This window comes from Mangifera indica, chromosome 11 (assembly GCF_011075055.1).
Source record: "Mangifera indica cultivar Alphonso chromosome 11, CATAS_Mindica_2.1, whole genome shotgun sequence".
NCBI lineage: Eukaryota > Viridiplantae > Streptophyta > Magnoliopsida > Sapindales > Anacardiaceae > Mangifera > Mangifera indica.
Window position 1 is genome coordinate 4483721 of NC_058147.1, and position 121896 is coordinate 4605616.

Below are 121896 nucleotides of genomic sequence, written 5' to 3' on the forward strand. Positions count from 1 at the left end.
ATTCTATATCTGAAATTTCTGAACACGTGTCAAGCATCTACAGAATTATCCATTTCTATTCTCCTAAAACTCACTTTGTCCCGTACGCCCTGCTGTCACCCAAACCTCGCGTGCATGGTAGGCCATTTAACTATACTTTGACCAAGAAAAAAAAATTAGTTTAAAAACCCTCTCTCTATATTATTGAAGCAAGAGCCAAAGCGTGCGCGATTGCATGCGCCCTATAAGATCCCGACGGTGATTCGATAGAGCCTCTTTTCTTTTCACGCTCATCATTTGTTCTTTCTTTTATCGATACTGGCAGTGGCTTGTTATATTATCCAGGCATGATCCCTTAAGAATTGGACACGTGTTATAGGTACTCACTAGTCAATTAATCAAGTGGGGTATGTCATATGACGAGCGTACGCATGTGAAGGATGATGTGCATGTTAATTTTTTTTTTTTATTAAGACGGCAGGTTAATTAAAGACAGTGAATCGCGTGAGAGACTTTTCTATTAAAGTCTGCTGTATCTTACTGTACTGGAGATTTGGTGGTCGGAGTTGGAAGATTTTCTTGCTTTTTATTATATACCTCTCTCTCTCTCTCTTCCAGAAATTTATTTTTATTATCGAAATTAATATATTTGCAATTACTAATTTAGCCCGCCCTTAATTTGACTTTGAATTAAACAAATTAATTAGAATTGTGATTAGTTAAGAGTGAATTGTGATTATATTTGTGAAATTTTTTAGGTGTACTATAAAATTGAAAAAAGTTTCGAGTCTTCAAAATTTTAGAAATATTAATTTACGCCATAATAGTTTAAAATTTTGAGAATTACAAATCAAAAAATTGAAAAAAATATAATAAATTTGTTAAGAATGAAATTATCACATTTAAAATACTTGAATTTGATAAAAAAAATTGTTTTTTTTATTTTCAAATTTAATAGATAATAAAATTATTATTTTATCGATATAATATTAGTTCTTTAACCAAATTTGAATTTGGATAAAAAAAAAAGTGTTATTTAACTCTGCTAGTGACTACAAAGTGATCTTAGGGGAAACCTGAGGTGGGGCAATGTGATTTACTCCAACCCACTGAAAATGGAACTCTGCAGCGTTTTGTTTGGTGTTCCCTAATAAAGGAAAATTCAGACTTTTGTGCTCTGGGTGGTTTGTTGAGGAGTGATTCATATGTTGACCAGCATTGCAAAAGTTAGTGGATTCACCTAATCCAGCGTTGTTTTTGTTTTAAGAAGAATTTAAAAGGTCCTTGTCTCTAACCTAATAATGCAATTAAAAGATGACAACATGCATTTGCAATTGTATGTGTTCTTTCAACGCATAGCTTATGTAGACTTTTCATTTCTAAACAAATCCCATCTTCAATCCAAAAAATTCGAAAAATTATTACTTTAATATGTTTCTAGCTGCTCAATTTCCTTATACTTCATATGGCAAAACCAAAATCAAAACATGCACACATTGACTTAGAAGTTAGCAAATTGATAGAATATTAGAATTTTTAGATAAAATATTTAAGATTTGAATTACCATATTTATAAAATCTTAACTTATTTAATATAGTATTTATAAGTTTATTATTATATCTTTAGATTTATTCATACAATCAATTCATATATTACTTTACTCTAGAGTTTATTGATCAAATCAATCTGGACACATTTGTCATCTAATAATGACTACCACCTTTCGTTATACCACCGAAACTATGATTAAAAGTTCAAGTAATTGGATTGGTCTACCCAATGTTAATCCAAGTCCAACTTACCCACTTAAGCATGAATTTAATAGCATGGAACTGCACTAAGGCACGCACTCATTATTTTTACGTGCCAATTGGATCAACATTAACTTTTTTAAGTCAATGTGATTATTACATTACTGTTGTGAGTGGATATTATTGACTTTTCCATGTAAAATTGGACAAAAAGTGGTAAACCCATTTACCAAAATTCAAATTTTGCGATGAATAAATTTTACTATTGGGGTGATAAGACACAGAGAGTTTGAACAAGGAGCAAGGGCAATTATGTTTCCCTTCCTCATTTAACATTTAATAGAGAAGAAAATTGTGGAATCAGAAAGCGTTACTTGTCTCTCATTATTATTTCAAAATTGGACACACGATGCACTGCATATCATTAAAATTACCTAGCATCTTATGATACAAGTATGGAACATAACTTATTAATTAATATGCTTTCCACGTTTCTCTGAATAATTTGACAGTTTCTTTTCCTTTTGTTTTTTTGGTACACATATATAAACAATGAATGTGGCTATATACATTTTAATTAATTTCTTGGTGAGGCGACATTGGATTGGTAAAGTATTCAAAATGTTGACCCATATGAAAAATAATTCTATAAAAATGAGTGTTTTTTGTAAAAATCATGTCTCTGTTGATTAAGAGTATAATGTAGCCAAAATTCCTTTTTGGACAAATTTACAAAAACAATATATAGGAGGTAAATCATCATTATATAACGACTAATTGTAAAAATTAACGATGTTCGATTAATTAGTTCATCATCAATCCACTAATTAACTTAAATTATGGATAAAAATTCTTTTATTTCAAAAGTAATGAAAATAACAAATCTCGTTAATTTTTTGATATAGTTAATCATTTTCTAATATAATATTTAACAGATACAAAGTATTATTATCTCTCATTTTGTTGAAATAATGTGATTGACAAATTCTTTTCAAATAACTAAATTCGGTGTATTAGAATCTAGAAAATGTCTCTTATGTCATTGAAATTAATTTTTTGGTTCTTATAAATGAATGATTCTAAATATGTAAAAGAAGCTGTGATACAAATTGTGGAATTGCCAAATCCAGGTCTTCCCAACTTTTCGGGAAAAAGGTTTCCACTCGCAATTTTGAGCAAACTTGCGTGTAGATTAAGGGTAAGCAACAGAATCGGGTGGGATCCAAATTGCCGTATACCCTTTGAGCCAGTTCTTGTTCGTATCCTAAACTGGCTTCAACAAGGTTGACTCCGTTTTCAAATTTTATGAAATTGAAACTTTGTCGATAGGTTCCGGTTTCACCATTTTCAGGAACCTGAATTGAGCCTGAAACCTTATCCATAAACAATTTTCTTCTCAGATCCGAATCAATTTGACTGACTGGTGAAGCACACTGTTTATTTCCCAGCGTGGGTTATGGTCAAATGGACACGTGTTCCAGCAACTTCTCAACTTCACCTACGAACCTATAAGCCACAAAATCCTTGGCTGTCTCGAGTATTTTTGGATCTCTTGCTGCAAATGGTTGGTATTCGAACAACAATTCTCCTTTTTTCACTTCAAACGATGCATAATGGCTTGAATTTGAAACAATCAGATCTCGTTTGGCCTTTTTCGTACTGAAACGTTGTAAAAGCCTCGACGCGGAATGCCTGGTGGACGACGGATTTCATCGATTGCATCCGTTCCATGGCAACCATCGTAAGTTTTCCACCATTGGATCTGACTACTGATCTGCTGTCTTCTAACAACTGTGTATGGAGTTTGACCTCTGCTTGACGGATCCATTTTACAATACTGGGAAATAAAATCTTCATTCCTCCAACGGGATTAAAGCACGTGGCAAATAACAGGTTGTGGCACGCTTTTCTCTGAAGATGCCCAATGATTTCTGGTAATTTTAAGGTGGTGAATAGTGTTATAAACATTTCTCTTCAATTAATTTTAATTTTAATATATATAATTCGTCTAAAATAAAAACACCCTAATCAAATAAAGGTCTGAAAAGAATTATATGGAGACTGAAAACCTTTAAAATAAAGAAAATTCAAGTATTTTTGAGGAACAATCTGTATAATTCCTTAAAACCTACCCATCCATGATGGCGGTAGAGGCAATGCACGTGTTTGATGATGGAACAAAATTTGAAGGCTAATTAGCCTACTCAATCTTGCAATCTTGAGCCACTAAACTAAGTTCCAAATGATGCCTTCAAAAACAAGAGAGAGACAGAGTTGACACTTTAGAATGGATGAATTCTTTTGGATAAAAAAATAGAGTATAGTGGTATAAATGTCTTAACAAAGTTGACTGTATGCAAGATATAATAGTTTGTTGTGGAAGGATCATGGGCATCAATTCCTTTCTTTTCTTCTGGTTTGCATTAACTAAAGAATAAAGCGAACACATACGGCCTCTTTGAGTGCGGCTAGGAGTGGTGGAGATGAAAGGGTATTGTTTTATAGCTTTCCAAGCGTGGATGTTTTTGCTGGAGAATCCACAACCAAATGGCTCCATGGTTTGATGTCCCACCCTCTTCCACCATATATCCATTTTACGAATCAATAAACTTATTAGTATATAAATAATATATTATTGGAAGTCAGAATCAAATCCACATCCCTGGAAATCATGCAAATCATATCCAGAAGATCAAGCAAATCATGCAAATCATATCCAGAAGATCAAGCATATCATATCCCAGAGAACCAGCAATCACACCCCTAGAATCATGTTTATATTGATTGTATAATATTATGTTACCGAAAATACATTGTAGTTTACAATATATAAAGCCATTGCATGTAAAGATTAGAATACAAGAAATAAAATCAGAATTCTTTTACTCTTTTTTCCTTGAGCTTCTCTGGTTCGCCGCATTGAACCAACTCTGCTTCTCAGATTTTGGCATGGTATCAGAGCAACGTTCCGAATTGCTCCTGTGATCTTCCGAATTTTTTTTTTTCTTGGCCTTCAGTTCCAACACTCTCGCATTCCATCAATCTGCACAAAGACAAAGATTGGATTAGATGGAACCAATCAAAGCAACCACCGAAACATCACCCGAATGCACCACCGAAACATCACAAATGCCAGCGTTTCGGCTGGTTCACTCAAACAAAAATAAACCGGAGCCTGGAGATGTTCTTTATGCTTCACCATCGGATGGACCAGAACTCGTGTTAATAAAACAGACGCTGACCGGAGCCGATAATTATGCACAGTGGGCTAGGGATTTCAGAAGAGCCCTCATCGCAAAAGACAAGATTGGATTCATCGATGGCACTGTTCCCATGCCGACGGAACCCGATCTTGTCCGATTTTGGATGAGATGTAACACTCTTGTCCGTGCCTGGATTAGCAATTGTCTGACTGAAGAGATCGCGGCTGGTCTACCACCTACAGAAGATGCAGGCGAGCTTTGGGGATTCATCAAAGACATGTATGGAGCTTTAGACCTTGCAAAAATCTACAGCGTTCGACAGATTCTTGCGGAGATCCGACAAGAAAATCTGCCCGTCACGAACTACTTCAACAAGCTTTCTGCCGCTTGGAACGAATTAGATGCTGTTGAGGAGTCGATCGTTGCACCACCGGAGGTTCTCCGACAGCTCCAACGCGCGAAGGAACGGGAGAGATTGACGCGCTTTCTGATGGGGCTGAATGAAGGATTTGCGGCTTTCAGAACCCATATCCTCACTTTTGCGGAAGCACCGTCGCTCCGACGTGCGTACCACCTTGCCGTCCAAGATGAAAGCCAGAGGAGTCTTGGTCACCATGAAGAAAAGGGCATGGCGGCTTTGGCTGCTTATCAAAGAAGGGAGACGTCTGGAGAAGATGGTGAAATAGGGCAAGCTCAAAGTTTTAATAGCAAGATCAACGGCCAGGATGGAGTCAAGAGATCCAACGGCCCATATTCGTCCACAGCACAAAATCAGTTTGGCACCCAAGCTTTTAACAATTTTCGTCAAGTCCCAAGCAATTTTAATAATTCCAATCAGCCACCCAAACAAAAGGGAAAGCTATATTGTGATTATTGCAAACGACGTAACCACACCAAAGACACTTGTTGGAAGCTGCATGGTCGTCCTGGATTCAGCAAAACAAAGGTAGAAGGGCCCACTGCAAATCAAACGGCTTCAACAAGTATGGGAGCTACAACTGGTCTTTCGTCTGAACAATATGATCAACTGATCCAACTTCTGAATCAGATACCAAAAGGCAATGACATCTCCACTCCATACGCAGGTACGGTTTCGTGTTTTAATACTTTTATTTCTTCGGATGTTTGGATAATAGATTCAGGGGCTAGTGACCATATAATATGTTCCCCAAAATTTTGTACCAACAAAAAATACCTATCTCCTCCAACACCCGTCAAATTACCAAATGGGACCACAACTCAAGCCATCCAAATAGGAGATGTCCAATTAGGTAAACTCACACTTAAAAATGCCCTTTGTATACCCACATTCCGCTTTAACCTCATCTCCGTTTCCAAACTATGCATAGACAACAAATGTGTAGTAACCTTTCTACCTACTATATGCACATTTCAGGACCATTCGACTGGCAATCTGATGGGCTTGGGTAAAGAACAACATGGACTATACTACTGGACACCGAACCCCAAGACATTTTCTTTATTAAATAAAACTTGTATTACTTCTCCCTACTGTAATACAAATCAAATTAATAAAATGTCATTTATTTCCCATCAAAGATTAGGACATTCAAGTACTATTCCATATCCAAAATGTCCCATTTGCCCTCTTGCTAAGCAAACTCGCACTACCTTTCCCACAAGCATTACTTCAACCACAAAACCATTCCAATTAATACATTTGGATATTTGGGGACCTTATAATACTCCTAATTATGATGGATCCAAATACTTCCTTACCATAGTGGATGACTTTTCACGTGCCACATGGTTATACCTCATGAACTCAAAAGCCCAAACACATACCTTTTTCTTGAAATTCGTATCCATGGTCCAAACTCAATTCCACACAAAAATCCAACGAATCCGAACAGATAATGCCAAAGAATTCTTTAACCATACCACCACTACTTACCTTAATTCTCAAGGAATTTTACATGAGAGTTCCTGCCCTTACACACCCCAACAAAATGGTACTGTGGAACGAAAACATAGGCATCTATTAGAAGTAGCCCGTGCTCTTAAACACCAATCCAAAATACCACCTAAATTCTGGGGAGATTGTGTGGTCACGGCAGCCTATCTGATCAATAGAATGCCAACCAAGGTTCTGGGTGATAAAACACCTTATGAACTTCTCTTTGGCAAAAAACCAGACATCAGAAATTTAAAAGTATTTGGGTGTCTCTGCTACTCCACCAAACTTCAGCAAATAGACAAATTTGACACTAGAGCCACTCGTTGTGTCTTCATGGGATATCCCCCACTACAAAAGGGATATCGTCTTTATGATATGGCAGCAGATAAATTCTTCATCAGTAGAGACGTCACATTTCATGAAGATGTTTTTCCTTTTGCTAATGAGATCACAGACACGACACCCATTGGTTCACCACCGACGACACACAATGAGTTCCTTGAAGAAAGATATGAAGCTATCCCATTGCCTCGCAACACTGGCGGTCTATCAACAGGCTCTGAACAAGGTGTTGTCCCATCTTCACCTACTCAAGATTCAACTTCACCATCCATGGACGTTCCCGTTACCCTTGATGATCCTGCACAAGCTCCTTTGAGACGATCATCACGAACCATCAAACCTCCTATTTGGAGCACTGACTATGTTTGTACTGTTTCATCTGAACCTTATGCTATCTCTCAATATATTAACTATGACAGGTTATCTCCAGAGCACAGAGTCTCCATCAGTCACATCTCTGCATATCGAGAACCTAATTCATATTCGGAAGCAGTTCAATTACCTCAGTGGCAACAAGCAATGGCAGAAGAGTTAGAAGCTCTATATCTCAATAAAACCTGGGACTTAGTACCACGACCATCTCATAGAAAACCCATCGGTTGCAAATGGGTCTTCAAGATCAAGCACCGGGCTGATGGCTCCATTGAACGGTATAAAGCTCGATTGGTTGCAAAAGGGTTCACCCAACAGGAAGGACTTGATTACCAAGAGACTTTTTCGCCTGTCATCAAACATGTTACAGTTCGCACACTTCTCGCCATCGCAGCCTCTTATGATTGGACTATTCATCAGATGGACGTTCACAATGCTTTTCTTCATGGGGACTTAGATGAAGAGATCTATATGGAAGTTCCACCAGGGATTCGCAGACAGGGGGAGGATAATCTGGTATGTCGACTGCGAAAATCTCTGTATGGCCTGAAACAAGCGTCTCGACAATGGAACACCAAAATTACTGAAGCATTGATCACGTTGGGTTTCAAACAGTCAAAACATGATTATGCCTTATTCACAAAAGGACAAGGAAAATCATTCATATGTTTGGTAGTTTATGTAGATGATATCCTCATAACTGGAAATGATACGATCGCCATAGAAGAGCTGAAAAGTCACCTCCATAAGTCATTCAGGATTAAAGATTTGGGATCTCCAAAATATTTTTTGGGGATTGAAATTGCTCGATCTGCAGATGGAATCGTCCTCAGCCAAAGGAAATATGCTTTGGAGTTAATAGCAGACACTGGATTATCTGCTTGCAAACCAAGTATAATTCCAGTAGAACAAAATGTCAAACTCACTAGTCAAGAATACGATCGTGAAACAGCAGATGACTCACCACTACAGGATCATCTCGAATATCAACGACTAGTGGGACGACTAATCTATCTCACAATGACCAGACCAGACATTAGTTATGCAGTTCAGATCCTCAGCCAATTCATGCATGCACCAAAACAGTCCCACATGGATGCAGCCTTAAAAGTGATCAAATACCTAAAAGGATGTCCAGGTCTAGGGTTATTATTCCCTCGCAATAAAAACCTGAAACTAACGGCTTACTGCGACTCAGACTGGGGTACATGTCCCATGACAAGGAAATCATTGACAGGTTTCTGTGTAAAACTTGGGGATTCTCTTATCTCATGGAAAACAAAGAAGCAACCTACCGTCTCTCTTTCTTCAGCTGAAGCAGAATATCGTGCAATGGCAAAAACTACTTGTGAAATAATATGGATTCGTGGTCTATTAGAAGATCTGGGCGTGATAATCTCAGAACCAGTTGAACTCTATTGTGACAATAAGGCAGCAAAGGATATTTCTACCAACCCAGTCTTCCATGAAAGAACTAAGCATATAGAGATCGACTGTCACTTTGTAAGAGACAAAATACAGGAAGGCTTAATTAAACCTTATCACATTCGAACCACAGAACAGTTGGCTGACATATTCACCAAACCTCTAGGATCAAAACAACATTTTTATCTCTTACACAAGCTTGGAGTTTATGACATCTACAAACCACCAGCTTGAGGGGGAGTATTGGAAGTCAGAATCAAATCCACATCCCTGGAAATCATGCAAATCATATCCAGAAGATCAAGCAAATCATGCAAATCATATCCAGAAGATCAAGCATATCATATCCCAGAGAACCAGCAATCACACCCCTAGAATCATGTTTATATTGATTGTATAATATTATGTTACCGAAAATACATTGTAGTTTACAATATATAAAGCCATTGCATGTAAAGATTAGAATACAAGAAATAAAATCAGAATTCTTTTACTCTTTTTTCCTTGAGCTTCTCTGGTTCGCCGCATTGAACCAACTCTGCTTCTCAGATTTTGGCATATATTATTATATAATTAAATAATAAGATAATATTTAATTATATAATAATACATTATCTATATACTAAAAATTGTATATCACATATTTTAACCTTTATATTTTTTATTTTAACTTCTAATTATTTTTTTACCTTTATGTTATCTAATCATATCTTCACACATGTACCAAATTTCTGGATCAGGACCATGTGCCCCTCTCTATGTTTTATTTGGATTTTTTTTTCTAAAGAGAGCCAATAAATAAATCTTTTAGTGGCATAAAACATGGACTAATGTTTATTATTATTAGTATTTCACAAGTTGACTTGTTTCTTCCCTTTGCAATTTAATATTCCTCTTTAATTAATAGCCATGGTTATATTTATATGCTAAAAAAAATCACATATGTACATACTTGATCCTTATAATTTGGACGGTCCACTACAAAAATAAACTCGAACGGTAGACATTATATGTTGATGCGTTACAAAGAATCATCTATTTTTATTAGGCCAGAAGTCATATTCTTATCTAAAATTTAGTGTAAATGTAAATTTTTATTTGTATGATTTCAAAAACTCAAATACTTATTCGTTATCTAATTTTTGTTAGAGATAAATAACGAATAATTTTTGTCTTCTCTCTTTATTGACGATTTAAAAATGAAATAAAATTATATTTTTTAATATATTTAATTTTAACATCAAATTTTAATAAAAATTAGATGATAAATATGTATTTGAATTTTTAAAATTTTGTAAGTGAGAGTGAGAATAAGTCTTTTGCCCTCTTATTATATAAAAAAAAAGGAGTCCAAAGTGGACAGTCCACAACCACCATTCTTTCTCATGTCATTTCTCAAGGTTTATTAGATCATTTGGCACCATAATTAAAGATAAAGGGCATTAAGACGAGTAATCAAATGAGAAATAAAGAGAAGATATGTATGATGATTAAAATACATATAATAATATAAGAGGAGGAATCGTTTGCTTTACATCTCATATTGTATATGGAGAGTAGTTTTAGTGCTACCAAAAGTGTAGACCCAATGGGATTGGGAGGACTCGATTGGGTTGGGCGTGGGCATTGTTCCCTCCACCGCAAACAAGAGGGCATGAAAGTCTGGTTATTGCTACCATTTCTATATGACCCTTTAATTAATTTATTATTTCGCCTGTAGATCTTCTTAACTGTGCATAAGATCTGTTTCAGGTGATTAAATCATGGGCTTCCTTTTATATTAATATTTCTTTAGGGTGGAGTTGGAGCCATACCATCGCCTGTGTTGGTCTGCTTGTTTTAAGACTCTAGTTAATTATCCTCTACTCCAGTCTTATTTTTTCATTCGCTACTTACCGAGTTTGACAATTGTACTTTGTTAATAGAGTTAGTAGTTACATTTTCCCACCCAAGGTTTAGCCTAAGAGCTTTTTCATCCCTAGTTTACATAAATAATATTTTTCACCTAAAATCATGCATAAATAACATTTTCAAAAAAAAAAAACTCTTTTAATGAAATGATAAAATTAAGAAGTGAAATTGTCATTTATCTTTACTATTTCATTTTCAATATGATCATATAACCATAAATTAATAAAAATTAAAAATAATACTTTAAATATTTTATATAAAAAACTTTTTTATTTTTTTCTTTCACCTTCACATTTTCTTAAAGATGGGGGTGTCTTTATTGTATAATCATACATTAGAGATAAATTATAATTTTTGAAAATAATATAGATTTTTATGAAATTTTTAGGGGTTATTAAAAAATTTAAAAATTTCAAGGTATTTTAATTTTTTTTTAAATATTAGTTTATCCCTAATAATTTAAAAAATAATATCGTACCCCTAAAAAATTAAACATAATACAACAAAATTTATGAAGTATTAAATTGATATATTAAAAACACTTGAGTATGATAGATTTTTTTTTTTTTTACTTTTAATAATAATAAATAGTAAAATTATTATTTTGCTTTTATGTTGTTATTTTTTTTAACAATAATGAAAAAATATTATTTATGTCAATTAGAGATGAAAATAGTATTACAAAAAAGTGTTTTTAGACTTAATCTTAGGTGGGAAAATGTAATTACTCATTTCAATATATATAAAAACAGTGAGGATATATTGCTTTCATATATAATAAGTAACTCAATAGTCATTCTCGCGAAAATAAGTGTTGAAATAGAAATGATTAATTGGACTCGAGGCATTGATGGGCAATTTCAATTTGCATGGTTTAGGCAGATCCATATATCACATCAATGAAACGGAGAGTAGGGGACCTGGTGGTGGTTGCCAACATCTACCCCCTGTTTTTAATCTTTCAATCCTAAAGTTAGGCCATTGATGGAGATAATAACAGGATATATACTTTCTAATCAGGTGGAGTGTTATGTTAGAGTTCAAATGATGTATTCAATTCAATGGTGATCAGTGGGGCCACGTTCGTCTTTGTGTAATTCTTCCTTTCTTCCTTTGAACGGTCAAGCATCAAATTATTGGTATCCATGTTTAACATTGGATGCCTTCTCCCTCTTTATCTGATAATTTATTAATTAAACTCTAAATTTCCAACAATTACCTGTATAATTATTAAGAAATAAACCAAACCGGACCAACTTAACCTAACTACAGAGTCTGGTTAGTTATAACCTGAATGAAGAGTCAACATGACATTGACTTGACCCAACCAGACCCAACGCCAACTAAAGGCCATTATACAACCACCCCACACGGAGAGAGAAACGTTACTTTGTTTTGTTTCATCATTTTACACTTATACCTTGCGTGCACTCCTCACACGCGCACGTATCAAACTTCTCACTTTCTCTTTTTTTTTTTTTTGGTTCTGTTTGTTTGATCCCACCAACAAGCACAAGCAGGGACATTTCTGTCAATTTGTTCTTTATATAATCTCAGCCACCGTTCACTCCCCGAATTTGGAATTTGATTCTCTCTCTCTCTGAAACCTTTTCGACTTCTTTGTGTCTTTGTTTTCGATCTGGGTCCTGAGTTTGAGGATTTAGCAGTTTGAGGTTGTCTTGCTTCTTAACTGGAACTGGGTTCTTTCTACTTGGTTTTTCTCTGTAAGTTGCTAGTTGTTTCATGGTTATTTTGGCAGTTTAGTAAAATAATATTGTTTGATCTTTTAGCTCTTTGATTTTGTAACGGTTTTGCGACTCTTTTTTTGTTGCCTCTCTTGGTCTTCTTGTGGTTTCAGAGGCTTTGAAGATTTATTTGGTGCTTGTTTTGGCTCACCTTAAATGTTTCTCCTTTCATTTACTGAAAAGCTTTATATGTTCCTTGTTTTTGGTAGCTGCAATTACTACATTTTTTTTATCTTAAAATTTACAGAGACAACCACTATATCATAAGACATGGCTAGGCCGTTTATTTTTCCATTGATGTCTTATTATTTTAGCCAATTAAATATATTTGATTGCTTGGTGAATTAGCTAAGTTTAACAGTGCGAAGTGTAAAGGTTGCATACTTGCAACTTTTTGGTGTGATCTGGTTCCAAATTACATTCTACATTAGAATATGAACTCTGCTTGTTTGAAGCCGGAGGACCATGACTGGCAAAGCTCAGCTGAATATGTTAACTGGTTTCTTAATACTCTTTTGGATAAACGTCCTTTAATTTGGTTTTGTAGTTTATTTCCTTTTTTTTTTGTTGTGTTTAATCAACCTTTACTGACAAGATTTTGTTTCTAATGTAGTAATATGTTACAGGATTGTTGAGAGCAGCCGTGGCGATTGGATTGTAGACAAGAGAACAGTATGCGGTGGTGGCTGACTCTTTCTGTTGATGTTTTTCGAAAAGTCATCTCTTTGAATCTCTATTGCAGAGTTATTCTGTAATTTCATCATCCAATTCATACCCTTGATTTTCTCGTTTTTGTTTCTTCTCTACTTAGCTTCCATGGGATCCTCTTTTTTTGTCGTCGTTCCCTGTTATGTTCGCCAGATTAGCTGACTGTTAACAAAATCACTTCATTTCTTTGCGTTTAGCTCTCATTTCCTTCATTTGTAGTGTCATATTTGGTGCCTGGCTGTCTACTATTGGTCTATTGATTTCTGTGGTAAGATATCTTTAGTATCTCTGTATCGGCTGATAATTCTACTCACTTTTCATTGAGAATCATCGTGTTTACCAATTACCGTTGCGGAAATTTTCCTGTGAAAGATTGTGTATTGAAGGGTTGGGAAGTAGTTATGGTGTGCCAAGCAGCTAGCCAAACAAGATTTCGGGCATTGAAATATGAACATGGGATTGCAGGGAGGGCCGCCATAATAGTTAGAATTATAGCATGCTTTCAACCACTTAAGTTTTGCCAGGTCAGTAACAGCATATTTATTGTTCAAACTACTTATTGTTTGGAAGATTTACATGCCTTGTACTTGGCTATTTTTTGTGTTTTATTAACTTGTATGCAATACTGTACTTGAGATTCTCTGGTCTTTTTGCTGGAACTTTTGAGAAAATTTATGTAAAGCCTTTTATTAATGTTGTTTTCGTGCGTGTTTTCCAGGCTGAATATTTTCGTCATTTGCTTAAACCTGTCACGTAGATTTGTTTTACAATTTCCGTTTACAAGTCAAGCTGGAATTTTCTTTTTTCTTTTTTTCTAAAATTATTGAGAGAAGCAGCAAGTAACAGCAATTCCTACTACAGATATCCTTCTTTTGGTATGTTTACAATATCTGGATTTGTTAAGATTTGATTTTATTCTCAGAATAACTCTGAAGTTATGAGTTTAACTGGGTTTTTCTATCCTAAAATTTTAGGCAATTGTTTTGGTTAGATGGAGGAAGACTGCGGATCCTGGTTACCTCAGCAGCAATTTGGTTGGCAATTGCCCAATTTGACTTGTTCAAGTGCTCCAGTTGGTTTGGGGCTACAAAATTCTATTCCTACAATCATGAACCATGGCACTAGTATCGTTTTGACGAAAGGAAAATTGCCAAGTAACACATATCTTGGGCTACCTCACTCTCAGGTTGTCCAAGCAAATGAACCTCGTGCTTGGTTTTATTGTTTGCCCCGCTTTCGACAGGCCTTTACGCCTGCTTCAAACTCTGTTTTGAAAGAGCAACTACCTGCATGCCCTAATGATAATGAGGAGGCCATCAAACCACAGGCAGGGTCTGCGCATAAGAGATTTCTTGTTTTTGATCAATCGGGGGACCAAACAACTATGATATTTAGTCCTGGGATTGGGACTCCTATTCAGTGCCTGGCCTCTTGGGGTCCTAGACAGCTTAATGCTAATAATTTGAGTGGAGATGAACCCAGTGGGAGAGGAGAAGCAAAGCATCATACTGGTCCATATTCATTCAATGAATTGGACGAGACTAATGGGACTGATATGCATAGTGAAATGCATGAGGACACTGAAGAACTCGATGCATTGCTGTACTCTGATGAAGAAAGTGATTACACTGATGATGATGAAGTCACTAGCACAGGCCATTCCCCTAGTACAATGACAACTCATGAGAAACAAGATTGGTTTGAAGGAAGCTCAGAAGAGGTTGCTAGCTCTGCCAGACCCACCAAAAAGCGGAAAGTTTTTGATGGAGATTATGATAATGTACCCTCGCCAATGGTCACTGCCAATTCTATGAAATTTAGCCCACACGTAGAGACTCTGGATGATGCAGAATCTAGTTGTGGCAACAGCCAGAATGCAGGGGCTGGTGAAATGGGTTCCCTATCAGGCAACAAGAGGATTCGAAAGGATAAAATACGAGAGACGGTTAGTATCCTTCGAAGCATACTTCCTGATGGAACGGGCAAGGATGCGATGGTAGTTCTCAGTGAAGCCATTGACTATTTGAAATCCTTGAAGCTCAAAGCCAAAACTTTTGGACTAGACAATCTGTGAATTGTTAATGTTTAGGTTTAGTATAATACTGGTCATTATGAATTCTCTTAGTTACAAGTTGCTGTTGGAGTGTCCAGAATAAAGTCATCGTACATATTAGATGAGCTTGGGTTTGCAGGAGATGGAGTTTCTACCAAAGAAGGAAATTGAAATTAATGAAAAAGTGAAGCTTGTGATGAAGCTGGAAATTAGATGATAATATTTCTCTATCCAGTCTCTAGAGAATGGTGGCGAGTGGCTATATCACGTTGAAATAAAGGGAAATGAATTATTATGCTGTCTTAGGGTTTAGAGAAAGCAACACTCACGCCTGTTTGGAGCGTGGGGGTTGGCTAGCTGTGTGATGAGAAGAGTAGTTATTGCTGAGGGACCCCCAGAAAAATGACTAGTGAGCACGCCTCTGGAGTGTTTTGGGGCCCTACTTTCACTTCCTCCTCCTTTTTGTGTTTAATAGCGCCCTGGATGTAAAATCTTTGAAAAAGCTGAAGGCCGGCCAGCCAGCCAGCCAGCCTGCCTGCCTGCCTGCCTCCCATCTCTTTCTTCATCATTCAACTTGCGTAAGGGCCCCAAAGGTCCATTGTTTGGTGTGGTGGGCTGGGGCTAGGGTTAAGTTTCCCTTTATCTGCATGTTATTGTAATTTGATTGAGGAAAGACTTGTAGGTACGTTTGTTTGCGGTAATCAAGTTCTTATTTTATATGTTAAATATGTGTGTGAGATAAAATTTAATATTTGGTTGGTGTTGTTGTTTGTCTTTATCCTTATGGATTTACGTCGCATGCACGCATTTATGATATGAGATAGCGATATGTTAGTATGATTCCATTGCTCTTTCCAGTGCTAGCTGCAACAAATTTCCCTCTCAATGAAGAAAGATGATTGTGTGGGGGGACCACCGGCCTGCATTATTTGACGCACAGAAAAGAACACATGTATGTTCATGTGCATGAGGCTGAGGGCTGAGGGCACCGGTGTGTCCCTTGTTATTATTGGTTGAGGCGACTGGGGAATGAAAAAGAAAATTGCAGTCTCCTACTCTTTGTTTTTTAACTAATTCACAGAGGATTAATAAATGAATAGCCACTGTGTGTCTTCTTGTTAGGATGTTAAGGAGGGTCAATCTGATTTGGCAGCGATTGATTTTAGGACGAAAGAGAGAATGAAAAAGAAGAAAAAAGTAAAAAAGAAAGAAAATGATTATTTATTTATTTTTAATTTTAGAAAATAAAAATGAATATATATAGATTTTAGATAAAAATGTGATTTATGTTTTTTAGGCTAAATGTTAATTTAATTCTTAAAATATTTTCTATTTTTAGCTGATGCATGTGTGGTGGGTTTGATTCGCATCCATCAGGCGAATTTGGAAAAGGGAGTACATTTGGGTTTTGTTTCCTTCAAGCTTCAATCCTCTCGTCAGCCCAATCCAATTGTAAACGGGCAGTTCCCTGAATTAGCGCAACATCAAGAATACCATGTTGAATATCTACGGAGCAACATGGAAGTTGAAAACAGATTGTCCAAAGTAACAAACACAAAATATAAATCCAATTTTCTAAAAATTAGGTTCTTTTCGTTAACATTTTGAAAGAATTAATACCATTGTTGGATTTATTTCACTTCACTGTTTTCGGGGTATTTTGAAAGAAGTAATACCATTGTTGGATTGAGCTACGGGTCTATTTAACTTGTTCTTTTTACTTCAATATTTTTTCCCATAGCGGAGGCTTCTTAAATATTCATCTTGGGCTAACTAAAGCCCAATCTCTTATTCTGCACCTGGTGCTCCACAGACCACCGTAATAAAATTATCACGCCGCAGGCATATCCGTGTCCATCAAGAAATCCTCATGTCATCAAATCAGGCGGTGCTTAAATCTGACGCAACATGTAATCACCGATACGTCAATCCACAGAGTCAGAACTCCTATTTGTTTATTATTAAAATTTTGAGTATAGTTTTTTATGTATAATTTTACATATAAATAATAACATATCAGGCAATGATACACAAGGTATATTACTCTTATTTTTAAATTGTGGTTTATAGTGTGTAGAAAGTGTAGAAATTAAGGACTAGAGCACACATAGCAGATCATGGCGTCCTTAAAGGGTAATGAAGACAGTGTCATCCAAAGTGCCAGGCAGAGCGACTTACGTGTTTCATTCTGAAGAATCAGGCTCACTCTCAGTGTCACCACAGTTGAGGTTTGGTGCCTTTTGATTTGACGTCGTTTCAACAATGGCGAGTTGGCCGTTTCACGATGGCAATATCTATAATTTCCTCGATAGCAGACTCACCGACACTCGTCGCGTAATTTTTTTCCACCTGATCATTTTGGTCGTAGTAGTTTCAATCGGTTGAATAATTTGGTTTTTTTTTTTGTTTTTTATAATATTTTTTGAGTGTGTCTAAGCTTTGATTTAAATTGCACTATTTTTTATGTTGTTTTATTTTCTTTGTGCTGAATTTCGATAGGTTTTCTTATTTGTGCTGTTCAATCTATTTTATTTAAGTTAATTGATTGTTTAGATGTTGATTTACTGGAATTATGATGGAAATGCGTGTGGTTTTGGTGCTTGAGTTGATGACCTATAAATTATAATTTATAGCTTATATTGATTGTCTCGAAGTGTCAATTGAATGTAGACATGCCACTAGAATCTAAATTTTTTTAATTCAGAACCAGAAATTAGGTCATTGCACAAAGAAGAAATTGTCTAGGATAATTTTATGTAACTGAAATTGAAAATCTGATTCGTTATGCTGTCTGTGAGTTGGCCTGTGATGACTGTGCTCCACCTCGTGTCTCTCTACACAATTGCAAAGTCATTTAGTACAGTGATTCCATGGTGAGAAGCTCACCGTCTGCCTTGGGGCCGCAGCTAAAGATTATTACCTCCAGCTGCCTCTGTGGTTTTCTCTTTCCATTTTTTTCGTGGTGTCTTCTAAAAGGAAATACGTCTCTACAGGGTTAGGTATATGATTAAGATTTGAGTATTTTGTTATAAATAGAATCATGTTTTTCCTTTTAACATTAATCTAAAAAATAGATCCATGAATTAGTGAAATGTTAAACACAAACAAAGCCTTAGTTTGTTGTTGTGATTCTGTAACTTTCTTGATAAGTGAACCTGTATAGTATCCTGTGAAATTAGCTTATGATAAGCTATTCTCTATGATGAATGTAATTATGCAATTCATGTCTAGTCATGAGTCAAATGCTTCTTGGCCAATGTAACTCACTTGTGACTTGAACCTGATGTAGATTCATCAGGCACATATAATATTTGAGAGCTTAAGGATAATTTTGTAGATGTAATAGTAGGTCTTTTTAAGTGAATCGGAGGACATAAGCTTTGAAGAGAATGAGACATAAAAAGAAAAATGATGAATTCATACTTTTTAAGAGTTTGTTGGGTAAGTTTCTGATTATAAATTTAACCTTCAACAACTTTGCTTTGCTCAGAAGCTTTTAGACTGTAAATTTTCATGCACATTCATTATAATTAAGCTCACCCTTCTTTTATCTGCTTTCAGAATGTTCTCTGTTGTCTTCCATCATGCTTATGTTCTTCACTTCTAATAATTGTGAAACATATATTTTTATCTGAATTTATTTATTTTTGGCTATGCTCAAATTGGATTTTCCAAATTATTACTTGTATGGATGAGTGTTTTCCTTTCTGATATATCTGTAATATCTTTACTTGTTTCTGATATATCTAATATATCTTTCTTTTTTTTCTTTTTTTTTGTAGGATGTTAATCACAGTATGCAAATGCACTCATCATTGCTAAGGAGGCTTTCACTGGAGAGAGAATTAGAGGTTGTTCTGGTTTCAGCTCTTAATATTTTTATCTGATGATGTAATGTTTTTGTCATTTTTTGCTTTCTTTATAGATATGGGAGGTCCATTGAATTTAGGGATAGCTATTTATGTGAATTCGTCTATATTTGATTATTCCTATATTTATTCATCTTTAAGAATCTATGGAAACCTCAACTAGTGAGAGTTAAATATTCCTATGGTTATTCATCTTTTTGTGCTGAAGAATCACAGGATTTCTTGTCAAATTTTAGTCTGTATATTAGTTGCTAATTTTGTGACTGATTATATTTTGTGAGGTTGCTACTCTTGACAATTCTATCTACCCAAGTGACTAATTGTTTCATATGCTTATTGCATCCATGTCTGACAGACTTTCTCTTGATCCAGTAGCAGTCCTATTTTTTATGTTCTACTTCTTGTTTTTCATTTGTTTCAATTTATGAACTTAGGTTTATTTTCCTCCTCACTGACCAGGGGCATCAGGGTTGTGTGAATGCTATTTCTTGGAATTCCACAGGTTCACTTCTGATATCTGGGTCAGATGATACACGTGTAAGGATCTTTTCTTTTGGCCATTTTGATTTAATGTCAAATGACATGTTGTAGGTAGCATGTAAAGAACTGAAGTGTTGTGTAAATATAGTTCTACTTCTTTATTATATATTCTACATGCAAGCTCACAATCACATGTATAATTTATATGTTTTGGCATTTAATAATTGATGCTTCAATTTCTTCAGATCAACATTTGGAGCTATTCTAGTCGAAAGCTTTTGCATTCCATAGAGACTGGGCACTCTGCAAACATATTTTGTACAAAATTTGTCCCTGAGACTTCTGATGAGCTTGTGGTTTCTGGGGCTGGAGATGCAGAAGTAATGTGTTGATTTATAAAAACTTTGTGGTGGTTGCTACTTGTGCTTTTGTTAGGAAAAACAAAAATGAAAAATATTTTTAAGTTGCACTTACTGATATTCATGCAGGTTCGGCTATTCAATCTTTCTCGATTTAGTGGGAGAGGCCTTGATGATAATGCTATTCCTCCATCAGCTCTGTATCAGTGTCACACCAGAAGAGTAAAAAAATTAGCTGTAAGATACAAAATATGTATGTAGACAAGTATGTCTTCTTTCTTTTGCTTCTCTCAAATTCTACATGCCTTTTTTCGCAGGTTGAAGTTGGAAACCCACATGTGGTTTGGAGTGCAAGTGAAGATGGGACTTTGAGACAGCATGATTTTCGGGAGGGTGCTTCTTGTCCTCCTGCTGGATCTTCTCATCAAGAATGTCGTAATGTTCTGGTTTGTACAATATTATGGTTGCAATATTCATGCACGTTCATTATGATATTTTTCAACATGTTTGTAAAATATCGAACATCTTTTTGCCAGCTTGATTTACGTTGTGGGGCACGGAGGTCTCTAGTTGATCCCCCTAAACAATCTCTTGCTTTGAAATCTTGTGATATTAGTTCCACTAGGCCCCATTTACTCCTGGTTGGTGGGAGGTACGTTGCTGGTAAACTGTGTTCCTGGCTTTAATTTTTATTAGAAAATTGATAAAAATTTCTCAACTTTTTTTCTGAACTAACTTCTTGTGAATGTTGCAGTGATGCATTTGCTAGATTATATGATAGAAGGATGCTCCCTCCATTGACTTCCTGTCAGAAAAGAATGCCACCACCTCCTTGCATTAACTATTTCTGCCCTATGCATCTTTCTGAACATGTTAGTTCATAACTTCTTGTTGCCTTCATTATTGTTTATCATTTTAAATGAGTCGTAATATTTTAAGTAGCTTTTTGTGTGAAATTTAAAAGTGTGATGTATGTTCTGAGATTTTCCATTGAAGTTGGACTATATATATTTTTGAACTTTTGTAATTTTATGCCTCATGCTATAGACAGTGCTGGATGTGCACTGCAGCTGATAATCTCTTCTATCTTACTGTTCCCTGCTTATATTTTCTGAACTTGCTTCATTCTTTCATGCTTATCATCAGCTTATAAATTTTAGAGTTTCCTTAAAACTTTCTCTGCCATCAACTAGAAGGAATGGTTTTCCAACATGATCATTGGATGTTTATTACTGTGTTTTGTATGTATTGGTTGCCACAGACAAGTTAGGTGTTTTTATTCATTTATTAAGATTTACAAATATCTTGTTATTAGCTTAGTTCTATTAATTATAATTTGTCATTATTATTTTTCATCTGAGCTGTATATAAAAACTATAGATACTGTTAGACGTAAATGTCATCAAAAGTTCAAACTTTGCATCATTTCATTCTTATGGCATTTAGATTTTAGAGCTCCACTCGAAGTTACCCCTAGAGAAAACATTTTTGTAAGTATGTTTAGTAATTTAAGGTAAAAAAATTAGTTAAGAATTTTTTGTCATTATTTATTGCTTTGTAAACAAGAATGTATTTGTCTTGTGGTTTGGTTGTCTTTGACTATCTTCTTTTGATATTATATGATATTGTTCCCAATGTTGTTTCTTCTTTTTTCAGGGTTGTTCAAACTTGCACCTGACACATGTTACTTTTAGTCCAAATGGAGAAGAGGTTCTCCTCAGTTATAGTGGAGAGCATGTATATCTTATGGATGTAAATCATGGTATGTTTGATCTTGCTTGTCATGACAAAAGTGATTCAATTCAGATGGTCAAGCTCTTTTCATATCTTTTTATCTTCTTTTAGGAGATACATAACTTGGATTTATATTATGCAATTTGAAGACTCTTTAATTTTGTATGAGTTGAAACTTTGCACAGATGGGCGAACAAAATTAGAAATTTGATAAATAGTTCTCAATGCTGCTCCACTTCATTGCCAGGGTGCAGCATAGGTGTTAGGCTGAGAGCCTGAAATCATTTGACATTTCTATTCTGGCTTTGCTATTAGAGAATATCTATTATTCTTACAAAAAGCATTTATAAATTTATGATTCTCCTGGTGAAGCTTCAAAAAATGTGCACACCTTAGTATCAACTTAAATGCGATTTAGGATGGTAGGATGAGAAAGGATTCTCTACTGTTATTTTGTACGTTGAAAATGCACGCCCATATTCCAATTTGATGGAAGCATTGATGAACTTTTTGAGAGTGAATTTTTTAAGTTCTACACGCTTGGGTAATTTCTTGATTTGGTGAAAGCTTCATCAAATGATAGTCTTTTTCTATATGACCTCACAGATCGTGGAAGTACTATGCGATATACTGGAGGAGATGCTTCAAAAATGATGAGTTTCATGCATGTACTTGATGGGGTTCAACTGCATCCACCAGTATCTGATGTTTCCTGCAATGGTCTTGCTGCCAGGGTATGCTGCTATGCTTATCCTGTTATTTCTTTGATATACTTGTTTGTAAGATCTGAGTAATTTGATAATTAATGGGAATAAATCATGGGTGTTATTGTGTATATGCATTTGCTAGTCTAATGTGCTTGTTACAGCTTGAAAAGTGCAGGATGTTAATTGAAATTGCTGGAAAGTATTTAGATGAAGGGGGAAATACTTTCTATGGAATTGAGGCGTGCAATGAAGTTTTGGAAGGGCATGGTAGTGAAATTGGATCCATGCTGAGGCATGAATGTCTTTGCACACGTGCTGCCTTATTGCTTAAGGTTCCTTAAAAACTGTTGCTAAGATAAATGCTTGTAATCTCTTTCTTTTGATTGTAATCTGTTTCTAACAAGTCATTAGCTACTTCTTTGCAGCGAAAGTGGAAAAATGATGCCTATATGGCCATAAGAGATTGCTACAATGCTCGGAGAATTGATAACACTTCGTTTAGAGCTCACTACTACATGTCAGAAGCTCTGGAGCAGGTAATCAATAGTTGTAATTGCTGTTGACTTTATAACTGTTATTGACCCATTAATGCTGTTTGTTACCTTGATGAATCTGTTTGATTGATTTGGCCACATACCTAAGATGTGGTTTGGGCATTCCATATTAACCACAACATATTAAATTATCATTGTGGGTCACAATTCCTCTAATTGCTTTTTTACTGGTTATAGAAACTATAATTTTTAAGGTTGACTTTCTGGTTAAGTACTATGGTGGGCTTAGGGTATTAAGAGTGGAGTATAGAGTTAATAGTCAATTATTCTTACTCAGATTTGGATCACTGGTTGACAGAGCATGTGCAATATTTATTCTCTGGAGAAGCACTTTATCTGAGTATTGTGGACTTAATATGTTACATGTGGTTGAGTTAAGATCACCAAAATATTCATCGCAGGATCAAATATTTCAAAACATCACACAGGAAACCCTTTCATTTTATTTTAAGGTGTAATAATATCTTACTACATAGTATTGGAATTTTATGATGTTGAAGCTGTCTCTGTCTTTCTTTTTCTTATGTTGTCACTTGCTAATTTTTATTTTTTGCAGTTATTCAGATATAAAGAAGCTTTAGAATTTGCTCTTGCCACGCAATGTCTGGATCCATCCAATTCCAGTGTTGCAGAAAAGGTGGAGAACTTAAAGAAGCAAATTGCTGCAGGTGTGTGGCCATTCAATGTCATGTCTTGACCATACTCTATTGATTTATGGCCTATCTTGTTACATAAATAGTCTCATCTAATTATCCAAAGAGAAACAGAATAATAAAAGGAGCAGGCTATCAATATTCTTGTGTTGTTTCATCACCCTCTTTCTTCAGTGGCGTGAAAAGAATGTAATGTGAATGTTTGTAATTTCAAGTAATCATACTTGTTAAATGCTAAATTATCAGGTGATGACTTATTTTTCTGAGTTTTGGCTCTCGTATTTATCTAATTGTGTCATTGAATGACTAGCTGAATCGGAAAAAAATAATAAGGTAAATGATGGTGCGGCAAGGCCTGAACCTCGATCTGGAAGAGTACTCTCATTGAGTGATATACTCTACCGGTCAGAGGCTAATAGTGATGCTTCTCAAGATGGTCCAAGGTCTGAAAGAGAAGATTCTGATTATGATGAAGAATTGGAGGTGGACTTTGAAACATCAATATCAGGTGATGAAGGGCGTGATGTTGAAACCAATGTTCTACATGGAAGTTTGAATGTGAGAATCCATCGAAGAGGTGATTCCACTAGAGAAATTGGTGGAAATGGTTCCTGTGGTTCACCTGCCTCATCATCTCAAAATAGTTGGACATCTTACCAGGTGCATTTTCAATGATATAAAGTATTGAATTATTTGCACCTATCTTAACTTAAATACTTTAGGAGTAGCTTTTTGTCCATCATCAAAATAAAATCGCTTTAGACATTAACTACTACATTTAGGTCTCCATTGTATTAGCTAACTCATAATCCATTATAAATTGGCACATTTGTGTTTGTTGGTTTTCAGATTTATTTGTTAGTATGTTTGTATTAGATGCAAATTATAAATCCTTCAACTAAAGTTCAGCTTCACATGGACATTATTAGAGATTAATGCATGCTGCATCAACAATTGCTTATATTGAAGTTTTTGTTGTTGTTGGCCATGCTAGAAGCTCATTTATTTAAAGAATCTGATTATAACTTCAACTCAGGCTACTTTCTATCTGTTTGGTCATATTGAGTACATCTTTTTTTTGCTTCTAATCCATCCTTTTGTTTTTAATGCAGCCTGAGGCAGCCGTTGATATGAAACGTAGATTTGTTGGCCACTGTAATGTTGGAACTGACATTAAGCAAGCCAGTTTTCTTGGTCAACAAGGTACTTTCATACAGTTCTTATTTATTTGATGTTGGGATCTTACTTGTATATCCACTTAGGTGAGATTTCTTATTGGTTCACAGGTGACTATGTTGCTAGTGGGAGTGATGATGGTAGATGGTTTATTTGGGAAAAGCAAACTGGCAGATTGATCAAAATGCTTGTTGGAGATGATGCTGGTAATGTTTTACCTTTATGGTTTCCTGACCTTTTGTTATGATTTGGATAATCTTCTTCAGTTTCTAAGGTCTCTTATTGTCTATCTGCAGTTGTTAACTGTGTACAGTGCCATCCCTTTGATTCTGTTGTAGCAACCAGTGGAATTGATAACACAATAAAGGTGAGTGTTATCTTGAATTGAGTGCTGCATTGGAGTTGTATTAATTCTTGGTGTGTTGGTTTAGATATGGACTCCTAGTGCTTCTGTTCCCTCAATTGTTGCTGGAGGAGCAGCAGGACCAGAAACAGCTGATGTATTGGAAGCCATGGAAAGCAATCAACAGAAATTAAGTCGTAGTCGTGAACCTATCCTGTAAGACTTGTGAAATTCCTAGTCCTTGAAGAAAATTTGGATTATATGCAAGCCATTGTTTAACAGGACTATGCCGAGCCTTGACTGATTTAAATTATTTGTGTTAATGAAATGCTTCCAGTTAAGTGCTGGTATAACTGAGTAGATAAAAGTTTTCTGACAATTTCATCTGAACATTATTTTTCTTGCCAATCTTGGGGTCTCTAGAATACTCTTTTGAAACAATTTCTGGATTTTTGAATCAACTTGATTTCCCAAATTCAGTGCCCTCTGAGGCAGACTGCATCAATGCAACTAAATCTAGAGATAAGAGCTTAGTGAATGTTCATAATTAGTTGTAATGTTGACATGATCAACATATTAGAGTAGCGAAAAAGTTTTGTTGGCTTAGAAATTTGATGTAGTCAAATTATCATTGGAAAAGCAAACATTTTACAGATCTCTTTTTCCAGTGTTATGCTCATTATATCTTTTAAACTAATTTATTTACAACGATCAATAATGCTATTTTTCAGGCCCTTTGAACTTCTTGAACGGTTTCGAATGCATGAATTTTCTGAAGGATCCCTGCATCCATTTGAGTGTGCTCAGAGCTAACCAATCAAGATAGTTCAGAGGTTAGCAGGTAAGTAAACTTTATTTGTGAAGGAACTCTTTTGATTCATGCTCTGTTAAAATTTGTCAGTTATAGTTACAGTTGCTGAAAGAAACTGCTTTATGGGTTTCATATGTTATATGAGAAGTTGACATTCAAGGTTTGACTTGTTTCCTTACACCTGTAGGGATTTTACTGCATAATTTATATTCCAATACTAAATGCTGCTATAGAGGAGTGTATTAGATAGAAAACCATTATAACAAGGTCTAGAGCTTATACCATTGAAAACCATTAAGGATGCTGGATTTACTAAAAGAAACTTATTCTGTAGAACTTCAGAATTAAAGATGCGCTCTAGTTCAGCATTAAATCTAGACCATGCCTCACTGTCTTCCCAAATCCAGAGAACTCTGTGATCTTTGATCTATTTATAATAGTAAAGTGTGGTAAAGTTTTGTAGCTGCAGCATTGCATTTGACTGTAGTGTTGGAAAGTCTTACAATTTAAGTTGTAAGTTTCAAACATCACTATTCTGGTAGCTGCTTTGGATGACTAGAGCCATAAAAGCATCTAAATAAGAAACTTGATTTCCATGAATATCTGATCTCTCCCATCGCATTACAGGTCTCATAGTTTGGGCCATAACTGAAGCTATGGATTGCTGGTAAGTGAAAGTCAGCAGAGGTACTGGCAAATAATTAGTCTTGGCTTTAAGATGCTACTGTGTAAAGGCATTCGGGTTCCAAAAAAGTTGTTGTAAGTTAAATGAAGCACAGCCTGAGCCCCTTAATTTACTATAAATCTTCTTCTTGATTAGTTTTGTGATATATTTTTGTCATTCATTTGTTTCTGTTTCTGGGTGATTTGTCTTGTATAGTTGAAAATATCACTGTATCTTAGGATTCATGTCACTCGAGTGAACATGCTAATATGTTAATATTTTCACTTGTTTGTCGTACTATCTTTTTACTGGCAGCTCATCTTATTGGGTTCATCTGTCAGTTGTTTGGAAGTTATATTAATGTTCCAGATGCCTGAAATCCCGTTGGCTTTAATGAATTCCTGGCCGTTTAGCATTGTTACTTTTAACTCCTCTTTTTTGGGTTTGATTTTTATAATGGTCAGATCCCTAAGAATCTGTTGTCACAAACAAGACTCGCAATTGGTTTGTTTTCCTTTCTGCCCGACCCTATCAAGTGGATCATCTTGTGGTGTTGGCTAGTAGTAAGTTTAGTCAATTTGGGGGATTTTAGATTATTTCAAACTGAAAATAAGTGACGTGGTCGGCCAAACTTAAAACATTGTAATGTGGAAATTGAAACTTGTTTAATATTTTATGTTAATTCCCATACGGAAATTGATAAATTGTGCATTCTAATCCTTTGTATTGAAACTTAGATCAGATTAGAAATTTGATAAAGCATTGGGGTAGTGTTTATATGGAAAAGTGATTTCTAAAGTGTTACTTGTTTTGTGCTGAGTTGTATGCTATTTTGTTTATATGTCCAAGAGAGGTAAGTGGTGAGTTTGGCACGCACACGTATTTCCTGTTAAGCCTGCGTGGTTGGGTTGATGTGACCACATTGCTTAGAATAGAAAAAGGTTTGCATCCGCAAACCGGGTTTTTGGTTTCACCTTGAGTCCTTGACTATTTTATAAATAATTCAACATACATGTTTATTATTTAGTTTGATACAGACAGACTTTAATTGTCTTGTTGTAAAAGATTGCAATGAGCTCAAATCCATCCTAGTCGATTAGACGATTCTGTAATAATAAGGAAAAATTAATTGAGATTATAAAAATTAGGGGTTTTTATGAAATTGATAAACGATTTAGGTGTTATACAGATATAGCGAAAACTTAAGTTAAAATACCAAAATACCCTCACCTTTAGGGATAGATATGAATCAAGCTAAGTTTGAACACTTTTTTGCTTGAATTTAGTTTGAATAAATAATAATTCAATTTGAATTCAGTTTGAGCTCGTCAATTCAAAATTAAAAGTAGTTTAAGTTTGAATTGAATAAAAAATAATTTAGTTTGAATTCATCATTTGAATTCAAATTTGTGATTAGAGTTCATAGTTTAGTGATAAGACGATAGTTTTTTAAACTCAATAATGAATAAAACAATATCATTTTAATAATTGTTCAACATAATTCGAATTAAATTATCCCCAAACTCATGAGTCTATCTAAGGTGAATTCCATCTAATTTAAGTTTTATTAATTTAAAAAACAAGTTGACCATTTTGGCTTAAACTGGGCTTGAATATGAGCTAAATAAATTTGAGTTAAATTGAATTAAATCGAATTAATTTTTGAGATCAAATTAACTCGATTTAGGTTTAGTCCTCGCTCCTTTTTATAAAACCATAATGCTCTATACAAGCCAATGTTACAATTAAACTCATTTTCGCACCCTTAAATTCAAGCACTGTAATTTCAAAATTAATGAAGTTCATTTCATCTAGGTAATTATATGAAAATTAACTCAAAATTTTATTTGTTTGATGATTTTTTTTTTTCAAATCACGAATGATAAGATCTAGAAAGTATTGAAATGATATTTTTTTAATTAAAATACATCAGAGGATAACTGATTTTTTACACATGTAAGGGTCATAATGAAATTTGCATTTATGAAGTTTTTTATTGTTTACATATATTGAGGTTAATTGATATTATTAATATTCTAGGATAAATTGATATTTTACCAATAGGAGGCAAATTGAGATTTTTTAACATTTATGTGGAACATAGAAAATGGGAATCTTTCTAACAATTGCATTTTTAATATTGTATTTGTATACTTTTTAGGAAAGTTTTAGTTTATTTAGTTCTTAAGTTATATATTACCATCGTATGATTAATCAATATATGAAGTTCAGTATTATTTCGGTTTTGTATGGAGGAGAATAGATGAGGGAAAGTGGTGATATGATATAATTCATTGGATGCAGAGAGAAACTAGTAAAATTCCTCGTAAACATGATGCTAGAAAGATTAGTTCGGCTAATGAGTAAACATTTTTATATTGACTATAAGCGGAACCATTTTCAAGTAAATATGAAACCAGAAAGTGTAACAACAAGATGCTTATGAAGACCGTGAATGATGAAGACATAAATTGTCTTATTAGTTTTTCTCATAAGTTGATAGAATACATTCTAGTTTATATAACAAATACTTCTAAATCAAGAAATGCGTCTTTTAAAAATCACCAACATCAATGTCTAATAATCGCATATTGATGTAGTTGAAAATGATGGCTTATAAGGGTTGAGCAACTGATGTAACAAATGACAATGGATCGCAAAGAATTGAACATGTCAAAATAAATACACATCAAGATATTGATGAAGATGAGATGACGAATATACATATTATCGATAGATTGACATCTACACAAAATTGGATGTATGAAAATAAAGTAAAGGTTCTAACTTGGTGGTGTTTTTGTTAATAATGACAGAATGAAAAATATTTCTATCGAAAAGATGAATAATGTTAATTATAGTTGTAAAGGTACGGATAGTCTCTAACAGTACAATAAATACATAGCTTTTTCCTGCATATCATAATAATACATAACCTAAGGTTTTACATATGATTTGAAAGCCATCAATATTCTCTTTGAAAATAAAAGAATTTACAAGTCTAGATCCAGAGTTTAAAGAAAAAACAGTATTCTCTGTGTATTGGGGCATTTGATGGTTGAAAATATTGAGCTCCTGGCAGAAATTGTGTGTATGACTTTCCATTTGCATCCCACGAATATAACTGAGTTTGACTGATCACACATCAATGCTTTCTTCACCGCCAAAAAAGTCCCATTAAGACGATAATTTTGCCCCTAATTACGACAAGATTTTTCATCAATCAATCTCCAATTCCAGATTAAAAAAAAATTAAATTGAAATCTTTCATAATCTTTATTCATGATAACACCTCTGTATGTGACCTGTGTATGAGTATGGGACGAGCATGATTCTTTGCGTGACGTGGCAAGTAACTTTGTTTCCAAGTTTTGCTAACATCTACACAAAATCTCCAATGCGTGTGTGGCCCGTATTTATATATATGTATATATACATATATAAACACACACACCATTCTTTTTATGTTTTAAAAAAATAATAATAAAGATGGTTAAATTTTTTTTTACCTAAATTTTAACAAAAAATAAATATATATTTATAGTATTTTAAAATTTTACTTATATTTTTTTAATATTATTGATAGAATAATAATTTTATTATTAATTTTAATAAAAAATTTATCAATAATTGGTTTATAAATAATGTTTAAAATTTAAAAACATTATAAATATATATTTGTCTTTTGTAATAAAACTGATTGAGAAATAGTGTTTTGGCCTAATAAAGAAAGTTGTTTTCGCCCACCCCAGCAATTTCTAGGCAAAAACCATACGGAATTATTATATTGTCTTTTCACGCACTCGACAATGAAACTGATATCCATTTTATTATTTTATTAATATATATTTAAGCTTCAATTAAATTTCTTTCTTTGTGTGGCCGTCCGGCTTCCCATTATATTTATATTTAGATCACCTCTCTCTCTCTCTCTCACTCATTCTATTTCTATCTTTTTCTTTCCTTCTTATGAAATAATATGAGATCGAGTAAACAAGTTAATATTGCACCATCACAGGCAGGCCCCGAGTGCTGCATGTGTGGAGATTTTGGTCTCTCTAGTGAACTTTTCCCCTGTAAGATTTGCCGGTTCAGATCTCAGCACAGGTATGTTATCAATGTCTGCTTTTCTTCTGGTTGTTCTTCTTGTGTTTTATTCTCTTCGTTGGTCAATTTTTTTCAGATACTGTAGCAATCTGTACCCGAAAGCTGAATCATACGAGATATGCAATTGGTGCATGAGCCAAAAGGAGGACAAAGAGAAGTCACATAATTCTTCAAATTCTTCGTCAAATAAGAAAACTAACAGCGAAGATAGCAACCACAAGAGAAGAAATACCCAAAAATCACCAGAGAGATCTCCGTCAACTCGAAGAAGAATCATAACAAATGGAGCCTTGGAAGAAAAGCTGAGAAGAACAAGGTCAAAAGAGGTATCAAATAGAGTAATCGCAAAGCCAGTGTATAGAAATAAGGTAAGAAGATACAAGCTTCTGGATGAGGTTTCAAGCTAAAACCCATATCTGTCTATATCTACTTGCATCATCATGCATACATGCTTATGGTTTTTTGTTTTGTTGCGGGAAATTCGTCCCAAAGTATTTACAGACACATAATAAATACAGTCAGTTTAAACTTATATGCAATAACCTGACTGACACTGATAGGTGTTCGTCGCCATTGTGGCTCCTCCCTTCTACATATAATGTCACCAGAAATTTGGAAAAATAAAGAAGTTGAATATATTTGAAGTCTTATTATGGTGATAATGCTTCTCAATCTGATGAATGACATGTCTGAGATTAGATTCGCGAATCGTTTTTCTGGCAGAATATTTCCTTGTGCGATAAATATCAATGGAAAGTGTTGTGTATATAAAATATTGAATTTTCCTTGGGAAAACAGGGTTTCTGAAAATATGGTTAACTTTCCAAAAGGTAAATTATATCAAATGTTCAAATGGAAGTATAAGAATAAGTTGACTAAGCAAAACTATCGAGGACCCCTCACTGATTCCAAAACCATTCTTCACGGCATTGCCTAAGATTTTTTGTTTGCCAATGTGCTGTATTTTAATTTTCCTTGTCATGACTTTGGATTTAAACCATGCTTGATAATATACAGTGTAATACCATGTTGTGACGGATCTAAAAATGAAACTTAGGAGCATCAAGATTAAAAATATTAATAAATTATAAATCAAAATAACACAATTAAGTTGAATTTAAACTAACTTAATTTGGTCTCATAAATTGGCTTAGCTTGGTTCAGATCGACTCAAATTTATTTAATTTGAATTCAAGCTAAATTTGAATAGAAAGATTTGATTTATTTTTTAAACCAAATTGAACTCGAGTTAGAGATGTTCAAATTGAATTTGTTTCGAATTCATAGCTCAAATCTATAGTTTAGATTTGTGGCTCAAGTTTGGTTTAAATTTATACCTCAAATTAGTGGTTTAAATTCATCATTGAGTTCACAACTCATTGATAATTGACGTCACTTTACTCAAATAATGAAAAACTGATGTTTTGTAAATGAGTTATGAAATAGAACCACAAATCGAATCACAAATTCGAGTTATCAATTAGAATTATAAATTCCAATTGAACTTAAGTTAAATTGAATTATTTTTTCTTGACACCCCTTTTATCTGTCACTGATACTATGCATACATATTTTAAGTACACAAATGAATACATATTTATATCAATAAAACTATGTGTACCCATTTTTTATACACAATTTGTGTACACAAATAAGGTGTTATCATGTGATTGGATGTTTCTTTATCATATGATAACACATGTTTTAAAATCATCTAATTACATGATAATACATCACTGTGTATATAAATTATGTATCAAAAATAGGTACACATAGCATTGCTCTATTTATATATATCGTCATGCGATTGGATGTTACTTTAGCATTAATTTAAAATCACCTAATTATATAATATTACATATCAAACATGTATTAATTTATATATTCAAATGAGTACACATAGTTTTGTTGTAATATATATAGTATCGGTTGCTATCATAATCATGCAGAAGCTAGCTGTTAAAACTATAAGCCCACACTGGCTCCCATTATTTTGTGCCCATTCGTTCCTTTATTTTTATTTTTAGAGAAAAATTAATGAAATTTGTGATTTCTTTCGGTGTGAATTCATTCTAAATAGCATATTTTTAATACATAAGTTAAGTATATTGATAATATATTATCATATAATTAAATAATTTTAAATTAAAATAAAATAATATTTAATTATACGATGACATATTTTTTACCTATAGCCTAAATTATGTATCATAAATATATACACATGCTATTGATCTTATTTTCAGGCAAGTTTTTTTTGGGCTCCCTCAAAATTTTAGAGGCCCAAACCTCGTATTCTTTTAGCAAATTTACTTTCTCCATAAGCAAATTCTGCCGGTAATAATAGAAAATAAATAAAGTTTAAAAGAGGAAAAAAAGAAAAAGTTATACAAGTTGATCAGTAATCCAATCAGTAGTAATCTTAGTTTCCAAGTGATAATAGAAAATAGATAAGATGAGACGACAGCCAATTTGAAGTTCAATTTCTAAAGTGCTAGATTTTCTAAAGTTACACAAATCACTAGGTAAATATTTAAATTTTTTAAAGTTAAACAAAAAAATTTGATTTTAAACCAAATCTTGGATGAAAATAAATTTTTATGATCTAATTTAAAATTATTTAATAATTTAATATTATATGTAAATAAATATATTTATTTATATATTAAAATAAATACATATAATTTTAGTGATGTGAATTAGTGAGCATCTCGCATGTACTGCCTCAAGTCTTTGTGAGATATGATTTAGAATTCCGACAAAATAGGGTCGGGTTAGCTTTACGTGGGCCAATTATCTTCTCACTTTAAAATTTTAATCTTCAATGCATCTCTTTTCCACGCCAATGACATAAGCATTTTACGGGATTCTTAAATGACAACGTGTTTCTTCCGGAAACTAATTTCATCTAACCTACACAATTAAACACATATATTAATTAAATATTATTATATTTTTAATTTAAAATTATTTTATTATATAATAATATATTATCTATATATTTATTTTTTATACTTAAAATATATACAATAAAATTATATGATTTAATCCAATTTCATATGCACATATTCATTGATAGTTGATATTTATTGTAAGTTAAAACTCTTATTTGATTAAATTTATAGAACGGTATCTAGGGAAGAGATTAACTAAAATAATATCGATTAAGAACTCGACATATAAATAAATGTCTCTTATTCAAAGAAATCGACCTACCAACCTACTTTTTATTTGTATCTCATAATCACAATAGAAAACAATAACTTTCTATTATAATGAGACACAATCATTATTTTATCTTTATCCAATATAATAATAAATTTTTCAATATAAATTTGAATTATAACTAATAAGATTGTATGTTTTTTTTTCTTCATCTTATAAATATGAAGAATTGCTAAAAGGAAATAGAGGAGGATAAAAATGAAAGATTGTGATTAAGATATATAGCACCATATAACTAAAATCTAACACTTGAGATAAGATAAACATTATTCAAAGATAGATAAAATGACTCTCATAGAAATCCAATTATACTCTTTGAGAGAATCAAAATCCTATTAGTGAAGGATTTTGGCAACAAAATTAAAATTTTTAATTTATGTTCACATCATATGTAACAATGGTATTGAAAAGTTTACATGATTTTTCAAGAAATAAAATATATAAACATGTAAACTACTTTGTACCTTGTAATTTGATTTGAAGTTTGGAAGCTTGAATCACTAAAATAAGTGATCTCTTGACTTACACCATGCAAGGAAGAAAAATGGAAGAAAGGAGAAACTTTTTCCCGGCCAAGAAGAAGAAGTAAAGAAAAATTGCATATTTTTCTTTTTTTTTTCTCTCAAATTTATGGCATTAAAACTTGATAATTATCAAGTTAAACATATGTTTAATTCTCATTGGTGGAAAAGTAAGAGAAATGAGAATTTGACACATGTTAATTCATTTATGCCCAAAATTAATCATTTTAACTTTCTAAACAATTTGAAAGGTGTAAAATGACAATTTTGCCCCTTTTCCGAATCTTATTCGAAAAGCACAATTTTTATCCTCGGAAAGTGCTAGCCCACCATAGATAAATATTTTCAGCTTCATAATACCATTTTCTTCCTTGAAATATAGGTGTGACCTTCAAGGTTCATAGTGACGTAGTCGTGGACCCCATATCGGACGATACGTTTCATTATATCATTATATAACCTAAAACTGTCGTTAACTGATATACTTCATTTTCCGCTACAAAATGAAGCTCCCACTGATCATGTGGTATCATCTAGCAATGTCCCATGACCCCTACATCACAATGAAATACAAGCTTCACATAATATCAAATGAACCTTTCTTACTCACACTTACCATGTAGTCCAATCCCTCCATCATTACATCCCGATTAAGCTTGGATTCATGGAATGTCAAAATCCAATATTTAATCTTTTCGAATATCAGGTAATACATCATAACGTGCCACATCGAAACTCTTTTCTTGTGGTCTTTTATCTACACTGGCCAGTGTTTTAGATTTTCATGTTTCTCGATATTCGTATGGGAACTCGGGAGCAGTCGAGCTGACGGATCCTTGTATGATCATCACTTGTTCTCTCGCTCAAGCAACATATGATCAAAACGGCTTCTGAACGAGACATGATTAGCTTCGTGGTATACACCGTATGAACCATATGTTCCGGAACGAAGCACAACTATGATATCTCAAGTCAAAGGATCTATACACTAGTATGATTCACGATGTATCATTGACTACATATTAATGCCCATGTGATCATCGTTCAGCGGTCACGTTCGATAAACAATATAATAAAATAACCTTTGATCAGTTCTCTAACCATCAAATGGTTCCATTGTTTACCCATGTGTATATCCACCATGTCTAATATCATTCATTGATATACTGTGGTGATATAGTACACACCCACTATGCAATACTATTGCCCAAACAGATTGCCTATGTAGGGAACGATTTGATGACGTTTATTAAAACTCATCGGGACCTTTCACATGTCGTATGCATGTAGTTAATATGGATGTAATATACAACTACAACATATATATATATATATATATATATATATATATAAAAGTGACGTTGAAAACATGTGAAGTATAACAGAACTTTTCTTTTATTAATAATGTATATGCAAGATATACAACTCTTAAAACCAATTAAAGCGATTGGTTTTTAGGGCATATTCTAACAATTAGTACTTTAAAAACTAGAAACAATTATTTAATGATAAAATGTTTTCATGACCAAACTCATAGTGCGATGTTCAAAGAAGTGACTAGCTATAGGAAAAACGAAAATCAACTCAACATGAGGGTAGATATCTCTTGCTTAAAAGAAGTGACCTAAAAGCTTACGTTCCATTCATTTCTTACACATAAAATAGATGTCAATAACTTTTTTTCATAATGAGACATAATTGTAACTTAATAAAAAGGTATTATTTTAGTTTTAATTTCAATTGAATTTGATAAGATTGTAACCCTTCTCATCTTATAAATATGAAATATCACTTAGGAAATGGAAGAGGAGAAAAAGAGAAAAATTGGCTAGTATGATATAATCTAATAACAAATAAGATATATAGCACTATATAACTAACATTAGATTCTTATGGTCAAATAAACAGTATTTTAAAATAGATAAGGTGAGTAAGAGAAATTCAACTGTTTTGCTTAGACAATTATAAAAAATCAACCTATTCTCAAGATATATCATTTGTAAATCTTCATTTACATTCTATTAAAATACTTTTTTTAAATCGTCGATAACACAATCGTTGATAACAACTTCCAAGTAACAGGTGGTACTACGTTAAAATTTTTTCTATATCTAATCATCACACATTTTCAGTTATTTTCGTCATAGCGAATAAAATAATTACTTATCAAATTCTAACTATCGTTGCAATTTATATTATATAAGACTCGAAATTATATATATCGATTAGTGTCAAAAAACTATAATAACGATGTCACATATAATCTATATTATTAAATGACAAATATATAAGTTAATGGGTTTAATAGTAATTTATCAAGTTAAGTTTGTGTTAGTAGCTCTTATTTCAAGCTTGAGCTGAAGTCATAGACTCACTAAACTCAAACTTTACATAAATTCAATCAAATCTTGGTTGCACCTAACTACACTCAATTTGCCACATCCCAATTGCACTTATTAGCATCTACCATCACATAAACAAAGCAATTAGACAATGATAAAGGTGGTAATGGGCCATGTTAGACCAACTTCGATGTAGCCACCATGCTTGTGGGTTATGCAGGTTAAGCCGACCCACAAAAATACTACAGCTCAAGGCACAACCTATACTACAATGCCCAATTTGTGGGTTTTTAGTATGTTAGACCTTTAATGAGTTGTCTGTTAATTATATATATTTTTTAATTTTTTTCAAAATTTGTATTGTTTTTTGTTATATCTTTTAAATTTTTTATACTAACATTTTAGTTTTGTCCGTAACAAAAATGATAAATAATTAATAAATTTAGACTCTACACATTATCTCTTGATTTTTCTATAACATTAATAATAATTTATTATTACTTTTTAATTTGTTATAACATTAATAAATATTTTTGAATTTCTCATATAAATTTGTTGAAATCCTTATGTAACAATAAATAATTAATAAATTTTAGAATAATTATATATAGCATCATATTGAGCCGATCTGTAGATTGAACTTCACGACCCTAGACACGACCCTTATGATCTATAAACTTAACACGATTCCTTACAGTGTGGGCCATATTCCTACAGACTAAACCAAAGGAGAGGGGATCTGGGTCGGGCCAACCCCCTTAACACCTCTAGACAGGAATAATGATGGGATACCTTTGCATCCCATCATATGTAATCTTCTGGCGTTATTTATTTAATGTTTCTCCCGTTTTCAATTGGTTCATGAATGTAAGCACGAAATCATGGGCTTTATTATTTCAATCTGCTCTATAAATGGACTAAACATATATTGATTGGTCAAATCTAATCGCCACCATTATTGAGTCCCCTTTATGCCCAATAAGTAAAGACCAAATACATGGCTTCCAACTCCCTTCCCTTTCAGCATTTGATCCATCTTCTTATTATTGGAAAGAATAAAGCTTGTGGAAGGAGATGAGTCACATAATTAAAATTTATCTTACCATGATTTGGTAGCACAGTTCAATTTTGAAGCAAATAATATTTTTAGGTAAATGTCAATCAATTATATTATATCATACACCAATTTCTTCCCAATGTAGGTGACGGTTTGAAGCCCAATTTCTTTGATATGACCCCACCAAATAATAATAAAACAAAAAATTCAATATAATAATTCTTACACGTTTGGCAGTCACCCACCGAATAACCAATCTCTCTCTAACTGACAATTTTTACTTCCTGGCTATGGTAATAATATTATATTATAAGCCCGTATGATTCTTATATATCACACGCTTTAATCACATAAAGAATGCTTTCATTGCAAAGTCCCAAAATGAGAAATCTGACGATAACTTCACCGTATTGAGTGGCGGTAACGCCGCGTCCCTCGTCAAGCCAATGCTTTTGAATAAAATACATCAAATCTATAAATAAATTTATATAAAATTATTTAATTAAATAATATTATATTTTATATATATATATATAAAGTATAAGTTTCTATATATAATAATTTTTTTTTTTCGGAATTTGAAAAAAGAATGGGGATCCAATAGATACACTGTAGATGAAACGAGTGTAATTTTATAAGGAAAAGAAAGGTGCCAAATCAGAAAAGGAAGGCTAGTAGTGGCAAAACAACGAAAGAGGGTGCATGATTGCAGGAGTTTTGAAAGCTCGCTTTGGAATAAGGGCCTCAAAATTCAAACTTCAGTAAAAATTGCCCTTTGAATTTTGAGGCCCTTATTCCAAAGCAAATATTTAGTAACGATCAAGAAAATCTTAACTAGATTTTGTTCTTCTTTCGATGGGAATTATTTAAATTTGAAAGATTATAAGTATTTTTAAATTATAAAAAAAAATCAAAAGGTCAAATAATAATAATAATAATAAAAAAAATATCAGTTAATAATCTTAATTGATTGAAATAAAGATCTGATAATTAGATAAGGATGAATGATGAAAAGGAAAGCAAAAGAGGAGATTGATGGACCCCCTGAAATTCTCTTTTAAATCAGCCCCCAAAAATTCCTTCCAAAGTGCATGCGTTTGCATGTTAAAATAATACCAACCACCTCTCTCTCTTTCTCTGCTTTGAAAATTTTCAACCAAAGCTGTAAAAAGACTTTGAGGCATCACCACTACCACCCACTACCATTACTTTTACAGTAATGGTTTCTTCTTTTGCTGCTCTCTCGTTTTCCACCACCGCCAACTTTACAGCCTCTCTTTGACTATTCATTTTTCACACCTTCAATGTTTTATTTTTTAATTTCAAGAGTTTTATTTTAGAATCAATTCACTCATCTTGTATATACTACTGCTGCTGCTACAATTTTTCTTCCCCATTTACTCAAAATCATCATGGGTTATCTATCCTGTAATGCTGAGTCTGCAATCGCAATCGCTACATGCGATTCCTACAACTGGGATCTTAGAAAGACGAAGAAATCTAGAAGCAAACCTGTTTTCAAGATCAAAGAGTTTTTTTACCACGACCTAGTCTCTGCCACAAACGCTTTCTCTGCTGAGAGTTTTCTCGGCAAAGGCAGCCATGGCAGCGTTTACAAAGCTGTGCTTGAAGACGGAAAACTCATCGCCGCCGTTAAAAAGACCATTTTTCACAGCCAGCCGTGTGTCAACTGCACCAGCCCAGCAGAAAACGAGATTGAAATTCTTTCAAGAATACAGAATCCTAGACTTGTAAATCTTATAGGCTTTTGTGTCGATGCAAAACAAAACAAATTGCTTGTTGTTGAGTATATGCCAAACGGTTCGTTATATGATTTACTTCACTCTTCTTCTTGGCCCCCCAGTTGGACCAGGCGGGTCCGGTTCGCCTTACAGATAGCCAAAGCAATCCAAGCGTTGCACTCTTCTAACCCGCCGGTGATTCACAGAGATATAAAGTCCTCCAATATTCTGATCGACGAGAATCGCAATGCAAGATTGAGCGATTTCGGTTTGGCCTTGAGAGGACACGTGGAGGATGTTAAAATAAAGTGTACGCCCCCCGCCGGCACGTTAGGCTACCTCGACCCTGGCTATCTTGCGCCAGGTGATCTCAGCACCAAGAGTGACGTCTTCAGTTTCGGTATTTTATTATTAGAAATTATTAGCGGTAGACACGCCATTGATTTGAATCACAGTCCGCCGTCCGTGGTGGACTGGGCCGTACCGATGATCAAGCAAGGCAACTTCGCCGGGATATGTGACATCAGGGTGGATCCACTGCCCGACGCGACCGTTATTGGGAAACTCGCGGTGCTTGCCGCGCGGTGCGTTAGATCTTCGGTTGCGAAGAGGCCCGAGATTTCAGAGGTGGTTGAGGCTTTAAAAGATGTTAGAAAGCGCATTCAGTCGCCTTGGATTTGCAATCGTTTTCAACGGCGCGCTAAGAGCGTGGAGAAAACCCAGCCGGCGGTTGAAGTAAAACATCAAGTATTTGATGAAAGCGATGAGTTAATTAATAGTATTGGTAGATTGAGTAGAATCGGGAGTCGGAGGAACAGGAGGGTATCCAGTGTTTCGATTGCAGAGTACGGAAGTAGTGTAGCTACTAGTAGAGGAGGTGATTGTGTGACTCGATCGAAATCTATTGGTTCATTTGGGGAGATCAAACTGGGATCCGTATCAGAGCAGTCGCCATTGGTTAGGAGAAGGCCGCCTGCAGTGGCGGTGAAAATGCCAGTGGTGCGGCTGAGCAAGTCCAGGTCAATGGGCGTGTTGCAAAGTCCAAGGGAAGTGCGCTGTAATAATAAAGGGTATAAGTTTGAGTTTGGGAAGAGCCCAAATTCAAGAGAGCTTGAGGTTTCAAAGCTGATGATCAATTTAGATGAGAAATCAGAGCAGAAGAAACCATTTGTTTCATTCTAAAAGGAGAAGATTGTAACTGTAATTCCACTTTTGAATCGTGAATTTTGTTCTTTCAGGATTTTGGCATTTTCCTTTTAAGCAAATCAATTTATTTCAGTCGGAGGGCAGGATTAACTATAACATGAGGGGTTGTGAGATGATGAATTCTAAGTTTAAATTATAACCCCAAGTGGTATGCTCTAACTTTCCACTTTCCAGCTCTGCTATGAAACCATTGTCTCGTGCATTTCAAATGCTCCAAGTTCCAAAGAAACCAGGTGATGACGCCTTTTCTTGATCGGAGACAAGTTCAGCGGGAGCATATTTGGATGGAATCCATCAGCTCTGCTATGAAACCATTCTCTCATGTGCATTTCAAATGCTCCAAGTTCCAAAGAAACCGGGTGATGACGCCTATTCTTGATCGGAGACAAGTTCAGAGGGAGCATATTTGGATGGAATCCATCAGCTTGCAACAAATCATTTGGGGATTTGAGTTTTATCAATTTCATTTGTATTTTTATGATGTTAAGTACCTGTTTATGCAATATAAATTCAAATTTCATGGTGATTATCTTGCTGTTACGCTGTGTTAAAAAAGAATGACTTAATAGTTTCAAGGCTGAAGGACTATTTCCCACCAAAGGCCAAAGTGTCGTCCAGATCCAGCGATTTAGTGGACGATGATTCGGTGGCCAAATTCTCTAGAGTCATTGGAGATAAAACAAAGGACGTGATCAGCCGACGACAGATTCTCTAGAGTTAAGAGGAGATGAAACCCAACAATCGGGGAAGGTGAGTAAATTTTTTAATTTTTAATTACGAGAGAAAATTATGGATTTTTGAAATTGAAGAAAAAAAATAATGTATATTTTTTAAGTTTTAAAGTTTAATGATAAAATAATGATTTTATTTTTATTTTTATAAAAGTTAATTTACGGATAAGTGTTTAGGTTTCGAAATATTACAAAAATGTTTTCAAGGTTAAATTAAAATTTGAATGAAAAATAATCCTTTTGACCTAATTTCAATTAGATGATCTATATAATCTTTGCATCGGCATCTTTTTGTTAGCAGAAACTGAAGTGTTACATTATTGTAAAACTTTTATGGCATCCCGCGTGGGAGATGTGGAAGCAGAGGTGCGGGCACGATGCACCTGCAATAGAATATTTCCTCCGTTCTAGCTTATTCCCCGGTATTTCACATGTTAAAGTTTCATTCGTCTAATACGACATAATGTTGGAGGACCTCACTGTTTGATTTGAAGAAGCATCAATTTGTTTTTATGTTTTTTAAATTAGATATAGAGTGGCCACATAATAAAGGGCAATATATTTTTTGGTAGGCAGGTATTATGAGAGGTTATGGCGTGCTGGCGTTAGCGTAAGTACATTGTCCACATTGGCAGAGCCAATTTATGGTCGTTGGTAGGTAAGTTCCAAACTATTTAATGCACTGATGGCGGATACTGTCACAGGTGCGTGAACTTGTGAAACTGACAAACAAGTATCATCATGTATTACTAAGAGCTATACAGGATTTATTTTATGGTGATATGAATGTTTTTATTCAGATCGTAATCCTATATATGAGGTGGACTATTTTTATTAAAACATTAATTAAAAGGATTTCATGCTAACTTAATTTTAAAAGACATTTATGGGATAATTCAATCAAGATATCTCTGGATTGAAAGATTTATTACAATCCAGTAACAGAATAGTAATTCAACATAAGATAATATACAGATTGATGAATTCTATAAATTCTATATCAATGTATTCCTAATTAAATACAAAAGTGCATGGCAAGGATCAAATCCGATTATTCTGATAAATCCTACCATAGTCAATCCAAGACAATTAATATGGCCAAAGAATTGGATTTTAACTTTTACATTGTAACTGAGCATGATGGAAATAAAAATAAACCTAAAAATAAAAATTAAGAAAATTAGTAATAACATAACTCATGTTTAGTATAAAATTACTCTTGAATTAAAAATAAAATAATATTTAATTATAAATAATATATTATTGTTTTAAATTAAATAATATAAATTTATATATTATTTTAAATTAAAAATAATAATTTTGACAGATACATGACAGTTGATACGAGATAATGTCACTCACATGAATGATGTAAGAGCAAGCAAATGAAAAGCTTTATTAGTTGGCCAATGAACACCTGCAGGCAGTGAGGTGTGGTATGGAGCAATTATCCCATTTCACATTCTATGATTCACGTGAGGATAATTTAATAATTGACTGCTCACGGTTGACGATTTACAATAATTATATTGGATATGTTAATATTTTATAAATATGATAAATATTTAAATTTATTTATTTTAAAAAAAAAAATTAATACTATTCTAATTTTACTACCCTTATAGTCTATTCGGCAATGTTTGGAGCCATGGAGAGCTCTGGATGATTCTTGTGAGGAAGCTACTCCCCTTTATATCGCTAGTCCACCTCATTAAATGATAGTGCATGCATTCTTTTAACAAACTAATAAATTGTGGATGCTCCATTGAAACAACATATTAATATTTTTTTATTATTTTAAATTGAATCAAATAATTATTTATATTTAATAATTTTATATTTAATCTATAATTTTTAAATTTTAATAATAAAATATTATTCAAATAAAATATACCCATATTGTATCGTTTGAATGCGGTTGAGAATATCCAAATGCAATTTGATAGGGGTAACACTTAATAGCATTATTTAAACATTTGAAGGCAAGGGATTCAGTGGTAAGTTTCTAAATTGGTGAAGGAAATATATTATGTTTCTATTTTTTTATTTTGATTTAAAGATGGGAAAATGTTAGTTTGAGTGAGAAAACAGACAGTCATTCTTTCTGCCATTTATAACTAAATAAAATACATTCTGTTAACATCCATAACCATAACCATTGTAGCGGGGCAGTTTAGTCACGTGGACTGTGGATGGAAGTTTAAATGTCAAGAGAAGGAGTCTTGTCTTTCGTTAATTTTCTCTGAAATGTTAGACATGCATTTATAGCATCATTTATTAGACTCACCAATACGCTGATATTGTATCCTGAACAAGTGTCAGAGGTAGACTTTCTAAGCCTGCTTAACACCCAACCCATGCTTCAATTAGGGTCAGAATCTCAGTCCGTAATTTAAATTAATGAAGAAAAGGTATTGCTAATGAGTGGCAAAGTAATGATATTCTAAACACAAAATAGGGTAAATCTTTAATAATATTTTAAAATTAAAATTTTAATTTATTTAATACAATAATAATTATATGATCGATTATTAAATTAAATTTAATTTATTTAATATAATTAATTATAAACCCCAAAATAACGATTTGATAACTAAATTCGGTTTATCTATTTGAATTAATTAATTTAATTTTGAAAAGGCAGATTAACTCAAATAACTCCTTAAGATAGCGCTGCCCTGCTGTTACTATTAGGTTCATGATCAAAGCTTCACGTTTGCTTCAACACTGAAACTTGGTCTGGCGGAGGCAAGTAATCAGCTTTATTTGTTTTTAAGGTAGGGTATTGGGTTGGACTCATCAACCACTTAGTGGTCCGGTGGTCGTTGGTGGCTGAACTGCACTCCGTTTGTTAACAAATTCAATACGATTATGGGCCTCAAACTCATTGGATTGTGATTGAACCCTGACATTTTCCTTTTATTTTTTGTACAGACACGGTCCACCTACGCTCCGGCCTACTACGGTCCAACTACTCAATATTATTGAGAAGAGAAAAATAGCTACCTCCACCGCATGAAAGTGACTCATCTAAGCCTACACAGCTTTATCTCATCTCAAAACCAGATATTGTCTATAAAGTGATTGAGATCCGCCAAGATTTGCTATATTTTGTATGGCCAAAAGACTTATTCCCACCAAAGGTTTGTTGCAAACCAAACCAGTACCATATCTATTATATATTGAAAACTTAAACTCTTACTTATTGATAGTTAAAATTAATATAATAGGTTAACTTCAGATGTAAAATTGTCATTTAACTAGTGATATAGTAAAAATAATAAAACATTATTCATTTTCTCCCTTAGCTTAGAAAACTAATAATTTCACTCAGGATTAAATTTTGAAATGTTATATTTTTTTCCTAAGGTTTGTTCCTTTTCTGACATCATCTTCAACTGACTTTTCTCGCTTTTTGTCACTTTTTCATTGTTTTTTTGAGACGAAGACAAAACAATCATTTGGAAGGAAAATATAATATTTTAAAATTTAATTATGGAGTTAAAATTATTAGTTTTCTAAACTAAAAGAAGAAATAGATAATATTTTATTATTTTTAATATATCATTAGTTAAAAAAATATTTTACCTTTAAAATTAACTTTATTTATTATTTTTAATTGTCTATGGGTGAGAGTTTAAATTTTTAATACTTAATGAATCTAATGGGGTTTGTAATAAACTTTGGGTGGAAAAGAAGTCTTTTGGCCTGCTTTGTAATCCTTAATTCAAAGTCAAAGATGTAGAAAGTTGCTATGTCAGTTTTCCATAAATTGAAATCAGTGGTCGGATTGCAATCATTGGAACTTGAATTGATGAAGTTTACTGTGTTTACATTATAGGATTTGGCACAATCGAAACTATATGTTTTTGGGCTTGGTTTTTATATTTCCATAATCTTGAACTTAAAGTTAAACTGGCTTGGCTTTCTCTCAAAGCAACATGTGGAGGCAAATAAGGTGATTAATTATCTATCAAATGATTAGAGCATGGATTTGTCTTAATCCATTTGTTAAGGAGGGAGGTGACTGGGTTTGGGGCCCATCACATTCTAAGGCGGGAGATGCTCGAAAAGGAGTAGCCCGCCATTGCTTATTAGGAGAAGAGAAATTGAAATTAAAAATTAAAATTAAAAAAGCTGGCAGAAAGAATGGACGTGGAAATAAAAGGGTCAAAGCACTCTATTCCAGACCTACGCTCTCCTTTTCATCGTCTAGTCACTGTCATTGTGCCCTCTCTCTCTTTCTCTCCCCAAAACGACTCTGACTTCCGTAATTAAAAAGAACGGAACGGAATAACACGTAGTTTGTTTGTTTATTTATGTATTAAAATAAGATTGAATCGCCGCGAGTTGAACGGGGAAGTGGTTTGGTTTGTTCCCCGCCAGCTGACATGAGAGTGACCGTAATACACACAATACAACCCACATTGGCTTTTGGGTGGGGGGCCGTGGGGCTGCAACCCTTATGGATCACATCAAGTCCCTCTGCCAAATAACGTTAATTTTACTGCTTCTTCCTCAACCCGCTTTTTTAAATTCAATTTAATTTTTGGTCTACTCTTCCCTTTTCTTCTCTTCTCTTCTCTTCAAGTTCCTAGGCTTGACGTTCCTTCTTCCACAAATCCACCAATGCAATTCTAATAATACCCTTTCCTCTTTAATTTTATAATAATATTATTCAAGCAAATTACAGTCTTCACTGAAGCTCAGAGGACCTGCACACCCCATCTGGTTTATGTATTTTATGAACCAGATATTATATGACTATGTTCCTAAGGTCGTACGTACTACTAGTTTAGTTGAAATTCCCCCTCTATCGTCCGATTGTGCTCCCATACGTTGAAGCAACATCTTCATCTCTCATGAATTCGAGATCAACAGCCATCTTATCTGCTTATCCTAATGTCGAAGTCTAAAAAATTTCACATCTAGCATAAATAATAAAAATGAGTAGTATATAAGTATGGTAAATTAGATCTTCATACAAATTAATTAATTTTTTGTAATATAATTTTGATTTTCATACTTATAGGTCTAATGTACTTCTGATATAGTATCAGAACACAGTTTAAACAAACTCAGTTAAATAACAAACAACACTTTACGGTGGTTGCATTTGAGGGAGGGTGAGTAAAATGAGTGGTAGAGACTAAAAGTAAAAGTCCCACATCTAATAAAAGTGTGAGCTAATTGATTTTATATAATATGAATATTAATTTTCATATTTATGGGTTTAATGTATATTCTAACATCTAATCATACACTTGTATTTGCTACATAAAAATTAATTGAGCAAGATGACATATATACACTTTAAATACATAAAATCAATATATAAAAGATATATCATTATATAATTAGATATTATTTTATTTTTAATTTAAAATTATTTAATCAAATGACAAATTATCTGCGTAATCTTTTATGTTATACTATGAAGATATATTATTTCCATGTCCATCTCACTTTTGACACGCTAACTCTCCACTCCACGTAAAAACCAAAAGAGAAGGCCGTAACACTCTTAACATAAGCTTAAATTCTCATTTAATTTTTTTTTTTCTTACACTTGGGTTGTGATGTAAATCAACTTTCTTGTGCTTTGTATTTTTGTGAAAGTTTATTTATAAGATGTAAATAAACTTTCACAAAGATACAAAGCATAAGAACGGAAAACGGTATGGACTATGGAGTAAGACCCACACTCTCCTCCAATTCTTATCTTCTGACCTAATTTTACATGTTCACTTGTTTTTTTTTTTTTTTTTCATTTTTTTTCCTTTCTCATGACTGCTGCTGATCTGTCGGCGATGTAGATCTTCTTGATCAACACAAGTCCTTAAGCTAGATAAAACTAAGAATAATATGGAATTTGAGGAGCACGAAGAGCAAGAAGAAGAAATGGGCATGCCGGTTCCACCGGCTTATGACTCACTAAGCAACTCAGTTTGTCCCAAAACGGGTCCCACTGCAAGCGGAGAAGGTGCATCAACTGACAGAAAAACTGGAAGGTCAATCAGATATCGAGAGTGTCAAAAGAACCAGGCGGTGAACATCGGTGGCCACGCGGTGGATGGTTGTGGTGAGTTCATGGCAGCTGGCGAGGATGGCACTATTGACGCTTTAAAATGCGCCGCGTGTAACTGCCACAGAAATTTCCACCGAAAAGAAGCTGACGGTAATAATACTGGAGTCTTATATTACAGTCCCCAATTCTCCCCCTACTATCGTGCGCCTCCACCTCCCACTGGATATTTCCCTCTAACGGAGCCTAGACCTTTAGCCCTACCGTCAGCCTCAGGTGGAGGTGGCGGTGGTGGTTACAGTCGGGAGGATGAAGATGCCTCAAATCCAAGTAGTAGTGGCGGTGTAAGTGGTGGATTGAAAAAGAGATCTAGAACAAAGTTTACACCCGAGCAGAAGGAAAAGATGCTAGGGTTTGCAGAGCGGATCGGTTGGCGAATTCAAAAGCAAGATGAGGCTTCTGTGGAACAATTCTGCGCTGAGACTGGAGTGAGAAGGCATGTGCTTAAGGTTTGGATGCATAACAACAAGCATACTCTTGGTAAGAAACCCTAATTTCTAGACGGAGAAGAACTACTATTTATGGGGATGAAGAAAATTGCATTGTTATAATTTAGTATAAAAATATGATTAGGTTCTTACCTTGTTTCTTCTTTCGATTTGGTTTTTACTTATTTAGTTTTAGTTTCTACTCGAATGGATCATTACAACATTGTTGCTTTGCTGATAATGGCAGCCATTGCTGAAATCGTAGCTTTCTTTTTTCCTATTTTTGGTTTGAAAAACTTAATCTAATTCTCCATGTAGTAAAGATTTTGACATTAAATCTGCAAGAAAATGTTGATGTGTTGGTGATGAAAGAAGAAAGATGGAAAGAGTTAGCAGTGAAAGTTGAAATCTTGAGTGACCATCTATCCACATTTGTCATATTCTCCTTCTCTCCTCCATGGCTCCTTCTCTTGTTTCTCTGTCATATTAATGTCTTTTAACTAATTCTGTTTCAGATTCTAAATTCTAGAGAGTTCAACCTGAATAATCAAGAAAGAGGTGGTGAGATGAGTTGAAGAATGGACTCCATTATGGTATTCACACTCATTCTTCCTCCTCCATTAATTGCTTCCTTTTATCTTCTACTTTATGTGTCATCTCCTACCTCACCGTCCTACCAGAAAAAACAAAACCAACCAGCACACCGTTTTAGAAATTTTGCTTCAGATATTCATGCATCAGATCAGAGCCTTTTTAATGTAATTTTCTCTCTTAAAGAAATATGTATAAATTAAAAAAACTAGTTTCTGGGTAGACATTTTATATAAAAAAATAATAATTAAATTGACATGAAAAGAGTAGTTACTTATTGAAAATGATAGATAGGAAAAGAGGTGTGGGAGAAAAACTGAACATGTTAATGTCGGGGAAAGTTGTAATAGAATAACAGCGTAGGTGGCGTCTTGAAGCTGTCGGAAAAATGAGTCTCATTATCAAGCTCGGTCTCATTCACGTTATTCTGTCTCCCTTTAGGAAAGATGTAGGCTCTCTCCACCACTATTTTCAGACAATGTTACATGGGTAGAGATATATAGCATCCATAACGGGCGTCTTTATCCAATTATATAATGATAAATCTATATATCCAATTATATACTTGTTACATAATCTACCAAATATATCCAAAATATTATTTTATTGACCCAACAATCATATGAAACAAGTTTTTTTTTTTCTTGGAAAATAATTTTCGATTAGGTTATCTAAATTTGTTCTTTTTTAACTTATACAACCTCTTCATCGTAGAAATATATTAAACTTATAAATATAGAGATTGAAACTCATATTACACAAAACTAAGTTTATGTTAAGGTCTAATCTTTCATACTTATTTTATTTTTATTTGACGTAAAACTCTTTAATCTTTAACACTTATCACATATAAGTTATGTAGTTAGCCACATATTTTTTTCATTCATTGAAAACATATTTGATAATGGTAATTAAGAGTGTTAAAAAGAGAAGGATTGGGATTGGTATAGCAAGGGAATTATTTTAGTTGACGTGTTATTTTTTTTAAACATAATGGGTAGAGTGGTCAGTAATCTGTGAAGAAACAAGACATAAGAGAAGACTTCAACAAATGATGGGTGGTTTTGGGACAATATAGGTAAAGCCCTTATTGGAAGTAACGTAAAGGGGGTATTTTGAGAGTTAAGCACTGTTGTTTGTTTAGATACAGAGTTTAATGAAAGGAGATACACTAACTTCAATTCGTTTTGAGGTTGTTATATCAGAGGTTTGTTTCAATGGAGCCCGTGGGACTGACTCCTCAAGTGGATGACCGTAACTCTCTCTTCTTTTAAGGTAAAAGATTCATTATGATGACAATACCAGAACCTGACCACCCTGTTTATGAAGATTCAAAATTAGTAATGTTAGGGCATTTGATTATCAAAGCAAATGACACAGTTGCCCAGGGTCGGTTGATTAGTAAGAAATAAAGATTCCAAACATTGGAGCGAAATTTCAAATTCTCTTTAAATTTATAATTTTACTTATTTAATATTATTGATTTAACCTCTAAATAATAAACTAACCCAATGAGATTACTATTTAAAATATTTTTTTAATTACAAAAAATGGCTCAGCTGTACAGAAAGAGCAAAATCTGCTGATAGTATATATCAAAATCTTGATTTATCTAACCCATTAGTTGTGGGTTGGTTATTAAATCTATAATTTCATTTATTTGGTGTGCCAAAAAAAATTATTCTACAATGAAATGAATTCAAAAAAATTGACATAATGAAATTACTTTTTTTTTTTAAGTTTAAAAACTGAAAGGTATGGCCCAGGCTGTGAATTCTGAGTCATTCTGACATAATCTGCATAATGGAAATGTACGGTTCCCTTTTATTGGTCAGTTTGAATGTGGGCAAATAGATCGGACCCTACATGATAATCGAGATTACTAGATATTTTTGTTGGAGTTGGACTCTTACTCAGACCACTTCAAATTTGGGCACCACAGATCAGATGGTCTGTCAAGTGGGGCTCCGTCTAAAGTTGTACACCCCCGTGGGAATGGACTGTATTAGATCTCTCACCAACTTTAAACAAAACAAAAATTGTAGGACCTCAGCTCAGTCGTTTGCTTTTTTTTTTCATTTAAGCTCTTGTAAAAAGATCTAACTCTCGGTGCCTGTCTCCAGTTTCTATACAGTGCACTTGGACAGATAAGCGTCAAACACCAAGCCCATCTCGAAGATTGCTTTACAATAACTTAAGAAGCAATTCATAGCCTCATTTAAGGTTAAGATAATTTCGATACAAGCCTGACTTATCAAGCATCTTTTTGGGCACAATAATAGTAAAAGTTCACCCAATTAATATGATTGATTCAATCTCCAAGAATCAATCGGATTTAAATAAGATTTTTTCGTTACAAAAAAAACAGTACACTTTTCTCCCTTCTCTTTTTAATCTGAAACATAATGCTATTACACTGCAAACACTTCAAGTCACTCAGCTGTTACCGAAGAATACATTAGCACAACTGTGTTTCACCAAATCCAAAGACATTACAGAGGTACATGTTTACAATGAATGAATTTCAAAACGCAGCATCTATCAACTTGACTCCACAAACAAAGGCAACACACACTGCAAGTCTTACTGGAGTCTGAATAAATATGTGTTTTATCTACATTAATCACATGATATACCATGTATAACATGGTGAAAACTTTTGCCCTCAGCAAGTCATTAGCCACGATGCTGCAATGTTGCCTGAAGATTTTTCACAGCACTGTCGTAGTTCACAAAACCCAAGAACCAAAACTCGTGGTTGTCATTAGAGATAATCGTGATGTACTTCTCTCCTGGTTTAGTTTTGCTTGTTGAGGGATTGACTGCCCTCAACTGATCTATGGGAAGAACTACCTATGTATACATAGAGGAGAGATTAAAAAAAGGGTCATATGTTATGAAAATTAACCAAAAAGAATAATCATCAACATCTAAAAAGATATCCTAAAACATGACTCATACTAAAGTTATTAATTAAGCAGATGATCGTCCATGAGTGTAAGAAATAATGACAGAAAAAGTTAATTACATGCTAGTGCAGTGCATATATTGCAGAAAGTTTTTATATTTACTAAAATGATCTCAGGCAACCTAGTTCCAATAATGGCACGACAATTCAACATCTTAAGTAAATATTACACTGGCTCATTTTACAGACTCTTAAGTATACAAACTTCACTGAAGTTCGTATTTGATTATTTATGTCATTGTGAAAAAGAACACTGCACTATGTAGGGTTGGATTTGAGCCGAGCCGAGCCGAGCTTGCAGTAGGGCTGGATTCGAGCCGAGCCGAGCTCGAGCTCGGCTCGGTTTACATATAACTGAGCTCAAGCTCGAGCTCGTGAAAGTCAAACTCGAACTCGGTTCGGCTTGTTTTTCGTTATTAAAACGACGTCGTTTTAATACATATTGGTCAAAATGACGTTGTTTTGTATCAAAATTTTTAATTGAAAAATTTGACGAGTAGCTCGAGCTCGACCGAGCTTGTATAGGGCTGGTTCATTTTAAGCTCGTTCGAACCGAGCTCGAACGGGCTCGGTTCGAGTCTAGCCCTAGCAATATGTAATGACCTTGATCTTCCCTTAATCATCACAAAGTTGAAGTTAAGTATCACTTAATTGACTAAACTAAGGTAGTATGGGTGAATAAACAATCAAAAACATATTATGCAACCATAAGACTACTGAGGAAATCCTAACTAAATGACATTTTAATAGGGATGAATGGAAGTATAAGTTCAACGAATAAGTACGTTGTGACACATTTTAAGCAGGAAGAGCATAAGAAGCAAGTTTCCAAGGTGTTTCTTCTTGGCACTTGACACTGATCAAATTTAAGTAAAGACGTTCTTATCAAAGAATCACTCTCTTTATCTGTATGTATAAAATCTATCCAAGACCAACTCCTATGAAAATTTAAGAAAAAGCCAATGGCTAAACATATATTATTTTTACATTCTATTTATATAAAATCTACTTCAAGGAGTTTTACTAGAATAAGTGGTACCAAATGGACTCTAATTTAATCAATTAATAGCCAAACACAAAGATTAGATATTCCCATAATCAAGAGAATAAGTTCGTTGAATTTCGTAGAAACACATTGAGAGCAAATGAGCATAATATTTTATAAATTAATGGAGAAATAATATAAATAACTTTGTGGATCTAAGGCAGAATGCATCACTGTTATAGCTTTGTAACAATGTGATTAAGCACAAATGGCCTCTTCTTCCACAGTTTTAAGTATGTTACACAAATTGAAACTAACAACCCAGCAGTTAAAAACTATGACACGATATTTAGGCGTTAAAAGTATTCTGTCCATGTAAAAGATCTGACATCAAACAGAAATTAAGATTCATCAAATTGATAGTTCAATTTGATATTATTTCAAATAGAACATTAGTGCGCATACATTTAAAAGAAAATAAAGAAAACAATTATCGGAGCATTAGTGCATGGAAATTCATACTGTGTGATTTAATCATCATGCCAAGTTCAGAGTAAAATCTATATTTAACCATGAGAAGAAGGCTAAAAAGAATTGTATGTCCAAGCATTACTCTATACACAGAAGGGTACCAGCCCAGCCCAGTAAAACAAATGAGCAAGTATTAACAGCCAAAAGTCAGGTACTAGCTTGCATACCTTATAATAGCTCCATTGTGTCTGCTCACCAACTTTATAAGACAAAGGATTGTCACTACAAAATGCAAGCTTTGCATTGGACAAATATAAAACTCCCATCACTGGACCAGCAGAAGTTGATAGGTAGCATGCATACGTCTTTAGAAGTTGTTCCTCAGGAACAGTTTCAAAATTTTGTCTAAAAATCTTCTCGTATCCACCTTCTGCAAGAATTTTTGTTCCCTGTGCAATTCTTCCTATGGCAGCGTCAGCCAAACTTGGACCTGTTTTCACTGATGCAAACAGACACATTTTTTCAAGATGGTAATTTCATGTATTACATACTAACTGGTCAATGATTGGCAAATATGAAATTAGCTGGCCAGTGTCAAATTTAAAAAGTCACCATCATTGAGTCCACAGAGTGTGCTACATGTACAAACGAAAATTCAACTTTTATTGCAATTAAAACAGATATTAAAGATATATGAACAACTAAACTACATTCATGATTTAAGTTTAGTTAATATAATGCAGTGTCAACTATCAAAGCCTTAACAGTCAAGGCCGGAAACCTGATCAAAACACTTGATTTGAACACGTTTCTTTAAACACAAGTGTGAAGACAATTTCTTAAACTAAATGCACCTTACTCTAATAGAGGACCAAAAAATGGAATTCGAATTCTGTAAAAATGGATTTAGAAAAAAAGTTCACACTGATAAGCATCAAAGAAATAACACTTAAAATTAACAATTAGGGGAAGTAGACCTGGCCACGGGCCGGTTTGGCCCGTGAACCGGACCGGATAAAACCGAAATAGGAATCAGACTGAACCAGAACCGAAACTAGATTTTAACAGTTTACCTAATTTTGAACCGACATGTAAACTGACGGTTTACTATGCTGAACCGAAAATTTTAATTTTTTTTTGAATTTTTAAAACTTATTAAAGGAACCAACGATTCCCTGCGCAGGGAACCGTCGGTTCACTGCAAGTGCAGGGGACAACGGTCCCCTGCAAAAGTTTTTAATCTCATTTTCACCCTGTATTTTTTTTTTTTTTTAAATTTTCCTATATATATACTCATTCAAATTTTAATCTCTCAACTCTCTCACTCAATCATTCAAACTCTCATTCTCATTATTTTAATTTTTAATACTCTCTCAATCTTTCAATCAAATTCTCTCAAATCTAATTAAATCTTTTCTTTATTTTTTATTAATTCCAATTTCTATTATACAATTCATAATTAATTATAGAATTTATTTCCATAATTAAATTTATTTATTATTTTTTATAATTAATCATATAATTTATTTATATAATTAATTTTATTTATTATCAAAAAATGGTCAAGTAGTGAAAATTCTTATAGTAATAGGAGATTTGGTCTACGTAAGTTTTGATTCTTCTAAATCCCAAGAAGATACGTAGGAAGTTTAATTGAAAAATTAAGTTCAAGTCTTTATTTTAATTTTCAATTATTGTAATTAATAATTTACAAATTAAATCAAGATAATGTATTAATAGACCTGCCACGGTTAATGAACCGCTAGTTTCGGCCGGTTCACGGTTCGAAAAAATAAAGACCCTGAACTAAAATCGTAATAGGACGGTTTATAACCGGTTTAGAACCGACAGCTCTGGTTCATGACCCCGGTTCAGAACCAACGGTTTCGTTTCGAAACCGATATTGAACCGTCAATTCTAATACATGATCTTGATTTAATTTTTAAATTATTAATTACAATAATTAAAAATTAAAAGAAAGGTTTGGACTTAATTTTTCAATTAAACTTCCTACGTATTTTATTGAGGTTTAGAATAATCAAAGTCTACGTAAACCAAATCTCCTATTACCAGAAAAATTTTCACTACTTATCATTTTTTGATAATAAATAAAATTAATTATATGATTAATTATGAGAGATAATAAAAAATAATAAATAAAATTAATTATAAAAATAAATTCTATAATTAATTATGAATTGTATAATAGAAATAAAAATTGGAATTAATAAAAAATAAATAAAAATTTTAATTAGATTTGAAAGAATTTGATTGAAAGATTGAGAGAGTATTAAAAATTGAAAGAATGAGAATGAGAGTTTGAATGATTGAATGAGAGAGTTGAGAGATTAAAATTTGAATAAGTATATATATAGAAATTTTTTTTTTTAATTTAAAAAAATAGGGGGTGAAAATGAGATTAAGAATTTTTGCAAAATACCGTTTCAAATGTGTAGGAGACCGTACCGGTGGTTCCTTTAATAAATTTTAAAAAATTCAAAAAAATTTAAAATTTCTGATTCAGCATAATAAACCGCCTGTTCATAAACCGGATATGAAACGACGATTTTATGGTTCAAAATTAGGTAAACCGAAACCAAACCGCTAAAATCTAATTTCGGTTCCGGTTTTATCCGGACTAATTTCGGTTCGATTCACGGCCCAAACCGGCCCATGGCCAAGTCTATGTATTAGAATTGACAATTCAATATCGGTTTCAAACCGAAACCGTCGGTTTCAAACCGGGTCATGAACTGAAACCATTGGTTTCGAATCGGTTATAAGCCGTCTTATTACAATTTCAGTTCAAGGTCTTTATTTTTTTGAATTTTGAACCGACGGATTTAAACCGAAACTACCGGTTTATGAACCGTGGTCAGGTCTAAGGGGAAGACTTACAGTGTTGCCACATATTCCCAGCAAGATCCTCAGCCTTCTTCGTGGCTTCCACAGCCTTCTTCCCGAATTTTCCTAAGGATTTCTTCACCGAATCCATCGTATCTACAATTTAGTAAAATAGTAAGCTCATAAACCATCAATCTAAAAAGTTACGGTAGACAACAATTAATTACTGACGGTACTCACTCTTGGTAGAGGACTGAGGAACCGGAGAAGCAGACACGTATGGATTAGACTCCGGCGGCATAGTGGTGGCGGCAGACCCATTGATAGGTGCCGGGCCCGCAGAAACGTTCGTCCAATTCTGTGGAGGTGGAGCGACGTCGTTAGGATCAAGTGTAGGGTACGGAGCATAATCCGAGGAGTGGAGCTGTTGGTTGTTCGAGTGTGATGAGGGAGCTGTACTTTGATCGCCTTTATGCTCATTCATTCTGAACTCCTTTTCTTTCTTGCCTCTATCCACCTTCGAAGGCCCCTGCTCCTGTTTGTTTTTGGCGAATCAGAAAAATTAGTGATCTAGATCCAGTGCTGACGTGCACCACTGAAGGGCGTTTCTAGAATTTAATGTTAACTCGTTTTGAAATTTGTAATTTATGTGGGCCTTGGGTGTCTTGATTGGGTTGGGCCTTTAACGGCCCAAATCATAAATACAATTGAACAATTTCTTACTTTTTCATTTCGATTTTGCGAAATTACGTTGAATAAACATAGTAAAATAATGTATTAAATCTAATTTTTTATATTATATATTAAATATTATATTATGTGATATAATTTTTAAATAATAAAATAATAATAAATTTTAATTAATATATTATTTTTTAATTATCACAAATATTCATAAAAATTTAAAATTTTTCATATGAATACTTATTATATTATTATTTTTTTAAATAAATATATCCATCTGTATCAATAATATATCACATATCATATTATATAATATATCTATTATATTATATTAATTTGATATATCTCATAATAGATTATATCATATAATAAAATAAGTATTATATATAATAAAATATCGGCAACAGTTAGAGTAAGACATGGAAGTTTCACCTCGTCCAAAAATTTCCCCATTTTCAGCGGATAAACAGTAATATTCTGTCATTCAACTGTCTGGTTGTGTATAGCTAAAAAGGCTATTCCGAAAAGCAATGCTTTGCTTTGCCTTTTGCCAAATTCCTGTGTAAATTCAAGCGAGCAGGAGCAGCTTAGTGGAAATCCGACCACAATAAAGAGAAAGCTCTTTGTTCCTATTTGGAACACCATTTCTTCGTTCGAAATTCACATTTGGAATTGGAAGACAACAAAGTTAAAAATGGCGGCGTGTGATGTGATTAATCGTGTAAGAAATTCAATGTATGTGTTTTGTTATCATAATGGCCGAAAAAAGATTGCTGTTACGTTTTTGTCTTAATTAATTATTGCTTAGAAATGCGTTTGTATTTTTGTTCAGATTGTTTGTACAGACACAACCCAAACGTAGCCCTTCAACGTCGCCGTTTCATCTATCAAACTTTTATCTAATTGTTCCATATTTCACGAGGTCAATTTTTAATCATCCTCAAATTTTCCCCTTTTTTTTTTTTATACTAATTGGTAGATACGAAGATCTCAATAATAAGTAACATGCTATAAATTAAGGAAATGTTTGGTTTGGATATTATTATTAAAATAAGAAAATTATTTTAAAGATATATAATTTAAAAAATTAATAAATAATAATATAATTATAATAAAATTAATATTATCTTGATAATATTTTAATACCTAAAATGAAAATGATGATTAAATTATCACTTATATTATTTATTATGTCAGTATTGGTAATAAAAGATTATCGTAATTTTTATCAAAGACAAACCAAACAAAGATAATGTAAGTAATAAAAGATAGATTACTAAGATAATCTTTAAATCTTTGAAACTAAACAACCCCAAAAAGTTTTTTTGTTGTTTTGACGATTTTTTATCATAAAAATAAAATATTATTATAAAAATATATTATTTTAAAAATTATTAAATATAAATTGTTATTATATTTGATAAAATTTAATTAATATAAATAATAATAATTTTTTATTGACAATAATAAAAAAATAAAAAAATATTATTTTATTTAAATATTTTAAAATATTTATATTATAATTTATTATATTAATTAAAATTAAAGATTTTTTATAAAAAAATTAATAAATAATAATAATACTCATATTTTCTCCCATATCATTTTTGATATTTTATAATTTTTTATTATGTAATAATTAAATAAAATAATATTAATAACAAAAATTAGGGTATCAACTGTCTTGAACCAAAGCCCAACTAAACAATTTCCAGGATGGTCCCATAAATAGTCTAATTTAATTGTATTTATGAACTTTATAGTACAATAAATAATTGAAATATTAGTCACCTTGACAAGTGAAGGACAAATAGGGGAAACAAGTAAATAATAAAAAAATCTTTATGATGATTTGCAGTGAAATTTAGAAAACAGAAAGGGGAAGATTAAAGTAACATGTACTTGACATGTATAAATGAAGGACAAATGATATTGCTAACCTTAGCTAACTTAAATTTCATTATTTTTTTACTGAGTTCTTAGCATTATCTTTGTTTTTTATTTTTATTTTTCTCCGCTACACAACAAGAGAAAAAAGAAGGGAGCCACAAATATCATGCGGTAAACTCTTCCTCACGCTAATCTCCAACGCGTGTATAAAAATAAAATCTAATCACTGTGCTTTTGTGTTAGACCTATAGGCTTTTCTCAGGTTTCGGCAAAAGTGCTCCCACCCCCCCCCCCCCCCGGAAGATTCTGTAATGAAACTGTTTACTCCTTTTTTATTGGACCGTGTCTTTTACCTTCCTTTCAAAAGCGTAGAAATGAAGCTCTACATGTTATTTAAAATACGATAAAAATAGAAATGGTTTATCACTAAATGACCCTTAAGTTTTTGTCTATTTAAGCGTCTACTGTTTGTGAAGTAAATTTAAAACCATAATTTCAAATTTTTATGCATAAGCATTACATTTTTATCAATTTATGAAAAGTACCCTCTATTGCGGTAGCCCGGTAGTACTGAATATATGGGAATGGAAGGGAGAAATGAATAAATAGAAGAAGAATTGGGGAGAGGAATGAAAATAAGAAAAGAAAAGAGGGGGTTTCAATATTGTAGTTTTTATTTCCAATGCAGATAAAATAAAAGGAAAAATAAGAAGACAAAAGCTTGTAAAAGAAAACCCCAAATAATGGAGGAGAAGGGTGGAGAGGCATTGGATAGTGCAGTAGTAGCAGCAACAGCAGCAGACGAAGTTGAAAGAGAGAGAAATACAAAGAATCCCATTGTTCTCCTTCTCCTTCTTCTTCTCTTCCTTTTCAAGAATTTTTCTATTAGTCTTCTTCACTCACTTCACTCTATCACTTTCTCTTTTCATCTATATCAATAATTATTCTATTCGAAATCCCCTTTTGTTTACTACCCATCTTATGCATCACGATCTTACCCCACAACAAATGTCCGAAGACGACGATCGATCTCCACCATTGGATCTCCGTTGCGCCTCCATTAACAAAACCCGTAATTGTTCCGGGGATATTTCCGGCTTTGGATCCTCCACATCATCTTCATCTTCATCTTCATCATCCATTCCCGTACCCATACCCATCACTGAGTACCAGTCACCATATCCGGACCAAGTTCTCGAGAACGTTCTCGAAAACGTGCTTCACTTCCTGACTTCTCGGCGTGACCGAAACGCGGCGTCATTGGTGTGCAAGTCATGGTGCCGTGCGGAGGCTATGACCCGATCCGAGCTGTTTATTGGGAATTGCTACGCGGTGTCTCCGTATCGGGCTACCGGGAGGTTCAGAAGGGTTCGGGCCTTGGTGTTGAAAGGGAAGCCGAGGTTTGCAGACTTTAATCTGATGCCGCCTGACTGGGGGGCCCACTTCACGCCGTGGGTTTCGGTGACGGCTAGGGCTTACCCTTGGTTGGAAAAGGTTTGCCTGAAGCGCATGTCCGTTACGGATGAGGATCTGCAGCTGCTTGCCGAGTCATTTTTGGGGTTTAAGGAGTTGGTGCTTGTTTGTTGTGAAGGGTTTGGTACCAATGGCCTCGCTTTTATTGCCAGCAAGTGCAGGTATTTTATTGTTTTTTAGTTCTAATATCCTTCAGTTTTAGTGTTTTTGATTAGATCTGTTATGATGATTAGTTATGTGAATGGTGGTGAAGAGTTGGAAAACTTAATGGGCTTTTTGTTTGATACGATTTCTTATGTTTAGATCTGTTACTAGTTGAGCAGGGTCTGTGTTTCTTGCTGCTTTTGTGATTTTTATAATGATAGTCAGAACAAAGTATGTGCATCTAAATTAACTTCTTTTGGCTTTGCTTAGAAACTGGAAAATGAGATTTATCAAGTGATATATATGAATTTGTGTGTGAAAGATGTGGTAAGCTTATATATGTTTGATTGATGTTTATGTTTCAGAAAACTGAGAGTGCTTGACCTGATTGAAACGGAAGTCACAGACGATGAAGTGGACTGGATATCTTTTTTTCCAGAGGGCGAAACATGTCTGGAATCGCTGATTTTTGATTGTGTTGACTGTGCAATAAATTTTGACGCGTTAGAGAAGCTGGTAGCCAGGTCCCCTTCACTGAAGAAACTCAGGTTGAACCGTAATGTTTCAATTGGGCAGTTATATCGTCTGATGATTAAAGCCCCACAGCTTACACATCTTGGGACAGGCTCATTCAGCTCATTGGAGGGTGATCCAGATCTGGACTATGTGTCTGCTTTTGCTGCTTGCAAATCCTTAGTTTGCCTCTCTGGGTTCAGGGAAATTGTACCAGACTACTTGCCTGCAATTTATCCAGTTTGTGCTAATCTAACCTCCCTGAATTTCAGCTATGCCAATATCACTTCTGAACAGCTCAAACCAATCATAAGCAACTGCTACAAACTTCAAATTCTTTGGGTATCCTGTGTGGTGTTGGTTATTGACATTGTGGGCAAAGTTGGGCTTTGAAGTTTATTTAGCCTTTTCATTTTGCAGGTGCTTGATTCAATATGTGATGAAGGACTCCAGGCTGTGGCTGCAACATGCAAGGAACTTCGTGAGCTTCGAGTTTTCCCTGTCAATCCTCAGGAGGATTTTGAGGGACCGGTTTCTGAAGTGGGTCTTCAAGCAATTTCTGAGGGTTGTAAGAAACTACGATCTATTCTATATTTTTGTCAGCGGATGACAAATGCTGCTGTCATAGCAATGTCTAAGAACTGTCCAGACCTTGAGGTATTTCGGCTATGCATAATGGGGCGCCTCAGGCCTGACCATGTGACAGGAGAACCGATGGATGAAGGATTTGGAGCCATTGTCATGAACTGCAAGAAGCTCACTCGCCTTGCTGTTTCTGGTTTATTAACTGATAGAGCTTTTGGTTACATTGGAAAATATGGTAAATTGGTTCGCACCTTATCTGTTGCCTTTGCTGGAGACAGTGATACAGGTCTGAAATATTTGCTTGAAGGTTGCCCCAGATTACAGAAGCTTGAGATTAGAGATAGCCCATTTGGGGATGCTGCTCTACAATCAGGATTGCACCACTATTACAACATGAGATTCCTTTGGATGTCTTCTTGCAGATTAACCCGCCAAGGTTGCCAGGAGATTGCTCGTGCAATACCCCGCATGGTTGTAGAAGTGTTTAGGATTGAAAGTGAGGAGGTCATAGATGATTATGTTGAGACACTATACATGTATCGATCACTTGAAGGACCTAGGCATGATGCACCAGAATTTGTTAATATCTTAAGGGCTGATTGATGATGCGCTAGAACTGGGTATATGATATTTTAGGCATTTGCAGTGGAGGGCGAAAGTTGTGTCAGCTGTTCTTGATGTGCTATTATTCAAGTTATTTTTGTGGGAAAAATTGATGCAGCGGGTGCCTTTTATATAGCCCTGCAAAGAAGATCCTGCATACTTGTCAAATAAAGTCAAGTAAAGAACTTCTGTTCTCAGTGTGGACTGTTGGGGTGGCAATCAAGGCAGAAGCAACATGAAGGACTGCATTTCTTCTTTGCTCTGTTCATTTAATGAACTTAGAGGACGGGGCTAATGCACAAGGTGGATGTTTTTGTTAAGGTATTGGACCGTGTCATATTCTTGTACTTGTACTCTTCTAAATTTTATGTTGCTTTTTGTTTTCATATTCATTTTATCATAAAGAAGGTTGCTTGAGAGGGGAGGGGGTTGTGGATCAACATCAAGAAGTGACTGTATATCTATGTTTTCACCTGAACAAGTTATTTCTTCTTTGATGAAGAAGAAATAGATATGGATCTCGAGGTATCGGTGATGTGGAATGGCAAAGTTGATAAAATCATTCTTCTGACACCAGCAGTAGAGAATCAGAAGCCAAAGCAAGCAGTGACTCTGGAATGATTTTAGTCTGTTATTTTGATTAAATTGTGGTTAGATAAGGTGTAGCTGGTGAAAACTAAATGCCCAAGACTGATACATCTCTCTCTCACTCTCTCACTCTCTCGTTCTGTTTTTTCATGTTTTTTTCTTAGATGTGTTGTAGCACCTGACTTCTGATTTTATTATTGTTGTTGTTAGCTTTGTGAAATGGGAAATAAGGAAATGTGAAATATGCATATTCAAGGACCATATTGTGTACTAGAGCTGTGTCTTCGGCTTCTCTTTCTCTCTATGGATTGATAAATTGACAGTGAGGCTCATTAATTATCTTTCTGTGTGGGTTCTTTCCATGAGAAGAGAATCCCAGTTCTCAAGGGATGGATGGTGTTGATCATCTAATAAAATTGAGCTAGGTCATTGAAGTTCATGGAAGCGAAGGGCTTACCTAGGATTTTAGTTGAAGTTGCCTTCTTTAAACTAATAGCAACCTTATATCATGGATATTTCTGTAGATGAGGTGGGTCCAGTGACTTGCTGATTTGTCACACCCCCTTTGTTTGCGTTATAGAGTGGCCAAGTCCACCAATTTCTCTCTCTTATAATTTGGATGGAAGTGAAATCTATCCGCCTTGTTTGTTGGTATTCTTTGTGGCAGTAATAGGATGGTAAAAGCAAACTTACATCAAAGTGCCATCTGACTGTGCAATTGATTAAGTGATGGGAAGCAAAGCTTGGATTTTCTTTCTTGTCTATTCATTCCGTGCCCACCAGATGGCCCAGACCCAATTGTTTATTCATGTGTTTGTGTTTTTCTACCCACTCAACTTAACAAGCAGGCAGATGCCCACCGCCCTCTTCTCTCTGTCTGTCACTGTGTTAGTTTCATCTGGGTGGCAAATCTTGGCAACAACATTACATTTATAACTACTATCAAGTTTTCAGTACTAGGATCATAAACTTATCCATTTTACTTACGCTGTAACTAGTAAATTACTGTTGCAGCTGACTGACCATCTCACCTTTGCCTCTGCCATTTTTTCCCCCCTTTTTGAGCTAGCATCCATCCATCCTTGTCCCAAATAAACAAAAAAAGTGAAAGAAAGAAACAAGTTGATAATGACGTTTGCGAAGAACCAAGAGTGAGAAGTCTTAGCCCTTAAATAGATGAAATTGGGCCTTTTGATGGAGCTATCCTACCCACTGGGGTGGTTTAGTTACAGCACATATCATGTCGAACCATCACTTGATATACTTTCATTTAATTGGACGGTCCTGATTGATTGAGTATAGTTATCACATCACATGCATCAGTATAATACTGTTCCTCAACACTTAGTAGAAAAATAAAATAAAACTAAAAAAATGTCTCCATTCAAAGTTTAGGGGTGAGGTGAGGTCCCACCACAGAAGAGATGAATGAATATGTGGGCCATGTGTACGGTATGGGAGGTGGTTTTGATTATCATTTTTCTCTTATTATAATCATGAATTTAATTATAACATAGTTGTTGTTAAAGAAAGAAAGAAATGGCGAATAAAGCCAAGTAAATGTACAAGAAAAGACTAAACAGAGTGTGGGGGTACATTCGCAATGGCAGATTTAACTGTTCCAGTTGATTTCAGTGGCAGTGGGTGAAGTTAGGCCAAACAAAGGAGAGATAATTAATGGGTTTTTTCTGTTAAGCACATTCATGGCTGAACTAAGCACCACCTCATTCACTTAACTATCCTCTCTCTCTCTCTCTCTCCATATTTTCTACTTATTATTATAAATTGCACTCTTTCCTCAGCACTGTTTGCAGGATTGATCATGGTTCTTGCAATTGAAGTGAACTTCTTTCATGTTTTATTTGGAAATTTGCAGAATTCATAACGTGCAGACAAAAGGAAACTTGTACCAAAACCACGATAGAAAAGCTGGTGAATTTGTTAAAAGAGGAATTTGGGTTCTGATCTGATTGATCTTTGAGAAAAGTTAAGAGGATATTGTCAGTCCTTAGTCAGTCTGAAGGTAAAACAGGTCCCCTTTGAAGCAGATCAGATGAAGCACACCCCTCTTAAAAAGGACTTATTCAATACAAATTGACACTAATTCAATTATGTCAATCTGATACCACTTAATTGCAAGGCATTTTAAAGAATCTGAACTAAAATTCACATGGGACCACCACAATTCACAAACTCAGTTAGGAAAGAGGAACATCTTCACTGTTTCTTATATTCGCTTTTTTTTTTCATTTGAAATCTCGTCTCCTAAATCCTAAACATCTTTTTACAGGGTCTTCCCCATATATCCTCGGATTAAAGTCATTATTTGAAATTATGCTGATTTTAAGCTCATTAAAAAGTCTAACAATAAGAGTCAATTACTAGCTCTCTATAGGGAGTGTGCGTGCCGTTTCCATGTGAAGTATAGGAGGTGGTTCCTGGGTCTTTCGCCATATCCACATGTTGGTTGAGGGACAACATCATGTGGCCTTCAAGGTACATCCAAACCACACTTTCAATGTTGTTTTCTACATTCTAAAGGGTAGTCAAGATTTGCATTTGTGCATTCCTCAATGATGATACAGGCTACCGGGCACATCTCATCCCAATTATCCCAACTAACCAGTTTTGTTTTCCCTCAACCTTTTATCTAAACTAATTGGAACTATAACTATGTAAATATGGGTGGATTTACAATAGAAATATAATATTTTCTGATGACTCTGTCGGTTTTAGTTGGTACCCTCGTGATGATTTCACAGCCAAATTATTATATGATTAAAAGAATTGATAATGTAGAAGATTCTTGTGGTTTCTTTTCTTTTCTTTTCAATTTTTTTTAATTTCTTGGTCTAACAATAGTTGTCAGCTAAATTGTTCAACAATAATATCAGTGGGGACAGCTATATTGAATAAAAACAAGCACAATCTTAGGGAATACTAACCTTTGATTGAAGAAAATTCATCAACTTGCTCGGCAACGGCCACCTGTTTTGCAAATTGGCAGGACCTCCCTCAGGTGGTTGTTCATGGGCTATTCAAACAGTGACTTCAATGAGACTCTTTGACTCACTATAGAAATATTTAAAGTAATAAAAGATTTTTCGATAATCTGACTATCAAAATCTCCAAAAACTCTACTGAGATATTGATATTCCACTCATTGAGAATGGAAAAGAAAGTGGTGTGGTGTGGTCACTTTGCACTAATTGGCCTTTCAAACAAAAAAAAAAAAAAAAGCAATGTCAGAATTTAGCTTACGTTGGTCAAAAGAAGCTTGAAAAGGAATTCTTGATTTTCTTTAATGGTGGAACCCAGTTCGGCCAGAATCGACATTACAATAAAATACTCCCATTCAACTACAGACATCAACATCCATCCACTAAGGTAAACCACAAAAATCTGAAAAGAAAGATACACACTAGTCCATATGACTTCAACTCACTTGAACAGAAAATCTAACTTTTTCTCTTTTTTCTATATATATATATATATATATATATATGATACACACCGATTTTTGTGATTTCAGAAAACCATAAATTATGACAAAGGCATCCATTTATAGATATTAGGGAAAAAAACTGGGTGCCATCATGAAATTGGAATGTTACAACATGAGATCCACTAGTAAAGTGACTTCCCATCAGAGAAAACTCATTGTGTCAACTGATTGCAAGCCCACAGAAAAAAGATAGTATGTGTTTGAATGGACTTACCAATAGAGCTTCTGGTCAACGCATTTATGAACAGAAGTCCAGAAAATCAGTAACATTAGTGCACAACCAGACAATTCCCTATCGAATACAGAACTCAATAACAAGAGGAAGATCCAAGAGGAATTTGAATTAATTGACAATGGTGATTTGCAAAGCAAGTATGAAACCACTAGGTCCTAATTAGTTCACTTCCAATATAATGGCAATAAGATCCTGTTAACAGAGATTTATCACGACTGACTCTATCCCAGTGAACAAAGAGAATTCACCTATAATAACAACAGTAATATTTGAATAATTGACTGATGTAGCTATAATCTGTGAGAATATCAACAGAGTATCTATGACTACTGATTCTTTTTCCCATTGAATTTGTATATATTCAGTTGTAAGTTATACCTTACAGTTTCCAACACTCCAAAAACAGCAGCAACACATTTCACTGGGCCTCTTCTTACAATGTTTACTGTCTCATTGCACGTATATGGCTACTAAAATAAGTTAAATTACTCATTGCAAGAAATTTCACAATACCATGAAAGATAAAATTCACAATGAAGCTGGAAATACTAGTCAGGGAGCCAAGCGGTGTATTTTCCAAACTCGCTTTCCATTTACTTCTTGAGGAAAATATTGCAACCTGGTCAACAAAACATCCATTACCAATGGATAAGGCATCAGTCCTTTAAATTAAGCATTATTTATCCAAAACTGTCTTGTTGGCTACATAACTACTTGCTTGTTATTCCATTTCCCAAATGAACGGCACATTCTCATTCAGAGATTGCAGAACACATTTCAGTTTTATGGTACTTTCAAACATGAAAACCACAATAATTTTTCTTCTAATAATTGCATTGTAACTTTAAATTAAAATAAGTTATCCAGTGTTCTGCTCCATAACAATAGCAAGTGTTCATTTAATGGAGACGGAAACAGAATATGTTAATAAGTAATTCTATGTGAATTTGGGTTCAAGACCGTAGTATTCTGCAGAGAACATCACCCTCTCTCTCCACCTTTGGGTGTACTATACTGCAAACAACTTACGTGGGGATTCAGACCCAAAATAAATTTAGAACTTGAATTGGATTTGTCAGAACAAGTACTGTTATTTAAAGTCACAGTGCAACTAGATGCACCCCTCTGTTTGCAAGTAGACCTACTACTGTGGGTTGAAAAGAGTGTGTGCATGAAAAATCAGAGGGGTGGATATAGCCACTCTATAATGCAATAGTTGTTAACAAAACCAAAACAACAAGGAATTAAAAGGTTCACCAAAGAGAATCTAGTTTGGGGGTGTTTCTCACAGTATAGGATTGGAAAAGTGATAAGCGAACGTGTATGTGAGGAGAAGCAAAAAGGTATGTGGCAGAGGATCAATGCTGGGGGCTGTAACGGTTTTTGGGGAGATGCATGAAAAAGGTAGAAAGGTCACATGGCAGCAGGAGAGTGGAGGAGGAGAAAACTGTTTGACAGGAAGGACTTAGCAAGGGAAGGAAAGGAAGAATCAAGAAAGGGGGATTATTCTGGAAAAATTGTGGTGAAGTAGCAGGGAGGTATCAGCTCCTCAAAATGCTAGAAATTGTACATATTTCCATTTAAGTTCATCTTTATATGTTAGTTTTTACAGTCAAAGTGAATGTAGTAGTCCCCCAAGTCAATAAATCAAATCGAACAGATTTCTAATCCACCGCTTCTGGTTTATCTTTCTGCAGTTTTCAGATTGTTGTTTGCTATGGTGAGTCTAATTTGCAGGTAGAGATGTATCAAGTGGTATCAGAATAGATGATTTGGGGTGTGGTTGGTACAAGGATGGAATCTAGAGTAGAAAAAGTTGAAAGAGATTTAATTGAGGTGAGGGATTCAATTGAAGTGTTATTGTCATTTGTGGAGGATGTGAAAACTCACATGATGAAGGGAACCCACAGAAAAGGGCCAAAAGTTGATGGCTTGATTTCTAAGATGGGGTTGTAACAGTTTTGGACAGCAGGTGAGTGGGGGAGGGAGGAACAACGGTTAGAGAGGAAGAATTTAGCAAAGGAGAGGAAAGGAAGAAAGGGGGATTATTATTGAAAAACTGTGGTGAAGTAGCAGGGAGGTCCCTGCTCCTTGAAATGCCGGAAGTTGCAAGTATTTCCATTTCAGTTAATCCCTGTAAGATGTTTTGGATTTTACAGTCGAAGTGAACGTAGTAGTCCTTGCAATTGATAAATAAAACCAAACAGATTCCTAATCCATTGTTTCTGGTTTATCTTTTTGCTGTTTTGGGATATTGTTTGTTGTGTTCAGTCTAATTTGCAAGTAGAGGCGTATCAAAAACAATAGGAAATTTAATTTAGTCCCACTCGAAGAACCTAGTTCATCCAAGATGTCCTCCTAGACACCTTTTCGATCTTAATATTATGGTTCATAAATGACCAACTCTATTGAATCTAAAAGAGGAAAAGGTTTGGACCCGAAGCCATTCTACTCATTCTCACACATTTTATTGAGAACAAGGAGAGAATGATATAAAACCCACCTGTCATGCAAACGAGATTTTTGTCCTTGCCAAAACTCAAAAAGCTCTGGTTGAAGCCTGTACCCTCCCCAATGTTTTGGTTTTGGAATAAAACTTCTGTCAACAGGAAATAACAATTTAAAAAAAACAAAAGGTCAATAAAAAAATTCTCCCATGGAATACTGTTTTTCTTTCTCTTTACCCCTTAATCAGGAGGGATGGTCATGAAGAATATTATATGATTGCCATTTTGAAATAAGGTCAAGTAATTTGACCTTATAGTTTCAATAATTTATAGGGAAATTTGGAAATTACGTTAAATTAATGCAAAAATAACTTTCCAGTTTACAGGAAATATTTTGTTCAAAGGGTGACAATGGAAAAATGTTGGCATCCGTGGAAGCATGCTGATGGAAATTAAGTTATCATGACTGGAAAACAATTGTCCAGAATAATGTATTAAAAAAGGGGGATGCAAGATAATAACCACTTTTACAGCTAATGGCTTACCCATCAGAGAAATTTTCCTCTAATTCTTTGTATTTCTGATGTAGAACATGCCTTCCAGGAATGACTGAACTCTATATGAAGCCAAAAGGGATCTTAAGTTTATGCTAACATATCAATGTAGTATTCTAATATCCAGTGGAATCGGCGATCAAATGTATACCTGTTTACTAACCATTGCTCCGATCTGACTTCCCCAGGGACGGCTATGGAAGTACTGCTCAGATTCTTCTACAGAAACTTTTGTCACGCATCCTTCCACTCTTACCTGAACATCAAAGTGAAACATTACAAATGGTCTTAATATAGCAAGATTGTCAATGTGAAACGCTTTGTTTGCATGGTAATTGACCAAATTACGTTCTTGACAGCAATGGACCTCAATGTCAGGTAAAATTCTGTAGATCTGTAAACACCAAATTACATAGTCTAGAGGTCAAGGCATCACGCACCATATTCCATATATGTCCAAAATAATATTAGAATACCATAAAGAATTTGATTGCTTGCTCCTGGGTTATGTCTACTATGCCAAATTTAGCATGACAACTACGCCATTGCAATTTCACAAAATAAGCATAAGAATTCGATTTGACAGAGTTTGTCAATTAACAGGGCATGAACTCCTAAGACCTAAATCACAAGTCTGACCTCAAGAACCCCAATAAATTTCTTTAATCACGTTTTGTGCAGTAGTATACATGATTACAGATTAAGTGCCAACTAAAATTGCTTTGCAACTTTCTATTCTTCTTTCCATCAAGTGAAATGACTTCCTTGCATAAGGATTGTGAAAATAAAACAACCACTTGTTTTAAGCCAAGTAATGGCTATGGTCAGGACAAAGCTAATATGCCAAGCTTCGATTACCTGCCGGTTAAGACCTTCCCAATAGAAAAGAAGAGCTGCGTGGGGGTTTTCAGATAAATCATGTGCCTTTCGACTTTCATAATTGGTATACCTGCAATTAGTAAGGAGTTCAGATCCAGTAGGAAAAAAAGAACAATGCTAAAAGCAGCACAGTTAATGTGTAACAAAACATCACTAACCAGACAAAACCATCCTTATCAACTCCTTTCAGTAAGACCATTCTTGAAGAGCTGCAGAAGAGAAACATAAAGAAGAGTGAATTAAAAGGGGTCAATAAAAACCATATAGCATGTCAAGAACATATAAGTTGTGATAGTCATCACATGTTTATATACATTTTTTATCCCCCTTTGTGATTAATATTATTTTTTTCAATCATTTTAAGGAGACCTGATGGTATTGGAATAATTAATATGTTCACAATGCAGCACAGCAACAACATTATTCATCAATTGACATGAGAATCAAAAGTTATAGTAAATTGTTGTCTACGTAAAGCCACAAAAGCTGAGCATTAGTACTGTTTACAGGTTTTTATCCCATACCTTTAAGCAAGTCAAAAGCAACATTATTACTCACTTATGGTCAGTGAAGCATGCAAACCACCACATTCAGCAGAATAGATCATCTCTTGGTCCTATGCTAGTTTGTCACATGGCAGACAAACTGCTGTCCCGATTATGCATTTATCAACTCTAAAAAGCTACAAATTCAGCTATGCAATTGTTCATGTGAAAGATATGATTACTTCAATTTAAACATTATATTTTACATACTATGTAATGCGTAAAGGAAAGATATTTATGATATTTAAAGATGTAGCTAAGCTTTGAGCATTGTCTAAATCATATTGAATCCTTTATGCCTGAGATTCTTATCATGGAATACATAAAGACTTAAAGAGATCACGCTCAACATGTCAAATCACTCATTTAGGTTAATCTAATGGACAGGATTACTATATATGGATAAAAAACACCATTGAAAGAAGAGAAAGTTACAGTTTTCCATCCTTGCTAGCAGTTGACAAGGCCATAGCATTTGGTTCCTTCAAGCCAGCAGCCACCGCATCATCAAACCATTTGCAAAACTGCAAATGACAGATTGACTTACTTATGATAAGTAGATTTGAAAGTTATTCTAACAAAGGTCAACGGCTAAAAAAAATTTCTCAACCCTTAAGGTGGGAGTAAGTACTGAACTCATGTGCCAAGGTTTAAGATATTGATATGAAATGAATGACATGCTTCACTATTTTACTTGAACTCATACCTGATCAATGGGGTCAGATTCCACCTGCTCCTCAAGGAATTCAGGAGATATATAATTTTCTCTCATAGCTGATATATCAATTTGGGGAGGCTTTCCAATTCGCACACACATAGAACTGCCAGGATATGGTGGAAGCTGAAGCTTAAATTTATCTGCAATAGCTGGAGGGACAAATCTACCACCTAGAAAGTGGTGTGGACCACTAAATTTCTTTGCACACAATTTTGGGGCAGTTAAAGAAACCTAGAAAATGCCAAAGCTGCATTAATAAGACAGCTTGCGGAAAATAAAACTAAGATTACTGGGTACACCCTAAAATTAAAACTGGATTCTTCTAAAATTTTGAGGCCGATAAATCAACTAAGGCTCCATTGCAGACATACCAACATGTCAGGCTTAATGCCTTCTCCACCAATATCTCCTTCTTCAACATGCCACCCAGACGGAATATCTACAGAGACAATAATTGGGTGTTTTTGTAGCGTTTGATCATAACTACGTAGATGAATCAGTTTCTGAATTAGATCATCAAAAGGTGGCCTTGGGGTGCCTGAATGATTTTAACAAGTTGAAGTTAGATAAAATTAAGGATCAGACAAGATATTTCTAGATAAGAAACATGGCCCTAATCTATACAGCCAAAAAATCCTACTTAATTTGATGCAATTAACACATTGGTTACTCATATTAACATCTGTTTTCCTTTACATGAAACTGAGAAGATATATTGATACAATTGTAAGAAGAGTTACAGCTATAAGTACACCAGCTGTCCACAAGGATACGAAAAAACATTAGGGGAGAAAATACTACATGAAACAATATCATTAACATCCAAATATACTGCTATGATCCACAAAGACCCCATGTCCTGTAAAATCAAAACCCAAGCTATACAATTAACTTGTGCTCTAGAACGCGAACTGTTTAAAAGAATTCAATTACTTGTGCTTTATAGAGTTGAGTTTTCCTGGTGGTACTAGATTTCATACCATATATATGTGTATCCATGAGCACAGATGCATGTTGAGAAAGATATGACTATAAAATTAAACATTATTTTGGTTATTTACCAGGACAAAAGTAAAAGGTAAAGTTGGTCTTCAAAACCACCTTAACCATGCTCTCTTACTAATAGTGTTAAATCTTCTCACATGCTTATCTAATCTCTCTCATATTCTATTATCAGATATCTATGCAGATAACCATAACAGAAAAGAGCAATAAACTAATTGTGTCATTAGTTTTTAGAGAATGCTTTGTTCATCCATAAGAACAGAGACTTAGAATAATTACCATGAAAAGAGAAGCCGAACATTGCATCTACTAGAATATCATAATCCTTGGACAAGTCCAAAGGCAAATCTTCTACTGACATGAAAGGTATTGATAGTGATTCAAGCTACAAATTCATTACATCAAATCAAACCCATACAAACTTTATTGAATAATCATTCATAATTGCGCCCTGATTATCATGCCATACCTGTGTAACCAGACCAGCATAAAGTGGCTTTGCTGTACGCTTCGGATAACAAACAAAAGGTTTGTATCCAAAGTGATGCAAATGACGAGCAGCTACCAGACCATCACCACCATTGTTCCCTGGACCGCAAATTGCAAGAACGCGATTATACTCACTTGGCTTATAAACCTGTCAAAAAATTGTCCACATAAACATGACATCATAACGCAAAATCAGCTACAATAAAAAAACTGCAAAAAAATATGGTTACCTCAGCTATGGATGTTGCGACGCTCAAACCAGCCAATTCCTAACATTACAATAAGAAGGATTCTTACAATCATATAATTGAAGTTATTCAGCAAGCTCGAGCTATAATAAAGGAGAATTCATGAAGCTCCAAAATAGTGTAAATAAATTAAAACTAACCATAAGTTGATCGACGCTAAAGCCAAGAGGGCCCATGAGAGTCTCATCAACCTCGGCAGCTTCTCGCTGAGTGAGGTAAGATATAGAGTGAGAATTTTGGAGGCTTGGAATCGATGACATTGCACTGGATTTTGAGCAAAACGTACGAGTTGCAGGAGAAGAAATCGAGCCGAGAAAAACCTAGATGAGAGTTAGTTGGTGGTTAATGATGTCAATGATAATACAAGAAAAGGAATGAGATGAAGAAGATAAAAGAGTGTTACCGAGGAGTGACTAGAGAGAGAAGGCGCGCAATTGAGAATGGAAGAGGCGTTATAGTGAGGGAGAGTGGGAGGGAGTATTTGGCTAAAAAGCAAGCATCTCATTCTTTGGTTTTTCCATGTCACTGACCACATTTTTTATTTCCTTCAGATGCGTAACTGTGTTGTTTGGTACTCCTTTGATTTTTATTGATGGAAAATCTTATCAGTGAGACACATTTCATCCGAATTTAAGGTTTTGGGCCTTTTTTAGATAAAATCGGTAAAATGATAAAAAATATTCTTATAACTGAAAACAAGTACATCTCTCTCTCTCTCTCCTCTTAACTGTCCTTGTCTCACTTCTGTCTTTTTTCTCATTCTCATTTTCATCTTTTTATATTAATATTTTTTATTTAAAATATTAATTTATTATGATAATATTATATTATTTATATTATTTAAATTATATATATTAATATATAATATTTAAAATAATGAATTGATTTTAATTTTTTATTAGTTTTATTATTTAATATATTTATATTGTGTTCAAAAAATATTAAAAAAAAATTTATAAAAAAACAAAAAATCTTTATTATTTCTGTAACAAAAATAAGTCAAAAATGAGAATAGAGATTAAGATTTTCTCTCCATCTTTCCCATTATTATTCCTATCTAAGTATCTAAGGACGCAAAAAGAAATATTAAAATTTGATTATTCTAATTTAATTATAAAATAAATATATATATTACCAAAAAGAATTTCTATTATAAGAATAGATGAATTCCTTAGTCTGAAAGAAAAGAAATAGTCTTGTATACATAAATTAATGTGGATTTTGTGTGCCACAAATTAAGCACAAACTAAAGTTAAATTTTTTAGCTTGTTGGATGAATGGAATACAAAACATTATAGATCATCAATTACGAAACCTCGTAATAAGACATTAGACACAGTAACTCAGATGGTTCCATTCCATCCTTAGGAATTAAATCATATTATTTTCTTGTGCTAGTAATCTAAGAATAGCTATTTTTCTTCTTTCTCGAGCAACATCTTTTGAATCCTCTCGATGAAGTTTACCATGGTCTCCAAACCTTTTTCATCTGTAATAAGTTTCCATTAATAAATCAATAATTGGATAAGTGAGGGAGGGAGGGAGAGAAAGAAGATTGACAAGTGAAATACCAAGTCTTGGTATTGTGTGACCCTTGGGATGATTAATTATAACAGGGTCCACACATGATTCCACGAGTTCCAATCCGTAAGGCTTCAAAAAGTCTTGCTCTCCTGCAACAATATTAAATTTGCCCAACCCATCAAATTTCTAACATTCTGCTGAAATGGAACGAATACATAAGGTCAATTATTTTGTAAAGCTGCTATAGAATCGAAATGTATACACAACGTCAATTGTAAACAACTAAAATTGATTTTGTCCAAGTAAATGTGTTTAAACCCCCGACATTTGCCTAATCCATTAGCCGACATCGATTAGATAGCTATTTAAGATTATTAAGATAGAGATGACAACGTCCTAAATATGAATTGAATAATCTTGATTCATTTTTTTGTCTTTACAAGAAAAAAATTTTCCATCACAATAAGGGGATAACGAGAAATCTCCATCCACCTATTACAGAAAAAAAATTTCATATTTTTTTCTCTCATCCTCATAAAAAAATACTAAAATATTTATTAAATTTCAAAATACATTTATAATAATTTAAAATTTTTAAAAATAAATTAATATATAATATTTATCCTAATTTTTGTCTTCATCTTGCCTCTCACTACAAAAATTTTAATTACCTTCATTCCCATCTTTATTAGGGAGAGGTGGATTGAATATCCGGTTTCATTGACCGGATTGTCATATCTAATTAACAAGCAATTTTTTTGATGATATTATTTAATTTATTAAAAATTTGTAATTTAATTTTAATTTGTAATTAAGTCTCTTCAAAATATTTTATGATAGACTTTACAATTTTCAGCGCGAGTTCAGGATACGCTGAACAAGAGTCGTAATTGATAATGTCTAAAGATTTGAACAGAATAAAAAAGGGAAAATGGAGACGAATCTGATACCTAAAAAATGGAGGTTAGGACATTGAATCGGAGAAGCATATGCGATCTCAGCCACTGATTGCGACTTAAACTTGGCCCCGCCAATAATAATAAGAAACTTTATTTTTGGAACTTTCGTAAGAGCAACGCCCTGCCAGCCAGAAACAACGAAGCGTAGGTGAATTGTTCAATGACTGTAATATTCAAAGCACTCGTCTCCTTTACTAATCGAAACTTCAACGTACCTTCGCCTGCAATCCGATTAGCCCTGCCGACAGTATCGCCCCCTAATATTCCACAAAACACGCCGTCATGAAAGACAAATTGTTTTTCTAATTTTAAATACTAAGTCAGGCGGAAAAATAGGACGCGAAACTGAAAATTAATTAGATTAAGAACCTGTGAGAATCCCATAAGACCATCGAACGGTCCATGTTTGATCATGAAATCCTCGATGTAAGCAAGGCACTCGTCGAAGTTGGTGTACTCGCTAAATTCCTGATAGAAGAAATCAACACAAACAACAACCATGATTCTTCAAAAACATTTTCGGAACAAAAACAGATTATAAATCTTTAAGAAAACAGAATACATAATATTATTCTGACTTTGTTGAATTGGAACCACTCGTAATAAGGAGGATCAAAGATGCCTTCAACATCAGATTTTCCTTGTGAGGGAAAAGGCGCATCTGCGAAAACAAGATCGAGCTTTTCCAGCACTTGTTGAGGCCATTTCTGTGTCTGTATCTTGAAAATCTTTCCACTTGTTCTAAATCCATGGAGACATAAAAATCTTGGTTTCCTAGCAATTTCAGCTTCACTTCCCATCTTCAAAGTTTCTGAAATCTCACGAAATAAGTAATCGACAAAATTTGAGGCTATATGCGTTCCGGTAAGGTCGGAGTTCTGACTGGTTCTCTATATTTATAGGCCACTTGGACCATGTGTAATGCTGACCAGCCAAATCTGTTGGTGTACTGGGGCTGCGGGTTTGGATTGTCAAAGCAAACAGACGGTGGAGATGGTCCTTACTCAACGGCTGTGATCTTGCGAGTCAACTTCAAAAGGTAAGGGCGTGGGCCGTGTGAACACGTTTTATATTTGTCAAATTTAAAATACGAATGACATTACGTAATAAAATCTGGAAGCTCCAAGCCGTTTGGACAAATGTCATAATATTTAATAAATTAAAAATAATTCTATATATTAATATTATTCGACATGTGAATTATTAAAATAATATTTAAAATGATTTCATATATTTAATTATTAAATAAAAAATTCAAATTATATTTAATTAAAATTGAATTTTGTCTTGTAATCACACATATTTGTGTTTATTTGTATAATAGTGGGCTTAAGTGATTACAAAATTTCATAAAAATAAGTCCCCTTAATTGAAAGAATGTTGTATCACACTTCCTATATTTGCAGAGCCTTGTGAATGTTTTTCCTAATTTATAAAATTAAATAAAAACAAAATATTTTTTTTCTCTTTTATTATTCTTCTTCCACTGCAACTTTCCTTGTCTTCCTAACCAACATAGTCGACATCCACAAACTACCACCAACACCATTTCTATCAGTACTAACATTAATCATAGATAAAGTACAATTACTATTACCAACTATCACCAATTAACCTTATTCTTTCGTTACCACACTCACTCTCAAACATAAATAATTTGTCAATGAAAAACTAATGGGTTGTTGACCGATGAAAATCATCACACCCATTTCTAACATACAATTAATAGAAAAAAATGGTGTTATTAATAATGAGGTGGGTGGTGTTGAAATGGTTTATTTAAACATAAAACACAATTTTTTTTTCCATTTCTTTATGTCATCTTCCGCGATTGAAACCAACTCCTATTTCGTTTTTGTTTAGCTTATTAGAGGTGGTTTCCATGGTGTGTATATGTGAGTGGTTGCTGGTTGCTTGGTCTCGTTCAAAGTCAAATTCATGCTCGACATTTCTTTTTGTTTAGCTTGTGGAAGGTGGTTTTCATGGTGTGTGGGTGAGTATTTGATGGGAAAATGTGGAGCAAAAAACTTATTAGAATTACACTATTTTGATGTGATTCAGTTGGAATCACATCATCCTGATATTATTCTGACTAAATTGCACAATACTAATATGATTTGTCAAATTAAACTTGACAACTTTACAAGCAAATTGTTTAAATGATATTTTATAATTATTAACCCTTAACTTTAATAATTTGTTTGGATTAATAAATTTTTTTTTGTAGTTTTTGATACCTTTCTCATAAATTTTAACAAAATTTATTAATAAAACCAATGTTATTAAAATCAAACTAGATTAACTGATTCAAACCGGTTTAACTATGAATCAATCTATAATCTAGTCATCTTTACATAAATTGAAAATTATAAAACTCAATTCAACCGCAATTTTAGCTTAATCTTTTCTTTATTTTTGCTCGATCTTTCTCTTTCAATTGATAAATCTTCTCATCACAAATCTAAAACAAAAGTTGTTTGGTTCATGAACAAACTATAAAACTATGTTCCTCTTTTGTCACTTGCAAGTATAAAACTAATTTATATGATTGGGTGTTTGTTTTGTGTTTTGATTTGTGAATTATTCTTTTATTATTTATTTAAAATAAAGAAAAAATTATGGTATGATTTTTGTTTTAGTTTATATTAAAAAAAAACTAAATGTTTTATACTACTAAAAAAAATACATTATACATAATAATTTGAGAATTTAATTAATTTGTTGAATCAGTCAAAGTATAAACTAATAAAACTACCAATTTGACTATCAACCAAGTTTTAAGACATTGAACAAGTCCTAACAAAACATATAAAGAAAGTTTTTAAAAGGTGGAAACAAAAAAATTAAAAAAAAAAAAGAAAAACGTTGGTGGTGGTCGATCTCCGTTTCCATAATTAATTCACTTTATATTATTTAAATTCATTCGTGTTTCTAAGCGTACTAATTAATTTTCATACTATAAGCTAGGCAAGTATGAAATCATTTTAGAATGTCCGATTTCAACGGTGATACATCTGCCGACTACGTCATATCACATTTCTTTTGAAAAATTTCGAAATCAAACTATTCCCGTCGATATATTGATCTACGCGTGGACGCAACGTTCAAGGTTCGTTCGATAAAGATTGTCTTCGTCTAAGTCAATTTCTCAATGGCTTCCAATTCTTGTAGAGGTGGTACCGGTGGCTCCTTTTACGGCGGCGCCGCTCCTTATAGATCAAGGTGTTCATATTTTTACCCAAGATGAAAAATTCAATTTCTAATTAATTGAACTAAGGATTGAAATATTATTTGCTTTTTCATCTTTTTCGGTGTACAAAGAGAGGGTCTAAGCACGAGACCTGTCGCTGGTTCAGATGAAATACAACTGCGGATCGATCCGATGAATGCTGACCTGGACGATGAGATCACGGGTCTCCGTAGCCAAGTGAGGCAATTAAGAAACGTAAGTTATTCAAATTCACAAATATATTTTTTTCACGGTCGATTATATAAAATTTTTGAAACTCCATCTAGGTGTTATATATATTGAATCTGGAGTTTATGGATGATTGTTAGGGTATTTGGCGAAGTTATGCATGGAAAATTCAATATATGTAAATTTTGTGATGTCTGAATGTCTTAGGCTTTATGGTAGTTAAATTTCAAAGTAGGGTTTGTAGTTTTATTTGATTCCTAGTATTTTCAATTTTAATAATAGTGAGAATTAGGTGAATCCTGCATGATATCTGGAGCAGTGCAATAACTTTGAAGAATGTGAAGAATTTCACAAATGGAGCTTAAGAAACAAATCCTTTCGACCTGACATTATCATTCTTTGAGTTACTACGTTTGTTCACATATGTATTGTTGAGAAAGATTTTGGGGAATTTTTGGATGAGTTTGGTGATAAGTTCTTTTAAAAATTGAATTTCCTCATGAGCCTTATTGTATATAGGAATGAGGATACATTTTTTCCCTGTCCTTGAAGTATTCTTTCTTCTAGATTTTACCATTCGCATCAACTTTTTTTTTTCCTCATGTGGGCAATCAATTTGATTTATAGCCTCCTTTATTTTAAAATCAGTCTTTTGCCTTTTTATGTCTCTTATCAAAATATGGTGGTGCAGGTTGCGCAAGACATACATTCAGAAGCAACATTTCAGAAGGATTTTTTAGATCAGCTGGTATGCTATCAAATCTACATAAGTGCTTCTTAATAAAAAAAGTGTATTTTGATTTCTGATATGCTGTGAATTCTTAATGTTGTAATGTTCCAACTTCTATGGCTCAACTGCATGAAATTTCAAATTTGTGGAGTGAAAAGAGAACTTTAAAGTGATCATATGCAGAACTTTAAATTTCGGAACTTTTATTTCTGATATGATAAACTATGTTAAAGTGATCATATGCAGAACTTTAAATTTTAGAACTTTTATTTGTTGAAATTCATGGTAGTAGTTCACGGATCTTTAGATGACTTTTTAAATTTAAGTGGGGTCTAACACCTGACTGGTCATGTTTAAGTTAAGTATGTTTCATTTCTCCTTGTTATAGTATGTATTTGGCACTTTTAGATGGTATGAATTTATTCATGGTCTTCTGTCCAACTCCTGAAGTTTTAATTCATACTGCGACAGCAAATGACCCTGATCAAAGCTCAAGCAGGTGTGAAGAACAATATGAGGAGATTAAACAAGAGCATTGTCAAACATGGTTCAAAACATATTGTTCATGTTGTTCTATTTGCTCTACTTCTTTTCACTATGCTCTACCTGTGGTCTAAAATGTTCAGAAGATGAGGTTGGTGCACCTGCTGCACAATTACCATGCTAAGAATCTCTTGAATGAAGGCAATTTGGTTTCTGGCTGTGCCAAAGGGTTATTGCATAGGCTCTTGATGTAAAAGCCATTTCAAATGACCTTTGCAGATGTCATGATATTTTGAATCTGTTGTCGGTTCCAGTGTAAATGATCTGAGTAATATTATTCTTTAGCTTTGACAAATAATCTCTACATCAGTAAAAGCGTTGTTAATTCCATTTAAGCTTGAAAAACTTCATTCTCTCAGCGTTGTGAAGTGATACTAGCATAGACAGGCTCCTGAATTTTCCTGATGTTTACCCCTAGTGGCTTTTTCTAGTTTACTGATCCTCACTCAAAACACTCTGGACCATGCTGAGGAGATGGGCACTCCGGCCCGACCTGGTCCCACCATGCTCCTCAATGTCTCATCCCAGATTGGTCAGCCATCCAATGATGTGCATACTGACCTAAGCCTGCAAGCTCCAACCATCCTTTGGGGAAGAACTCCATTACACTGCTGTTGCGCTCCAGGAAGAGCATGTTTGTCAATTGTGCGCCATGCGGTGATGCAACGATGTCAGTGTTACTCATTACTCTCACCTGAATGAAGTACACTTGGTTGTTGGTTACTACTAAAATGGTCCTTACCATTAGACTTGTCAATTGGTGCCACCGGATCAGGTTGGATTGTGTCAATTTAAATTTTGGTCCAAAGACCTTCAATTTTAATTGATTCAAATTATAATTATATTAAAAATTTTTAATTTTAATTCAATTTTTTAACATTTAAGTTGACCTGATACAACTTAAATTGGCTAAAATTATAGTGTTTTTTAGTATTTTAATTTTTTCATTAAATTACTCTAATTCACTATTAATAAAACTACTAACATTTTTTTTTTATTTATAAATGGTTAAATAATCACATATCAAAATATTTTAACTACATAACCAAATCATAATAAAATAAAATATTTAAATAGAAATCAATAATAATATGAATAATTACAATTATATACAATTTATAAGAATTTTTTTTAATATTTTTATAATTCATCTTTAAAAAATTCTATTAAATTAAGTAATATTTCTTTCAATATTCGAATCAGTTTGTGATAGTTCAAGTACTTTTTATCAACTCTAATGCTATCCAGTTTGGTTTTGAATTATGTCGAGTTAATCTAAAATAAATTTCTTATAAAAAAACTCAACCCTAACCATATTTTTTTAATCGTATTGAGTTAATGAGTCATATTGAAAATTGTTAGCCTTACTTACAAATCATTTGAAGTTTCCATGATTTAGTTGTGAAGTAGATAAATGTTTTAATAAACCTTACATGACTAGCTGATAAATCCATTGAATTAGCTCCTGATCATAGTCTACTAGTATTTACTTAATATTGTGATAGATTTTCCCTGAAGTGCAGTTGGAGAAAAGCCACAAACCTGGTCACAGAAGCTGAGATCTTCCGATTGGGCTACTTTCAATATGCAGCCCTCCACCCTTGCGCATTCCTTTGCAAATATATCAATCACGGCCGTTGCATTCTTGAATGATCTTGCACCTCTCCGCATCAGCAAGGTCAGTCTTATAATTGGCTCCCCATTTTCATTGACTTCTTGTTCCTTGTCCGCGGGGTTTATGCTGCAAAATCCCCTGGCTTTGCATGTCAACAAGTCAAAAACCTCAAGTTTCCTTGCCTTCCCCAGGCTACCTTCGTTATGCCGCATCACTACCACCTTCTCGAAACAGTAAGGCTCATCTCCTGCTTCAAATCCTTCAATTTTAACTTCTCCAAAGTTTGCTCGAATCAGATGATACAGCTATGATCCTATTCTATCTCTGAGCTCTCCCCAATGGAACAGTACCCATCTTGTTGGCTTAAGGCAACCATTCTTCGTAGACCAGCTAACAAAAGGAGTCATAGCGCATAATCCGTGCCACAAATTTCCGTAGTCATAGTAAGTGTCTGACACAAAGGTAAGGCCTTTCAAGAGAGTTGCCGATTCTGGGAGACTTTCAGGCCAAGCCAAGGCATATGAGTTTTTGGTACCGTCTTTTTTGTCGCGTCCTTTAATGCATAGAAGTCTTTCTTTTGATGCTTCTGAAGGGAAATAAAGGTACTCAGCTTCATTATCTTCATGGGTGTCATTCAAGGAGCTCAGAAACCAAGTGTGTCCGATCATGGCTGTTTCAACATATCGTAAATCTTTAAGGGGGAGGAAAGTAACTGCGTCTCGGAGCTTCGAGATTAAAGTGCTATTGTTATCGGACTGATCTTGGCCATTGATGGCATCTACTGCCTTTAGTTTCCATATTTTGAAAAAGGCCCGTGAGGCAGAGGTGGGAGGATATGAAGAGAAGGAAGGAGAAAGCTGTACATGGAAAAGAATGATGACTATAACCAGCAAGGAAATGTATATCAAGAGTTTAGTGAGATTACATGAACTCTTGTTCTTGGCTAACGCGTTTGGGATACTCTGAGTTTCCATGGGCATCTTCTGACAGAAGAGAAGTGAAGCTGAAGGTATCAAGATCTTTAAATCTGAAATTGACCTCGAGATTGAGACATCAAATCAAATACGTCTAGTAAACTAATTAAAAAATCAAAGTCAAATGGCAGATGCAAACATTGCTTGTGCAGCCTAAGAGAATCATGGTCCTTTCCGGCTGGTTTTCCAGGAAGAATGTGTCGTATTTCAGACAAAGCAGTTTTATTTTGGCATATTGAGGGTCTGACGACGAGGGATCTGGATTAGGATGCTATAAATGATGATCCTAGCCAAGTTTGTTTAAACTTGAAAATAAGTTCAGTTCAAACAAATCCAAAATAAAGTTTTATTTAAATAAACTCAAGCTTTAGAGCTTATGGTTTACAAAACTCATTAACTTAGAAAATTTTGATATAAATAAACTAAAATAATATTATTTTAATAATTTTTTACTTTGTTTACGGTAACAAACCGAATCCAAAATTTAGTTTGAATTTGAACTCAAACTTGAGTCTCTTCAAATAAGTTAAACACAAATAACTTTAAAACAAGTTCAATAAGTTCGAACTTAAACTTAACTCTACTCAAGTCAAACTGAATTTAAACAAATCCAATTCAAATCTAACCACAAAATAACTGTCCAGAGGAAATGAAGTGGTCAACGAATAATTTTTAGATCAAGTTGATCTACATGCTCAAGACAGCAATATTAAAGGAAAAGAATGATGAATGATTTGAGTTATATTGAAAACTGAGTGCAAACCATTTAACTCCCATCTCTATATTCATCTTCATGATGTGATCAAAAAACGATTAAAAATAATGTCAACTTGAAAGAAGTGCTACTTTAGCAAACACTACATATGCATAGGGTGAAAGCTACGGCAAGCCAGAATCATCATTATCAAACATTATATTTACATCTTCTGTACACGAATTCTCTGTCAACAATTATTAAAACTTAGCTACTAAGAAGTACAAGTCAACTAAATTGCGGAGAATTAACACCACAGTTACTAGATATTTGTTGTGCTGGACAGGTTAATGTTTGACCCCAGCTCCAAAAACAGTGATGTTATGACTGTCAGCTTATCAGCAGGATCAAAATGCTCTACATAGATTGTTAGCTGTCATGTTAGATGAACACTGCTGCTCAATTGGGCCGGTGGGACCACACAGTCGACTTCTCTTTGGCTCTGAAATCCTCACATTGGAAATGGCCACCGCAAGCACATCCACCATATTGCAGTCATCTTGCTCCTCTAATTTAGAGCTCCAACTTTCAGATGATGAGTGAAGGTCTGAACCCTCACCATGCAGTTCACCATCTATCTTGGTAGCCTTGGTTCTAGCCAAATGTTGTCCAGAAAGGACGGCTAGTTGACGGGGGTCCCGGGATGATACTCCCACTTGGTTCTTCAATTTTGACTTGTAGGTTAATGTCCTTAACGTGTGCTCTGTGTAGAACAATATCCATGGGTGCCCTGAAATAACACGATTCATCAATAAAGTGACAAATATTAAACTTGCCAACCCGAAATTCTGCTTTACTCTGTTATAACAAATGAACATATTCTTTTAACTGATAATGAAATTACGAAGTGAAACCCTTGATGATAACTGAGAGTCACATTTTATGACTTCAAGAATTGCCACAAAAGCTAGAACAATGCATGAAAAGAGAAATGCAAATGACCATCAATTATTTTAACAGGCCCTACATCAGAAGCTTACTTAGAACTTCATCAGCTGTTATCCTTGATGAAACATCCCTAGTCAGCATTCTTGCCATCAGATCCCGTGCAGGTTTAGATATTTTTTCCCATATTCCTGAGTGGAAATCTAGCTTCACATTCTTGATTGCCTCAAAAACTGCTTCCAAGGAATCTCCTTTAAATGGAAGAACGGAAACCAAGAGAACATGTAGGAGGACACCAGCACTCCATATATCAACCTTTTCAGAATAATTGCCAGACAGAACTTCAGGAGCGATATAAGCCGGACTTCCAGCCAAACCAGACAAAGACTGACCTGCAAAAGCAGTACATAGCTGCTTTCATAAGTATTGGATAAGGTTTTCATGAAATAAATGACTGAATTACAGAAGAGGAAAAAATCAGTTATAATTCAAACAGTATGCCAACATTCCACGTTTAGGTTCAATTAAGAACTACTTCATATATCTCATCAACAGGAGACCGATTGGAAGAAAAGCACTAAAGGCTGCATGATAAGAAAAAACTCATATTACAAAGTAGGTTTCTAAAAGAAAATTATAATCCAATGTCACCAGACTTAAGAATAGCTAAGTCATATTCAAGGAAATCCTTTTTTTGCCTTTCACATTCTGATCACTTAATGTGTCAGAACATATCTATGTCCAGATATTATGCCAAATATTCCCTGGCATATTCTAAGAAATCTATAAAGCACAAAACTTCTTGCATAATGCTATCTCCCCTCTCTTTTCATGCATATGCATTGGCATTTTATTGCCAATCTGAAAGTCCTGGCACTCTCCTAATATATATTTAAAACATATGAATCTTAACACCATTTCCTAAAACTTAAAAAGACGATACCGGAGACAAAGAAATGCATAAAAAAAGCCAGTATGAGACCTTCAAATTCAAAGTAGGTGCTGAAATATGTACCATTTGAAATTCTCATTGCCAGGCCAAAATCTGCAAGCTTTATTTTCCCCGAGTTGGAGAGAAGAATATTTTCTGGCTTTATATCTCTATGCACAACTCCCATATCATGACAATACTTAATAACCAACATTACATCCTTGAATATACTAGCAGCACGTTGTTCAGAATACTGAATCTCCAGCATCTGGTCTATCAACCGCCCCCCAGAGCACAGCTCCATCACAAGATGGAAACACTCTGCTTCCTCATAGACTGCATGCAATGTGACAACCCCAGGATAACCTGACAAGTGCTGCATTATCTCCACCTCCCTGTGAACAGTCTCCTCTCCCTTACGCAAAGTCTTACATGCAAACTCTGTGCCACTAACCCCAGACTTCACCAACCATACAGACCCAAATTTTCCATGCCCGATTACATCAACCTTAGTGTAGTCATCTTCAACCCTATTCTTCCTACCCAGTTGAGTATTCACATCTATGCACCCTATCTTCCTCTTAAGTCCTCGTCCTGGGGGAACCAAAGACAAAGAGGCACCACAAGGTGGGGCAGTAGCAATAGCTGCAAACCTACTTTTAAACGAGCCAAGAGGTTTGGGGCTTGCATCTTCTTTGCACCTCTTTCTTATCCTACTGTAATCTTCTAATGAGTAATGGGACCTAATATTCAATGATTCCAGTGAATCTCCAGTTTGTCCCAATTCTTCTTTGCTGGGTTTACTTTTACAAGCATCAGTTTCGCTTCCTTTTCTCTTCTTCCTCATCACATGTAATTAAAAGATAAACTTCTTTCTAACAAAATGCCTATATTACATTAGAAAATCTTAAAGTGATATAAAAAATCCCATTATTCTTCCGCAATTCACTTCAGAGTTTTTCATCTGAAACTGAGGTTTAATGATCTGTCAATTTATAAAGTAACATCTGTTTAGTGTCTGATACATACATGACAATAACGGTTCCAATCTGCGAGAATACAAAATATAACCTTCAACTCCCTAAACCAGACAGTTTATCAATTTTTACTCGAAGATCAATTGATTAGAAAATTTAAAAAAAAAAAAAAAACACAGATTAGGGAAAATAACGTACCTTTCTTCGTGGTTTATCAGATTCCACAACAAAAAGGCGAAATCCGACTTAGCTACTAACTCTAGCGATCAATGGCTTTTAAGAGCGGAACGTAACCGAATATTTGCGAATCCGAAATACGAAATCCAGAGGATAGAATCCAACTAGAACCCCTAGAAATCTCCGGTGATAAGATTTGGGGGAAAAAAATAGCTTTTTTTTTTACCAAGCATTTACCAAAATAAGTTTCTTTATGATTTTTTAGTGAACAAAAGTAAAGAGGTTTGGGGTTTAGTGCTTTTTTTTTTTACACCTAACCGACGTGTCCAAGATTATAAACGGACGGTATCCCAAACACGGGTCAAACCCGAAACTTGAGTACGAAATGACATCCAGTGTGCAAAGCGTCCAGGATAATGCGGATTATGAGACAAACGGAAGTTTAGTTCCGGAGTTATTTTGCGGCATAAAGGACAGAAACATGGAAATTGGGGCCCAACGATTTTGATTGTCACACGTGATCAAATTCAAAAAAGTGCACATGGCGACGGAGACTAGTACAGTTTTGTGCGTAGAACTGTAGCCAACGACAATTCTCCTGTAATGAGTTGATCACTCCGAGCTTTTTCTATTTGATATAATTAGTATAATTCTAATATAGTAATTCAGTTTAGATAAAAATTTTTTGATATAAAAAATATCTATAGTATTAGATTTTTAATTTAGAGATGACAATTAAAATTAGATTTAAACTGAATTAACTCAAATTCAAGTTTGAGTTTAGTTCGGATGAATCTAAAATGAGTCGATCCTAATCGAGTTTAATCGAATTTCAGTTGTTTTTCATATTTTTTAATTAAAAATTTTGATATAAAATGATATCGTTTTGATCAATATATATTAAAACGACGTCATTTTAATAACAAAAAATGAGTTGAGTTAAATTCGAATCGAATTTAAATTTGAATTTGAACTTAACTATATATGAATCGAATCGAGTTCAAACTTAAATAAACTTGAACTAGACTCAGTTTGAATCTAATCCTAATAACAATGGTTTTGATAAGCAATGAATATTCTTATTTTCGTTTTTGTTTTTATAAGTAAAATATTTTTTTATTATTGTTCTATTTTAGAAATAAGGATTATAAAGAATTTTTGTTTATTTTTTATAAAAAACTTTGTTTTTTTCTTTCTCTTCTCATTCCGTTAAAAAAATAAAATATTTATTAATTATTAAAGTAGGTTTATAATAATTTCAAATTTTTTTAAAATAATTTAAAATATAGAGATTTAGTGATGACGATGATGAAGAGAAGAGCTGAAAAAAAGGAACAAAAATGGAGGGAAAAGAGCCCGTTTTATAATAGTAATAAAGCCCATCCATATAACGAGTAGCTGAAGTAACAGATACAGCGAAAGTACATTTTATAATTAATATGACACAATCATATTAATAAATATAATTAATTATTAATAATTATTGGAAAAAAAAAATCATATTACCAAAAACAAAAAAAGAGAATTTTTATTTTTTTAAGAGGTAGATCAACGCAACCGAACACGGCCAAGTAACGCTCGACAAACCAAACGCAACCTTAAAACCACACAAACGGTCCATTTGCAGACAAAGTATCAAAAATACAGCGTGAGGACGATGGGCGACTGTATGAGAAGCTTAACTCCTCTCAAAACCCCATTTCACATCAACAAAATCCCAACAAGCAAACTCCTTTTTCCTTCTTCTCTCTCCTCTTTTCAGACAAAACTCTGTTTTGAACCAAACAATTACCCAAAGATCTCTTTATCTGTACTGCCCAGCCAGAACCAAAACCAACAAAAGTTGTCTCTTGACGCTTTGGTTAGCAGCAATCGCAAAGAACAACTCCTTGGTGACATTCAGGCCTCGCTTTCTAACTGTTTGTCGGAGACAAATCTTCACTTAAGTGTACCTGGTCTCAGATCAAAAACCAGGGGCAAGGTAACTAACTGCTTTTATTTAAGTGTCATAGCAATGTAAAGCACTTCCCTTTCAATAATAGTTTGAAATATTTATTGTTTAGGTTGGTAAAATTTGTATTTTAAAAATGATTTTACAGGTGAGGGACATTTATGATGGTGGGGATTATCTTGTTCTTGTCACAACTGACAGACAAAGCGCTTTTGATAGAATCCTTGCCTCTATTCCTTTTAAAGGCCAGGTAATTCTATTTATATTCTTTCTTTCTTTTTTCATAGATAAATCGGGTTTTTGCTGAAATATTGTAAAAAGAGAAGCATTTGGAAGTATGATGAAAATTTTGCACTATGGATTATAGAAGGTAATGTAGATTAGATATGTGATTGAAAATGTAGGGTGTTGTGAATTTCAGGTTCTTAATGAGACAAGTTTGTGGTGGTTTGATCAAACAAGACACATAACTCCAAATGCAGTTGTTTCATCCCCTGATAAAAACGTCACAATTGCAAAGAAGTGTTCGGTTTTCCCTGTCGAATTTGTTGGTGAGCAACAAATTAGTCTTAAATTAGGTTTTGGATTCTTAAATTTGTCTTATATATGTTTCTGTTTTGTAGTTAGAGGTTTTGTGACCGGAAGCACTGATACATCACTATGGACTGTCTACAACAATGGTGTCCGGAATTATTGTGGCAATGCTCTCCCAGATGGTGCAATAACCTTGCAATCAATCATTCTCTTTCTGTGTTAAGTTTTCTCTATTTGATGGCCTATCTTTTTGCTGTAGGCTTGGTAAAAAACCAAAAGCTTCCTGCAAATATACTCACACCAACAACTAAGGCTGAAGATCATGATGTTCCTGTAACTCCAGACGAGGTTTGATCACATAAACATGCTTTAAAATTTTATTAGGAATTCCTATTGAGTATAATGTATATTTATTTTTTTATGTTTGTGGAAGCTAATCCCAATTGATTGGGATTGTTTTGGTCTCCTTTCATGAGAGCTCATTTGATGCTTTGTCTTTGTAGATAATTAAACTTGGACTGATGACTGAAGCTGAGTTTGATGAAGCAAGTAGGAAAGCATTAAGCTTATTTGAGTATGGACAGGTGACTCAATAGCTCTTGCTTAAATTTTGTGGTCATGATTTTGTTGAAATGTGATGGCTCAGAATCTTATACTAGATTAGTCAATGAATTAGGTTTCATAAAGAGATGTAGTTATACTAGCGGATATATTTCCTTTCAAGTCAGTAGTGCTGATGTTTGAATGTTTCTTTATGTATTTCTCATTTAATGGTATAGGCTGCTTTGTAATTTCTTTTTCATGTTTGCTTCTAACATTAATGTTTTGAAATTGCAGCGTGTCGCCTTAGAGCATGGCCTGATATTAGTAGACACAAAATATGAATTTGGAAAGGACTCTGATGGTTCAATTCTTTTGATCGATGAGGTTAGTTATTAATGTCATGGAAACGATAATTACTCTCTCCAGTTCATACAGCAACTTGCACTAGTGTACAAATGTTATTCTGGCAAGTTTCTGCAATTGTAGGTTCATACACCTGACTCAAGCAGGTACTGGATTGCTCATTCTTATGAGGAGCGCTTTCAGAATGGTCTTGAACCTGAAAACATAGATAAGGTCTGTATTTCTCTTTTTGATGTTTGCTTGTTATCTCTCCGGTATGTATATGTGTTTTGACATTGACGGAGGCACTGCTGGCAACATCATGTTTATGTGCAGTAACTTTTAGTGATTACATGAGAAGGCAAACTTGTTATGTTTTATGTGCTTTCTCACTTTTTTGTACGTGGATTAAATGTCATTTCATTCGACATCAACAACTCTTGACATTAAAGTTCTTAAAATTTTTAGGAGTTTCTGAGATTGTGGTTCAGAGATCACTGCAATCCATATGAAGATGAGGTAATTCTCATAATTTCTTTCAGGTTATATATATTTGCTTTATTATTTTGTGCTTATAAGTATATAGGCCAAGCTATTATTTTTCAATGCATTTCAGGTCCTCCCTGCTGCTCCTGAAGAACTTATTTCCGAATTAGCTTGGCGGTAAGTGTTTAATGTCTTTTTGGATGGTAATGAGGTCACCTTATTACAATCAAAGGTATCAATCAAGCTAAAAAGTCCTTTGGGTGGTATTAGTAGTTCTGTGAGGGACCAGCATTATGCACGGCCGTTATTGTCTTCTTGAAAATCTTTACTTCATAATTTTGAATAATAATAATTTTTCCCTATTCAGTTCAGCTGCTATACTAGAATGGAAACTCCTAATAAAACAAGCTTTCTAGAATTCTGAATTTCTGATTAATGTAACACTTTAGCTTTGTAATTGCTGTCGAATTTTGTCCTAATGATATGATCATCATGTTTAACTGTGAGTTTTGTTTTTGAAATTTCTCGACTCCTGAGTTTACAATACTAGTTTTCTTTTTTTTTTTCTTTTTTTTAAATCATTAGTTTGCACTTACTTTGGTCTTTGATGACAGATACATATTTTTGTACGAAGCAATAACAAAGTCAAGATTTGAGTTGCCATTGACTGAGGTAAGATTTAACACTTAATTACCCTGTTATCTTGTGACATGTTAGTGAAAATATTGGTTTTCTTTATACAGGAGCCTATACATGATCGTATCTCGAGGAATGTTTCATCGGCGTTATCAGCGCTACTGTAACTCGAAGCCTGTCTCTTCTGAGATGAAAATTATAGTGAGGATATAATATAATAAGGCCTAGCTCGAGGAATACTGTAACTTGAAACTGGTCTCTTCTAAGATGAAAATTATAGTGAGGATAATAAGGCATTGGGTTTCTTAAAGCACTCTGGTTTTTGATTGTGGGATTTTGTATTCAAGGCAAGGTTTTAGATGCAGGGGTTCTGATTGATATAGATGAGGTGGGGAGGACAGGCCAAATTATAAATGTTTGTTGTGCTGCACACACAAGTATGATTTGGTCTGCACGTTTATTTTGTGGAGTTGTTCTGGTGACTCCTTTTTGTAGGGTGGAAACAAAAGTTATCAAGATAAGAGTAAATCACCTTTCCCACCCAAGGATTGGCCGAAAAAACTTTTTTAATCCTCCACTATGTAAACAACATGTTCTCACCCAAAAAAAAGAATAAAATAGTGTTACAAAAATAAAATTACCATTTATTGGTTTATTTTATTTTTTAAAATTATTATATAATTTAACATTAATAAATATTAAAAAATACATTTTAAATATCTAAATTATTTAAGAATTTTTTTCTTTTACCTGCACTGTTTTTTTCCTTTTTTATTTGGCCTGTTTCAGACTGGAAATGATTACAAGAGTGAACTAGGTTCAAATCATACTTATCAATAATTTATAATATATGATATATTTCATACAATATTATATATATAAAAAATGATATATATCATTAGGTATATTAAATTAATATAATACAATAAACATATTTTATGATATGATATATATTATTAATATGTATTAATATATTTTTTTAAAATAATAATGTGTCAATGAGATTTTTTATTATTATATGTTTTAAAAATTGTATTATACGATATAATATTTGATATACGATACGAAAAATTAAAATTTTAATATACTATACGGTATATAATTCAATTATTATGGTTCAAATTACCACCGGAAGCACAAATTCTTTGTGTTCACTGTATCTTTTCCCTAAACCTCTCCGTGCTAAAGTGCAGGTCTCTCCTATAAATTTTCGAGGTGCTACGGTGTTGTTTAGCCGTGTAGAACTGCTGTGTCGTTTTAGTTGTGCTTTAATTGTAAATGTTACAGGAATAAACTATGTCGTTTTGGAAGTATAGTGCAGGAAGGGGTCCAAGTTAAATCCATCCAGCAACAGCTATGCAGTCCGAATTACCCAAACTTGAGGCTTTGAACAACAAATAACAAACTTGTCTCAACCAAGGAAGCCATTATTATGGTATCTAAGCTTTCGCGCTTTCCTTTGTTTTGTTGTATCCAAGCCAATAGGACTTGGTTCATAGTTTTATTTGTGAGTTGAGAGCTTCAATTAGGCTAGAAGTATCATCATCCATCTCGATGCCATCCTTCTCCATCATCTCAAGTATGTCAAAAGCGGGTTTATGAGCACTAAGGTGCCTTCTAAGCAAAGATTTATACACCGGTAAACTTCCAAGGCCAAATCGATGGACATCTCTAATGTATTGGTTTGCATCTTCAAGATTCCCATGCTTCTCGAAGTACTCAGCAATGGCCAATAAACTACGATGTGATGGCCTCCAATCACAGTGTTTCAACATAGAAAACCCTTTCTTCATGGCATCTATAGCTTTGAGCATATTCCCACTGTTCAGCCATCCCTCCATGAGAATTTCCCAAGTCTTATAATTCGGACACCCGCCTCTCTCTAATGTGTGGAGATGTAACAATTCAGCTTCTTTCATTAGTCCATTCCGCATGTATGCACCTAAAAGAACATTAGAAACTCTAATGTCATAATTTTGACAATTGGACTCCCATTCCACAAAAATCCTCTTGGCTTCCACAAAATCCCCTAGCTTCACCAAACATGATAAAATGCAGATGTAACTGGCACATGTAATTCTCCCACTCACAACTTTACTAGCATCCCAAAGCCGAAGAACTCCCTTCTTATCACTCAGAGAGGCATATAGAGTCATAAGGAAAAGATACCCCAGGCGATTAGAGGCAGACAGCTTCTTCTCTGCAAGTTTTAGTGTCGCAAAGGCTTTATTAACAAGGCCTGCTTTTATGTAAGCATTGGCTAAAGTGGATAGGGAGCTCCATCCCAGTTCAACATTTTTATCACTCAAAAGTTCTTTATAAATCATTTCTACTGAAGCGGGCCCATCAATCTCAGCACAAGCAGACATCCAAAGGTTATAGGTGAGAACAGTTCTGGGTATCTTGTTCTGCTTCATTTGCAGCATAACAAGGGGCACTTTATTAGACTGTGAAGTAGCTATATAAAGCTTCATCATCTCATTAAATGGATGAGGGCTCACAATCATCCCCCAGCCACTAAGTTTCACCATGAAAGCCTCAGCTTTGTTGACAGCCCTTTCTTTTACATAACCACGAAGAAGAGGGAGACAGGCAGCTTTCTGTGAAGCACTGTTGGGTATGCGCATGAAATACTCCTCAGCCCCTTCCAAACCTTGCACATTGATGATTAGTCCCAGTCTGACGGCATGGTCAGTAGCTGACATCAGTAAACTGTTTTGAGTTTCCATCCATGTCAATATCTGTATATCAACAGAAAAATATGATACATTTGACAAAAACATTTTTTTTTAATGATTTGTTGCAACAATTGTAATGAATAATGCCCCCAAATCAAAGAGTCACTCCTGATAAAGCCACATTTAACGACTGCAGAATCTAAACTAGAAAGGTTCTTTCCATAGTATGACATTATTTGATAACAAAACAGTAGAGGCTTTGCAAAATTGTTGATGCCAATTAAGATTGCGCTTGTAGATTCTGAGAACATATCTCAAAACAACTCACAAACACGTTTAGCAAAAGCACTTACATAATCTGGCGACAACACCGCTCATTTTTTTTTTTTTAAATCAGAAAAGAAACGGTGTCACCACCACAATCAAAAACTTTAGGTAGGAAATTAAACCTCGAGTGCGTGCTTGTAGCGCTTGTATTTCAGTAGCTGCTTATAGATGATTCGGAGCTCCGAAATGGTAACCCTGTGGCCCGAGTCCACCCAGTCTTGAATCACTGTGGTTGCACTGCGCCTCGGAAATTTCAAACTCAAAATGTTACTCCCAAGTTCGCCGCCCTTGGTAATGGGAGGTGCTTTATCTGGTTTAATTGGCGCGCGTGAGGCTATCAGCCTCCTGGTAGTTATTGCTTCCAACTGAACCTTGTTGCTGCATTAGAGTAACAACTTCACCATGAATATGAGAAGTCATAAGAAGATATTCACTAGAAGAAAGAGTATGAAACTTGTACTCACCGTTTTAGATTCACAAAAAGCGAGCGAATCGCCATAGAAGCCGGTGGAGCACTGAGGTTTATGTTTTATTTCATCTTATAAAAGCATAGGAAAAATTCGAAGACCATCTGATTGAGTTCGCCGAAAAATATGGGTGGTCCAGATTCAATTGACAGAATAACAGCTTGAGTGACTTTAAACGACGGCGTATTGCCATATAATATTTCAAAGTATTTGTTAAGCCGCACGTAAACCCCAAACTGCGGCTGCGGGTGCGAAAATTGTTGTCCTTGGGATGATCCACTTCTTCAGTGATTTCTTTTTAAGAAAAAAGGAAGTCGTTTGGAACGACAGGTTTTGCATAGCACACTGGGAAGAGCAATACTCTCTATCAATTGAAAATGGGAAGATCTAGCTGGCTAGGGATGGTCAGTTTTTGAACCAAAAATTTATCGTCAATCATTTGGGTTTCCCTTTTTATTGAGGTATATTTTTCAATTGTCTATTACTTTGCAGTGTCGACGGCTGTTACTGTCATCTATGGTTGAAGAATCGCCCATTAATCAAAATCTGTGGCTTGACAAAGCTTCTACATTGCGTCAATCGTTATTTCAACAAAGAGGTAAGTTCTTTTTTTTTTACCTGTTTATCCCATTTTAAGTTTATAGATAGCATAATTTCTTATTAGGTTTATCTAACATTGTTTAGTTGTGTCGTTTCTGCTTCTTCTTCCTTCTTTTCCCTCCTTTTTGTTTGGATAAGCTTTGCATAGTTGTACCTTTGTTATTCACAAAGATGATGATTTTGCAACTATGGGAATGTTGTTGGCGAAGCGCTGTATTCATGCTACAGGTCTTAATTCTATTTCTTAACCCTTTTTTTGGGTGAGCATTCTACATTTGTTTGGTTCTTAATATTTAGATTTTGATGTATTTTCAAGGATCTTGCTACTCCAGTCAGCGAGACTACTACGAGGTTCTTGGTGTTCCAGAAAATGCTAGCCAAGATGAGATAAAAAAGGCTTTTCATGCTGTGAGTATATTTTAAGCACTCAATATGCTTCTAAGTTAGGGAATTTAACTTTAACCAGAATTTTTAGGAAACCCCTTACTGTCATGTAAAAATTAAAATATCTTATGATGGCCTTGTTCTTTCTTTTCTGCCATCTTGCATTCACTATTAGCTGTTCTTTATTGGGCCTTAAGTTGTTTATTTTCTTAGCTTTTTAAAGTAGGTGGCTTTAGTGTTTGGGTGAAAATTATGTGTGTTGCTTTTACATTTAGAAATAGATTACTTGCGGAATCCTTAATGGAACTTGAGAAGGTACACTTGAATAGGCATCTAATTTTGCTAGTACTGTGAATTTAAGGATATTTGACTATCTGGGGTTGGCATCATTGCCAAGAATTGTTCACCACTTTTGCAATTGGAAAATCATGTCTGCACCTATTTAATGTGACCATCCTTCATCTATCAGACCTTTTTTTGTGCTTATTGTCTATGATGTTGGTATCCATGAAATTTTGCAGCTTGCCAAGAAGTATCATCCAGATGCAAATAAGAATAATCCTTCTGAAAAGAGGAAGTTTCAAGAGATAAGAGATGCCTTTGAGGTTTGTGATTTTGGTTGGATTGTGAAGTATTATTATTATTGCTTTCCTGATGTGATTATGTCTGATAGTTGTACTTTCTCTGTCCATTAGTGTCATGATTGTTAAATTCTGTTCTTCCTACCAAAAATATGACTGATCTTGTTTTTCATGGTCCAACTAGCCTCAATCTCTTTATGATGATAATTTTGCTCATTCTGCTATATTGTAGATTCTGCGAGATTCTAAGAAGAGGGCTCAGTATGACATGGTAAGTGCTCTTTTTCTTCTTTCTCCCTCTTTCTTTTTTTGTTTTCATTTACTTATGTATTATTTCACTTCTAGTTTTTGATTCTGTAGACATTTGGTATGTCTCGTCTGTCACTCTGACTTTTACATGTTAAAGATTTCAAAATGTATGCATTTTGATTCTTGTGTCACTCCAAAGGTTTCCAAACTAACTAAATCATTCTTTTTATCCTTACGATTAATGAAGGGGCGAAGCAGAGGTTCGGAGAATGTAGAATATAATACTGGTGGTGCAGAGGGGTTTAGATATGCTTATGAAACTCAATTTTCTGATTCTTTCCGTAAAATATTCTCTGAGGTACCTCTGTACTGTTTTCATGTTTTCATCTTAATTCACTCTATTGTCCTAATCTGTTTATATTGAAATAAGAAGTCATTGATGGTTTGCAGATTTTTGAAGATGAGACTGACCAATTTGCACCTGATATTCAGGTTTAAATTTTTTGCTTCTGGTCACTATTGTCTGTATAAAACTGACTCTTTACAATCCCCAGTTAAGTCTTTTTCCATGTTTTTCTTGGAACGCCATAGGTGGAGCTATTGCTCTCTTTTTCCGAAGCTGCTAAAGGATGCACAAAACATGTGTCCTTTGATGCATTTGTGCCCTGTGATTCTTGCTGTAAGTGAAACTATAAGATATCCTGGATTCATACCATGTAAAGGACATCAGCAATGGAAGGCCTGAGTCGCATATATGAGTCCTTTCATTCATGTTTCAAGAATTTTTTTCACTGTCATTAATATTTGAGTTTCTTCATTCTTTTTCTATTGATGCAGATGGACGTGGCTACCCAATAGACGCCAAAACAAGTGTCTGTCCCAGGTGCAGAGGCATAGGAAGAGTAAGTGCTTTGAAGATTTACGTTGATTATGAATAGTGGATAAATCCTTCTGAAAGGATTCACTTTGTAAAGATAATATTGTTGCTTGTTGTTTGAGAATTTAACTGGTTAGAAATATAAGCAATCTTTCTAACATTAATCCACTTTGAAACAGGTTACAATTCCTCCATTTACGTCAACATGCAACACTTGTAAAGGAACGGGAAAAATAATTAAGGTTTGGTGTGAATTCGATTGAATATTTTCTTTTATTTAACCAATTTCTGTAACTGATATTAATAATTTTCTTCTTCCCCTTCTGGTCTAGGAACACTGTATCTCATGTAGAGGATCAGGGGTTGTTGATGGCATCAAGGAAGTCAAAGTGACAATTCCAGCAGGTTAAGCTTTAATTCTTATCTTTATAACACCATTTAGCTATATTGGGTAACCAAAATGTGGATTAGAGAAGGTTAAAATAGTTTGAAAGAGAAAGATGAGATTGCAATTGGCTTGGTTTGTTTTTGAATTTTTTTTTACCCAGATAACTTGCTTTATGATGATTACCAAAGTTGTATCTGGTATACAAGGTTGCATGGGTCATGCAACTATTTGATGTCTTTCTGTGTAGATTATGAAACTGCTTACTAAATACTTGCATAATAAAGCTAGTGAGAATCATGTTGAGTGTTTATATGGCTTCACAATTAATTCGATGTTTTGCTGAGATGTGTGCTATTTTGATTTTCCAAACCTAACCATTTATTGAATTGGGAATGCAAATAAATCAAGCTGAGTTTAACATCTTACCATTTATTGACAAAAATGTATGAAGTTATGTTATATATTTCACTGTTGAATTTTCTGCATTAATATTTTTGATTCTTTCCCCTCTACTTTTTCAACAAATTAGGGGTGGACTCTGGAGATACAATACGTGTTCCAGATGCGGGTAATGCTGCTGGGCAAGGAAGCCAACCTGGGAACTTATACATTAAACTAAAGGCAACATTTTTACTCTTTTTTTCAGTGTCTCGGTTGGCTGTATTTATCATTTGATGTGGTGTACATTTATATTTGAAAATTAGATTATGAAAACTCTTGAACATGGTTAAGGTAGTCTTACACATAAAAATGGCGTATTGCTAACAGAACTCAAAGTAATTGTTTGTTGGGATGCTTATTCATTTTTACTTTCTGAACTTTTTTTCTCTTTTGTCATTTTAGGTAACCGATGATCCTGTCTTTACTAGAGATGGTGCAGATGTTTATGTGGACTCTAATATCAGCTTTACTCAAGTTAGCCCTAAATCCTTTGTAAAGTGTTTACTGCACTTTTCTGGTTTACCTTCTGATTGGATCTTTGCTTAAGGCCATGTTTAAGTTCTCTTCACTGCTTCATAATTAATTAACATCTTTATTTCTCCCCCTCTCTTTGTTTTTTTTTAAGTGAAAAATTTACAGTTTAGTTTTGTTAAATTACTTTTATTTTCTTGTAATATTCTGTAGTCTCTTACCTTTGGTGGACAGTTCCATCTAATGTTTGTTCAAGTACCTGGTTATTTTCTTTTAAAGTGAACTACATCAACTGATTCAATCTGTAAAGTTGTGATGGCATTTGACATTGACACTGTAGCATTAGTAGTAAATCAGAGTGTGCAGAATCTGGGAAGAATTTTAGAAGGTGTATTCCTTCTTTATTATTGCAGCATTAATAAAGAAGGAATACATTGCAAATTCTTGGGTCTTTTGACACTGGAAAGATGCATTTATGGACGGAATATTTTGTTTTGCCTTTAGTTTAGACTTGGGATGAAAAACACATGTTGGTACCTTCCAAAAGATAAGGCTACTCCTCATTAGACGGTTTCCACTGCCAATATAAGAAGTCACATTCTTCATCTTCTCATCTTTGAGAATATGGTAGAAGTATTAGAAATATGGTTCTGGTAGAAAACTTGAGTTTTTTTTTCCCAAGGCATCATACTTGTCTGTAGCTTCTTCATTCTGAATGAGTATACTGAAGCAGTAATTTTTGTGTAACAGCTTAAACTCACTCAATTGAACACAAGAAATTTAACAAGAAACAAACTGCTTTATTTAAATTTGAATCACTCAATAGATTGACGCTCTGATTTTATTGTAGAAAGAATAAATTAAGACATTAAGAGAAGCTATTTTGGCAATTAAAGGTGCCAATCCTCCCCTAGGCCAAAGGCCTCCATGAATAATTTCCCTGAATATTTCCTTGATGTTTCACCTCCTTTTCTCTCCTCCTTTTATACTCTTTTCTCCGGTTTTAGTTTCCAGTTTTCTTTCCATTCTCCCTAATTCTTGCCTGTCAGTTTTGCCTTGATTGGAGCCTGTTTGTTTTGTCTGGATTGATGCCTTTATCTTGCTGTCTTGTTTGAATTCTTCTTCAGTTATTTTTTCTGGTATTATGGCAGCCAATTCATTGCCTGAAAATCTGTCTCCTTTAATTCTTCTTTCGTAGACTTGCTTGATTAGTGGCCTATAAGTTTGCATTTAAAGTTGAATTGCATTTTAAGTTGAATTAGTCTTATAAACACATTCAAGTTTGAATTATCTTACAGGCTATTCTTGGTGGAAAGGTTGACTTGCCTACTTTGTCAGGGAATGTGCAAGTAAAAGTAATAGTTCTGTTCTATTTTCTTGATACACAACTGTAAACATATATTACTTTGCATCATAACTGCAGGGAGATTTTTTTTGTGTTATATATAGAGTTGATTTTCTGTTATGCTAACTATTTTTTGTTTGCCCTAATGGCTGTAGCAGATACCAAAGGGAGTTCAGCATGGGCATCTGTTAGTCTTAAGAGGGAAAGGTATTGAATCTTATTTTCTCATGTTTAAGTTTCTCCCATCTCTTAAATATGCGTAACTTGTAGGTTCATGCAGGACTACCAAAGCATGGTTTTCTTATAGATCATGGAGATCAATATGTGCGATTTCGTATTAACTTCCCTAAGTAAGCTTTCCTTTTTACTGTTGTTGTGTTACTAAATATGTCTGTACATGCAATACTTCAATATTTCTTTGTTCACAATACTGCCCCAAAGTGCTTCCTTAACATACATACGTAATTAAGGAAGTGTCATGCTTGGAATGATTGTCTTTGGAGATTCTTTGTTTTTGTTTTTTTTTTTTTTTCCAGCTTTCTTTCCTGCAATGATATATATTCTGGATATAAAAATGTAATTCCTATGTTCACTGAAGAGAATTGGGCTAACCAACAATTCCTTTGTTTTGTCTGGAACTTGAGATAGAAAATTTGAATTTAATGGTTACTCAAATATTTGATCATGCCAAGCAAGGGCGGCCATTTATGTTTTTCACTGCTCTTCAACTTGGAATCTGTTCTTGTTTGTTTCATTTGTTGACTCTTCATTGCTGTAAAACTTTGCTTAGAAGTCAGTTTTGTTTGTTGGGCTGTGAAAAAAGGAAGCATTGGTTCCATGTGAAAATGGGATTTTGTTGCCATAAAAGTATTTTCAATTTGCAAATATATATTTTAGATACTTTTGTCTTAGTTGTATGAAAGTGTGTTTTCTGCTCCTGTTGCGTCTGTATATCTGTGGTTCTAAATTTGTGTGTTATGCATAAGCATAGCTGCTAGATCTTTTCCCCATGGTTTATTTTTAATGGAAAGATGTAGGGATTTTGAGGAACTAAACGTGTTGTTTTGTATATCAAATAGATATATCAAATATCAGTTTTAGAGATAAAGAACTGTGTAGCAGTCATACATTGACAATTTTTGTTAATAATTTAAATGTAAAAATGAGATCTTTTATAGTGATTTCTTTTAGAACTTGGAGTTACTGTTTTTTATGGTTAGCCAGAAGAAATGAGATATATCATTGGGAATTTATTTTTCTTATTTATTTTTTTGGGTAGAGAATTAAGTGAACGCCAACGGGCTATATTGGAAGAATTTGCAGAAGAGGAAATTAATAATGAGAACAGCACCTCCAGTGGAGGAAATTGGTAAGTGATTCATATTTACATGACATATTTCCTTATATGCATAGATAGATTGATGTGTGGTCCTTCCATGGAGCTCTTTGACATAATTTAGTACAAAAACATGTCTTCTGACTATCCTGTCCAATGTTGGAGGAGAAAAGAATTTGGGATAGTCCAGACTGCTTGCTTGTTATTTTTGTTTTTATTCTTTTGACTGGTTAATTAAATACCAGCTCTTGAAAGCCATGCTGCATGTGTGTTGTCTTAAATCTAGAGGATAGCTTCTTGTGTTGGCCTTCTTTCATATTTCAGAATTCTCCACTAAAGTCAGTGTGTTTTAACACTATGTTGAACTTTGGAAGTAAAAAACTAGGTTGTTAAATTCAAATTGTAGACGTTAAATTAGTATTTGTGTGAAGCAATCGACTTAATTCTGACTTTATGAAGGTTGTTGGTATAGTCATTTTACTGTTTGTAATGAAGATCCTGAAATGGACGGCAGGCTTTATCAGCAGCTATCTACTGGTTGAACTTTCAGGTGGCAGCAAATTGTTGAACGAGTATCAGGTCCAAAGTTTGTGCTTGAGTTCTCCATATTCTTGTTAATCCTGTTGTTCCTGAATAAAACAATGGGCTGAAAACAAACACAAGAAAAATTTTTTATGGAGAGATATGTGGCAACCATAACGAGATCATGGGAGTGCCACCTTCGATTTCTGCAAATACAAGTCAAAGCTTAATAACTCAATCAGTCAAGTACGTTTGTCAAACCCCCATTCATTGGCAGTGAGTCATTGCCTGTTTTGCTCACTTTTTGGTTGCGCTGTTGTTTCAATAATGTTATATAAGTCATTATTGTTGTAAAGAAATAATTTTCAGCTGTAGTGGTAATTCAATTGAATTGTCTTTGTTTCCTATTTTATTTCATATGCTGTACAACGGGCATTGCGAGTAAATGGGCTTCTTTGGTTAGTTTGGGAAAGCCTAGACGGGGAGGAAACAGTAATGAACATGTGATGAGATAATGAGAATTGGCCAATGGCTTTATCCTAGGTCTGGATACGAGTCAAACCAGCTTTAAACATAAATTGTTTTAAGTTTGGCTTGAGCTCGTCAGGCTATATTGAAAGAAAACTTGTGTTTAACTCTATAGAGAAGTTCAAAACTCGACATATATTTGTGATCTCTAGTTTTGACATTTAAAACGATATTATTTTGATTAGGATTGGATTTTAATCGAATTTGTTCGAATTTAAAAACAAACTTGGCTTGAGTAAACTCAAAACAAGTTTGGCTGAAGCAAAATTGAGTTCGAGTCTGAAAGTTACATCAATTTTATATATAAATAATAAAAATTTAATAATAAAATTTTAAAAATAAAATAATATTTATTTATATAATAATGTTTTGATATTACGTATAATAATTATAATATTGCCAAAGGACTATTTTCTATCTAAGTTTAGGTGCAATCTTAAAGTTATACTTATAAAGTTCGAAAAATTTGAAGTGGTACATGTTAACTAATTGATATTAAAATTTTCTGTTAGAGATAAAAATAAAATTTTTATTTTACTAATAATATTAAAAAAATATAAAATGTATTATATTTTCTCTGTTAAGTTTTAAAAACTAATATTTCATCTCTCTTAAAGTTTTTTAACTTTAAAAACTCATATTTTTCCTCTCAAACCCTAGGAATTTTTTTTTTCTCCTTTAACCACTTTCTTTGACAATCTAGAAAAGACGATGATAAAACTTCTTCATTTATGAAAAGATCTAGATTCCAGATCTCTTCATCGACAAAAAGATTCGGATCTTTTCTTCGATGAACAGATTGGGGTTCTGGATCTCTTCACCTAGATCTCATCAGATCTCTTCATCTCTGACGAAGAAATCCTTTCCAGATTTGTTTACTTGTATTGATCAACTATTTAGGGTGGAGAGGGAAGGGTATCAGTGTCGAAGATGGTGGTAAAAAAAGTGAAAAAAATATAATTTTTTAAAATTATAAAACTTTAGATATAAGTGAAATAGTTAGTTTTTAAAAGTTAGAAAGAAAATAAAATAATTTTTTTATTTTTTAATATTATTAATAAAATAATAATTTTGTTTTTGTTTTTAATAAAAAAATTTAGTAATAATTATGTTAATTTTAAATTTTTTAAATATGATGGATGTGACTTCGCATGATACCTAATCTCGGTTGGGAACTAGTCCTTTGGCCTTGTAAAAAATTCATCATAACATGTGCAGCTACATGTGCCAATTATTGCTCCGCGCTGAGTGCTTACGTTCCGTACACGACGACTGGAAAATCTTTTCTGTGTTCCAAGTCAAAGGTGCAGGCGGGGCTTGTCTGATTGTGTAAGGTGTAAGACTTATTATTATAATTGAGCAAGTTTGATAAAATTAAAACGCTTGACAACTTTTTTGTTTTATTCTAAATGTGGATCATAGCAAAAGAAAGATTAATGTGAAGTAAGGACAGCACGAATATTAAAAATTCAGATAGATGAATATCAAGGGAAGCACGATAAAGAAAAAGTAACACCCGTGACTTCTTCTACTTCATATATCTAATAAATGTTTTAACTGCCCTGTTTTTCACACAGACCTAAGATAACATTTCGCTCTGCTTTGATGAGAGGGCATCCATGTCTGATGGCGACAAAAACCAGTGCACTGACAGACAAGATAAACGAATTGGATTTTTTCTAGCTTTGAAGTTTAAGTTAAGATTAAAGCATTTAATATTGCCACAAACAGAGATTTGGCTCGATTGCCAAAAAGATAAAATAACTTCAATTATAACTCGCATGGCTGCGGTTCATCATGGTTGGAAACCGGAAGCATTTCTGTTTGAGCAGTACGTTTCTCCTCTTTGGCGTGTTTAAATTCCCCATAATAATATGAAGCAAAGCCCCAGAGAGAGAGGGCAAGAGAAACACCTTTCTCTGCTTGAAACTTCTCTTGATAGAAAATCACTGCCAGAATTTCTGTTATCGGTAGTTGAACAGCGATTATTACAGCTGATAACAAAGACGACCCACAAAATATCACACCTATTGCTCCAATGAAGAAACATTGCCAGATTAATGCACTTCCCACCACCAAAATATAATACTTTGTTTCACCCAGCTCGAACTCTCTAGCTTCTCTTCCAATTACCTGCAAAAATAAATCAATTTTCCCGAATCTGGAAGTGCAAATATTTATTAATTTCGTTTTTGCAGGAAAGAGAAAGATAACTTACCTTGAAGTCATTATTAATTAGCATTCCCACAGTGCACACTGCTGTAGCAAACAAGCACATCACAATCTGAATCTCCAAAACAAGAGCATAGCTTAGTTCTTGTTTGGCCTTCTTGTACGACAACTCCACCAGCGGCAATATAAAGCCGTACAAAGCGGCCGCAGCGACTGTCATGAGAAACCCTAACAAATACTCCCTGTTTGATTCATTAGCAGGCCGATCACTGCTGGTATGTAGTGCTAAAATACCAGCTCCAACGGTTAACAGAAATATTGCATTTATTGAGTAAGAGGTAAACTTTTGTTTGACCAAAAGATATGCAAAAGCTGCAGTAAAAGCCAACTGGGAAGCGATGATCAAAGAAGAAGTGGAAACCGGAAGACGAGCCACGCCATAAGCGTAGAGATAGTCGTCGAAGCCAGTAAGCACGCCAATTACCGCTGAGGCAATGAACAACCGAGTTTTCATGAGGAAGAAGTTGGTGGGTGATGACCGGTTCTGGTTGCGGCGGCGATAAAAGTAACCTATGGTGATGGGGAGGAGAACAACCGGCCAAGCTCCGGTTTCAAGCCAGCTCGAGAACCAAACTCGGTTGCCCCCGTGGATGAAGTATAGACGCATAACTAGTGGACCGCCACAGTTGCCAATAGATAAGAAGATAACATTCAGAACAAAAGAGCTCTTTTCACGACGGTGCTGGGCTTACCAGCTGATTCCATCTCCGCCATGTTACGAGTTTTGTGTCTGTGAATACTGAAAAGTTTTTACAATCAGTATATCCAAAAAAAACCCTAAATCCAAAAATAAGATGTGTCTCTATATATATAGAAAACCCCCTAAAAATATAAACTGATTTGACATATAATATTATTTATTATATATTTATTTTAAATATATAAATAAATATTTTTTTATATATATTATTATATTAGGACACATATTATAAGGATAATGAAAGGAAGTATGGTTTGGTTGGGATTGTGATGCAGAGGATTCCTCAGCCCAATCATATCTTCTTCTCTTTTAGTTGAACGGTAGGAGTTATATTTCTAGCGCTCTTTCAACTTTGTTGACTCGGAGTAGGACAGAAATAGAAGGTTGGATTGATTTTTACGCTAAGGAACAAGTGTGATGATTTTTCTCCTTGCCTTTACTTTAAAGATTCTTTAAAGATGGTCACCCTTTTGGAATTAATTGCAGATTAAAGGATTTAATAAATATATATTATTCCGACCTAAATAATTAATATTTTATAAATAAGTCAAATTCTATGATGAAGAAATGTTGTGTTGAGTTTATATATGTATTTCTCATAGTTGAAATTTTTTAGATAAAATTAATTAAATAATATGTGACTGTTTAAATTGTAAAAAATAAATATACTTAAAAGGGACAATTAAGGGTGTGAACACAATGATTAAATGTGTAAGGCTGAGATCATTCAAACGAGCAGCGGTCCTTCCCAGTCGATGTTTAAAAAGGAGTTTTCCGATCTTTATGTAACATCTTTAATAAAGAAATTAAATTGTCAAAAGCCTTGTCAAATTATTGACGCAGTGTTCTTGATAATGGGATAAGTTGGTGACACCTTTGGTTTTGGCAGTGAATAATCCTTAGTCTTATCCCTTCTACTCTGAGATCACGACAATGTTTCGTGTTTGCCTTCATACATAAATTAACAAAAAACTTGTATGTCAGAAATCGATGACAGCGTTATATCAGTTCTACGTACAAAATTTGTCTTCTCCAACGAAGATGAGTTCTAAAGAAACAAAAGATAAGTTTGGAGAGTAGAATTAGATTTAAATTAAATTTATTTGAGTTTGGGTTTAAGTTTAATTCAAACGAATCTAAAATGAGTCAATCTTGGTTGAGTTCGATTTATTCATCAAATTTTTTAATTAAAAATTTTGATACAAAACGATATCGTTTTGATTAATATATATTAAAACGATATTATTTTAATAACAAAATAGTTTAAAATTTGAACACAAAATAAATCGAATCGAATTCAAATCGAGTTTAAGTTTAGTTTCACGAGTTCGAATTCAAGCTCAAATGAACTTGAACTCTACTTGATTTAGTTCAGTTTGAATTTAATCTTATTCAAAAGTGTTGGTTGCTAGAGACAGAAAGAGGAGAAAGAGCAAGAATACAACTTTTTCAAAATTTAATAATAAAAGAAATTATTAATTTTTAAAATTTAATAAAACAAATAAAATTTATTTTTTAGTATCATTAATTAAATGGTTATTATATCTCAAAAATTAATAAATTTTAATAATTTATAAATAAATTTTTAAATTTTTAAAATTTTATCGATGAAAGTTTTAGAATACACTCATCCTTGGGTGGGAATAAATTTTTTGACCTTGTTATAAACCCTATTCATTTTGATAGTTACACCCAAGAATTTCCATATTATTGGGTCAACAATTAGCTCGTAATAATTGTTAAATTAACATCATACATTTTTTCGGTCAGGGTAGTGAGGTTGCGTTATTTGATTTTGAATAAAAGTCCTAAAAAGAGTTATTTGATATCTACGAAAGTATTCTTAATTACGTTAGGATGACGATTATATAATTTGAAGTCATATATTAACTATACGAAGTTGTATATCCTAAAAAGAGCTCATACTTGGAAGCATATGCGAAAGTCTCAAATATTACATAAAACTTCAATACTCAACATTTAAATTAAAACATAATTCAAAAAATGTATAAAATGTGTGACGCGCATTACACAATCATACTAGAAACATTGCATAGAAATAACAATACATGAAATAATTAATTTCATGGCATAATACCTCATGCATTCCCTCCTTTAATAAGAGAGCTCCCTCGTAGTCACCATTCATATCATATTTGTAAAGAGTAATACTATGTGTATACAAATGTATACATACTCATATGTGTCATCATATGATTGATTATTATTTTATTCTTAATTCAAAATCATCTAATCACATGATGACACATATAAATGTGTACATATTTATGTATTCAAAATGGATACACATAGTTTTATTGATTTGTAAAATATAAAAAATTTGAATTATTTGTTTGAGCATTTGATTCAGTTGTACTATGACAATAAAGATATATATGATATTGCATATAATCTTGCAGAATAGGATTGTATTAAACATATAGAGATGGACAAATTATTTTTCAATAAAACTATATATATCCAATTAAATATCTATATAATATATCATTATGTAATAAAATAATTTTTAATTAATAATAAAATAATACTTTTAATTAAATATTTGAAATTAAATACACATAATCTTGCTTATTTTCCATAAAGGGGAAATTCAATGGGAAAATTTTGGAGCTATCTAATATTTTACCCTATGATTGATATTCTTACCAAAAAAAAGTTTCAAATAGATTATTGTCAAACTTGTTAGAACAAATTAAACATAACCAACTTAAAAGATAACATTATGATTGAAATTAATTTTATGAATATCCCCTTGTGTAAATATGATTAGATAGACAAAATTTTCACCAAGGGAAATTTGAACGGCGGATTTTATAAATTTTAGTAATTTTTTTAATAATTATATTTTTAAGATAAAAATAAAATTATTTTTAATTAATATAATAAATAATATATAAAATATTTCAAAATAATTAAATTTAATAATATTTAATTAAAATAATATATTAATATTTTTTGTCGTCGTTTATTAAACATATTACTTATTTATAATTATCAATTTTTATTAAATCTTACTAATTTAATCAAAAATAGGCATTCGGCCTAGTCGATTTAGCGGTTCTACAGTAAAGCAACAACAACATGACTCGTTTCCTACTCCTCGCTCCGGTCAAACTTGAGTCCCGAGATTGCACATGGGAAGTATGGAAGGTGGGAACCCTCTATTACTCTCAAGCCCAGAACAAAATGACTTACAAGAAGAATCGACCAAAGATAATGATCTCATCAACAAAACATGGACGGAATCAAAGAAATTATGGCAAATTGCAGGGCCCTCCATCTTCAGTCGCCTATCAATGTTTTCCATGACTATAATAACTCAAGCTTTCGCTGGCCACCTCGGTGATCTCAATCTTGCTGCCATTTCCATTGTCACTACTGTAATTATCTCCATCTGCTTCGGCTTCTTGGTAAGCAATCCAAGCTTTTTCTTTTCATTTCAATTAAATTGTTCTGTTTTTTAATCCTTTACTTCTACCATTTTAGTTAGGCATGGCGAGTGCGCTGGAGACATTATGCGGCCAAGCTTGTGGAGCCAAGCAGTACCACATGCTAGGGTTATATATGCAACGATCATGGATCGTTCTGTTCATATGTTCGATTTTGTTGATACCCATGTTTGTTTTTGCATCTCCATTTTTGAAGCTCATTGGTCAGTCAACAACATTGGCGGAGCAAACCGGTATTGTTGCTATTTGGTTGATACCACTTCACTTGAGCTTCCCTTTTCAGTTCACTTTGCAGAGGTTCCTGCAGTGCCAATTGAAGACCGCAGTTATTGCTTGGGTTTCTGGTGTTGCCCTCTTGGTCCATGTGATTGTGAGTTGGGTTTTTGTTTATAAACTGAGAGTTGGAATTGTTGGAACTGCTATCACACTTGACTTTTCATGGTGGTTATCGGTTTTAGGACTTTTCTGCTACAGTGTTTGTGGTGGGTGTCCTCAGTCTTGGACTGGTTTCTCTAATCAAGCCTTTGTTGGGCTTTGGGAATTTCTTAAACTCTCTGTGGCTTCTGGGGTTATGCTATCGTATGTGATTGCTTACCATAGGTTTAATGAATTTTGAATTTGTTAACATTGAAAAAAGATTGATTACGTTTGTCTTTTTTATGATTATTTAGGTTGGAAAACTTCTATTATAGAGTGTTGATCATAGTTTCAGGTTATATGCGTAACAGTGAAGTAGCTGTTGATGCCCTTTCAATCTGGTTGGTTCCTAGTCCCGAATTTTGTTTCTATTGTTTCATTTCTTTGTTTTTAAAATCTATGGTTTGCCCGTTGAAATTTTTAGTTCCTCTAAATTTTTAATTCTCTTGGCAGCATTGCTATATATGCCTGGGAATCCATGGTTCCTCTAGGATTTTTGGCTGCCACTGGGTATGTTACTGATCGTAAGCTCCACTCCCTTTTCTCTCAAACTCTCCAAATTATCCACTATAATTTGTAATAAATGTACAGGAAGAATTAAGGGTATAGGAATAATGTCTCAATATCTCATAATAGGTAGTAATTTTATCAGAACATTGAAGACAGTCCATTCAGCACACAACTCTAACAATAATTAAGCCTCATGCGTTTCTCTTGAATGAATTTGATTGCATATGAACTGTAGGAGTTGCGGGCTAAGGACAAACATTATTTATGGTTTGAAGTGAATCTCAACATGGTCCAGAAAAGTGGAGAACGTGGACAAACATTATCTATTGTATATGTTTGGGATGGATTAGGCACATACCTACTCCAAAACACTGAAACCTGTAGAACTTTTACTTAGTAAATTTGGACGCCAGTGTGTTTGAATTAAGATAAACAATCATTTTTAAGGTTTTAAGGTCAAAATACATTCTAAGAAGTTTATTAATTTGATTGAGTTTGTCTTCACTGAATGTCTTAGTACATGATACCCATTTTCTTTTCCTACCAAGCCTTCTTGACTGATTCTATGGAACTGCACATTGTGGTTAGTCAATGACTCTTCAAGTTCCTACTAAAAATTCATAGTCAAACAGAAAATCAGTTGTTGAATAGAATTTTTTTTGACTATATTTTCCAATTCCCATTTATTTTTGGGATTAAAGGCTATTCATCTAGGGAGAGAATAAACTGTAGACTCATCAAGTTTTCCCCTTCTTGCTTGATAATAAGGTTTGACTTCTTTATCCAGAGTACGTGTGGCAAATGAGCTTGGTGCCGGAAATGCAAATGGCACAAAATTTGCCACCATTGTGTCATTGCTGTACTCCCTCTTGGTTGGACTTTTTTTTTGGCCAGTTGTTATGGCCATCCCTGGGAAGCTTGCAATGATTTTTACCTCAACCTCTGCTGTTATTACTATGGTCAATGAACTGGCACTTTTACTGGCATGCACTATTCTCCTCAGTTGCATTCAACCAGTTCTTTCGGGTGAGAAGATCAAATTTATCTTTCCACAACATTCACAAATTTTAATCTTTTGGTATGGTATCGTGACTATGTCTTTTTGCAGGCGCAGCAATTGGATCTGGTTGGCAAGCTTTAGTGGCACTTATCAATATTGGTAGTTACTACCTGGTTGGAGTGCCTCTTGGGGTTTTGTTGGGTTGGTTGCTCCAATTTAATATCAAGGTAAGCACAATTGCATCTTCACAATCAGTCAAGCACATTATGATATCATTTTTAAGGAGAACAAGGCCATCTATCTGAAGTTTGTATCCTGATTTTTGCATCCAAAGCATCGTGTCATTTATTTAAAGTTAGACATCATATAACCATAAAATCACAGAATCCCCATGGAAAAATTATTGCCACAACACTCATGAGGTGTGATGAAACTTATTTCTGACTTCAGAATTCTCTAATCTGCTATGCCATGTTGTTGTTACTAAGCATAGCTTATGATGTGCTTCTGAATTCCGTTTAAAAAAAAAAAAATGTGGTGACTGAAAGTTCTTTGGGGTTGTTTGTATGTTTGTCTACAAAGCATTCATTCAATCTCTGATTTGTAGTAAAATGATATAAGCAGGGCATCTGGGCAGGAATGATATGTGGAACTGTGGTTCAAACATTGATACTAACTATCATCACCATGAAATTGAATTGGGAAAAAGAGGTAAACTCCAATTCTTGTTACTTTCAAACACACACATAAAGCTCTTTCTATTTAAAGGAAGTTAATTTTTATTGCCGTTGAAATAATATTTACAGGCAGAAAAGGCTCGGATCCATATGTCTAATGAGGCAGCCTCTTACAGATAAATTTAATTTTGCAAAGCCTAAGCACATTCAGGCGTGTTAAGAAGGAATAATTTCCTTTTTGTCTTGGAAAAACTACTGTGGCAATTCTTTAAAAGATTAGTATTTTGTAGGGATGTTTAATTTATTTTTATATTTAAAATATTTAAATTTATATTCCCTTATATACGAAAAATATTTTTATTTTGTTATTCTACCTATCATTTGGGAGTGGCATCCAGCGATTTATTAGTTATGAAATTTAATGCTGGCGAAAAGATCTAGATTAATTACATGAGACAGGTCAAATTACTTTGTAAAATCAAATTTCAATTTGCTCTACAAATTTATTACTAAAATCAGAGCTTCATTAATTGGAGGATAAATTACAAATATTATCTGATAGTGATTCGTAAATAAAAAATAAAATTATATGTTATATAAATTAAAATAATAATTTATAATTAACTGACGTGTGATAATGCATGACTTAATTACGCAAGTAATGACCTCAGCCGTTGCACTGACCATTTACGCCTCTTCATTATTAGACCATCTGATGGAATCTGCCAAATCCAAGCTTCAAATTGTAGCCATAGGTTACTGCCCAACTGGATCCTAGTATTATTTTAGTAAAAATTATACAGGTTAGACCTAGCTAATTCAACCATAACTGGTGCTTCATTTTTGGTTTCAAACCAACGCTGACTTTCTGGGTTACAGTTTTTTTTTTAATCCATTGCATAATTTTTCATTCATTAAAAATTATTTATTATAAGGAGTACAATAGACAAGATAGAAATTCTGGAATTTAGGACCCGTCGAATGACAATAGCCATGACCTCAAGAACTCAACCACCATTCTTGTATAATGGCTTTCCACCAGATTGTCAACCCAGAGACATTTTTGCTTTCATCCTTGACTGATTTATTGCAGAGTTTGACTCTTAATTTCCTTTTGAACAAAATATAAAAACATTTTACGGCTCTTTAATTGTTTTTAATTTTCAGGAAATTGACCAGAAATAACCAGTCTTCATGCATGAATCATGTGATGCCTATATATAAAACAGTTTTCTCATTTATCTTTTTACTTTTGTAACAAAACTGCATTGATTGTTCTTATTCGATTGCCTTAATTGTATGAAGTAATATAAAATTTGCCAACTACTCTTCCACGCCGCTTGGAGTGTTCAAATAAAGATTGAACTTTGAAATTATGGTTCAAGTTCTATGTGGTGGATTGTTAAAGTATATGATATGATATAAGTACATGTTCAGAAGCAACCAGTTGACGAAATTTACTTGTCTTTTCACACCTCTAGTTCTCAGTATCTGAAAGCTTAGGCTTAGGCTTAGGCTAAGGCTCAGCCTCCCCTCTTTATTCAGAAACCAAGACAAGATAGTTAAAGCATTGAAACGTGTGTTATGGGTAGCATTGAGAGGGATGCAGATCCCAATCAGCCTTTGTTGAGGGACGTAGCGGTAGCTGGAGATCATGATGACCAAGACAATGAAAAGTTATCAATAAGAGTCTGGATTGAATCGAAGAAGCTATGGCGGATCGTTGGCCCGGCAATATTCAGCCGGATTTCAGCCTTCACCATGAACATCATCAGCCAAGCATTTGCCGGACACCTTGGTGAAGTTGAACTAGCAGCTTTATCCATAGCCAACACTGTAATTGTTGGCTTCAATTTCGGCCTTCTGGTAATAAACTCAACTCTCCCTATTCATCTATCTAAACCCACTGATCTTTTTCGTTCTCTCATTTAACATTTGTGCTTGATTTTCTGGGTTCTGAAAACTAGCTTGGAATGGCAAGCGCATTAGAGACACTTTGCGGCCAAGCTTTTGGAGCCAAAAGATACCACATGTTAGGCATTTACATGCAAAGATCATGGATTGTACTTTTCCTATTCTGCTTCTTGCTATTACCAGTTTACGTTTTTGCAACCCCAATTCTGAAATGGCTGGGTCAGCCAGACGACGTCTCAGAGATGTCAGGGGTAGTTGCTGTGTGGTTGATACCACTGCACTTCAGTTTTGCTTTTCAGTTTCCAGTGCAGAGGTTCCTGCAGAGCCAATTAAAGAACCAGATAATTGCTTGGGTATCATTTGTAGGACTGTTGGTGAATATATTCACCAGCTGGCTGTTCGTTTACGCACTAGATCTTGGTGTTATAGGGGCGGCTATTGCATTGGATATCTCTTGGTGGGTGTTGTTTTTCGGATGTTTCGGTTATGCTGCTTTGGGTTGGTGTCCATTAACATGGAAAGGCTTCTCTATGCAAGCCTTTTCTGGCCTTTGGGAATATACCAAACTCTCCATAGCTTCTGGGGTCATGTTATGGTAGTAGTCTCTCTCTCTTCTTGGTGCAGTTACGTTACGTTTACAAATTCCTAGCCAAAAATTTTGACATATGGTTTTGTTATTGATGCAGCTTGGAAAATTGGTACTACAGAATATTAATATTGATGACTGGACATTTATCAGATGCGACAATAGCTGTGGATGCCTTATCAGTGTGGTATAAATATAATTTTATTCAATTTTTCCCTTTCTTATTTAACATAATAAAGTTGCTTGAAACTAACTGATTTTACTGCGATTTATTTATGTAGCATGAGTATTAACGGATGGGAAATCATGATTCCTCTTGCTTTCTTCGCTGCTACCGGGTATTGTTTCTCTTTTCATCTTAAATCTAGCATTTGTTCATTGATGTACATCCACTAATACTCTCATATGATGAAAAGCATTTAGCATTAATGGCGGGGCCAAAGGACTATTTCCCACCCAAGTTTAGGTGCATTTTTTAAGTCATATTTATGAGGTTTGAAAAACTCTAAGTCTTATTTATATCGTGATTGTTGTTAAAATTTTCTAGTAGAGGTATAGATAAAATCATCTTTTTATTAATAATATTAAAAAAATATAATTTTTTTTTTTTGTAATTTTAAAAACTAACAACTTTACCTTTACTTAAAGTTTTCTAATTTTAAAAAATCATATTTTTCTCTCAAATTTTTTTTTCACCTCTCCGACACCGACGACCTACCCTCCCCATCCTAAACCGTTGATCAACACATGTAAATAAATTTAGAATAGATTTTTTTATTAGAGATGAAGAGATTCAACAAAATCTGGGTGAAGAAATTCTAGATTTCTTCATCGACGAGAAGATTCAGAGCCTAGATCTCTTTGTCAACTCTTTTCGTCAAATATCTTCATTGATAAAGAGACTCTATTATCGTCTTTTCTATTAGTCAGAGAAAATAACTGGAGGTAAAAAAAAATTCTAAGGTTTTGAAGGGAGAGGAAAAATATGATATTTTAAAATTAAAAAACTTTCAAAGTAAGATGTTAGTTTTTAAAAGTTATTTGTAAAAAAATAATAAATTTTATAATTTTTTTAATATTATTAATAAAATAATAATTTTATTTTTTTTAAACCAAAAATTTTGGCCATAATTAATGAATAGACAAGGCTTCAAAATTTTCGAACTCCTTATATGTGAGTTTGGAATAACACTACTTTGGCCTAATGGCGGCTAATACGTCTGCAATCTCATAATTAGCTTTGATGAAGATTGGCTGTACTACTGCTTTCAATTATTACTGGTTGGCACTGTTTGATGTTGAATCGAAGCTAGTCCAACTAGCAGACAAACAAAATTAATTAAGCGAATGAAATTAAGGCCAAACGACTATTTCCCACCTAAACTATGATAAATTGTTAAAGGTTTTTTTATTAACTATGATAATATTGTTTATCCACATATAAGTAATTAAAATTAATGATAATGAAGTAAAAATTGTTATTTTATCTATAATATTAAAAATAAACAAAAATATAATATATTTTTACTTCTTTAAACTTTAAAAACTAAAATTTTTTCTCAACTTAAGTTTTAAAAAATAACAGTTTTACCTTAGGGTTTTGTTTTGAAATCTTCGGTGACATCTTCGGCTCTATTGTCGATGGTCTCTCCCTCTCGAAGCATCCTCTCCTTTTAACAATCTCTTTCCTCCCATTTAGACACCCGATCGACATCAGAAAAGTTTTGAGAGATGAAGAACTTCGTCTTCCCAGACGTCTTCTTCTAGGAAGACAATCGTCTTCCCAGAAGTCTTCTTCTGAGAAGACGACTGTCTTCCCAGACGAAAACGACAATTTTGTCTTCATCTGGAAAGACGAAGACCCGACGAAGTTCTTTGTCTCCTAAGGCTTCTTCGACACCGATCAGATGTCCAAATGGGAGGAAAGAGATCGTCGGAAGGAGAGGATGCTTCAGAAGGGAGAGGTCATCGGCAATGGAGCTAGAGATGTCGCCGACGATTTCAAAACGAAACCCTAGGGTGAAACTACCATTTTTTAAAACTTAAGTTGGGAGAAACTTTTAGTTTTTAAAGTTTAGAGAGGTAAAAAGAGATAAAATTTTTAAGCGTTAGAGTTTTGTTAAATTTAATTAGTCATGAGTAAGTAAACGGTATTTTTGTAGTTAATGAAGGGAACTATGAGAATTCAGTATATAGTTTGAGTGGGAAATAGTCCTTTGGCCATGAAATTAACTAACAGTGCTGTATTTTAGCTTTCACCTGACGGTACCTATAATGACGAATAAGAAAAAGTCACTATGCATTATTGATGGGTCGGTGGCTTTAAAATTGACAGCGTGAGGGTGGCCAATGAACTGGGAGCCGGGAACGGCAAGGCCGCAAAATTTGCAACAATAGTGGCGGTAGTAGAATCCACAATAATCGGCCTCATCCTCTGCGTTTTGATAATGATACTAAGAGAAAAGGTGGCTTTGATATTCACCTCCAGTGAAGATGTCCTTGAAGCTGTTAAAACGCTTTCCTATCTTTTGGCAGTCACCATTCTCCTCAACAGCGTTCAGCCAGTTTTATCAGGTGCATCTCTAATGAAACATTACTGATAACCTTGACAACTTTTTTTTTTTAATCAGATGTTAAAGAGTTTTATTTTCACTGCGACAGGAGTGGCTGTGGGGTCTGGATGGCAGGCGACGGTTGCATATGTAAATCTTGGATGCTATTACATAGTAGGACTCCCACTAGGATTTCTGATGGGCTGGGTGTTCGATCTGGGCGTTATGGTGAGTTTAGCTTCTAAAGTTGATTGCTTGCCTTTTTTGTTGGTTTTTGCATTTATGTGTTGATTGGGCTTACAAACAATCAATGCTTCCATCTTTAACCTGCTTTTTCATGAACCCAAGTTATCAAATAGTTAAACTTTTTATCCATTATGCATGAATCTAAGCCTGATAAAGTTCTGTTAAAAGTTTGCTAATTCAAGGAAATTTCTTTAATTATGAGGAATTATATGATTTAATCTTGTATTGACACAAATTATTTTTACATTTGTGCATCAGGGTATCTGGGGAGGAATGATCTTTGGTGGAACTGCTTTTCAAACGGTCGTGTTGTCCATTATAACTGCAAGATCCGATTGGGACAAGGAGGTATAATTTGACATTATAACATTTTTTTCTTTTCAACGAAAGAAACAAGCTTGACTTTAACACATTTTGAAGTCGTCTCTAATTGATCGTTTTGGTGGATTTACAGGCTGAAAAGGCAAAGCAACGAGTCCAGAGGTGGTCGAGTCCCAACCCAGACAATGACTCAGAAGACCAAAATAAGTAATCGCACTAGACATTAATCGTGGTGGTTTTTCACCGGCCACTGGGATCTAATTTTGAGCTTTCTTTTTAATTTGATGTACATTTCATTGTCCACCGCATGAATTTTTGAGTTATTGCAATAATTCTATGCAATTAAGTTTTGAACAAAAAGGAGCTTGAATTGTCATTTTATCACTTATTTATAAGTTGATTTCTGTTAAAGACAACGATAAAATTATTATTTTATTATTAAATTTTAAAACCATAAAAATTTATATTATTTTTAGAATTAAATTTTAAACAATTAACTTTTTTTTCTAAATTTTTTCTTCTTCCTCCAGTAATAGAAGAAAGTTCTTGCCATCGGGCCGACCTTTCCACTATAACCTTTTGTTGCCATCAGCCTTTCAACTGTAGAAGTTTTGTTTGATGAAAATAATCCATCTTTATTTGACAAAGAAACAAAAAAATTTATTGTCATCTGTACCATACTTCGGCTATATCTGTGAAAGCATGCGCTTATAACTTATCAAACCCACTTTCATTCGTGTCCATCAATGTCTACTATTAGGGTTGGATTCGAGCTAAATTAATTTAAGCTTGAGCTCGGCTCGGTCGAGCCCAAAATGAGTCTGCCTTAGTCAAGCTCGAGCTCGAGCTACTCGTCAAATTTTCTAATTAAAATTTTTGATACAAAACGACATCGTTTTGATCAATATATATTAAAAACGATATCATTTTGATAACAAAAAACGAATCGAGCTGAATTTGAGCCCAAAATGAGCTTGCCTTAGCCGAGTTCGAGCTCGAACTCGAGCAGACTATATCTGAACCGAGCTGAACTAGAGCTCGGCTCAACTCAAATCTAGCTCTATCTACTATCATTACAATCTTGCACAGTAGAACCGGAAGTGGAAGACTCAATTTCTTTCCAGTGCGGGAATTATAGAGTTGGCAATGGGCCAATACCATCCACAAAATTTGGGCATGATCCATGTTTCGCAGGACTCACAAACAAAGTGACCACATCGGGGTTTCACGGGGAAAGCCCACGAATCAACACGACAGCACAACTTAAAAAAATAAAAAAAAAAGGACACAGCAACGGCTACTTTGCACCAAAAGACAAAATCCAAAATACTCATGACCCCATTGGGAGGGTAACGGCTACATTTTTCCTTTTTCTTTTTAGTTTTTCTATTCGTTGCACGAAAAGGAAAGCCAACTGGAGAGAGAAGAAAGTCTCCGAGCAGAAGGAGTAAGCCGCCGAAGATGAAGAGGGAAGAGAAAAAAAACTTAAAAGCGAAAAAATAGTTATTTTTTAAAATTAAAAATATTTAAACAGTAAAAAATAGTTATTTTGAAAATTTTGAAAAAACATAAAATTATATATTTTTAATATTATTATTGAAATAAAAATTTTATTTTTATTTATAACAGAAAATTTTAATAAAAAATTAATTTATAGATAAGATTTTAAATTTTTGAAATTTGATAAATAATAATTTGAGAATATATCAAACTTTGGGTGGGAACAAGTCTTTTGTTTTGGCCTTCTTATTATCACGCGGGCAATTTTTTTTGAATCATTATTATTTTTTTTTAAATTAAATTGAAATCCTCCATCTATCACCGCAAAATTCTGCGAGTGGCAATGCCGCGGAGAGACCGATTACTTCAACCTGACCTCTTGAATTGTCTCAAGTGGCTCCCATCCGACCCACCCAACGCAAAACACGCGCTCTCGTTTCATAAGAGAAGAAAATTTGAAGTTGCCGACTGGGAGCGTTTACATCATCATAGTTTATTGGCCAAAAGACTTGACCCCACCGAGATATTTTGAAGCCTCAAAGTCGTATTTTTTAATTTTAACAAATTTAAATATTTAATTATGAGTTAATTTTTATTAAAAAATTTTATTAAAATTAGAGATAAAAATATTATTTAATCAAAAAAATTAAAAGAATTAAATTTTCTTTTTTTAATTTGAAAATTTTACATTTTTTTCATTTTTTTTAAGTTTAAAAAATGATAATTTTTTTCAAAGATTTTTTTTTTCTTTTCTTCGGTGATAATCTATCATCTCTGACCATTAGTCATCCTCTCTCTTGTTTTATTTTTCCCTCCCTTTCCTTTCTAACTATAGATTGACAAAAATTATCTAAAAATCCAAATGATTTTGGTCTAGATGTCCAAAGGAAAGTCATTTGAATTTTCAAACAATTTTATCAATCTATAGTCGGAGAGGAAAGTGAGAGAGATTGAGAAAGAGATAAGGCAGAAGGAGGGAAGGCCGACAACGGATTGTTGCTGAAGAAAAGAGAGAAAAATCTTAAAAAGAAATTTTTATTTTTCAAACTTTGAGAAAAAAAAAATTACGAGATTTTTAAATATAAAAGAAAAATATAATAAAATTTTAATTTTTTAAATTTTATAATAAATAATAATTTTATTTTTAATCTTAATTAGTATTTTTAACAAGAATTTTCATATAAATGTATATATAAATTAAAAAAAAAATAAAAAAAAACTTTGAAATTTTACTACACCAAGACTTTTGGCTTGCTTGGTAGACACGATCGTTGTTTTGATAAACCCATTTGAATTTAAACATAAATGCCCGTTCTTTCTAAGACTCAGTCAAAATCATTAGTCTATTCCATCATATCAATTTCCTTAAAAATGTATTTTAAAACAAGAGCGTCACAAATCATTTTCGACAAATTGTGGAACCCGGTTCCACTGAAACAACTGTCTGAACTCAGAAAATCGTTCGCTCATTCGACTCAACTCGCTTAACTCGTCTCTTGCCGACATCTTCATTAACGTCTTCTCCTGTACATTCTTATTCACTGCCACCAGTACCGTTATCTTTGTTTTTGTTTCGTGGATCAAATTCCATAACCGATGATTCTTATTTCTGTTAACAAACAACCGTTGCAATCTGTCTTCGCAATCTTCGAGTCTTTTCAAAGCATTCAAAAACCGAGTCACGTCTTCCTGACTTAAACTGATTAATCTCTCTCCCAGTTCGTCAACTCGGAGGAAAATTTCATGTTGTATTAACCTGTAATCTGCACCCACCAATCTGACAACCTCATGTACCAAATTGTTCCTCTGAAGATTCAACGAATTGGGCACGTCACTTACCTCTTCAACGAAGCTTACTAGAGCATCTACCTCTCTCAACAAATTTGAGCTCAACAATGCCAAAACCATCTCTTCTTTGTCATCACTAATCTTCTTAGCCGCTTTTGAAGAACAGACGTAATAACCCACAACTCTGGAAGCTGTTAAATTTCGCTCTAAAACGCAAGCATACCACCTGACCCACGACGACAGTTCCCAAGCTTCTGGGTCGGAATCATCTCGAAACATTGACAAATTAAGAAAGTTTCGGCCACCATAAGAAGGATAAATTGAAAGCTGCTCTTTTAAAATAAACGAACCGTTTGTAATAATATTATGGATTGTGAAAAGACACTTCACGGCAACAAAAGCGTTGCGTGTGGCGTGCAGGCGGTCCATGAGAGCTTGAATGCAAGCGGACGCTCCTGGTTGGGACCCATGGTCGATGCAAAGAACGGCAGCGATACGTTTATACGACGGAGGATTTGAAGTGCGGTGGGAGGTTGCAAGGAGGACAGCGCGGCGGATGGAGGAGGTTTTGCGTTTGGTTGAGAACGTTGTTTTGATTAAGGATGCTTTGTCTTTGAGAAAGCCTATGAAAATTCTAAGTGTCGTTGGCCGGCCCATCGACTCCAACTCTGACGGAAATGGTGAAAGAAAGGATCTGAAGAGACACAAGTGAAAGGCAGACCCTTAAATGGACGTGGGCATGTCGGTCTTTTTCGTGTTTGTATTAACAGTTCATAACGAGTAACGAAACGCGTAAGCGCGTAAAAAGTAAAATTAGTAAATGATTTTTTATGGTTTGGATTTAGAGAGTGGGTCCATTTGTCAAATTTCTTCTGACCTTTCTAATTAAGATTAATTTCAACTAATTGATAATCTAAAGGGCAATTTATTCAACTGTTTCAATTATTGAATAGCATTTACATCATCGTTGGTTGTCGATGAAGCTTATTTGAATGCTATTCTTTCTATTTTGAGACTATTTAGAATCAGTTTTAACAGCCACATGTGAATGAATCAACCTTCGACCGAAGATAGATTATTTTTTTATATTAAAAAATATAAATAAATTATATAAATTTATTTATTTTATATAAAAATTTTACAGTCAATATACAAAGTAGATTTTGCATTATTGAATGTCTAGTTCCCACCCCTGACTTGGAAGGAACTAATTTTTTTTTTTATTCTATAGTGTGTTATTTGTCCATTCCTCGTTAAGGAAAACAATAAAACTATGTGTATCTATTTTGGGTATATAAATATGTACACATTTATATGTGTCATCATATGATTAGATGATTTTGAATTAAGAATAAAACAATAACCAATTATATGATTACACATATGTGTGTATATATTTGTGTACCCAAAATGGATACATATAGTATTACTCTAAAAAAAATCACAAGGATTTAAAAATCATTTGATATAATAAAATTATTAAAAATCTAACTAATGCAACTAACTGACAACTAATTCTTATAGAATAAAACAATGTTTATAAATAAATTATATAAATTTATATGATTGTTTAATTTTATTTTTCACTTTAAAAATATTATTATATTATGTTATATAAATAAGTTTGTATGTATAATATTTCTT

At 33.9% G+C, this 121896-nt stretch overlaps 20 protein-coding genes and 1 long non-coding RNA gene across 43 annotated transcripts; 11 read left to right on the forward strand and 10 right to left on the reverse strand.

Annotated features, from left to right (window-relative positions):
* The first annotated feature begins 12420 nt into the window (after positions 1-12420).
* Positions 12421-16134, forward strand: LOC123230205 (transcription factor bHLH145-like). 3 transcript variants are annotated; one of them, XM_044656372.1, is made up of 5 exons: positions 12421-12626; positions 13261-13623; positions 13728-13879; positions 14074-14230; positions 14330-16134. In XM_044656372.1, exon 5 carries the CDS (start codon positions 14347-14349, stop codon positions 15427-15429), a length of 1083 nt encoding a protein of 360 aa, XP_044512307.1. In that variant the 5' UTR covers positions 12421-12626; positions 13261-13623; positions 13728-13879; positions 14074-14230; positions 14330-14346; the 3' UTR covers positions 15430-16134. The 3 variants fall into 3 exon arrangements, with proteins under 3 accessions (XP_044512307.1, XP_044512305.1, XP_044512306.1); XM_044656370.1 differs by having other exon boundaries at positions 13261-13879; XM_044656371.1 differs by having other exon boundaries at positions 13274-13879.
* A 1300-nt stretch (positions 16135-17434) lies between these two features.
* LOC123230204 (protein ALTERED SEED GERMINATION 2) lies at positions 17435-27156 on the forward strand. 4 transcript variants are annotated; one of them, XM_044656366.1, is made up of 20 exons: positions 17435-17742; positions 19191-19259; positions 19737-19814; positions 20003-20137; positions 20246-20353; positions 20434-20562; positions 20653-20768; positions 20871-20988; positions 21773-21878; positions 22457-22584; positions 22719-22889; positions 22983-23093; positions 23668-23779; positions 24078-24424; positions 24877-24967; positions 25051-25146; positions 25237-25307; positions 25372-25499; positions 26015-26124; positions 26722-27156. In XM_044656366.1, the coding sequence occupies exons 1-19, from the start codon at positions 17671-17673 to the stop codon at positions 26094-26096; spliced, it is 2268 nt and encodes a 755-aa protein (XP_044512301.1). In that variant the 5' UTR covers positions 17435-17670; the 3' UTR covers positions 26097-26124; positions 26722-27156. The 4 variants fall into 4 exon arrangements, with proteins under 4 accessions (XP_044512301.1, XP_044512300.1, XP_044512303.1 ...); XM_044656365.1 differs by having other exon boundaries at positions 17437-17742; positions 24075-24424; XM_044656368.1 differs by having other exon boundaries at positions 17437-17742; positions 20275-20353; positions 24075-24424.
* A 3464-nt stretch (positions 27157-30620) lies between these two features.
* On the forward strand, positions 30621-31515 carry LOC123228668. The gene is made up of 2 exons (XM_044654125.1): positions 30621-30865; positions 30942-31515. Exons 1-2 carry the CDS (start codon positions 30738-30740, stop codon positions 31270-31272), a joined length of 459 nt encoding a protein of 152 aa, XP_044510060.1. The 5' UTR covers positions 30621-30737; the 3' UTR covers positions 31273-31515.
* A 7572-nt stretch (positions 31516-39087) lies between these two features.
* Positions 39088-41487, forward strand: LOC123230187 (serine/threonine-protein kinase-like protein At1g28390). The gene has a single exon (XM_044656345.1). It carries the CDS (start codon positions 39423-39425, stop codon positions 40932-40934), a length of 1512 nt encoding a protein of 503 aa, XP_044512280.1. The 5' UTR covers positions 39088-39422; the 3' UTR covers positions 40935-41487.
* Positions 41488-47280: 5793 nt separating this feature from the next.
* LOC123229085 (zinc-finger homeodomain protein 2-like) lies at positions 47281-50228 on the forward strand. Of its 3 annotated transcripts, XM_044654665.1 has the most exons (3): positions 47334-48254; positions 48718-48795; positions 49999-50228. In XM_044654665.1, exons 1-2 carry the CDS (start codon positions 47555-47557, stop codon positions 48729-48731), a joined length of 714 nt encoding a protein of 237 aa, XP_044510600.1. In that variant the 5' UTR covers positions 47334-47554; the 3' UTR covers positions 48732-48795; positions 49999-50228. The 3 variants fall into 3 exon arrangements, with proteins under 3 accessions (XP_044510598.1, XP_044510599.1, XP_044510600.1); XM_044654663.1 differs by lacking the exons at positions 48718-48795; positions 49999-50228 and having other exon boundaries at positions 47281-47381; positions 47506-48482; XM_044654664.1 differs by lacking the exons at positions 48718-48795; positions 49999-50228 and having other exon boundaries at positions 47302-47367; positions 47506-48482.
* A 1006-nt stretch (positions 50229-51234) lies between these two features.
* On the reverse strand, positions 51235-56666 carry LOC123229936 (GEM-like protein 1). The gene is made up of 4 exons (XM_044655990.1): positions 56302-56666; positions 56116-56217; positions 53445-53716; positions 51235-51646 (listed from the first exon to the last, which is right to left on the reverse strand). The coding sequence occupies exons 1-4, from the start codon at positions 56543-56545 to the stop codon at positions 51470-51472; spliced, it is 795 nt and encodes a 264-aa protein (XP_044511925.1). The 5' UTR covers positions 56546-56666; the 3' UTR covers positions 51235-51469.
* Positions 56667-59353: 2687 nt separating this feature from the next.
* On the forward strand, positions 59354-62802 carry LOC123229447 (transport inhibitor response 1-like protein). The gene is made up of 3 exons (XM_044655258.1): positions 59354-60269; positions 60618-61107; positions 61186-62802. The coding sequence occupies exons 1-3, from the start codon at positions 59617-59619 to the stop codon at positions 61951-61953; spliced, it is 1911 nt and encodes a 636-aa protein (XP_044511193.1). The 5' UTR covers positions 59354-59616; the 3' UTR covers positions 61954-62802.
* LOC123229448 lies at positions 62702-66014 on the reverse strand. Its single transcript, XR_006504879.1, has 2 exons — positions 65803-66014; positions 62702-65575 (listed from the first exon to the last, which is right to left on the reverse strand). It is a non-coding gene; the product is annotated as an uncharacterized LOC123229448 (long non-coding RNA).
* Positions 66015-66579: 565 nt separating this feature from the next.
* LOC123230214 (pyridoxine/pyridoxamine 5'-phosphate oxidase 1, chloroplastic-like) lies at positions 66580-73743 on the reverse strand. Its single transcript, XM_044656382.1, has 14 exons — positions 73570-73743; positions 73307-73486; positions 73149-73187; positions 72899-73066; positions 72709-72814; positions 71796-71962; positions 71413-71655; positions 71142-71230; positions 70320-70370; positions 70141-70231; positions 69434-69538; positions 69274-69344; positions 68785-68880; positions 66580-66900 (listed from the first exon to the last, which is right to left on the reverse strand). Exons 1-14 carry the CDS (start codon positions 73699-73701, stop codon positions 66834-66836), a joined length of 1605 nt encoding a protein of 534 aa, XP_044512317.1. The 5' UTR covers positions 73702-73743; the 3' UTR covers positions 66580-66833.
* Positions 73744-74413: 670 nt separating this feature from the next.
* On the reverse strand, positions 74414-76539 carry LOC123229411 (esterase AGAP003155). The gene is made up of 6 exons (XM_044655201.1): positions 76228-76539; positions 76019-76117; positions 75865-75906; positions 75641-75770; positions 74738-74839; positions 74414-74655 (listed from the first exon to the last, which is right to left on the reverse strand). The coding sequence occupies exons 1-6, from the start codon at positions 76447-76449 to the stop codon at positions 74579-74581; spliced, it is 672 nt and encodes a 223-aa protein (XP_044511136.1). The 5' UTR covers positions 76450-76539; the 3' UTR covers positions 74414-74578.
* Positions 76540-78640: 2101 nt separating this feature from the next.
* LOC123229415 (bet1-like protein At4g14600) lies at positions 78641-80670 on the forward strand. Its single transcript, XM_044655204.1, has 4 exons — positions 78641-78871; positions 78971-79094; positions 79759-79815; positions 80269-80670. Exons 1-4 carry the CDS (start codon positions 78801-78803, stop codon positions 80428-80430), a joined length of 414 nt encoding a protein of 137 aa, XP_044511139.1. The 5' UTR covers positions 78641-78800; the 3' UTR covers positions 80431-80670.
* LOC123229414 lies at positions 80589-82167 on the reverse strand. The gene is made up of 2 exons (XM_044655203.1): positions 81883-82167; positions 80589-81034 (listed from the first exon to the last, which is right to left on the reverse strand). The coding sequence occupies exons 1-2, from the start codon at positions 82165-82167 to the stop codon at positions 80852-80854; spliced, it is 468 nt and encodes a 155-aa protein (XP_044511138.1). The 3' UTR covers positions 80589-80851.
* Positions 82168-82260: 93 nt separating this feature from the next.
* LOC123229412 lies at positions 82261-82935 on the reverse strand. Its single transcript, XM_044655202.1, has one exon. The coding sequence runs from the start codon at positions 82933-82935 to the stop codon at positions 82261-82263; it is 675 nt and encodes a 224-aa protein (XP_044511137.1).
* An 858-nt stretch (positions 82936-83793) lies between these two features.
* Positions 83794-86942, reverse strand: LOC123229416 (serine/threonine-protein kinase PEPKR2-like). 3 transcript variants are annotated; one of them, XM_044655205.1, is made up of 4 exons: positions 86675-86942; positions 85584-86484; positions 84664-84960; positions 83794-84413 (listed from the first exon to the last, which is right to left on the reverse strand). In XM_044655205.1, the coding sequence occupies exons 2-4, from the start codon at positions 86344-86346 to the stop codon at positions 84031-84033; spliced, it is 1443 nt and encodes a 480-aa protein (XP_044511140.1). In that variant the 5' UTR covers positions 86347-86484; positions 86675-86942; the 3' UTR covers positions 83794-84030. The 3 variants fall into 3 exon arrangements, with proteins under 3 accessions (XP_044511140.1, XP_044511142.1, XP_044511143.1); XM_044655207.1 differs by having other exon boundaries at positions 85584-86548; XM_044655208.1 differs by having other exon boundaries at positions 85584-86580.
* A 1234-nt stretch (positions 86943-88176) lies between these two features.
* LOC123229417 (phosphoribosylaminoimidazole-succinocarboxamide synthase, chloroplastic) lies at positions 88177-91690 on the forward strand. The gene is made up of 12 exons (XM_044655209.1): positions 88177-88634; positions 88753-88854; positions 89026-89155; positions 89228-89320; positions 89398-89486; positions 89642-89722; positions 89976-90065; positions 90168-90257; positions 90492-90542; positions 90640-90686; positions 91124-91181; positions 91253-91690. The coding sequence occupies exons 1-12, from the start codon at positions 88311-88313 to the stop codon at positions 91310-91312; spliced, it is 1215 nt and encodes a 404-aa protein (XP_044511144.1). The 5' UTR covers positions 88177-88310; the 3' UTR covers positions 91313-91690.
* Positions 91691-92444: 754 nt separating this feature from the next.
* LOC123229418 (pentatricopeptide repeat-containing protein At5g27460) lies at positions 92445-94756 on the reverse strand. The gene is made up of 3 exons (XM_044655210.1): positions 94615-94756; positions 94273-94528; positions 92445-93886 (listed from the first exon to the last, which is right to left on the reverse strand). The coding sequence occupies exons 1-3, from the start codon at positions 94647-94649 to the stop codon at positions 92639-92641; spliced, it is 1539 nt and encodes a 512-aa protein (XP_044511145.1). The 5' UTR covers positions 94650-94756; the 3' UTR covers positions 92445-92638.
* Positions 94757-94879: 123 nt separating this feature from the next.
* Positions 94880-102218, forward strand: LOC123229419 (chaperone protein dnaJ 1, mitochondrial). 13 transcript variants are annotated; one of them, XM_044655215.1, is made up of 19 exons: positions 94880-95021; positions 95110-95215; positions 95356-95445; positions 95534-95625; positions 96123-96206; positions 96415-96453; positions 96679-96789; positions 96882-96923; positions 97023-97110; positions 97269-97333; positions 97488-97550; positions 97641-97713; positions 98226-98317; positions 98540-98629; positions 99907-99963; positions 100109-100160; positions 100234-100303; positions 101233-101322; positions 101762-102218. In XM_044655215.1, exons 1-19 carry the CDS (start codon positions 94995-94997, stop codon positions 101829-101831), a joined length of 1401 nt encoding a protein of 466 aa, XP_044511150.1. In that variant the 5' UTR covers positions 94880-94994; the 3' UTR covers positions 101832-102218. The 13 variants fall into 13 exon arrangements, 7 of the variants coding, with proteins under 7 accessions (XP_044511150.1, XP_044511152.1, XP_044511146.1 ...); XM_044655217.1 differs by having other exon boundaries at positions 101804-102218; XM_044655211.1 differs by having other exon boundaries at positions 101840-102218.
* A 1560-nt stretch (positions 102219-103778) lies between these two features.
* Positions 103779-105358, reverse strand: LOC123228544 (purine permease 3-like). Its single transcript, XM_044653947.1, has 2 exons — positions 104558-105358; positions 103779-104472 (listed from the first exon to the last, which is right to left on the reverse strand). Exons 1-2 carry the CDS (start codon positions 105176-105178, stop codon positions 104110-104112), a joined length of 984 nt encoding a protein of 327 aa, XP_044509882.1. The 5' UTR covers positions 105179-105358; the 3' UTR covers positions 103779-104109.
* Positions 105359-108328: 2970 nt separating this feature from the next.
* On the forward strand, positions 108329-111686 carry LOC123229006 (protein DETOXIFICATION 27-like). Of its 2 annotated transcripts, none has more exons than XM_044654549.1 (8): positions 108329-108702; positions 108779-109320; positions 109413-109499; positions 109612-109668; positions 110456-110694; positions 110777-110895; positions 111293-111379; positions 111475-111686. In XM_044654549.1, the coding sequence occupies exons 1-8, from the start codon at positions 108427-108429 to the stop codon at positions 111523-111525; spliced, it is 1458 nt and encodes a 485-aa protein (XP_044510484.1). In that variant the 5' UTR covers positions 108329-108426; the 3' UTR covers positions 111526-111686. The 2 variants fall into 2 exon arrangements, with proteins under 2 accessions (XP_044510484.1, XP_044510485.1); XM_044654550.1 differs by having other exon boundaries at positions 108561-108702; positions 108783-109320.
* Positions 111687-112735: 1049 nt separating this feature from the next.
* On the forward strand, positions 112736-117324 carry LOC123228923 (protein DETOXIFICATION 27-like). The gene is made up of 8 exons (XM_044654425.1): positions 112736-113211; positions 113313-113854; positions 113946-114032; positions 114127-114183; positions 116181-116419; positions 116507-116625; positions 116902-116991; positions 117098-117324. The coding sequence occupies exons 1-8, from the start codon at positions 112930-112932 to the stop codon at positions 117173-117175; spliced, it is 1494 nt and encodes a 497-aa protein (XP_044510360.1). The 5' UTR covers positions 112736-112929; the 3' UTR covers positions 117176-117324.
* A 2455-nt stretch (positions 117325-119779) lies between these two features.
* Positions 119780-120969, reverse strand: LOC123228817 (putative clathrin assembly protein At4g40080). Its single transcript, XM_044654269.1, has one exon. It carries the CDS (start codon positions 120907-120909, stop codon positions 119857-119859), a length of 1053 nt encoding a protein of 350 aa, XP_044510204.1. The 5' UTR covers positions 120910-120969; the 3' UTR covers positions 119780-119856.
* Between the last annotated feature and the right edge of the window lie 927 nt (positions 120970-121896).

Bases quoted from the DNA above. Each gene is read 5' to 3' on its own strand.
- LOC123228668 (XM_044654125.1), top strand. From the start codon at position 30,738: ATGAGATCGAGTAAACAAGTTAATATTGCACCATCACAGGCAGGCCCC. The intron at 30,866-30,941 runs GTATGTTATCAA...AATTTTTTTCAG, and splicing joins CGGTTCAGATCTCAGCACAG to ATACTGTAGCAATCTGTACC.
- LOC123229415 (XM_044655204.1), top strand. From the start codon at position 78,801: ATGGCTTCCAATTCTTGTAGAGGTGGTACCGGTGGCTCCTTTTACGGC. The intron at 78,872-78,970 runs GTGTTCATATTT...CGGTGTACAAAG, and splicing joins GCCGCTCCTTATAGATCAAG to AGAGGGTCTAAGCACGAGAC. The intron at 79,816-80,268 runs GTATGCTATCAA...ATACTGCGACAG, and splicing joins AGGATTTTTTAGATCAGCTG to CAAATGACCCTGATCAAAGC.
- LOC123229419 (XM_044655211.1), top strand. From the start codon at position 94,995: ATGGGAAGATCTAGCTGGCTAGGGATG. The intron at 97,551-97,640 runs GTTTGGTGTGAA...CTTCTGGTCTAG, and splicing joins GAACGGGAAAAATAATTAAG to GAACACTGTATCTCATGTAG. The intron at 100,161-100,233 runs GTATTGAATCTT...AGGTTCATGCAG, and splicing joins GTTAGTCTTAAGAGGGAAAG to GACTACCAAAGCATGGTTTT.
- LOC123230187 (XM_044656345.1), top strand. From the start codon at position 39,423: ATGGGTTATCTATCCTGTAATGCTGAGTCTGCAATCGCAATCGCTACA.
- LOC123229085 (XM_044654663.1), top strand. From the start codon at position 47,555: ATGGAATTTGAGGAGCACGAAGAGCAAGAAGAAGAAATGGGCATGCCG.
- LOC123229417 (XM_044655209.1), top strand. From the start codon at position 88,311: ATGGGCGACTGTATGAGAAGCTTAACTCCTCTCAAAACCCCATTTCAC. The intron at 88,635-88,752 runs GTAACTAACTGC...ATGATTTTACAG, and splicing joins GATCAAAAACCAGGGGCAAG to GTGAGGGACATTTATGATGG. The intron at 89,156-89,227 runs GTGAGCAACAAA...TCTGTTTTGTAG, and splicing joins TTTCCCTGTCGAATTTGTTG to TTAGAGGTTTTGTGACCGGA.
- LOC123229447 (XM_044655258.1), top strand. From the start codon at position 59,617: ATGCATCACGATCTTACCCCACAACAAATGTCCGAAGACGACGATCGA. The intron at 60,270-60,617 runs GTATTTTATTGT...TTTATGTTTCAG, and splicing joins TTTATTGCCAGCAAGTGCAG to AAAACTGAGAGTGCTTGACC. The intron at 61,108-61,185 runs GTATCCTGTGTG...TTCATTTTGCAG, and splicing joins ACAAACTTCAAATTCTTTGG to GTGCTTGATTCAATATGTGA.
- LOC123229412 (XM_044655202.1), bottom strand. From the start codon at position 82,935: ATGCCCATGGAAACTCAGAGTATCCCAAACGCGTTAGCCAAGAACAAG.
- LOC123228544 (XM_044653947.1), bottom strand. From the start codon at position 105,178: ATGCGTCTATACTTCATCCACGGGGGCAACCGAGTTTGGTTCTCGAGC. The intron at 104,473-104,557 runs GTAAGTTATCTT...TTATTTTTGCAG, and splicing joins TAATTAATAATGACTTCAAG to GTAATTGGAAGAGAAGCTAG.
- LOC123228817 (XM_044654269.1), bottom strand. From the start codon at position 120,909: ATGGGCCGGCCAACGACACTTAGAATTTTCATAGGCTTTCTCAAAGAC.
- LOC123230204 (XM_044656365.1), top strand. From the start codon at position 17,671: ATGGCGAGTTGGCCGTTTCACGATGGCAATATCTATAATTTCCTCGAT. The intron at 20,563-20,652 runs GTTTGTACAATA...TCTTTTTGCCAG, and splicing joins AAGAATGTCGTAATGTTCTG to CTTGATTTACGTTGTGGGGC. The intron at 20,769-20,870 runs GTACGTTGCTGG...TGAATGTTGCAG, and splicing joins TTACTCCTGGTTGGTGGGAG to TGATGCATTTGCTAGATTAT.
- LOC123228923 (XM_044654425.1), top strand. From the start codon at position 112,930: ATGGGTAGCATTGAGAGGGATGCAGATCCCAATCAGCCTTTGTTGAGG. The intron at 114,184-116,180 runs GTATTGTTTCTC...TAAAATTGACAG, and splicing joins GCTTTCTTCGCTGCTACCGG to CGTGAGGGTGGCCAATGAAC. The intron at 116,992-117,097 runs GTATAATTTGAC...GTGGATTTACAG, and splicing joins GATCCGATTGGGACAAGGAG to GCTGAAAAGGCAAAGCAACG.
- LOC123229006 (XM_044654549.1), top strand. From the start codon at position 108,427: ATGGGAAGTATGGAAGGTGGGAACCCTCTATTACTCTCAAGCCCAGAA. The intron at 109,321-109,412 runs GTATGTGATTGC...ATGATTATTTAG, and splicing joins GCTTCTGGGGTTATGCTATC to GTTGGAAAACTTCTATTATA. The intron at 110,896-111,292 runs GTAAGCACAATT...TGATATAAGCAG, and splicing joins TGCTCCAATTTAATATCAAG to GGCATCTGGGCAGGAATGAT.
- LOC123229411 (XM_044655201.1), bottom strand. From the start codon at position 76,449: ATGGGAAGTGAAGCTGAAATTGCTAGGAAACCAAGATTTTTATGTCTC. The intron at 75,771-75,864 runs GTACGTTGAAGT...TCTGGCTGGCAG, and splicing joins TAATCGGATTGCAGGCGAAG to GGCGTTGCTCTTACGAAAGT. The intron at 74,656-74,737 runs GTATTTCACTTG...AACTTATTACAG, and splicing joins TCACACAATACCAAGACTTG to ATGAAAAAGGTTTGGAGACC.
- LOC123229936 (XM_044655990.1), bottom strand. From the start codon at position 56,545: ATGAATGAGCATAAAGGCGATCAAAGTACAGCTCCCTCATCACACTCG. The intron at 53,717-56,115 runs GTAAGTCTTCCC...TGTTTGCATCAG, and splicing joins TGGGAATATGTGGCAACACT to TGAAAACAGGTCCAAGTTTG. The intron at 51,647-53,444 runs GTATGCAAGCTA...ATGTATACATAG, and splicing joins CACAATGGAGCTATTATAAG to GTAGTTCTTCCCATAGATCA.
- LOC123229414 (XM_044655203.1), bottom strand. From the start codon at position 82,167: ATGCGGCATAACGAAGGTAGCCTGGGGAAGGCAAGGAAACTTGAGGTT. The intron at 81,035-81,882 runs GTTTGTGGCTTT...TACTTCATTCAG, and splicing joins ATCTCAGCTTCTGTGACCAG to GTGAGAGTAATGAGTAACAC.
- LOC123230205 (XM_044656370.1), top strand. From the start codon at position 14,347: ATGGAGGAAGACTGCGGATCCTGGTTACCTCAGCAGCAATTTGGTTGG.
- LOC123230214 (XM_044656382.1), bottom strand. From the start codon at position 73,701: ATGTGGTCAGTGACATGGAAAAACCAAAGAATGAGATGCTTGCTTTTT. The intron at 69,539-70,140 runs GTAATCGAAGCT...TTTGATGTTCAG, and splicing joins GGGAAGGTCTTAACCGGCAG to GTAAGAGTGGAAGGATGCGT. The intron at 69,345-69,433 runs GTATACATTTGA...GGCTTCATATAG, and splicing joins GAGCAATGGTTAGTAAACAG to AGTTCAGTCATTCCTGGAAG.
- LOC123229418 (XM_044655210.1), bottom strand. From the start codon at position 94,649: ATGGCGATTCGCTCGCTTTTTGTGAATCTAAAACG. The intron at 94,529-94,614 runs GTGAGTACAAGT...ACTCTAATGCAG, and splicing joins CTTTTTGTGAATCTAAAACG to CAACAAGGTTCAGTTGGAAG. The intron at 93,887-94,272 runs GTTTAATTTCCT...GTTGATATACAG, and splicing joins GCTACAAGCACGCACTCGAG to ATATTGACATGGATGGAAAC.
- LOC123229416 (XM_044655205.1), bottom strand. From the start codon at position 86,346: ATGAGGAAGAAGAGAAAAGGAAGCGAAACTGATGCTTGTAAAAGTAAA. The intron at 84,961-85,583 runs GTACATATTTCA...CTGCTTTTGCAG, and splicing joins GGCAATGAGAATTTCAAATG to GTCAGTCTTTGTCTGGTTTG. The intron at 84,414-84,663 runs GTAAGCTTCTGA...GTGTTATTTCAG, and splicing joins AACAGCTGATGAAGTTCTAA to GGCACCCATGGATATTGTTC.